This window comes from Malania oleifera, chromosome 9 (assembly GCF_029873635.1).
Source record: "Malania oleifera isolate guangnan ecotype guangnan chromosome 9, ASM2987363v1, whole genome shotgun sequence".
In the NCBI taxonomy this organism is placed as follows: Eukaryota; Viridiplantae; Streptophyta; class Magnoliopsida; order Santalales; family Ximeniaceae; genus Malania; species Malania oleifera.
The window spans coordinates 63,871,094-64,015,272 of NC_080425.1; the positions used below are offsets into that span (position 1 = coordinate 63,871,094).

At 36.9% G+C, this 144,179-nt stretch overlaps 4 protein-coding genes across 5 annotated transcripts; all 4 read right to left on the minus strand.

Moving 5' to 3' along the window:
* Window positions 1-3,246: 3,246 nt before the first annotated feature.
* On the minus strand, window positions 3,247-4,317 carry LOC131164376 (pectinesterase inhibitor 9-like). Its single transcript, XM_058121517.1, has one exon. The coding sequence runs from the start codon at window positions 4,169-4,171 to the stop codon at window positions 3,509-3,511; it is 663 nt and encodes a 220-aa protein (XP_057977500.1). The 5' UTR covers window positions 4,172-4,317; the 3' UTR covers window positions 3,247-3,508.
* A 1,201-nt stretch (window positions 4,318-5,518) lies between these two features.
* LOC131163482 (uncharacterized) lies at window positions 5,519-31,070 on the minus strand. Its single transcript, XM_058120079.1, has 4 exons — window positions 31,022-31,070; window positions 7,310-7,535; window positions 6,983-7,046; window positions 5,519-5,983 (listed from the first exon to the last, which is right to left on the minus strand). Exons 1-4 carry the CDS (start codon window positions 31,068-31,070, stop codon window positions 5,672-5,674), a joined length of 651 nt encoding a protein of 216 aa, XP_057976062.1. The 3' UTR covers window positions 5,519-5,671.
* A 3,142-nt stretch (window positions 31,071-34,212) lies between these two features.
* On the minus strand, window positions 34,213-34,845 carry LOC131163483 (21 kDa protein-like). The gene has a single exon (XM_058120080.1). The coding sequence runs from the start codon at window positions 34,843-34,845 to the stop codon at window positions 34,213-34,215; it is 633 nt and encodes a 210-aa protein (XP_057976063.1).
* A 1,039-nt stretch (window positions 34,846-35,884) lies between these two features.
* LOC131164377 (uncharacterized) lies at window positions 35,885-68,686 on the minus strand. Of its 2 annotated transcripts, none has more exons than XM_058121518.1 (9): window positions 68,398-68,686; window positions 68,150-68,296; window positions 67,951-68,048; window positions 39,856-39,928; window positions 39,714-39,774; window positions 39,533-39,618; window positions 39,346-39,435; window positions 38,229-38,301; window positions 35,885-36,309 (listed from the first exon to the last, which is right to left on the minus strand). In XM_058121518.1, the coding sequence occupies exons 1-8, from the start codon at window positions 68,500-68,502 to the stop codon at window positions 38,239-38,241; spliced, it is 723 nt and encodes a 240-aa protein (XP_057977501.1). In that variant the 5' UTR covers window positions 68,503-68,686; the 3' UTR covers window positions 35,885-36,309; window positions 38,229-38,238. The 2 variants fall into 2 exon arrangements, with proteins under 2 accessions (XP_057977501.1, XP_057977502.1); XM_058121519.1 differs by having other exon boundaries at window positions 35,885-36,293; window positions 68,398-68,651.
* Window positions 68,687-144,179: the final 75,493 nt, after the last annotated feature.

Here is a 144,179-nt window from a genome sequence, read left to right on the forward strand (position 1 = left end):
CCTAATCAACCATGAGTGTCATTTGGCTTGGTCCTAAAATAAAACTACTCAACAACACATGTTAAAACATCCTTCATTTTGTTATCATCAAAATAAGATTGAAAAGCCCAATTAGGCCAACAACTAATGTAAGGACTATAGATGGAAAAATTAGAGAATTTCCAAATCAAGGATCTGCTTTGAACCCCTATCTTTTTGCTTAATTTAGCGATGGACCAACTGACTAAAAGTACTCAAAATGAGGTTCCATGATGTATGTTATTTGCAGATGATATTATATTAATTAATAAAACTAGGAGCATAGTATAGGCTAAATTAGAATTATGGAGAGAAGCTTTAGAATCTAGAGGCTTTAGGATAAGTAGAAATAAGACCGAATATATGTAATGTAATTTCACTAATAGTAGGAGGAATATTAGAGACAATATCAAACTTGATGATGAAGAAATAAATAGCACTTGTAGATTTTGATACATCGGATCAATTATTCAAGTTGAAGAATAAATTGAAGATGATGTAATGCATTGAGCTAAAATAGGTTAGGTAGAATGGAGAAGTACTTCAAGTGTGCTCTATGATCATAGAATACCCTTAAAATTAAAAGGGAAGTTTTATAAGACGACTATAAGACCGGCTATGCTATATGGATTAGAATGTTGGGCAACGAAGAAATTGAATATTCGAAAAGTAAAAGTTACGGAGATAAGAATGTTTAGATGTATGAGTAGTATAACACTGAAAGATAAATTAAGGAATGAACATATTCGCGATAACTTAGGTATAACTCCTATAGAAGACAAGATGAGAGAGGGACGACTCAGATGGTATTGGGACTTGCAACGTAGGTCATATAGTGCACTAATGAGGAAAAATGAGTTAGTTACTATGGAGGTCAGTAGAAGGGGTAGGGGTAAACCGAAAATAACTTGGAATGAAATAATGAGTAAAGATTTAATAGCCTTAAATCTATCAAAAGAAATGGTTAATGATCGTATAAATTAACAAAAAATGATTCATATAATCGACCCCACCTAGTGGGACTTAAGACTTGGTTTTATGATTGTTGTTGTGGTTAGGTTATATATATATAGTATAAATTTGTATTTTATTTTTTTATAAGTTTCTACAAATTTAAATTTAAATTCTGAAATTCATACTCTCAAATGCTACCTAAGGGTTCACCAGGGATTAAGTTTAAGGAAAAGAGAAAAAAAAAATGATATTCATTTTGCATTATATTATCTTTTTATATCAATCCTATTGAAAATAAAATTTTCTAATATAATTATAAATTAAAAAATTAAATATTAATAATGTATAAAATTAAATTTTTATTATTGATTTTTCTTTCTAGCTTTTTAAATTAATCAAACATGAAAAACTGATGCCTTTCTATTTTTCTTTGGTTTTGTTATTATTATTTTTTCAAATAGAACATAAAACAAGAAGTCTAGGGAACATCCAATAAACTAAGAAGAAGAAAAAAAAAAAAAAAAAAAGGCAAAAACAAGAATTGTCGTGACGTATGCAATCAACTTTAAGTGAATATAAACGGGATCTTAAAAAGTTGAACATATCAATATTAAATAATAAAAAATGCTCTGAAGATTTGATGATTACTTTTTACTTTAACTTTGCTTTTAAAAAAGTCCGCAGATTGCGGCAGCTTGTCTCTAGGCAGGCCCTCATCCTTTAACTAACCATGATTCATGAAAGGTGACAGCCAAGATGTTCTCTGGATGAGCTTTCTAGCTTTCGCAGAAGGGTGAAAACTTTCAACCCCTCCCAAAGAAGTGTCTGCACCAGGTTGAAGAAGCACTCCCATGAGAGAAAGCCCATTGCTTCCTTCAAATATTGAAGTTGAACCACTTCCTTCTCATCCCTGCCAAAACTTTGTTAGGTGCATGCAAACCAAACACATCAAAACCCTTAAAATAAATACGGTATGATCCGCTTTACAATATATATATATATATATATACTAGTCATAGTCATAGGCAGGCACCGCTCTAGCTCTCTATTTTTTAAAATATTTAAAAAATTATTAAAAAATAAATAGTATAAGGTCATTTTTGTGATAGTCGTAAATAATTATAGAGATATTTTGAGATAATTATAAGTATTTATGGAAATAAATTTAACATAATTATAAGGATATTTTAGGATAGTTGGGGTAGTTAAAAGAGTTTTTTTTTTTTTTTTTTTTAAATAATTATTGGTAGTTATAAGGATAAATTTGACTTTTTTGAAAAATGACATTAAAGGAAGAATCTTTTTTATAGTATTAGGGAAATGGTAAATGACTTTAAAAGAATAGAAAATTAATAGAAGTATGAATTAATTGGCATGTTTCTTTGTTGTTTAATTTCTTAAGTTATTGAGTAATTGTAATTAATAATATCATACAAATAGGGATGCCATTTAAATTATATGATTTTATGAATACATAATGGAAATCATTAATTTGTGCTAGGGGTGTACAATATGGGAGCCCTAAATTTAAAATTATTTTGAATAAATGAATATGTAATACTAATGTACGGTCTTGAGTCCAACTTTAGTGAGTTATTATCTACTTTAACTCATTAGTCCCATGAATTTATCCTATAAAAAGCGTCTGATATATTCAGAGTCCAAATCATGCTTATAAATCCAAGATCTCCCTATAATATAAATATATATGATATAGGGCCGTGATAGGTTATAACGAGAGTTTACACCTATATGTAAGATTCACCCACATGATAGTATCCTTAGCATGACTCTAATACAAAATATAACGGTTTTCGACCCAAATTCGATGAGGTATTATTGATCGCTTTTATTCACTAAGCTCATTATAAAAAATATCTTACTAGTCAGGAGCTCAAATCTTTCTTATTAAGTTCTAAATCTCTCTAATAAACATATGTGTGAGGGTGCTATAATACAAGTTTTTTTTTTTTTCAAAAATTGTATAAATTTACATCTTAAGTTTTAAATTCATACACTCAGATGGAGTTTAACTTCTATGTTAAAACATATTCACATACACAAAAAATAAGAAAAAACAAAAGCAAATAGTAAAAAAATACGACACGTCAATATACTTCACGAGCATCGAGACAGGGGTTGGGAACCACCGACCGGAAGTATCTGTGCTTCATAGGATCACAAAAAACAAGGAGCTACCTCGAATTAATAAGAAAACCTCTGTTGACCAGATCTAAATCTACCCTTCCTACTCCGATGCACTGCCAGCCATAATTTCATGAAAAGCAAAACTGATTTTATTTGATAGTATTATACAAATACACAAGGAAGAAAGCGTTACATCAACCAAAATAAGATACCAGCCTCTTGACCAGAGATCAAAACAAATATAAACATTTTGCAGCCAGCCCCAACTTTTCTTTTTTCCTACCGAACAAAAACCCGGTACAGACCTTGTATACCTAAAGACACTAGTATAGCCTTAACACATAATAATTAACCAGCAAGACAAAACTCCAATACTAAATCAGAAAAACTAAGGCTTTTCAGTCCTGGCTGCTGCAGATCGGTGCCTCTCTGCAAATCGATTAACCAGCGCAAGCGCGTTACTAGTGACTTGGGCAACATTGCTAACTTTGCCTTTAATGGCAGCCTTCACACGCTGGTTCATGCCATAAAAGGCCAAGCCATCGACGCAGGTGGTGTCATCGGTGAGCGCTGCACTCACCCAAGTCTGCACATTGCTCATGTGCCACATGAAGTTCTGACTAGCGCGACCTCCCCCAACGCGTCCTAGCTCCCGAACCGATTGACTCAGCCTGTCAACACTATCATCCATGGTGTCCATGCAGTCTTTCACCGCTTGGTACTCTCTGGCCTTCAGGCCCTTGGCTTTAGCCATGTTGGTCACGAACGCCGTAGCAGAGCGTGCCCTGGCTAGGCTCACCGATAGGGCAGCCAGTGCCAATCGCTTCTCGCTCTGCTGAACGGCGCTGGCATATCCCGAGAGGGACTGGACGCACAAGTCAGGGTAGAGGGTGGCACTGCAAGAGGCCTTGATGAAACCAGCGTTCCCAGAAGGCCTCGCAGTGCCAGTGGTGGAGCCTTCCCTGCAGAAGGTGCAAAGGAGGAAGGAGAGAAGTAGCAAGAAAGTGTTGAGTTTTGCCATATGGTTGGAATGCAGATATGTGGTGGACATGGATGAAATGGAGGAGAAGTTGGACTCTTTATATAGAAAGTCTAAAAGAGTGTCTAATTAATTCCTTCTTTTGAGATTAAATAAAATATGATCATGTTGTTTATAGTGTGACTCTTATATTTCGAGAGTTTATAAATAAAGACAAAAATATATGGATGTGATTTTGGTGCAGGGCAACAGTAAGGATTCGTTTTCACATTCGTTAACGAGGAGATACCAAGAGTCAAGAAATCTCAGAGTTCAAAGATTCTTTGACAAGTTGATAGAATTGTCGATGAGTGGCCTTCTCTAACCCGTCGATGAGTGTCCTGTTCTCATCGACGAGTGATCACTAGGTTGCAAGAAAGAATTTAAATTTTGAATTTGAACATTGGAGTGGTTGGGAATTCGGAGGGAAACCTTTGAGGGGTTGTTATATATGTCATTCTAGACATATTTCAACATGTAAGAGAGTAAAGAAGGTGAGAGAATAAGAGAAGATCATAGTATTGTGAGATTTTAATTTTCATAGTGAATCTCTTAGTAACTGCTCCCGTGGATGTAGGTTTTGTCGAACCACGTAATTCTTGGTGTCGTTGCACTTATTTTTACTCTCTTTATCTTGTTATGGTTGTGGAATATTTCTGTTTATCACCATTTAGTTTGTTGCAAATATATATGTGTGATTCTTTATTCATTGTTCATTCCGCTGCGCATTGTTGGAAGAGGCCGCTCTTTTTTTTTTTTTTTTTCTTTTTTTTCACAACAGGTCATGTGATGCCTTCTTTACTTGTACTCCTTTTCATTTCCCTAGCTTTCCTTCTTTAAGTTGGTTACGATCACTGCTATTTTACTTATTTCTTTATTGTCCATTTGACTGCAAGTTGCTAGTTGCGCAAATATTATACCCCACTTCTTATTAGTCATTGTAACCATTTCAACTTCTCCACAATTAATTTGATACCACACTTCATTATCATCTCATTGTTAGGCAGTGCAGCAATATGACACTAAAATGTGATAATAAAACATGAATAATTTACACAATAAATCCTCCATTTTCCATATTGTGATAATTTAAATCTCATTATATTTTTGGGGATATAAATTTTAAACATTGGATGTGATTTGTATGGATTTGAACAAAATTTAGTACAGAATTATCATGAGTTTCTTCTAAATTTACACAAATCTAAATCTAAATCCCAAAATTCATGCTCTCAAATATAAACCTGATGTTTCAATTTATCTTGATAAGATCCTTAAGCACTAATCTAATTACAGTAACCTAAATATGAAATTTTAAAGAATTGTCACATTTCAAACTATTCAATATAACTTGAATACTACGCTATGAAAAAAATAATGTTTGGGACAGAAACACAATCCACCAACTCATTTTATATATATATATATATATATATATGAACGTGAAATCTGCCAACCCATAACAAATATATAAATTGAAACAGTTACGGGTCGGTCTGAGTCAAAGTTTTAAGCCATATAACAAAATCCTTCTCAACAAGTAGTCAATAATACGTAAATTGAGATTGTTTTCAGTCCAGAAATCGATTGCTTCCAAACAGAGCAGGGGATAAGAGGAGCGATTTGAGGAGGGTCTTGGGGAGCTTGTTCAATTAGTAAGCCATCACCTCGTGGGCATGAAAGTTCTTGGTCACCTGCCATTGGTACTGGATGGTTCTTAAATTTATTGCCCACGAGTGGTTTTGGATATTTCTTCAAACTGAATTGCAAAATATTGTAATGAGACTGCCAGCCTCTGATCAAAATCCAACCGGCTTCTCTGCACCTCCCTGAGTCACTAGACAGCTGCGATCACGTGATTAGAGTTAATAGCATCGAAAATACCATAGTCTACCACAATTTGGCATATATAGGTTTTCGAGTTCTTTCTTTTCATTCAGTTCTGCTGATGAGGTTTGACCACCTCTCTAACCAAAAGGTCGGTCAGGTTTACATATATTTTTACATTCACACGTATTTAAGACAGCAAGCGCCAGCCTTGCCAGGATAAACGCCAGAGGGACCGCTTTGGATCCTCTCCTTGGCAGGGGCAGAGGACGATCGTCCTCTGCACCCCGGTTGTGCACCCGGTTGTGCAACAGCTGGCAAACTTAAAAATCAATGGTAGATATTTTTTTTATAAAAAAAAAATCCTTTGAAATTAACAAAAAGCGGGGTCGTTTTGTCCCCACGAATTTTGTTAACTCCGTTAGCCGAACTGGAGATTCTGCTCCGCTCCTTTGAAGGCATCTCTGCAATCTACTCTCCCTCTCATTAATAAGAGGTTTCTTAGGCTTCTCTGCAATCTGCTATGCCCCAACGAAAGAGATAGCTAATATGCTTTGTAAAGATCATCTCCACTCCTAAGTCCTAACCCCACATGTACATTCACATATGTCCAACTTGCCCAAAATAAAATGGAACTATGAACTAATACTCTGAATCTTCTTATTATTATAGTATGAATTCTCACCAACACAATCTCTCACCGCCATTATATCAAACACATACTGAGCATAGTGTTCATAACATTTCCCATGCATATGCATATGCTGCATATCTGCTGGAATCTCATTAACAATTTCAGAAACTACGACCGATCTCGTTACTCCACCAAACACTACTCACTGAATAATTTGAAATCAAACAAACACCAAGGAATTCGAACCATGGAGTTCCTCAGAAGATCAAGCATCTGCATATGAGTTTATAAGTAGTAATTGTCTGACGCAGATCAAAGTGACATTACCCACAATGAAATGTTTCCGAAGAATTCTTAGGCAAGGCATGACAAGGACGAAGAACCTGATGGGTTTGTAGAGAATGCTCTGATCTTGCCGAATAGAAGCTCCAGCACCCACCACGGCACCTGGTTTTCCAGCAATATCAAGTCCTCATGTATAAGCATTGAACAAATTAAAGGTACACATGTTAAACTGGAAGGTTAAACTGGAAGAGGAGAAGATGAGTTAGTTATTATAGTTATAGTGAGTTATCATAGTTAGTTAAACTTCTTGTCTTGAATAAATATAGTTAAGTGCTTTAATTTTAAGATTAGAAGTATTTTTTTCAAATCATCTAAAAATTTGACATGGTGGCAAAGCAAACAACTAAGCCGCATGCAATACTCACAGGGATCTGAAGAAAAGCAGAGAGGATGATAGTTTAGCAGTTGAAGCTTTCTGCAAATGAAAAGACACTGCTGCTTGGCATTGACCTTTTATCGAGCTGCAAGCACCGTCCCCAAGTGTATATTGACTTGGCTTTGTGACTGTTTTTGAAAGGAAAGATTTTGCTCTGAAATCTTTCTTTGGTTTTGCAAGGAAAGATTTTGCTCTGAAATCTTTCTTGTATTTTCCTCATACATATTTTCTTGCATTTATTGGGGAAATTCCATATGACTTCTGTCGACAAAAATTCTCATACTTCTTATCGCACGATCAATCCTTCGGACGATTCATCCAGTCCATACTACTTGCATCCAAGTGACAATCCTAGTGCATTACTTGTTTCTGAAATCTTTACTAGTGATAACTATATTTGTCTCTCAACCACACTATCTTTGCATGATGTGTTAAGTGTTCCTAATTTTTCATTCAATTTACTATCTTTTTCTAAACTAACAAAGCAGTCTAATATTTGGGCTTCTTTTTTTGAGTCCTACTGCCTTTTACAGGACCAATTAACAAAGAAGATGATTGGGATTGCATTTGAGAAACATGGACTGTACCACCTATCTCAAGCTATTTCAAAAGCTGCTACCTGCAACCAACCCAAGTTTTATTCTTCCTCCTTGGTCTCAACTATTACTCAAAATCAATTAGATACTTGGCATTACAGATTAGGCCATGTTTCTAACTCAAGATTACCTTTTCTTAGACAGCTAGAGTCATCTATATCTTTCAATTCTACAAATGTTTGTGATGTATGTCATTTAGCAAAACAAAGAAGGATTTCATTTCTTGTATCTCAAACCAGTTCAAGTAAAAAGTTTGACTTGATCCATTGTGATATATGGGGTCCCTTCAATGTTGTTTCCTATTCTGGTTTTAAATACTTCCTTACTATAGTTGATGACTATACACGTACTTGGGTATTAATGCTCAAGATGAAAATGAGGTTCCTTCTATCCTTAAATTTTTTTGCAAAATGGTAGAAACACAATCTAGTGTTCTCATCAAAACAATAAGGTCTAATAATGGCCCTGAATTCCTTGACTCAATTCTATAATGACAATGGCATTATACCTCAAAGAAGTTGTGTCGAAACTCCACAACAAAATGGAGTTGTGGAAAGGAAACATCAACATTTATTAAACATTGCTAGGGCCTTAATGTTTCAAGCAAACATGCCTTTAATTTTTTGGAGTGTCTGTGTTAACTGCAACACACATTATAAACAGAATTCCTACTCCTCTTCTCAACAGAAATACACCATTCAAAATGCTATTTGATAAACCACATAATCTTTCTCACCTCAAAGTGTTTGGCTGTCTTTGTTTTGCATCAATACTCTCAAATCATAGACATAAATTTGACCCGAGAGCTACCAAATGTCTATTCTTAGGTTATCCTTCTGACGTAAAAGGCTACAAATTAATGGATCTTAATACAAATAAGGTATTCATCTCAAGAAATGTAGTCTTTTCTAAAAATGTCTTTCCTTTCAAGGCTTTTCCATCCAATCCTGAAACATATACCTTCTTATTTCCTCCGACAAATTCTACTTCAGATTTCTATTTTCATTATTCTGATATTCTTTCTAATCAACATCCACCATCAAATCAACACCTCGTCTCAGATCAGAATCTTACAAACCATCAACCACCTTTGAACAATGACCCTATTCCGAATATTGCCTCGCCACAACTTAGAAAATCTTCAAGAATTAAACGAATGCCAAATTACTTGCAGGATTATTATTGTGGTACTGCTTCACAGGTTCCACAATCAACTCACTCATCTGCTATTGCTGATTGCTCTCCTAATAAAGGTACTCTATATCCCATATCTGATTTTCATTCTACAAATCAATTTTCTACTTCTCATAAAGCTATACTAGTATCCCTTTCAACCTCCATAGAACCCAAAAGTTACAAATTGACTGCTAAAATTCATGAATGGCAAGCTGCAATGCAAAATGAAATAAATGCCTTAGAGTTAAATAAGACTTGGGAACTTGTTACTCTTCCTAAAATAAACAAACCATAGGTTGTAAGTGGGTATTTTGAATCAAGTATAAGGCATATGGAACTATAAAAAGACACAAAGCTAGATTAGTAGCTAAAGGCTAAACTCAACAAAAAGGATTGGATTTCTTTGACACTTTTTCTCCAGTTGTCAAGACTCGAAAATACTGCTATTTTTTTCAACATAATAAACTCTGATACCACAAAATATCAACAAAGTCAACCCTGACCCAAAGTGGGGTACCGGGGATATACCTATCCATAAATACATACTATCTGTGTAGAGGAAAAACGTAAAGTACTTGAAATTCATATACAAAACTAGAGTTCTAATCATCCATCAACACATAACTATACATATATCCCCAAAAATCATCATGCGTCCTAGGGATTATACAAAACACCTCTCCCAGCTCAAACACTTACCCTGAAACTAAGGCAATCCTCTACCTCAAAGCTCACTCTGCCTGTCTCTCTGGATCTCCTGGAATGTTTGAATTCTTGGGGCGAGACTCTCAGTAAGTGGGAAAAAGTTAGTATCAGTGTGTGGTAGATGAGCTTTATATAATCGAAACACAGTTATTAATTCACCTATATCATTTAAGATACACATTTTCTATTTGAACATACTTTTAACTATGATAAATATTTCTGCTTTCGTAAATCTATGTATATATATAACTATGAAAACTTCCCTGGATGGATAACTGTAATCATGAATTAACCCCACATGATTGGGTTGTGCGGCCCGTAGGTTGGACTTAACCGTGGCTGGCCTACTAGGCTAAATCGAACTGTATCTGTATTTGTAATTGTAACTGTAACTGTGAGTACAATTAGCCTACCCAGCCTGGTCCGGACTCTAGGGGGATTTTCTACTCTCCTCTAGCCCAATCGACTGATTTACCAACACTTTATCTGAAAGTGTGGCTGCACTAGTACTATAATTGTATAGCAACGGTACCGTGCTCTTTGAAAATCTCTGTTCCATCAAGGCTATGATACTATATAATACTATTTAGAATATTACTGTGTTACCATGATTCTATATAAACTGTAATACCATGATTCTGTATAAATCTGTAATATCATGGTTCTGTATAAATTTGTAATATCATTGTTCTGTATAAATCTATGATACTATAAATCTATATAAAACTGTTATACTATGAATCTATATAACGTTGTAATACTATGAATCTGTATAAAACAGTATATCATGGTTCTGCATAAACTGTAATTTCATGGCTCTATAAAATATTGTATATAAACTATATATTTAAAACTATTATTTCTCATGCCACACAATATAAGCGATATTCATAATATAACAATCTGTATGGGAAAAACTATATTTCTCTGTTGTATGGGATAAACTATAATTCTCTGATATAAAATAATAATATACTCATCTCTATGGTTTATCTAAATCCCAAATACCAGGATTTTCCCAAAATATGTATATATATGTAAAACTATAATTTCCATACCCATAACTTTCATACTTTGTAACATCCAAACATTCATGCTCTATAATCTTGTAATCGCATGCTATATTTTAATCGGTACAATTTTATAAAATAACTTACATAACTTATTCCCCTTACCTGTTTCCTGAAGCCATGCCTGCATGGATTCCAAAACTATGCCTGCGGCGCTCACACAAACTATTGACTCTACGAGTCCAATCATGTTTTGTTAATGACAAATCACTTAGTATTTGATTTGTGCATTCAGATTGTGAACAAGAACAATATTTAGCATGCACGGAAGGACAACAAGTTATGGAAGCCATGAAGATTATAGCATACACAACTTGGCACAATCCATGGAACTAAAAGAGTAGAAGAATGAAGATGCAAACGACAAGTTCAAGAACGTCATGGGAATGGGTACTTAGAACTGAATGTATTTACACATTTCATATGATTTAATTCGAAGATCAAAATATACCCTAGACTGACCTTAGGACTCATGCATCTCATGAACATCATCAGGGGATATTTATGGACTTAGAGATATTTTTTAAAATCCCGAAAATTATTTTATAAAGAGCAAAGAAAGAGAGAAAAACAAATTTTTGAAACTAAAAAGGAAAAATCCAGAAAATGATCAGTTCAGAAGACCGAACTCCACGTTTAGTCGTCTAAAGATTTAACTTCAGAAAACTAAAGTTAAGCTCAGTCATTTGAAGAATTTCTTCAGAAGATTGAAAATTAAGTTCAGTCGTCTGAAGAATTAATGGTGAAACACAAAATCTGGTAGAAGCACATTAGAAGACTGAACTCATACTTCAATCGTCTAAACCCGACACTTTAGAAGACTAAACCCCAACTTCAGTCGTCTGACCTTATGTCCAAGTTAATTTTTCGAAATTCTAAGAAATTTCAGTCGTCTGTGCTTTAATCCTCAATCCTCTTAACTTACAGGAAGATTAAAAATTTGATTTTTAATGAGAGAACATGCGAGTTATTTTTGATCCAATGGTTAAGATTCATTCTAAGGGGAAGGTTACCTATATAATCAACATCTAAACCCTAGTGCCCTATGAGAAAAAGAAGAGAACGAACCTTTGGCAAACGATTGAGCATATTGCATGATTAGCACAACTTGGGAGAACACATTACTGAAACTTTTGATTATAACTTCAAAGCTTACACTTCAAATCTGAGCTAAGGCTGCCTTGGTCTTCAAAATATTCTTGTGATTGTTGTGCATTCAACTTGGTATTGAGGTTTAGTAAATCGGTTTGTTTGTCAATATTTTTCTCAAAGTGTTTTTCATCTCAAAGTATATTATTGCATATTATTTAAGAGATTAATCTTGAGTGTATTCGATCATATACGTATAGACTGTTTTGATAAGATCACTACTTGATAAAAGTTTAGTCATTGATTAAATATTTTTTATTCAAGTATGTATTTATTTAAAGATTCAATATTTTCAATATTACAAAACCACTTGATTAAATATCCATAGTGTTCATAACCATATATACTATTGTGGGATATTTTCTGAAAAAAAAAATATCATATTAGGCTTTTGATCTTTAGAACTCATATCATATATATATATTCATATACAAAGGTCATATTGGGTTTTGGATATTTGGAAGAAAACTTATTGATTTAGATCTTTATAATATTCAACACACATCTTTTAATAAGATCACATTTGGTATTCATGCATCTAGTAAGTTAAACTAGAACCCTACGTTCTCCAAAGCTTTGACTTATATAAATATTTTGGGAGATTTAATAAAAGGGGAATTTGGTGAAGCATATTCATTCATAAAACGATTATATTGTTACATACATACTAAGCTTCAAGTTTCATCATATGGATATGTGTTAGGATTTTCAATTGTACTGACTAACTTTGTTAGAAGTAATATTGAGTTGTTTTACAAATTTGAAATTGTAATTGTGATCACAATTCAGGTTGTGAATCGGGTGAGAAGGAAGTTGTGCCTCTTGTAAGTAGCAAATGTAAGGGAAGCTCCGTCCCGGTTAAAGGAGTAGGGATTTAGTGGAATCCTTGAGTGGGTTGTTCAAGGTGAGAACATAGGCCGAGTTGGCTGAACCTCGTAAAAACTGTGTATGCTTTCTCTTTTCCTTTACTCCTTTTATTTTCCGCAATGCACCTTATTATCTATCTTGCATGTGGGGTTATTATTATCTATCTTGCATGTGTATGTTGAATAACCCCACATGCACAAGATAATCAATTAGGTGACAAGAATGCAGTGATATAATAATTTAAATCAGTCTTAAACCCCTACAATTAATTTGTTAAGTATAGAAATAGGAATTAAGTGGTAAATAAGTTTAAAGAATTTAAAAAATACCCAATTCACCCCCCTCTTGGGATTACACCTAAATTAACACAAACCCTGTATCCATATACCCTAACTCAATCAACCCAACCCCCAAATATTTACCATTCTAATACTCCTAAGCACATACTCTTTGAATAACTAATTAACCCTGAAGAATAACTTCCATACCCCAGTTTTGGAGTGGTGTCTGGGAAGCCTAAACCAGAAAAATCGCTCTAGTTAAACTACGAAGAATCGTCGCCGGAATCCCAAAATGTCATTTATCCTTTGATTCGGACTCAAATCGAGTGAAAAATCGAAGAGAGAGAGAGAGAGAGAGAGAGAGAGATTTGATTTTCTAATATAAAATGAACTTAAACCCTTTATATAGGGTTGCTAGCGCAGGGGAAACTGTCAATGGTTTGGCCTTTTTAACCAAATTATTTTCACCGTTTTACCCTTACCTGGCCATAGTAACTCAAAACCGTCGACATTTTTCTGAACTCACCCAAAACCATTGACGATTTGGCCTGTGCCAAACCAATTTTTCTCCTTTTATTTATTATTTCATTAATTACTATTTCTTGGGTCTCTACATTCTCTCCTCCTTATAAAAATTTCATCCTTAAAATTTACTATCTAGTACTTTTTTCCTTATTTAAAAGAAACCACCGAAATTTTATTATCACCCTCACTTATGGTGGAGGAATACCGTGGTTACATATACGGGTCTGAGAGATTACAATAAACCAAATCAAAACTCTCCCAAAACCCATTCAACATACAAAACTATTACATGAAAATCTATCATTAAACACACCTAAATTTACACAAAGCATGCTTATATATAACTGAATTCTTACCTGGACTATTATGTTATTTGTCTAACTCTGAGTCCCACTGAACAAGTGTGGGTACCTCCAGTCTAATTCATGTTCTTTATGATTTCGGATCTAAACGGGGACTTCTTCATACGACAGAGTATCTCCAAGCTCCAGTGCCTCATAACTTATTATGTGTGAGGGATTTAGGACGTATTTCTTCAACATAGACACATGAAATACATCATGGATTTTGGATAATACTAGGGGCAACGCTAACCTGTAGGCAACTGGACCAATTCTTTCCAGTATTTCAAATGGCCTAATGTACCTAAGGCTCAGGTTACCCTTCTTCCCAAATCTCATCACTCCTTTCATTAATGCAATTTTCAAAAACACGTTATCTCCTACACCAAATTCCAGCGCTCATCGACGGGTATCTGCGTAGCTTTTCTGTCGACTCTGAGCTATTTTGATTCTTTCCTAAATAAGCTTGATTTTCTCAAAAGTCCACTGTACAATCTCCTAACCCAAAATTTATCTTTCACCCACTTCATCCCAATATAGTGGAATTCGGCATCTCCGACCTTATAATGCTTCATATGGTGTCATTTCAATACTGGTCTGATAACTACTATTATAAGAAAACTCCACCAGTGGAAGATACTAAATCCAGCTGCCTCCAAAATCTAACATACAAGCCCACAGAATATCTTCCAATATCTGTATAGTCCTCTCTGTCTGTCCATCAATCTGAGGATGAAATGTTGTACTAAATATCAACCAAGATCCCATGGCTCCTTGTAAACTCCTTCAAAATTGAGATGTGAACAGTGGGTCTCGATTAGAAATGATGGACATTGGCACACCATGCAGTCAGACTATCTCCTGTATATACAACTCTATAAATCTACCCATGGAGTAGTTAACTTTGATGGGAAGAAAATAAATAGTTTTCATCAGTCAGTCAACAACTACCTAGATGGCGCCCAGCCCATGGAGTGCCGATGGTAACCCTGTGACGAAATCCATAGAAATGTGCTCCCACTTCTATTCGGTAATGTGAAGTGGTTGCAATGATCCCGCTGATCTCTGATGTCTAGTCTTCACCTACTAACAGGTCAAACACTGCTCCATATATTGAGCAATTTCTATTTTCATATTGCTCCACTAGAAGGATTCTCACAAATCCCTATACATTTTCGTGCTTTCTGGACGTACCGTATGCAGGGAACGGTGCGCCTCCTCTAAAATAATCTTTTTAATTTTAGCATCATCGAGTACACACAGCCTACTACGAAACCTCAGAGTTCCATCATCTAAAATATTAAAATCGACTCCTTGTCGACTCTACATTTTATCTATAATCCTTACTAATTTTGCATCTTGCATTTGAGCAGTTTCAATTTTCTCTAGTAAAGTCGGCTAAAGCACCAGATTAGCGATGAATGCTTGATGGCTACCTTCAACTAGTTGCCCACCAAGTCTTTCCACGTCCATTCTAATCTGATGTTGCGCCACCACTGCTGATACTGAGACACTACCTAACTTCCGGCTCAAGGCATCAGTTACCACATTAGCCTTCCCTGGATGGTAATTAATGGTACAGTCGTAGTTTTTAATCAATTCCAGCCACCTCCTCTACCTCATATTCAGCTCCTTCTGCATGAAGAAATACTTCAAACTCTTATGATCTGGAAATATTTCACATTTCCCACCATATAGATAATGCCTCCAAATTTTTAGTACATACACCACTACAGCCAACTCCAAATCATGCGTCGGGTAGTTCTTTTCATATTCTTTAAGTTTCCAAGAAGCGTATACAATGACCTTCTCCTGCTGCATTAATACACACCCGAGTCCCTTCTGAGACGCGTCACTGTATATCACAATTCCACCATCTCCTGATGGAATAGACAAAACTAGTGCAGTGACGAGTCTTTGCTTCAACTCCCAGAAATTCTGGTCACAATCATCGGTCCACTCGAACTTCACATTTTTCCTCATTAACCATGTTAGTGGACCCGATAATCTGGAAAATCCTTCCACAAACCACTAGTAGTATCCTGTCAGATCTAAGAAACTTCTGATCTCTTAAACATTCTTCGGTCTCGCCTAATCAACTACTACCTCTATCTTGCTTGGATCTATAGAGATACTATCCCCGGATATCCCATGCTCGCGAAAAGTAACTCAATCCAACCATAATTCACACTTCTTGAATTTGGCATATAGCCTCCTTTCTCTCGGTATCTAAAGAACTATCCTCAAATGTATCTCATGCTCCTCGGGGCTCTTTGAATAGACCAGAATATTATCGATGAAAATCACTATAAACTGGTCTAAATACTCATGGAAAACCCTGTTCATCAAGTCCATGAATGCAGTAGGAGCATTCGTCAGTCCGAATGGCATAACCAAAAACTAATAATGGTCATACCAAGTTCGGAACGCTGTATTTGAAACATCCTCTGCCTTGACTTTCACTTGATGGTACCTAGATCGAAGATCAATATTTGAGTAAACTTGTGTTCCCTCAAACTGATCGAACAAATCATCAATATGGGGAAGAGGATACTTATTCTTAATTGTCACTTTATTTATCTCCATGTAGTTGATACACATCCTCATCATCTCGTCTTTCTTCTTTATAAATAGAACTAGCGCTCCCTAGGGCAATACACTAGGTTTGATAAACCCCTTATCTAATAATTCCTACAACTGTTCTTTTAACTCTCTCAACTCTGCTGGAGTCATTTTATAGGGAGCTTTAGATACTGGTGCCATCCCTGGAAGTAGGTAAATGGAAAATTCAATTTCCCGATTAGGAGGTAATCCAGGTAACTCCTCTAGAAAGACATCTGAAAATTCCTTCACTACTAGAATATCTGCAAGTTTTAATTCTCCTCCTAGCACCTCCTTAATACAAGCTATTTACCCCTAGCATCCTTCTAGGAGTAGCATTTTCGCTTGAATAACTGACACTAGCTGTGGTGAGGAACGCACGCACGACCCCACAAATCTATACTCATGCTTCCCAAGAGGTCTGAATACCACTTCTTTTTTATGACAGTCGATACTAGCATAGTTGGCGACTAGCCAGTCCATTTCCAAAATCATATTGAATCCATGCATGTCAAATACTACAAGATTGGCTGATAGAATTTTCCCCTGAATATCCACTAGAAAGTCTTTAAGCACCCGTCTACATATCACTACTGATCTCGTCGGTGTGGCTATTGATAATTTGGTGTCTAGCAACTGAGTTCCTATCCCACATAACTTGATGTACCCTAGAGATACAAAAGAATGGTTGGCCCCTTAATCAAACAAAACAACAACTTTATTTGAAAACATGGAAATGATACCTGTCACCACGTCGCCGGCCACCTCTGCGTCCCCTGGGTCAGCAAAAAACCCGACGCTAGGGCGCGTTGCTATATAGTAGATCCGGGGACTTGGTGGTCATCAATAAAAATAGGAATGGGTGCATGTTATAACAACCCCTGACATACCGGGCAATTGTCCAGGTCTACCGCCATAACGAAATGACAGTCTCTCCCAACTGGACATTTCACCCCACGTGCCTCTACGCCACAGTGAACGCCAAATAGGAGGTGTTGGATCACCCTAAGGGGCTCGACGTCCCACTACCTGCCACTGACCCCCATCATATCTCCTCCTCTAACCCTGACTGGTGCCTGCTTGGAATTTAGGAGGCATGTGCCTCTTCCTCTGACTTTACATCCCAACACCTCTCTGTAGGCTAGTCTCTATCACTGGGGCTTTATCCAATAGCTCTAAAAAGGTCTGCACCTAGAATGCCACGAACCTACTCATAAATACTCTGTCTCAGGCCCTCCTTAAATCTCCTCGCCTTCTTTTCCTCATCTAGCACCATGTATGGGGCAAATCATGACAACTCTATAAATCTAGTTGCATACTACTAGACCATCAGGTGCCCCTGAGTCAAATTCAGAAATTTCACCACTTTAGCTTTCTAGTAGTAGCGGGAAAATACCGCTCGAAGAATATCTCCTTAAAACGGCTCCAAGTCAAAACTATAGGCACCGGCCTCTGCTCCTCCAGCAACTTCACTAACCTCCACTAGCGTTTAGCCTCCCCTGTCAACTTAAAAGTAGCGAATGAGACTTTTATGCTCCTCAATGCAAGGGAAACTGACAACATCTCCCCAATCTCCTAGACCTAGTTCTCTTCCACGAACGGGTCGACTCCTCCTGAAAATGGCGGGGGATTCATTCGAGTGAACTGCTCGATCGTGCAGCCCTGATGAGCTGGTGAGCAACCCTACTCCCTTAAATTTCTCATTATCTCTATCATTACTTGCTGGGTGACGCTACGTAATACTGCAACAAAATAATTGTCGCCCATACTGGAAGACCCTACATCATCACCACGATAAGCATTCGTATTGTCATTCCCAGGGTCCATTCTGAAAATAGAACAACATATTCTGAGAATCCTAACCAAAAATCACCAGTTATCCTCCTACAACCGACTAACTTAACGTCTTTATTCCCAATTTAAGGTTCAGTCTTACCACACAGAAACAAAAATCGACGATAGTTTACTATGACTTTCCTGAAATCGTCATTCTAGGAAAATCACAAAAACCCTCATAAAATTCCTACCTCCAGGCTGTAAGCCAAAACCTTAAACCTCATCTTAACCTCCAATAATGACTCACTAAAAATCTAATCTACCCACTTCCTATCCTCATCAAGATTCATTCCTATACTCTAGTATTCCTTTCCATTGTGCACTAAAGTCTATAGAATCTAGCAACCTAGGCTCTGATACCAAACTATCAAGACCCGAAAATACTACTATTTTTTTCCACATAATAAACTCTCATACCACAAAATATCAACAAAGTCAACCCGGACCCAAAGTGGGGTACCGGGGATATACCTGTCTATAAAATACATACTATTTATGCAGTGAAAAACATAAAGTACCTAAAATTCATATACATAACCAAAGTTCTAATCATCCATCAACACATAACTATAAATATATCCCCAAAAATCATCATACGTCCTAGTGATTATACAAAACACCTCTCTCAGCTTAAACACTTATCTTGAAACTAGGGCAATCCTCTACCTCGAAGCTCGCTCCGCCTGTCTCTCTGGATCTCCTAAAATGTTTGAATTCTTGGGGTAAGACACCTCTCGGTAAGTGGGAATAAGTTGGCATCAGTGTGCGGTAGATGAGTTTTATATAATTGAAACATAACTATTAATTCAACTGTAACTAAAAAGGCATCTCTGTATATATATACATAACTCACACCTATATCATTTAAGATACACATTTTCTATTTGAACATACTTTTAACTATGATAAATATTTTTGCTCTCGTAAATATATGTATATATATAACTGTGAAAACTTCCCTAGAGGATAATTGTAATCATGAATTAACCTCGCATGATCGGGTTGTGCAGCCCATAGGCTGGACTTAACCGTGGCTGGCTTACCAGGCTAAGTCAAACTATATATGTATCTATAATTGTAACTGTAACTATGAGTACGATTGGCCTACCCAGCCTGGTCTGGACTCTAGGGTAATTTTCTAATCTCCTCTGGCCATATCAACTGATTTACCAACACTTTATCTGAAAGTGTGACTGCACTAGTACTATAATTGTATAGCAACGATATCGTGCTCTTTATAAATCTTTGGTCCATCAGGGTTATGATACTATATAATACTATTAGAATATTACTGTGTCACCATTATTCTGTATAAACTGTAATACCATGATTCTGTATAAATCTTTAATATCATGGTTCTGTATAAATATGTAATACTACGAATATGTATAAAACTTTAATACTATGAATCTGTATAAAACTATATATCATGGTTCTGAATAAACTATAATTTCATGGCTCAATAAAATACTGTATACAAACTCTATATTTAAAACTATCATTTCTCATGCCACACAATTTAAGCGATATTCATAATTTAATAATCTATATGGGAAAAACTGTATTTCTCTGCTATGTGGGATAAACTATAATTCTTTGCTATAAAATAATAATATACTCATCTTTAGGATTTATTTGAATCCCAAATACCAGCCTTTTCCCAAAATATGTATATATACGTAAAACTATAATTTCCATACACATAACTTTCATACTTTGTAACATCCAGACATTCATGCTCTATAATCTTGTAATCGCATGCTATATTTTAATCAGTACAATTTTATAAAATAACTAAAATAACTTATTCCCCTTACCTGTTTCCTGGAGCTATGCCTGCAAGGATCCCAAAACTATGCTTGTGGCGCTCACACAAACCCTGTATCCATATATCCTAACTCAATCAGCTCGATCTCCAAATATTTACCATTCTAATACTCCTAAGCCCATACTCTTTCAATAACTAATTAAACTTGAAGAATAACTACCTTACCCCAATTTTGGAGTGGTGCCTGAGAAGCCTAAACAAGCAAAATCGATCCTATTAAACTGTGGAGAATCATCGTTGGGATCCCGACATGTCGTTTATCCTTTGATTCGGGCTCAAGCCAGGCGAAAAATCAGAGAAAGAGAGAGAGAGAGAGAAGGAGAGAGAGAGAGAGAGAGAGAGAGAGAGAGAGAGGAGAGAGAGAGAGATGAGAGAGAGAGAGAGAGAGAGAGAGAGAGAGAGAGAGAGCAAAAGAGAGGAGAGAGTTTGATTTTTTTAACATAAAATGAACTTAAACCCTTTATACAGGGTTGCTAGTGCAGGGGAAACCGTCGATGGTTTGGCTTTTTTAACCAAACCTTTTTCACCATTTTACCCTTACCTGGCCGTGGTAACTCAAAATCGTCGATGATTTTCTAAGCTCACCCAAAATCGTCGATGGTTTGGCCTGTGCCAAACCAATTTTTTTCCTTTCTTTTATTATTTCATTAATTACTATTTCTCGGGTCTCAACACTAGTAGCAAAGATTACTTCCCTTTGGCTACTACTTGCTATAGCTGCTATTAAATATTGGCATCTTCATCAATTGGATGTTAATAATGCATTTTTACATGGTGACTTGCATAAATAAGTTTATATGGAGTTGCCCCCTGGTTTGGTTGTCAAAGGAGAAAATAAAGTTTGTAAACTTTTGAAGAGTCTATATGTTTTGAAACAAGCATCTAGGCAATGGTTCGCTAAACTGTCCACAACATTACTTGCTTATGGTTTTACTCAAGGTAGCTCAGATTGTTCTTTGTTTATCAAGAAATCTGAATCATCCTTCGTAGCTTTACTAGTCTATGTAGATGATATTCTTTTGGCCAGTGACAGCTTGCTTGAAATACAATTGCTTAAAACTTTTCTACATGGTAAGTTTACAATTAAAGATTTAGGGGAACTCAAATATTTTCTCAGATTGGAGGTAGCAAGATCTAAAACTGGTATATCAATTTGTCAAAGGAAGTTTGTTCTAGACATACTTGAACAAGCTAGAGTTCTTGGTGCAAGACCTGCAGCTTTCCCAATGGAATCAAATTTAAAGCTCACTGCGTAAGATTCTTATAGCGACCCAAAAATTTTCTTTCAATTTCTCTTATACCACTTGTAATGACCTGAATATTTCGTACAATGTAAGACCTTAATAATCAATTACCAGAGTACTAAATTATCCCAATATAATAATATCATCTATGACATCACAAATTACATCTCTATCACTCAGAAATCATTAAGACATAATAAAATAATACAATTCTAGGTAAGACCTTCTATCCCACCCACGCTTCTGCTGCGCTACTCTAATTACTGCGATGCTTCACATGAATCTATAATATGTTAGAATTTTCATGGGGTGAGACACCTCTCAGTAAGTGGGGATAAATTATTATCAGTGTGAGGCAAGTGAGTTGTCATGTAAGTAAGATATAACAATTTATTAATGCACTTACTGTAATATCATTAATACTGTTCTCACGTTTACTGAAATATCATTAGTACTGTACTCACACTTATATATATATATATATATATATATATATATGTATATATATAATACATATTTCCATTTCAAAACGTATTTTAGCTCACCAAATACTTTATTCTCATAAATCTACATACATGCCTTTATAACTGTAACTTGGTGTAAAATTATATTTCTGTATGTATTCATAAATTAGTATAGAATCACATTTTTGTATATATATAAACATAACTCTGTATAACACTGCTATACCATATTGCTGCACAAAACGATCATAACATAATTCTATAATAATCTATTATACCATGACTCTCTAATAATCTGTTATATCATCATACTCTACACTATTCATCCTCATGCTGACCGGTATACAAGGAGGATAACCTCATGGTGACCCATATGCAGGGTGGGACTCTGCTATACTCATCCTTATGCTGACCAGTATATAAGGAGAATAATCTCATACTAACCCATATACAGGGAGAGACTCTACCAAACTCATCCTTACACTGACTGATATACGAGGAGGATAACATCATGTTGGCTTGTATACTGGGAGGGAGTTTGCTATACTCATCGTCATGCTGACCAGTATATAAGGAGGATAACCTCATGCTGGTGTGTATACAGAGAGGGACTCTACTACACTCATCCTCAATATGACCGATATACGAGGAGGACAACCTCATTCTGACCTGTATACAGGAAGAGCCTCTGCTATATTCATCCTCATGTTGACCGGTATACGAAGAGGATAACCTTATACTGGACCGTATAAAGGGAGGGACTCTACTATACTCATCCTTATGCTGACCAGTATACGAGGAGGATAACTTCATGTTGGCCCATATACAGGGAGGGAATTATACTCATCCACATATTTCTGTAGAGAACTGTCATTCACAACTAATCATGGCCTAAAGCGAGCTAAAATGTCATGACACTTAGCCGACTGAACCATCACGGAATAAAACCGACTAGGCTGTCATATCATAATTTTTAAATTAAACCATATTTCATGATTTCACAAAAACCCACTACTCTCTATATATATATATATATATATATATATATATATATATATATATATATATATATATATATATATATTCTTAACTCCTCACAAAACACAATTCTATATATATTTATAATTCCATATAAAATCACATCTCTGGGTAAAACTATCATGTCATTATACTGTATAAAACTATACTTTACTGTACAAATCCATAAAATATGCTAACAAGTTTATTTATGTTGTATCATATTTATTTACTCATGCCACACAATTTGAGTGATAATTCATTTATAATAATCTATCTAAAATAACACTATTCTTGCTGAAAATAATTATATACTCAACTCTGGAGACATACTTAAATTCAACAACTGATTTTTCTCAAAACATACATATAATAATTAATTCAAACTTTCGATTTCCATAAGCCTAATAATTCAAAAAGTCATATATAATATTTCTATAATCACATGTTTTATTTTTAATTAGTTAAACTTCTAAAAATACTTGACATAATTTATTCCCCTTACCTGCTTACTGAAGATATGCTTGCAGGGATCCTAAAATAATGCCCGCAGCAGTTGGAGCACAAAACCCAGGTTTTTCCTAAATACATATATCCCATGTAAAATCATAAGTCTCTGTACCCATAAGTTCATATCCTGTATTATTCAGAAATTCATATATGGTAATCCCGAAATCACATGCTATAATTTAACCTGTACAATTTCTTAAAATAACTGACATAACTTGTTTCCTTACCTTAGCCTCGAAGTGGCCTAGGATCCCCAAACCACGAATCCACCCTGATTAAAACAATGAGGATTGAAGTTGAAACTCTGATATAGCATCTAATCGTCGATTTGTCGGAGATTCGGGGTAGAAATTGGAGAGAGATAAAAGAGGGTGTCGCAACCCTAAGGATGAGAGAGAGGGAGTATGAGATTTTCTTCAATTAAAATGAGCTGACTTCTATTTATATAAACACTGTCCCGCAAGAAACCGTTGACGGTTTCAACACTGTTTTACCTTTACCAGCCTTTGGTAACTCAAAACCGTCGATGGTTTCCCTGAGCTCCACCAATCCGTCGACAGTTTGGTCTTAAACCAAACCTTCTCTTTTCTTTTCTAAAATATACTTAAAGCTCTATCATTAAGGGGTTTATTTAAACACTGTCTAATTAAATATTTCCATATATATATCCACTTATATGCATATTATTTTCTAGGGTGTTACATTCTCCCCTCCTTATATAAATTTCGTCCTCGAAATTTGCTATCTACCATTCCGAATAAAATTTATCATGAACTCAATGAATTGGAGTTAACCTTGTGAACAATCTTATCAAAATTGGCAACTAACTTGGACCTACGGATTGAACATCCTACGCTAATACCCTTTACTACATAATTATGACTCTGCAATGTTAATTCCTACTTCTAGCTTCTCGAAACCTAACATGGACTTAACCTTCATCTCTCAGTAGTCTATATGTTTGGATATGCCTTTAAAAGCTCCTAGCATACCTTCATAGAAAGCTCCAACAATAACCTTATCCCATACTAGCCAGGGTAAATTCAAATCTTGAAAATAAATTTCTTGTATTATTTGTGAAGACAATAGGAAATCATCATCATAGTCAATACATATATACATACATACATATATATATATATATATATATATATATATATATATATATCGAAATTATATACTCCTACTTGCACTCCACATATGAATCCAATCATCAGTAAAATAAAACTCAATACACAACAAAACATGAACGTCCTCATTTACTTCCACACACGTGCATCTTGATTTACTCCCTACCAACATACATCACTAACATCTTATTACCAGGTAAGTAATACACACACGATCAGTCAACCTTTTCTTATGCCAAGAGGGTAATGCAACATACCCCAATCCTTGTTTCTACTCAACGTAACTGCGGCAAAACCAAATAAAGGTCACCCTACCAAATTTGTCAAGCCATGCTAAATCTTAAATAGCCCCATATAACCTTCATAGCTTACCATCCACCTTTCGAACCACATGCCCACGAGATTGTTCTTTATATTGCTATTCCTGCAAACATTCATCCACTGCCTACGGAAGCAAGAATAGGCCTTGTCAAAACTATATGTACTAGATTACTAGATTTCCCACAAAATATACAAGTACATCCTAGTATCATTATTACATCAACTAAAACAAAATATATATGTACATATACACACCATTGAGTTACGCAAGCACTGACTTGCAACTATATTATCTCAGTCTTGCCCTGAAATGCTAAGCTCTATCCTCTGAGGGTTCTAAAATAGGAAAATGTTTATTGGGGTGCATTATTCTTCGACCCACGGCATTCTTGTGCAATGTGGTTGAGTCTACCGCACCGATAAAAGGTATCTATTCCAATTCAGCATTCCCCCCTAGGCCTCTTGTTACATTCAATTTAAATAGGGTGTAATGGATTACCCTGTCTAACTTGGTTTCATATCTCCTGTCTCTGACCTTGTAAGGCCAACACATGTTTTCTCCCTAAAGTTCATATTTTTAAAGTTCCCGCACGTTCAAATGACTGAGCATTCAGGTTCAAACGTCTCATGTTCCTTAAAGCACTGAAAATTATAAGCTGAACACAAGGTTAGATGACTGAACTATGGATTCAGTCTTCAGAAGTCCCAGTTCAGATGAATGAACTGAAGGTTCAGATGTCTGAAAGTGTTCTGCCTGTTTTTTGTTTCAGCAATTAAATCTTCAGATGACTGAACTAATTCTTCAGTCTTCTGAGGAAATTCTTCAAACGTATGAAGTTAAACTTCAGTCATCTGAGGTTGTATCTTCAAACTTCTGAGGGTACTCCTCAGTCGTCTGGGCATACCAACTTTAGAATTTTTAGTTTAGTTTCAAAATCATTTGAGTCCTCTTGCTTTAATCTCTTATAAAACATTTTTCGGGATTCAAAATAAGTTCTCTAAGTCCATGTTTAACCCTAGAAGGTTTTCATAAGATGCATGTGTAGGGTACATTTTGAGCTTCTAGCTATATTATATAAAAGATGCACATACATCAATTCTAAACACCCATTCCTAGGACGATCTTGAACTTGACGCTTGCATCTTCATTCTTCTACTCTTTTAGTTCCATGGATTGAGTTAGGTTATGTATATATATGTTTTAATCCCCGTGGCTTCCATGACTGCATCACCTTCTGTGCATGCTAAGTAATGTTACTGCTCACATTCTCAATGCACATATCAAATACCAAGTGATTTGTTATTATCAAAACTAGATTGGACTCATAGAATCAACAATGACTCTGTAATAATCTATTGTATCATCATAATCCACATTGTTCATCCTCATGCTGACCGGTATACGAGGAGGATAACCTCATGTTGGCTCATATACAGGGAAGGACTCTGCTATATTCATCCTCATGCTGACCTGTATACAAGGAGAATAATCTCATACTGACCCATATACCGAGAGGGACTCTACAAAACTCATCCTTATGCTGACCGGTATACGAGGAGGATAGGTATACGAGAAGGATAACCTCATGCTGAGCTGTATACAGGGAGGGACTCTGCAATACTCATCCTCATGCTGACCAGTATACGAGGAGGATAACCTCATGCTGGCTTATATATAGGGAGGGACTCTGCTATACTCATCCTCATGATGACCAGTATATGAGGAGGATAACCTCATGCTGGCCCATATATAGGGAGGGACTCTGCTATACTCATCATCATGCTGACCGGTATACGAGGAGAATAACCTCATGTTGACCCGTATAAAGAGAAGGAATTATATTCATTCACATATTTCTGTAGATAACCATCATTCACAACTGATCATGGCATAAAGTCAGCTGAACTGTCATGACACTTAGCTGACTGATTTATCACAGCATAAAGTCGGGTAAGTTATCATATCATAATTTCTAAATTAAACCATATTTCATAATTTCACAATACCCACAACTATATATATATATATATATATATATATATATATATATTCTTAACTCCACATAAAACACAATTCTATATATATTCATAACTCCATATAAAATCACATCTCTGGGTAAAACTGTCATGTCATTATACTGTATAAAACTATACTTTATTGTACAAATCCATAAAAATATGCTAACGAGTTTATTTATGTTGTATCATATTTATTTACTCATGCCACACAATTTGAGTGATAATTCATTTATAATAATCAGCCTAGAATAACTATATTCTTCGGGTAAAAATAATTATATACTCAACTCTAGAGTCCTACTTAAATTCAATAACTAATTTTTCCCAAAACATACATATAATAATTAATTCAAACTTTCGCTTTCCATAAGTCGAATAATTCAAAAAGTCATATATAATATTTCTATAATCACATGCTTTATTTTTAATCAGTTAAACTTATGAAAATACATGACATAATTTATTCTCCTTGCGTGCTTACTGAAAATACGCTTGCAGGGATCCTAAAATAATGCCCGCAGCAGTTGGAGCACGAAACCCAGGTTTTTCCTAAATACATATATCCCATGTTAAATCATAAGTCTCCATACCCATAATTTTATATCTTGTATTATTCAGAAATTCATATATGGTAATCCCGAAATCATATGCTATAATTTAACCGGTACAATTTCCTAAAATAACTAACATAACTTGTTTCCTTACCTTAGCCTCGGAGTGGCTTAGGATCCCCAAACCACATATTCACCCCGATTAAAAGGATGAGGTCTAAAATTGAAACCCTGATATAGCGTCTAATCATCGATTTATCGAAGATTTGGGGTAGAAATTGGAGAGAGAGAAAAGAGGATGTTGCAACCCTAAGGATGAGAGAGAGGGAGTATGAGATTTGTTTCACTTAAAATGAGCTGACCCCTATTTATATAAACACTGTCCCACAAGAATCCCTCGACGGTTTGGCCTTTTACTAAACCAATCTTTCTTGTTTTACCTTTACTAGCCTTCGATAACTCAAAACCGTCAACAGTTTCCCTAAGCTCCACCAAACCGTCGAAGGTTTGGTCATAAACCAAACCTTCTCTTTTCTTTTCTAAAATATACTTAATGCTCTATCATTAAGGGGTTTATTTAAACATCGTCTAATTAAATATGTCCATATATATATATATATATATCCACTTATATGTATTTTATTTTTTGGGGTGTTACAATTCTGATTTGTATGAAGATCCTTTGGCCTATAGAAGATTAGTTGGGAGGTTGTTATATTTAACATTAACTCGACCTGATCTTGCCTATTCAGTCCAAGTTCTCAGTCAGTTTTTAGAAAAACCAGTTGTTACTCATTTCCAAGCAGCCATTCGAGTTCTCAGGTATCTAAAGGCAACTCCTAACCAAGGCGTATTCTTTCTAGCTTCATCAGAATTGCAGCTCAAGGCTTTCTTAGATAATGATTGGGTAGGGTGTATTGACACTCGAAGGAGTGTAATTGGATTTGCCATCTTCTTGGGTGATTCATTAATTTATTGGAAGAGTAAAAAGCAAGCTACCATAAGCAGATCTTTTGCTGAAGTAGAATATAGGGCCCTTGCTTCAATAGCTTGTGAAATTCAATGGCTTCTTTATGCACTACAGGACCTACGTATCAACCATCAGCAGCCAGCTTTGTTTACACAGACAGTAAATCAACATTGTCTATTACAACTAATCCAGTCCAACACAAGAGAACAAAGCACATATAGATAGACTGTCATCTTATTAGAGAAAAGCTGCAACAAAATACCATCAAGCTCTTCCATGTTCCTTCACGATTGCAATTGGCACATATTTCACAAAGCCTCTAGGCTCTCTTCCATTTCATCATAATCTTCGCAAGATGAACATTCTCAATATACATGTTCATCTTGAGGGGGGGTGTTGGAATAATGCCTCACGAATTGAACAAATGGAGTTAAAATCTAAGGCTACACATGTAAAACTGGAAGAGGAGAAGATGAGTTAGTTATTATAGTTATATTTAGTTATCATAGTTAGTTAAGCTTTTATTGCCTTGTATAAATATAGTCAACGACTCTGTAATTTTAAGATTAGAAGTATTTTTTCAAATCATCTAAAAATTTGACAGCACGTAATGATGGTGTTGCCAGTTTCTCACAACACCAACCTCACTGACTTGTAGAGAAGTTCAACGATGAAGCAGTCGTCGACTACCATAATTTCTATAAAGTTTTCTAAGTTCGGATTGATTGAGATAGTGTCATGGTCCATATAGGATGTGGAAAGGAAATCTTGGACTCTACCTATATAAAATACTTTTTATAGGACAAAATCATGAGATAGCTATATGTGGTTCGATGCTAGATAAAGGTGTAAGTCACTCTGATGAGGACGTCAGAGATTGAATAAGAGAATATTACGATTCCACATTGCATGTATATATACTAAAGAGATCTTGAGCTTATAAGGAAGGTTTGGATTTTAATTATGTTAGGCACCTTTTATAGGGTAAAGCACACAATTCGTCAGAGTAAGGCTAACAGGTGTTGGAAGCCAAATATTTCACATCTCTTGTGAAGGACCGTGCAATGCTAACTAAGCACTCTTGTTTAACTAACTAACCTAACGTTTATCACAATTCACCAATAGAACACTTTCATAGTCATTCAAAAAAAGTATAAACAGAAGCAGTAAACGACTTATGAAAACATTAATTCATTAATCAACACCTCCATTACAATGTATATCTAGTGAGGAAGGCGTGTAGGCTAAATAGGTTTACAATAACTAGTGAGTTTTGCAAGTTGACGAACACTCACCCTCCCCTTCCTGCCACGGTTCCACATTGGATGTGTACTAGAGCAATCTTGGGCTTACAAGGATAGTTTGGACTCTGACAATGTGAAAGGCCTTTTATAGGACAAATATGTGAAGTTAGTGGACCAACGCAGAAAATACCCCACTGGAGTAAAGCCCAAAACCATTACATTTGATATTAGAACCACCCTGAAGGTACTATCATGTGGGTGGATCCTACATAGAGGTGTACACCACTCTGATGAGGGAGTCAGATATCAAACAAGATAGTTTGTCACGGCTCCACATCGGATGTATACTAGGAAGATCTTTGGATTATAAGGATGGTTTGGACTTCGACTATTAGAGGCGTCTGTTATAAGACAAACATGTGAAGTCAATGGGTCAAAGAACACAATACCTCACCAGAGTTGGGCTGAAAACCTTTACACATAGCATAGTGTGCAACTGCGGGCTTCAACCTTGTATCCTAGGACGACTTAGGGCTAGGTAGTTTAGATTTCTTCTCGAAATAAGGCCATGCAAATAATGCAGTTTGATTTTTCTTGTGGCTTTAAGGTGATTCTTGTTACGATACAGAGGTCCTACAACTTTAAGATGAAGTTGCATAACAAAGCAAGACTCACTCTCACTCACAAAAGGAGATACAGTTACAAATAGTATTAGCGATATCTTGTATCTAGTTGACAAAACGACTATGTATTTTGTTAATTTTAAAGGGAGGTGTTTTTGTTTGAATCTTTGCCATTAATTTTTAAGTTTGTCATGTGTCACATAGTTCTGCTCCTTGCCAATAAGAGGATTTGAGCCAACTTACCACCATTTAAAAAAATTTATCGTATTTATTTTTTAACTATTTTACTTACCAAGTTAGCATGGGTATTTCCTCACATTTAGTTCATAGAAATGAAAATAAAATGAAATTTAAAAATTAAATAAAATATATAAAACTTAACTTGATGTTTGGTTTCCGAAATGAGAGTAAGAATAGAATCAAATTTAAGGAATAGAATCACATTATTGCATTTGTTTAAAACAGGGACAGAATCGTATGCCATCCAAAATACTAATTCCATCACTTGGGGAAATTGTGATTCCTATTTAAATGGATTGGAATCATTTTTCATTTCATGGAATCAACCCATTTCCTATAATACCATCCCATCTCCATTTCTTCTTCTTCTTCTTCTTCTTCTTCCTAACTCACTGTCGCCACTGCAGTAAGCCCTCCCTCCGCCGTGAGCCTTCAGCACCATCGTGAGCCCTAGCCACCACAAGCCCTCATCATGAATCGTCGCTACCACTATACGCCCTAGCCACCATAAGCCCTCTTCCACAGTCGTTGCCAAAAATTATGGCTCTGCTGCAGCAAGATGATCGTGGTATTTCTTGTGTTCCATCTCTTCCACAACGTCTCCAATAATGTTGATTCCAAATAGCCTTACCCACTTGGACTCCCATGCCCCTCCCCATTACAAACCTTAAATCCTCAGTTGTGATCAAAACTGGCAATCATGATTTGCAATCGATAGCCATGGTCGGAACAACAGATTTCCCAAACATAATATTATGAAGAAATTTCAACGTAATAAAAAAACAAATTCAAAGTTTTAATTTTAAAACCCGAAAAGATATTTTTGAAAAATATCTTATTCTTTATTTCATTCCTATCTCTATTATGTGGGAGTATCCAAACACAGTCTAGTCATGATTGAATTCCTACTCATTGCATTCCTATGTCTTCATATTTCAAATCAAATGAAGGATAAGTCATAATTTTAAGTTCATTGAGCATCAAATTGCAATAATTTTATTAGTCATAACCGTTTTTTCATTGACCATGATAATTTTTCGAGTCCCACTATAGCCGCAGCCAGAAAACAATGTATAAATAGTTTATCATGGACCTTATCTCGACAAAGTATCTTATATGTTGCCTTTACAAAACATTTGAGTACAAACAGCATTGTCTCAAGCCAATCACCACTTGAATTTTGAAATTTAAATATCATCTTCAAAAATTATTTTAAACGGTAATTAGATTAGGACCTCACATTGATTGCGCCACGTGGTGCCACCAGGGCAAATGATTCTCTCTTATTTCCTTTCATAGGATAAAATTTTATAAAATTTGACCCACAAAGCAGTTGGTATATATGGCACAATTATTTAAAGTAATAGGTAAGGAAATGTATAATGTTTGATAGGCAAATATAGCATTAGGATAAAGAGCAAAAAAAGCCACCGGTGAAAATTTGTTCTTTTTTCTTGTTTGGGTGGGTTTTGCCTTTGGATTGCTTTATCCTGAGCTGGTTTTGCCAGGGGAGGACCAACCAAGTTTAAGCCCATGTGCATGACCCTCTTCTCCCCAAGCCCCCCCACGCCCTCCCCTCTTTCTCATGTACTTTTGTTGCACCAAACATGACCTAAGAGTGGCTTAAACGCATAGTCCATAAAACAACTGTACCCATAAAGATCATAGCCTTCAGAGTTTTAACCAACGGACTTGAACCAATACAGTGGAAGATCTTGACATTTGACGCGTGGCTCTGGCTCAGCAATGTAAATGGGCAATGTGATCATGCCCCTGTTCATGGTTATCCCTCAGAAAAGCTGCTGTTAATACCGCCCCAGCTTGAATTTGTCATATCTATACTCAAATTGCTGCCAGATTATTGTGGCTTCAATCTTCCCACGCTCAAAATTTCCTACCACCAATTTGTCCCCACTAAAGAGCTCTTTACAATCCACATAAATGAAATGACTCGCCTGATTTTTGAAGTACCAGTTAAGTATACGGAAAACAATTTCAAGCCCTTCAATTCTTAAATAATGCATAATGTCAATTGCAATAGGAAGGAAAAAAAAAATGTTTAAAACCACTGCTATTAAAATCAATCCATTGCAGAAAAGTCTGCCCGTTGCGGCAGCCTGTCTCTGGACCCTCCTTTAACGTAATGGCCAAGATTTCTTTGGACAAGCATTATAGTTATAGTAGAAGGGTAAAAGGTTCCACAACCTCCCAGAGAAATGTCTGCAACAGGTTGAAGAGACACTCCTATGGCAGAAAACACATCGCTTTCTTCAAATATTGAAGGTGAACACTTCACCCTCATATTTGACAAAACTTCGTGACGGTACATGTATATCGAACACATCATCACCCTTTATTTATTTATACTATATGTGTGTGTGTGTGTGTATATATATATAATATGCTTGAGGCCTGGAAAAAATTTGCATCATTGAAAAGAGCACATCATGCCATCGACCCTACAGAACATGATCAAAACTACTGGACTGTTCTGAGTGGAGTTCATTGTGCTTGGCCTCTAAAATAATGAAGCATGAATATTGGTGGCAGAATACAAGATATGATTCTTGTTAAAAATTCGAGATATTTGTATTTCAAAACATATTAGTATTAAAAGACTTTAATAGGCTAGGAAATTTATAAAGGCAGAATGATCCATAAAATTGGTATTTTTCTTTGTCATTTGACTTCTTAAATTATTCAGTAATCGTAATTATGTCAAGTAAAATTTGTGGCATACAAAAGGTTAACATGGGAGCATAGATATTAAGCCAAGAATTTGAAATTTTTTAAATAAGCAATACGTTATATAAAATTATATTAGTTTTCCTCAAAATTTATATAGATTTAAATTTAAAGTTTTAAATTCATAGTTCAAAGATATGGAGGTTAATTTCTACTTTAAAACATATATATACAAACAATATGGCATGTAACCGAAAAATAAAATCCGAATCTGTCTCGATACATTTCATGAGCATTAAATACAGGATACTAACAAATAGGATGGACCACCTTCCAGAAGTATCTGTGCTTTCATAGGATTACACAAAACGGGAAGCAAGCTCAAATTAATTAAGAACTTCTATTGACCAGATCCATATCTACCCTTCCTACTTTAATGCATTGCCAGCTATAATTTCATGAGAAACAAACCTGATTCATTTCATAATATTATATGTATACAAGAAGGAAAACATTGGTAAATATATATATATATATATATATATATATATTTAAAAGATAGTATCTAAGACCCTTTAGACATATATATATAAAAGATAAGTATCTGAGACCCTTTAGACACTTGACTAATCTACTAGATAATGGGTCCAGCCTTTTATCTTTCTTTACTTAAATACCAAATAGAAAGTCATGAACCCCTAAGACTCGAATCCTGATCGACATCAATTAAACCAAGATACCAAGCCTTAACTATAGATCAACACATATATAAACATTCTGTGGCCAGCGCCAACCTCTTTTTTAACCAGGCGCAGAGATTTGTATACCTAGAAAGACAGTACAACCTTAGCACGTATAATTAACCAGCAAGACAAAACTCCAATACTAAATCAGAAAATCTAAGGCTTTTCAGTCCTGGTTGCAGCAGCTTGGTGCCTCTCTGCAAAGCGATTAACCAGCGCAAGCGCGTTACTGGTGACTTGGTCAGCATCTGTAACCTTAGCTTTAATGGCAGCTGTCACACGCTGGTCCAAGCCATCAACTGCGAAGGCATCAACACAGGTGGTGTAATCAGTGAGCGCAGCACTCACCCAAGTCTGCACATTGCTCATGTGCCACATGAAGTCCTGACCTGCACCAGCTCCCCCTACCTGTCCCAGCTCCTTAACCGACTGGCTTAGCTGGTCGACACTATCACCCATTGCGTCCATGCAGTCTTTCACCGCTTGGTACTCTCTAGGCTTCAGGCCCTTGGCTTTGGCCATGTTGGACATGAACACCAAAGCAGAGCGAGCGCTGGCTAGGCTCACCGATAGGGCAGCCAGTACCAATTGCTTCTCGCTCTGTTGAATGGCGCTGGCATGTTTCGAGAGGGACTGGAAGCACAAGGCAGGGTAGAGGGTAGCACTGCAAGAGGCCTTGATGAAACCAGCATCCCCAGAAGGCCTTGCAGTGCCAGCGGTGGAGCCTCCCCCGCATAAGGTGCAAAGGAGGAAGGAGAGAAGTAGCAAGGAAGTGTTGAGTTTTGCCATATAGTTGGAATGCAAATATGTGCTGGATATGGATGGAATGTAGCAGAAGTTGGAGTCTTTATATAGAGTCTAAAAAAGAGTGTATCTTATGAATATCATCCTTTCAGATTAAATAAGAGATGGCCATGTGATGCCTTCTTTACTTCTACTCCTTTTCATTTCGCTTTCCTTCTTTAAGTTGGTTAAGATCACTGCTATTTTACCTATTTCTTTATTCTCCATTTGACTACAAATTGCTAGTGGTGGAAATATATACATATATATCTAACCCCTTTCAAACTCTAACTTGCTTCACCCCATTTCTTATTATAACCATTTCAACGTCACCACAATTAATTTATCACCACACTTCATCATCATCTCACTGTTTAGAATTTTAATACATAATGCATTTAATGTAATTTTCAAATAACAATAAATCACGTCAAATGATCCTAAACAATGCAGCAGTTCAATGTCACACTAAAATGCGACAATAAAACAAGAATAAATTACACATCGGGTCCTCAATGTTTCATTATACTGCAGTGCACTCGCTGAAATTTTTATTGTGACAATTTAATCCTAATGTTTTAATTAAGTTTTGATGAGATACTTAAGCATGAATTTAGTTTGGATTGGTGTGACTATGTCACTATTGCCAGATTGAAATGTTCTAAAATGCCTCAATAGTTTTCTATTTTAATTGAATAAAGACTAGTATAGTAGGCATAGCATACGTAAGCAGAAAATAGAATATAAGGCGATAAAGGTTAGGAACAAATAATTCTAGGAAGAATTATTCATCTTCCTAGTTTTCGACACAAAAAGGGGAATTTTCTATAAGGAATATTAAAGAATTCTCACATTTCAAACTATTCAATAGAACTCCAATTTTTTACCATAAAAAATAATAATTTTGGGACAAAAACAGGGAAGAGAAATATGCCAACTCATCACAAGAATATAAGATGCCACTCTTTGGCGCAAAAAACAATATGGACGTGAGATCTGCCAGACAAATATATATAAGTTACACAGTTATGGATCAGTATGAGTATGAGTCAAAATTTTAAGCCATATTACAAAATACTTCTCAACAAGTTGTCAGTAATATGTAAATTGAGATTGTTTCAGTCAAGAAATCAATTGCTTACATACTTCTCAACAAGTTGTCAGTAATATGTAAATTGAGATTGTTTCAGTCAAGAAATCTATTGCTTACATACAGAGCAGGGGACAATAGGAGCAATTTGAGGAGCGTCTTGGGGAGCTTGTTCAATTAGTAAGTCATCACCTCGTGTGCATGAAAGTTCTCACTCACTTGCCAGCGGTTCTCGACGGTTATTAAATTGCCCACGAGTGGTTCTGGATACTTCTTTGAACTAAGTTGCAGACATAAGTGGTAAAATATTGTAAATGGTTTGCCAACCTTTTGCTCAAAACCCCACAGGCTTATCTGCACCTCCCTGAGTCATTAGACAGCTGCAATCACATGATTAGGTTTAATAGCTCAGAAAGCACCATATCCTAATACAATTTGGCATAGGTTTTTGAGTTTTTCATTCAGTCCTACTCATAAGCTTTGATCCCTTTATTAATACGAGGTCAGCTAGGTTTATATATTTTAGCATTCACATGTGTTCAAGTCAGCAAGAGCCAGCCTCACCAGAATAAACACTAGAGAGATAATGTGTGCAAGAATACCATCTTGCCGGTCACTTTTGGGAGCCTTTTACTGGTATTTATTTATTATTTTACTTGGCAAGTTGGCATGGCTATCTCAGCACTGAACTCGCATTTAATTCAGAAATGGAATGAAGTAAAAAATTTAATAGAAATATGTAAAAAAATAATTAAAATAAGTGAAAATTTTGATTTCATTGAGTTCTTATGTATCAAATGTGTAATAATTTCATTGGCATAACGGTTTTCTCTTATCCTACTATAATCGAACAAGGAAGCTAGGCAGCACCCATCCACCTTGTCTTGAGAAAATATCTTATGCTGCGGTTGCAAAACAGAGTAGTATGAATTTTAAAATTTAAATATCATAATTATGAAGTTTTTCAAACAGCTATTAGATTAGGCTTGAATTTTAAAATTTAAATATCATAATTTAGAACTTTTTCAAACAGCTATTAGATTAGGACCTCACATTGACTGTGCCATGTGGAACCGGGGCAAATGGTACTTTCTCATCAGCTTTCATAGGCTAAAATTTTAAAAGAATTGACAAAAACTCAACAGCATTAAATTGGAGGGATGTGTCATTTTTGGTTTGCCATCCATAAAGGACAATAGGTGGATGAATTTTTTTTTTTTCCTTCTTCTTTCAGTTGTTGCGCCCTTGAATTGCTTTAGCCTGAGCTGGCTCTTACAGGGTAGGACCAGCCAAGTTTAGCCCACGTCCATGACCCTCTTCTGCCCACTCTCCTGGTCCTATCATTTACTTTTGTTGCACTAAATATGAGCTAAGAGAGGCTTAACCATGTCTAACCACTCAGCCCAAAAAACAAATGCACCCATAAAGGTCATAGCTTTCACACTTTTATAGTGATGGACTCAATCCAATACAGTGCAAGCTCTTGACATTCAATGTGTGGCTCACACCGTAAATGGGCAATTGTGTGATACAGCCCCTGTTCATGGTTATCCTTCTGGACAGGAAAGCATCTGTTAATACCGAGCCCATTTTGGATTTGTCATCTCTCTAATCAGAGAGAGAGAATCATTTTTTCATGTGTGTGTGTGAGTAACGTAAGGTTGAAACCATAAAGTAGTCTTCAATAACATAGCAGAGATTTTCACAATGGCTCTGCAGACATAAACATCCTGTCGAACAATGTAAATGAGAAACTATCATTTTTAAATTATTTAATTCCACTTTCTTTGTTAGTTATTTATTTACTTTTACTCATAGCTTTTAATTTAGTTTATATCATTAATAGTGAAGCTAACATTTTTCAAATTTCAAGAAATGATATTGATTCAAGATTTTGTAATGACCCGTGGTGATGGCTCCACGTTCAAGAACAAGTTTAAACTAGATGAAGAACAGGTTCATTATACATTTTTAATTTAAAGTGTGTATCAAGAAAATAATAAATGAAGTCCCCTCAATTCATTTTAAAGATATAAATCTATTGGCCCGAGGGCGGGCCTTGGATCAACGGTAAGGTTATACTCCTTTGTGACCGATTGGCCACGGGTTTGAGTCCAAGAAAATAGCTTCTCTAAATAAAAGCCTCCCCCTACCCTTGCAAAGCAAGGAGCCTTGTGGCCTGGGACGTCCTTTTTTATATATATAATCTATTGGTCCAAAAAAAACAATATACAATCTATCTAATACGAGTACAAAACTAATCCAAAACTTTAAATGAAGATTTTTAAGAGAACCATACCATCTGTACTCTAAGCAGTCATGTACTTGAGAATGGCTGAGCGAAGCTTTTCCATAAATGCTGCCGCTTGTTTCTGCAGGCAGGATTGAACATTCATTAAGAGTGAACTAGTTTTAATTCAAAAGCAGTTTACTTGAGTTTGCAACACCTTTGTGCATTAATAAAATTTTCTTATTCTAATAGTGAAAACTGAAAAAGAAAAATCCAAAAAAACTCCATCAGAGTCGAATGCTTGCCAACTGCCTGCAGTTAGTGTGTCGGAACAGATAGCAAACCCATTCAACATCTGCTATAAAGATGAGTGTGCTAACAATATATGAGAAGCATGTTATTTTCACTGCTGGGGCAATTCTAAGGCCCTCAATTAACAGAGAACAACAGTCCAGAAATTGAATTATGTACAAGTTCCAAAGAAAATAGCATTCAATCCAGGAAGAAAATGGCACTCAATCCCATGAAATTGAGAATTTGAGACTGAGAGGTTTTAAGAACCAAAATTATGATTGCAAGAAACTATACAAAAAGGTTTTCTAACAAAAGCAATAATAATATGTGAAACATTGTAGTGGAAGCAAAGGTATACAAAAATTTGATGGCTCTTGCATCAACTACACTTCAAAAAGTATGAAATTTTAAAGCTCTGAATGACTTTGATATAGTGTTGAACATGGGACATCTACCACTGTTGCAAGCCAGAAAAATTATGTTAGGTGTAGTATTTGTTCTCTTACACCAGAGGCCATCAGTTCTGCTCCAACTTGTTCTGACTTGGCACTTTGATGGATCAAATGCCAAGACACATGCATCTGTCATGCGTACTCAAATTGATATAACACAAACAGCAACTTCTTCAAGGCAACAGTAAAAGATTAGAACAAAAAATATTATATTGGCTATCATATTTTCAATTCAAAGGATCTAAGGCTACAAATTTCAGAGGAGTTTCTTTAATCACTATCTTCATGATTTTGTCATCAAACTTCTCACTGGAAGATCATATGTTGCACACTGCATGTAGTATGAAGTTTTTCTTCCAAGCACCAAACTCAACAATGCAACATAAAACCATGAGAAATTTTACATTGAAGATTTTGAAGATTGTCCCAACAGTTCTCACCTGACCACCCTTCTGTGCATTTGCTATGTTTTCATCAAGAAGCGTCAATAATGATCTATTGAGCTCATTCCGCTCAACCATCTCCAATAACTGCGAAAGAAATAATTGTTTCTATGAGCTATGTAGGATCCAAAAATAAAAATTGAGATGCTTAATTTTTTTTTTTTTTTTAAAGTTACTATCATACAGTAGCTTTTGCATCCTTTGATGTCAAGATTGTGGATAGGCTTTGCTTTGCTTTAATTACGTCAGCCTGCATTTTGTCATAGGCTTCTGTAACAGAACAGGAAGAAGAGTTGTGGGTTCCCAAGAAGAGGAGAGACTATGAATCTTTCACCACCAATGCACTGGGGAAAAAAAACAAAAACCTGTTCCTTCCAACAGAGCCTTTTTCAGTGCTTCCAGCTCGATCAATCTGTCCTCTGCATCCTACATCATCATTTTTCAAATTGTAGTTCTTTTGAATTATCTGTGTAGAATAAAATTCCAAACATATGGTTCTGGAGGAACCTGAGTTTTTGACACAGCAAACCGAAGCTGTCCTAATTCAAATTGCAAGTGTGAGAAAAATTCCTGGTTCAATCTGCACATTTGCATTATTTGTTACTACCATAATCTATCTTTTTAAGAAATGGAACATTTTAAATGGCCATAAATGCTCTAATGACATTTTGCTCCATCATATCTTTAGGCAATTAACTGATGAGAGACTGATTAAATATTTAAAAGTTTTGCCTCACTATCATTGGTTATTTGATGGAATAAAAATTATATCACTGACCATAACAAACAGGAGATCTTAGATAACTTATATGCCAGAGGTAGTATATCCAAACTCAAGGCTAGCAAAAGATCAAGGTTATATTTGTTTCACCAAATGGGAATCAAATAGAAATTGCACAGGGAAATAATAATTTATCACAAAGTCATCCATGCAAAAATACTTTATTCCATCCAACATGAAAAAGGGTAGTAACATACATTCCCATGTTGAAATTTGGGAATCTTCCTTGTTTGTTTCATGTTACAGCTTAGAAAAAAAAATTTTCATTATCATTTGTTTTATGATTAAAAACTCATTTCTTAGAGAGCTACCAAATCACTATACTATCACTATACCATGATCATTCCATTCATAGGAGTAGATATTCTATGAAACAAAAATAACCCAAGTTGCATTGACATGGTGTTCAAAATAAAGGATTCAATTCACTAAAGACAAGCATATGAATTTTTCCAGTCACAAGAATTGTCAATTGTACATACACAATCTTCCATGAACATCCTTCATATTTTGTAGAATGATTTTAGGCCTACCAGTACACTATGAATAAATATGGACCTCAAAAATAAAGTATAATTCATACTCATTAAAACTGCACATAGAGCCCAAAAAGTTTCTCTCTTGCAAAAAGTTCTAGATGCATGTCACTGCCTTGCTATGAGAAGCCTCCAGAATATTTGATAACACTGTGCTAGTGTGCAAGAATGAAAGCAAATGTGAGCAAGTGCATGCAAAAGTACTTTGTAAATTGAGAGTAGCTGTGAGTGCAGGGCACGATTCCAAGAGTGAATGGGACATGTTTGAGTGTATGTGTGTTTGAACTTGAGTGTGAGTCCTTTGGTGTGCGTCTAAATGTAGGGTTTTGGGCACCTAATTTATGTACATACATTTATACAGTTATTTCTGTTGATAATAACGTTGGATGATTCAAATTCAAAAATATCTATGTAATAAACCCCCTCTTGCTCATTTGCACTGGTAGTCTTGAATGAAGTGTCTCCTCTTGCCATAGTCATAACATTAGTTGTTTTGTTACCAATATTTCGTATATTCATCTCTCCTCTGTCAGTTTTTTTTAGCGTCCCTTTGTTGAGAGCTCCTCCAATTTGGCTTTTTCTTAGTCTTCTTCTTGCTTCATGATTTGCCTTCTCCAATGTTTGATCTTGCAGGGGCCTTATCCTTTCCTTTAAAGCCTCTCTTATTAAAGAGATCCTTTTCCTCATCCTTCACTGAAATTAGACATTTGTTTGCCCAAAGCCTCTTTGTTGGCTAATATATTTTCCAACTCTGTTAAGAGTTGGTTCTTTGGTCCACCCATTGGTGGCAGTAATGTGATCATTTTATTTCAGCCTAAGGTTGTGAACAATAATTCTCATCATTCTCACCTCCAAATAGATTTAAATTTTGCAAAATATTAGCTATCATATTTTGCCATGAGTCTGATAGAAGCTCATTTTCTGAACGTTGGAGCTTTTTTCGTTATTTGTTCTTGCGAATCATGTGACTAGGGTGCATTGCGTGTCATTGGATGTTTTTGCATCCTTGATATGTCGAAGAAGTAACTCAAATTCTACTATTATCGTATCATATTTTTCTGTGAGACTAATAGAAGCTCATTTTTTTAACATTGGAGCTTTGCATTATTTGTTCTTGTGAACAATGCGACTAGGGTGCATTGTGTGTCCTTGGATGTTTTTGCATCCTTGATATGTTGCAATAACTCATCTTCTACTATTATTGTCAACATGTACAATGCTTTGCCGACCCTCTTTTTCCTTTTCTTCAACTCTTCAACATAAGTGAATGGCGTGCTATGACTACTAACAATTTCCCACAAGTCTAGTCTAAACAGGTAAGACTGCACGTGAACCCTTCAATTTATTGTTGTTGAGCTTCTCAATGCTACTATAAATGTTGCAATATCCAAGTTACTTGGTGATGCTTTGCACTTAACCAACCTAGTCCCAAACCAACTGACTTCATAGTCTCAAATTGCACACTAGCATAATCTCCTAACACTACAATCTTAGTAATGGTGCCTAACATGCCTATGGTCTACAAATGGTAGACCCAAGTCATAATTGAAAAAATTGTTGGAAATATTATAGAAGGAAAAATATTTACTAATAAAATTAATATTAAAAAAATACAATACTTATCATAAGCTGAGGCATGGAAGGACCAGTATCCTTAAAGTTTATTTTGCACCTATGAAGAACATTTCTTGGTGCATATAATCACTGCACGCACAACTTCCAAAATTACTCAGCTGGCTCGATTTTTTATAAACTCACAAACACCAAAGCTTTAGGAGATGTAGCGTCATTTTTTATGAACTCACCCCCTACACACCTATTTTACGAATGGTACCCTAATTAACCATGAATTATCCCTAAATTGAATCTAATGGTCTTTAATTAACTCCGTAAAAAGCAAATAAATATTAAAACCTTAAAAGAAAATGTGAAATACGGTGCGATTTAGGAATGTCTAATAAGACCTCCAAAGGAGGGGATCTTATTAGATAAACCCCTCTCAAAACTAATGTATGTGAGGTTTGAAACATCTCTTTACCCTTTATTTAATCATTGTGACACACACACATAAAATAGAATATATATATATATATATATATATATATATATATATATATTTAACCATGAAATAATTTTTTAAAAAAAAACTCATCAAAATCAAACAAAAAACTTTTAGAACATTCCCAAAATTTTTCAAGATTTTTTCTGAATTTTAGCATTTTCCTGCAATTTTCTAGGATTTTTAAAGAATATTTTTCTCATTTTATTTATTTTTGTTACTTTATTTTTCAATGTTTTTTGTTATCTGAGTAAAAAATAACTCAAATATTTTTTTTATTTATTTTTTCTGATTTTTTAATAGTTTTTCCTATTTTTCTAATTTTTTTTTACTTTTAGTCCCAATTTTTTTAAAATTAAAAATCAATTTTTAAATTAAAGAAATGAACCAAGTGGTTTGGGACTAGTCAGACCGGTTCAAACAGTCTAAATCGGGTCAATGGGTCAACTTAGGTTGACCCAAATTAGACCAAGCTAACCTAGTTAGGGAAGAGAGCTACCACGTGTCAGCCAACCGTGGTGACAGGTGGCATAATATTTTACTATGATTATTTTTTTAAAAAAACTTACTGTAGCAAGGTGATGTCACTTGCCACGTGATAGGCTGCGACGGGCGCTGGGCTTTTGACGGCAATGATCTAGCCATCCAGAGATAACACAACTTGGAGGCCTAGGATCACGCCATGTTGCTCCCCAAACGTGCATTTTTTGTTATGCCACGTGTCACTGTCCATAAGGTAACACGTATCCCACTAATTATTTTTTTATTTTTATTTTTTTGAAAAATATAATATAAAAAAATTTTTTCCTTTTCCTTTCCAAATTCTCTCAAACCTCTCTCTCTCTCCTCTGTTACTCTCCCTTTTTCTGATCTCTTGAACATCTCTCTCGCACAGCTCTCTCTTACTCTCTCTCATCTCTCTCAACTCTATCTTGCTCTCTTCTTTCTCATGGCTCTGTCACCCTCTATTCTCTCTCACCTCTCGCAGCTCTTTCTCTTCAATCTCACTCCTCACTATCTCTCTCATCTTCGATCTCTCAACTCTCTCACTCTCTCATCTCTCTCTCATCCTCAATCTCTCTCTCTTTTTTTCTCCTTTGGTCTCGTTCTCTCTTTCCTTAATCTCACTTCGTTTCTTCCCATTTTGCAGGTTTTGGTTGAATGACATTCAGTTTCTCAAGAGGCACTACCTGAACCTCCCTTTTGCTTTCATTTTCTTATATTTCAATTTCTCTTTCTTTTCTTGCATTTTCTCGAGGACCAAACGGATCTAGAGCAACAGTTTAGGTTGGATTGAGTTTTAGGCATAGGTTTGGGCCTTAGGCTAAATTAAATGGGCTTGGTGCGTTGGGCCAAGGTGATTGTGGCTGGTTTAATAGATTAGTTAGAATTTGGGCTTCAAATTGGGCAATAAGCAGTTGGGCTAAGTTGGGCCCAATTAGCTTTCAATTTTAATTTAAGACATGTCTAGGTTTAGGCCTACGAAGAATTGGGCTTGAACTTAATTAAATGAGGCTCGGCCCAATTGGGCTCAATTTGGAAATGGGCTAATCTGGTAAGTGAATCTAGCTTAGGCTTGCAAGGATTTGAGTTAAGCCCGGTATCTGGTCTTGGTTTAGTTCAAGGGACCAATGGGCTCAGGTCAATGAGTCAACGAACGATGGACCCAAGTCAAAATTGACTTGGGTCTTGGGTAGAGGGGTCAATGGCCTTGGACCCAAGTCAAGATGACATGGGTCTTTTGGGTCAGATCTGAAGTATTTGGATTCAGGTTATTGGATATGAGTATTCAGGCTTTTGGATCAGATCTGAATCAAAAACTTGAGCTTGTTTGAGGTATTCTGGAGAAATTCTTTATTCTATTGAGTTAAAACTGAATTTTTGTTCAAAGGTTCCGTCTAAATTTGAATTCAAATTACAGAATTAAGATTCAGAACATGCCAAAAATTCAAACGAAATTACAAAAAATTTAAAGAACCAACCTCTGTTTCTGAATCTTCAAATCTGCAAACCTAGTCTTTCTTCAACCACTCTCTTGGGTCTCCACTGTCAACGGAACAGCAAACAGCAAAGCAAAAGATTTCTTTTCTTACTTCAGCCCACATTTATTTTCTTATATTTCAATTCATTATTTTTTACAGTTAGCATATATTTAGTTTACATGTATAGGGCTTGACAGATTATAGTTTACTTGTATAGGGCTAGAATCATGCTAGACCTTATTTACTTTCCATGTATAGCATTCTTGTAAAGTCTATATATAATATACAGAACTCAAGGCCAATTCATTCAGCCATTCACAAAATATTTGACATGGTATCAAAGCCAGCCAACTGCTGTTTTTTTTTCCCTTCGATTCTTTGTCTTCTCGGTTTCGTGGCTGTTGTGGTTTTGTTTTCTCTTCAGGAGTATTTCTCTATTCTTTCGGTACTTCTGTGGCTGTCGGCACAGCAGGTTTTTGGGTTGCCATTTATTCCTCTAGTTTATGTCCTTGTGTTTCTTGGCAAGCAGGCAACAGTTTTCTGTTGCTGTTTGTGACTTTCGGCAGGCAGGCACAGCAGGTTTCTGGTTTGCCACTTATTTTTCCAGTTTCTGTTGCTGTTTGTGACTCTCGACAAGCACACTTGTGACTTTCAGCAAGCAAGCACATCAGGTTTCTGGTTTGCCACTTATTTCTCCAGTTTTTGTTGCTGTTTGTGACTCTCAGCAAGCAGGCAACAGCTTTCTGTTGCTGTTTTTGGCACTTATCTTCTCGGCACAGCGGGTTTTTGGTTCAAGATTTAATTTTTCATGCAGTTTTTTGGCTCAAGATTTAATTTTTTAGAGCAGGGAGGTTGTTCTTGGTTTTTCTTTGTACCTGCGTTGTTTATTTTGGGCTTCTAGATTTTCTGGGGTCTGTTTCTTTCAGCATGGACTTTTTTTTTGGGCTTCTCGATTTTCTCCATTATTTAGCATGGACTCCGCACCTATGTGTGCCAAGTTTACGGGCAACAATTATTCTACGTGGGCTTTTCAATTTGAACTTTTCCTGAAGGGAAAAGATCTTTGGGGTCATATTAATGGCGCGGATTGTGCACCCAATCCTGATAAATCCAAGGAGTTCATAGCTTGTCTTTCATGGGCTGTGCTTAATGCTCAAATTATGTCTTGGCTTCTTGGCTCGGTTGAGCCACATATTGTCCCCAACTTGCAATCTTATCACACCGCTCAATCCATGCGGACTTATTTAAAAACAGTATATCATCAAGATAACGATGCCCGTCGTTTTCAGTTAGAGCCTTCAATTGCCATGTTTCAACATGACAATCGTTCCATCCAAGACTATTAGTCGAGGTTTCTGAGTCTTTGGAATGAATATTCTGATCTGGTTACTAGAAATGTTCCTGTGGCTTCTCTTCCCATTATTCAACGTCTTCACGAGACTAGTCGTCGTGATCAGTTTCTTATGAAACTCTGCCCTGAGTATGAATCTGTTCGCTTGTCTCTGCTAAATCGCTCTCCTGTTCCTTCTCTGGATGTTTGTTTGGGTGAGTTACTTCGTGAAGAACAACGGCTTAATACTCAAGTTACCCTGGCACAAACTCAAGGTAGTTCTGGGTGTGTCCCTATGGCTTATGCTGCTCAACAACGAGGACCACCTAAGCATTCTAGCACTTTGCAATGTTTTTGCTACAAAGAATTTGGACATATCGCTGCTAATTGTTCCAAGAAATTTTGCTCTTACTGCAAGAAGAAGGGTCACATTATCAAAGAATGTCGCATCCGTCCGCAGAATCGTCTAGCCTAGGCATTCCAGACTTCTATTACTGTGCCCTTCACAGTGACTTTTGCGGGCCCTAGCTCTTCTTTAGGTGACTACTCTGTTCCTGCACCTCCTCCAGCTAATTACTGCACACCTGAAATGGCACAACAGATGCTAATTTCGGCATTATCAGCAATGGGGCTCCAAGGTAACAATTCTACTAATCTGTGGTATGTGGACTCAGGTACCTCTACTCACATGACGAATAATCCCACTACCTTGTGTCATGTTCGGCCCTATGTTGGTCAATCTGCTATTCAAACTGCCAACGGCAGTTCTTTGCCAATAGCTATTGTCGGAGATGCCTCTTCTAAGTTCAATAATGTGTTTCTTGCTCCTCAACTTTCCACGAATCTTATTTTTGTTGGTCAATTAGTTGATGACAATTGTGCTGTTAATTTTTCTGGTAATGGTTGTGTTGTGCAGGAGCAGGTAACGAGGGAGCCGATCGCGTAGGGACCCAAAGTGGGGCGCTTGTTTCCACTACTTTTGCCTATTCCAGCACATTCTCTAGTTTCTTCTATTAAGTCTTTTTCTTGTAATAATGTTTCAGATCTTAGTATGGTGTGGCGTCGTCATTTAGGCCATCCTAATACTTAGATCTTATCTCATGTATTGAACTCTGGTTCACTTGGTAATAAAGAACGTTCTTCTTTATCTCTTAAGCGTGCCTCTTGCAAACTTGGTAAAAGAAAAACTCTTCCCTTCCCTTTGCATGCTAGTAGAGCTTCTCAGTGTTTTGAGCTTATCCATAGTGATGTTTGGGGACCTTCCCCGGTTAGTTCACAGGAAAAATTTAAATACTATGTGACTTTCATTGATGATCATAGTAGATTTACTTGGGTGTACTTTCTTTGCTCTAAATCTGAGGATTTTCGTACGTTCACTGAGCTTTTAGCGTATGTTGACAATCAATTTTCTGCTATTATTAAGACATTACGCATAGATTCTGATGGTGAATATGTGTCTACTAAGTTATAGGCATTTTTGACTTCTAAAGGCATTAATCGTCAACGTTTGTGTCCTGTTACTCCCTAACAGAATGGAGTAGCCAAATGGAAAAATCGTCATCTCCTAGATGTGGTCTGTACTCTCTTGCTGGAATCCTCTATTCCATCCTTGTTCTGGGTTGAGGCTCTAAAAACTGCTACTTAGTTGATTAATCTTTTACCTTCTCAAGTTCTACTCATGGAGTCTCCCCATTTCCATTTATTTGCTAAGCAACCTAGTTACGATAACCTCCGTACCTTTGGTTGTGTATGTTTTGTTCATTTACCTCCTCATGAGCGACATAAATTATCTATTCAATCTGTTCGATATGCATTCTTAGGATACAATGTGTGTCAAAAGGCATTTTTTTGCTATGATCCTACATTACATCGTACACGCATTTCTAGGAATGTTATTTTCTGTGAAAATCAATAGTTCTTTCCTGTGTCCTCTGTACCCTCCTCTCCTACTGTGATTCTCCCTTCCTTTGAGGAGCAGTTTTCATATCCTCATCCAATCAGTTCTCGTTTTAAACCAGGTCTTGTGTATACTTAGCGTCCCCACCCACAGTCTCTTCCGGTAGCTCATCTGATATTTGATCCTACCACGCTCCAGATTCAATCAGTTGCAGCACCTCCAGAGCCTTTGGTACGTCACTCTTCTCAAGTGTTTGTACCCACAGATAGGTATGGGTTTCCCTCTTCAAGTTCTGGTAACTCTGTTTCAGCTCTTACTGCTGCATTGTCCAATTTAGATATTCTCACTTCCTACTCACACGCTGCCAAGCATGATTGTTGGCGACAAGCTATGCAGAAAGAAGTTGCTGCTCTAGAGGCCAATCACACCTAGGACATTAAGCCTTATCCTGCCACTATTGTTACTCTGGGTTGTAAATGGGTTTACTTAATCAAGGTCCAATAAGATGGAAGTCTAGATTGTTACAAAGCTTGCCTTGTTGCACTTGGGAATAATCAGGAATATGGTGTCAATTATGAAGAGAACTTTGCTCTTGTGGCTAAGATGACTACTGTTCGTACGATTCTGACTATTGCTGCTTCCAGTGAGTGGTCACTACATCAGATGGATGTTAAGAATGCTTTTCTTCACAGGGATCTTAAAGAGTGTATTTATATGAAGCCACCCCCGAGCTTGTTTCCCTCTCTGACTTCACATGTGTATAAGCTTCATTGTTCTCTATATGGTCTCAAACAAGCTCTGAGGGCCTGGTTTGATAAATTCCGCACCACTTTATTACAATTTTCATTCCAGCAGAGCAAGTGTGACGCTTCATTGTTTCTTCAGAAATCAGACATGGGTATTGTTGTTCTTTTGGTTTATGTTGATGATATTGTGATTATTGGTTCCAATTCTGGTTTACTTGCTCAGCTCAAGACTCATCTCTCAGAGTCCTTTCATATGAAAGATCTTGGTTCTCTCACATATTTTCTTGGTCTTAAGGTGAATCATAGTCCCTCAGGTATTTCACTCAATCAACATAAGCATGCTAGTGACTTGGTGGCCACTGCTGGCCTTCAGAAGGGTACTTCTGTTGATACTCCCATGGAATTAAATGTCAAGCTTCGCAAAGAGGAGGGTGATTTACTTGCTGATCCCAGTATTTTACTAGAAGTTGGTGGGTAGTCTTGTCTATCTCAGCATTACTAGACCAGACATTTCTTTTGCTGTACAGCAAGTCAGCCAATTTCTTCGGACTCTTCGCCATCTTCATTTGGCTGTTGTCCTTAGGATCATATGCTATGTTCAGGGCACTTCCGCCCATGGCTTATTTTTCCCTGCAGGCAATTCTACTCGTCTTGCTGCTTATAGCGATGCTAACTGGGCTGGTTGTGCAGATACACGTCGCTCCATCACTGGTTGGTGTGTGTTCTTAGATGATGCATTGATCTCTTGGAAGAGTAAGAAGCAAGACAAAGTTTCTAAATCATCGACGGAATTTGAATACCAGGCGATGTCTCTTTCTTGTTCTGAAATTATTTGGCTTCGAGGCTTGCTTGCTGAGCCAAATTTTTTTGAGACCGATCCTACACCTCTACATGCCAATAATACGAGTGCTATCCAGATCACGGCCAATCCTGTCTATCATGAGCACACGAAGCATATTGAAGTTGATTGTCACTCTATCTGTGAAGCATTTGAAGCTCGAGTTATCACTCTTCCACACATTTCCACTGAATTACAAATTGCAGATATCTTCACCAAAGCTCACTCCTCATCAACATTACTTCCTAAGTAGTAAATTGATGCTTATTGATCAACCCACATCAATTTGAGGGGGCAGTCAACGGAACAGCAAACAGCAAAGCAAAAGATTTCTTTCCTTGCTTCAGCCCACATTTATTTCCTCATATTTCAATTCATTATTTTGTACATGTAATGGGCTTGACAGATTATAGTTTACTTGTATAGGGCTAGAATCATGCTAGACCTTATTTACTTTCCATGTATAGCATTCTTGTAAAGTCTATATATAATATACAAAACTCAAGGCCAATTCATTCGGCCATTCACTAAATATTTGACATCCACTACTAAGCTCTTTTCAGTTTCTACAATTCGAGCCCTTTAGTCTTCAATCCTTCTCCGATCCTTCAATCTTAATCACTCTGCCTTTTCCTTCTCTCTTTTTTCAGCGAGCAATTCTTTCTCCAATTTTTCCTCCAATTTGCCTCACAAAATTCTCTCTCTAATTTGCTTCCTTACTCTTTCTTCAGTGAGCCATTCCTTTTTCACCTTTATATCCCTTCTGAAGCTCACTATTTATAGGCCTAGGGGAGCAATTCAATTAATTTTGATTTGATCAATCAAAATTTGATTGATCAATCAAATTTAAGTTGAATTGATCCATTTATGTTTGCCTTAAAATCTGATTTCATTCACATGTTTAATTGTACAATTTCCCACTTGTCTAATTGCCATTTTCCTTCATGCAAGTTTAAAGACGAAGACGCTAGCCCACTAAATTTTTTGTTTCATTATTTTTATTTTCATTTTTTTTTTCAATGTATTCATTTTTCTTTTTCATTTTCCACGTATTCAGTTTTTCTTATTTCCATTGTCCCTGTATTTTTCATCTTCATTGTGATGAATATTTACAAAACAGTATGCTAAATTCAAAACTGAATTAGAAAATATACCTAATAAAGGACCCCAAAGAGCACTAAAATTAAATTAGGGAAAAAAAAATCCAAATTCTGCTACATAAATGTCCTAGACAAAATGGGACGTCTACAATAACAGCAAAGAATCAGACCTCAAAGCATCCTTTGCAGTAATGGAGGATACATCAAATTTAGAGTATGCAGTTTCCTGCAATACTGAATCAGATGATGAATCTATACTAATTACGAAGAATGATAAAATAAATAATTACTATAATGATTGGATAGTTGATTCTGAATGTTCCAATCACATGACTTGAGTCAAAAAAAAAAAAGAATGTATGTCCAAATATTGAGGAGGATGACTAATAGTGATAGCTAACTCCAATATGCCAATAACTCACTTGCAAGACTGTGTCACGCCAAGTACAATTGCAATTTCATATTCCATAATCCAAGAAAAATCTGTTGTCAGTATCACAAATCACCACTTCTGGGAATTATGTGGTGTTCAGCCTAAACGACATAAAGGTGTACCACAGCTAACAGCTTGCACCTATGGTTGCACAAATCTTGGTGGGATAACGACTGGAATCTATATATGTAACATTAGCTGAAGAAGCACATATAGATAGACCAGTGTTTTAAAAGAAGGCATAAGGCGAGGCATTTTACCTCAGATGAGCGGAGGTGTAAGCCTCAAGGCATTGAAGCATAAGCATTTTGGGAGTTTAATTTTTATTTTAAAATATACAGCCCTATAATATAAGAATAAAATTTTATTAAATAAATTATGAAATCATTTATATAAAATTTTAAGATTCCAATTTCATATAACTCCTGCTGTGTCTTTGTCCATAAATGGTGTTGGCCTAACAAGGCTTACAAATCTTATTTTGATAATAACAAATCAAGGGAACTTAACATGTTTTGGTTAAGTGATGATGTTTTAGGAATCAAGTATATGAATTCAAGATCAAGTGCTCACAAACTTTATTAAAAGTTTATACTCCAAAGATAGATGGTCAAATGAAAGCTTAAAGTATATTTAAAGCTTAGATTCAAAGATAGAAAAATCTTATGAAACTTAAAGTATATTGAAGCTTGAAGACAATATGGATTCAAAGAATGACAAGCATGAAAACTTAGTGTTTAGAATATTTTAAGTCTTAAGAAGTCTTATGTAAGTACTTCATTCAATGTCGATATGAATGTGCATTGAAGCTCTTAGGTTTCATTATTGACTTAAGAGACCAAATTTTGAAAACCCTGAAAATATTTTCAAAAGTCTCGAAGAAATACGGCAAGTATAAAAGTTAACAAAAGTTTTTGGAAACAAAATTGTAAAAGCATATGTTGTTGCACGATCAGGCAACTGACCTTTTTATGCTGAAATAAATTGGAAAAACAGAATAGGGCCCAGTCGACTGACCCTATGAGTTCAGGTGACTGGCCCCATTCTGACTTTGAAATTTCGCTGGATTTTAAAAGATCAGACAACTGACCCCAATAGTCCAGTCGACTAAACTTCGTAACGGTCAAATTTAAATAGTGAAGAAAAGTTTCCAAATTTGGTTACTTGGACCCCAAATTTTGTAATAACTTGAGAAATACTCAAAGTAACTTGGGGAACACGAAATAGAAGTTTTTTCCATCTATAGATATATGGGAAAACCTAAAGATTTCATACACCAACAATTACAATCAGAAATCAAGCTATATTGTTACCTTATTGCAAATACTCCGCTGAAGTTCTTGCTGATCAAATCACACGGTTCATTGCTCAATTACTGAGAAATTCAAATCTAAGAAAGAACCCGGTGATAAATTTCTGAGCTTCAATTCTTTCTATATTGATATTTAATTGAAGTATATTTATTGTACATTCAATTGTACTAATCAGCTCTTTTGAGATTGTCATTGTACACCAAATCGTTTTTGTTAATTTTTGACGGTTCAGGTTATTAAATCATTGGACTAGCGAGAGGGGATTCTTGCTAGAGAGATTTGATGGTTCAGGGGATTGGATCATTGGACTAACGAGAGAGGATTCTTGTTAGAGAGGTTGTAACTTTGGCCTAATAAAAAAGTTGAAAAAGGAAATCCTCACAGCGGTTTGCTTAGGGCAAGGACGCAGGTCTTGGACCGAACCTTGTAAAAATATGGTGTCACTCTCCTTACCCTACTCTCTTTAATTTTCTGCATATATAAATTGCGTGGATGTTTACTTAATTGCTGGAAATTAATTTGTCATTGGGAATTGCGGAAAGGGAGTACGTTGATTGATAAATATCAAAGTTCATTAACTTATTGATTGGTTGATTGAGTTTTTGATACAGATCTGAAATCTGAATTGTTTTTATTGCTCAACTGACATAAATCTTGAGAAATTCAATTCTATTATAATCTGAAAAGTAAAGCTAAGATTAATTTTGTGAAAAGATTTTGAGCTTGAAACTGAATATTAAAGCTAAAACTTAATTATTTGTCAATCTGAAAATAAGTCTTGATCTCATATTTATTCATTGATTCTAAGTTTGAATATTAGAGAAAATCTGAGAATTTAACTAAACTGGTCTTTAATATTGAACTTGGTATAATTGTTGGTTAAAGTTCAAAGGATTCTTGATCATTGTGTTTGTGTGTGACAGCTGAAAAGAAAGATAGCTGGGATTCAAAATTAACTAAAGGAACTTATAAAAAGAGCTTGTAAAGAAACTTTTAAATCCCAATTCACCCCCCTCCCTTTGGGAGTACACCTTACTTTTCAATTGGTATCAGAGTGGGGTTATAGTAAATCTAAAATTAAAAGCTACATAAAGATCTATATGGCACACCTAGGTGTATCTCCTTTTGCTGAGGGTCAATCCTCACCTAGACCACCTATTTTCTGCAGTGTAAACTACACCTTTTGGAAACAAAGAATGAGAATTTACTTACAAACTATGGATTGGAAAGCATAGAAAGTCGTCACACATGGTGATCACATCCCTACTAAAACTGTTGATGGCAAAAAAGTGCCTAAAGAAGAAAAAAAATGAACGACAATGATTTTAAAATGCTACAAGTAAATTCAAGTGCAATGAATGCACTATATTGTGCTCTTGATGTAAATGAATTCAATAGGGTCATGGCATGTAAATCAACCAAAGAAATACGGGACAAATTAGAGGTAACCTATGAAGGAACGATTGATGTTAGAGATAGTAGAATCGACATGCTCACAAGCGAGTATGAGGCCTTTAGGATGAATCCATATGAGACTATCACTAGTATGTACACTAGGTTCACCCATATAATAAACTCCCTCAATGCTTTAGGGAAAAATTACTCAACTTATGAGATAATTCGGAAAATCCTTAGAGGACTTCCTCCAATATGAGAACCTAAGGCCACTACAATTACGGAAGGAAGAAACTTGAAAAACACCTCCCTTGATGAATTAATTCGATCTCTTCTTACATATGAGATGGCTATAAACGAAAGAAATTCTGAGAATAACAAGAACAAGAAATCAATAGCCCTTAAGGCTGCTAAAGAAAGCTCTAGTGAAGATGAAGAAGACAATGAATTAAATGATGATGATATAGCCTTCATCACAAAGAGACTTGAAAAGTTTTTCAAAAAGAATAAAAAATTCACTTGAAAGTTTAAAGGATCAAAAGCTAACAAAGGAGAAACAAGTAAAAAGGAAACTAAGAATGAACCTCCTACTTGTTATAATTGCAAAAAGGTTGGGCATATTAAACCAGATTGTCCACAGCTGAAGAAAGACAAGAAGAAGAAGAAGAGATAGAAGAAGGCAATGAAAGTTACATGGGATGACATGAGCTCAAGTGAATCGGAGGACGAATCAAGTGATCAAGAAGTGGCAAACATCTACTTCATGGCTAGAGATGCTGAGGTAAACTCCTACACTAGTTCATCTAAAGGATCTAGTGATGAATCTTGTAGTGATTCGTGTGATAACATGCCTTCATATAAAGAAATTCAAATTGAACTATTTGCCTTACATAATAGGTTCATAAAAGTAACTAAAAGAAACATAACTTTGAAATAACCAAATGAAAAGCCAAAAAATCAGCTAGAAACCTCAATATCTACTGAAAAAGAAAAGGACTCTCACATTGATGATCTCACCAGTAAAATAAACAAGATGTCTCAAGACTTGGCAAAAACGAAAGTAAATTATGAGAGCAAGAAAGATCTTGAAATAAGTAACCTTAAAGTAAAATTGAGGATAAAGATAAGATCATCTACAATCAAATTGAACTATTTGCCTTACATAATAGGTTCATAAAAGTAACTAAAAGAAACATAACTTTGAAATAACCAAATGAAAAGCCAAAAAATCAACTAGAAACCTCAATATCTACTGAAAAAGAAAAGGACTCTCACATTGATGATCTCACCAGTAAAATAAACAAGATGTCTCAAGACTTGGCAAAAACGAAAGTAAATTATGAGAGCAAGAAAGATCTTGAAATAAGTAACCTTAAAGTAAAATTGAGGATAAAGATAAGATCATCTACAATTTTATTAGAGGAAAAGAAAATTTTGAAAAAATGGTTGGACATCAAAAGATGACTTGTGATAAAGAAGGAATTGGATTCAATGGAATTGAAAGCAGAAAGAAAAAGAACTTATACATGGGATATTTCGTAAAGTAATCAAAATACTATGCAAGCACATCTTTTACAAATGCTTATGAACACACTACTTGCTTCTTGTGTAAGAAAAAGGGACATATAAAATTTAAATGTCCACTTAAAAAGAAATATGTCAAAATCAAGAATGAATGGAAAGTCAACACTAAAAATAAACATGACTTAAAAGGATTAAGAAGGTTTGGGTACCAAAAGTAACACCTTGAATCATTCTTGTAGGTGTGCTTTAGGACCACTCCACCAAAGGACAAGTGGTACTTAGACAGCAGGTGTTCAAGACACATGACCAGGGATAAAACAAAATTCACCACCCCAATGCAAAAAGATTGAGGGTATGTCACCTTCGGCGACAACTCTGAAGGTAAAATTATTGGAATTGGAAAAATAGGTAAATAACCTTCCTTAACCATTGATAATGTGTTGTTCGTAGAAGAGTAAAACACAATCTATTAAGTATAAGTCAGTAAGTGATAAGGGGTTTGACATAATCTTTAAACAAGACAAATGCATAGCCGAAAATCTAGAAAAACATGATGTTCTATTCACTGCTTATAGAGTTAATAATATATATTGTATAAACTTTGAAAATCTAATTTTTCAAGAGGTCACATGCTTAGCAGCCATAAATGAAGTCAGTTGGCTATGGCATAGAAGATTAGGACATGAAAGTATGGATCTGTTATCAAAATTATCTAAAAAGAAGTTAGTCAAAGGTCTACGCAGCACAAAATTCACAAAAGACAAAATCTGTGATGCTTGCCAACTTAGGAAGCAAACCAAGACAAGCTTTAAAAAGAAGAAACATATTTCAACTAGTAGACCTTTAGAACTTATCCATTTAGACTTATTTGGTCCTACTATAATACAAAGTATAGGAGGAAAGCAATATGTTTTTGTCATAGTTGATGACTACTCCAGGTTTACTGGGTACTCTTCTTGGCCTCCAAAGATGAAGCTTGCAAGATGCTAATTAACTTGTGCAAAAGACTTCAAAATGAAAAAGGATATGGTGTTTTAAATATAAAGAGTGATCAAGGAAGAGAATTTAACAATAAAGAAGTTGAAAAATTCTGTAATGAACATGGAATAAATCACAATTTTTCAGCACCTCGAACTCCTCAACAAAATAGAGTTGTTTAAAGAAATAATAGATCTCTTCAAGAAATGGCTAGGACCATGTTCAATAAACATAAGCTACCTAAATATTTTTGGGCTGAAGTGGTAAATACCGCATGCTATGTAATGAATAGAGTTTCCATAAGTTCAAGCTTAAATAAGACCCCCTATGAACTATGGAAAAGAAGAAGACCTAACATATCTTATTTTCATATCTTTTTGGGTGCAAGTGTTTTGTATTGAATGATAAAGATGACTTGGGAAAATTCGATGCAAAATCCAATGAAGGAATATTCTTAGGATATGCATTAAAAAGCAAGGCATTCAGAATCTACAATAAAAGAACCTTCACATTTATAGAATCAATACATGTAACTTTTGATAAGGAAAATTCATTCACTAAAACAATAAATGTTGAGGGAGCTGAAACAACACAAAAGTTAGAAGACTTAGAAATAAAAGAAGTGAAGGATGAGACAAATGAACCAACTTTAAATGATAAATCTTTAGAAAATTCTGAACTACCTAGAGAATGGAAATTTGCAAGGAATCATCCAAAATATCAAATTATAGGAGAACCTTCAAGTGGTGTATCCACAAGATCTTCATTGAAAAATATATGCAATCATTATGCATTTCTATCTCAAGAAGAACCTAAGAACATTGAAGAAGCCTCAAGTGATGATTCTTGGATAGGTGCTATGCAAGAAGAGTTAAATCAATTTCAAAGAAATAAAGTATGGAAGTTAGTTCCTAGACCTGATGATCATTCAATAATTGGAACAAAATGGGTATTTAGGAATAAAAATGATGAAAATGGAATAGTGACACGTAACAAAGCTAGACTTGTGGCTCAAGGATATAAGCAAGAAGAGGGAATAGACTACGATGAAACCTTTGCTCTCGTAGCTAGAATGGAAGCTATAAGAATGTTATTAGCCTATGCATCCCACGAGGAATTCAAACTCTATCAAATGGATGTAAAGAGTGCATTCCTAAATGGATTCATAAATGAAGAAGTCTATGTGGCACAACCTCCAGGATTTGAGGATATCCATAACCATGATCATGTGTTTAGGTTAACAAAAGCTTTATATGGGTTGAAACAAGCCCCTAGGGCTTGGTATGAGAGGTTGAATGGGTTTTTACTAGAAAAGGGATTTTCTATAGGAAAGGTAGACAACACATTATTTATTAAATCTAAAAATGAAGATATGCTCATCATTCAAATCTATGTAGATGATATTATATTTGGTGCTACAAACGAAGATTTATGTAAGGATTTTGCAAAATGTATGCAAGATGAATTTGAAATGAGTATGATGGGAGAATTGAATTACTCCTTAGGACTTCAAATTAAGCAAGCCAAGAATGGAACTTTCATAAATCAATCTAAGTATATAAGGGACATGCTTAAGAAGTTTGACATAGAAAGTAGCAAGCCTATAGGAACTCCAATGAGTACATCCATAAGTCTTGACAAAGATGAAAAGGGCAAATTAGTTGATATAAAATATTATCGAGGGATGATAGGAAGTTTACTATATTTGACAGCTAGTAGACTGGATATTATGTTTAGTGTATGCATGTGTGCCCGGTTTCAGTCAACTCCTAAAGAGTTTCACCAAATAGCCGTGAAAAGGATCTTAAGATACCTGATAGGTATTATTGACTTAGGTTTGTGGTATCCTAAGGACACCGTCTTTAAGATGATAAGCTATTTGGATGCTGATTATGTTGGATGTAAGATTGATAGAAAAAGCACAAGTGGGACTTGTCACTTTCTAGGACGGTCTCTTGTCTCTTGGTTCTCTAAGAAACAAAACTCCGTAACTTTGTCTGCTGCTGAAGCTGAGTATGTGGCAGCAAGTAGTTGTTGTGCACAAACACTCTATATGAAACAACAATTAAAAGATTTTAATTTAGAGTATTCAGCAATTCCTATAAAGTTTGATAATACAAGTGCAATAAACATCTCCAAAAATCCCATATCACACTCAAGAACCAAGCATATAGACATAAGGCATCATTTTTTAAGAGGTCATGTGCAAAAAGAAGATATTATACTTGAATTTGTGAATACAAGTAACCAAAGGGCAGATATGTTTACCAAACCTCTTCCAGAAGATAGATTTATATCCATAAGAAGAGAACTTGGCATATTACACAACAGGGAAGTTGCTTAGAAAGATACATGATGAGTGCTAAGAGAAAACTTGAAAGATAGGTGAGGTTAGGCGACTGAGCCATAAGCCCCGATCAACTGAACTCATTTTGACTCTCTCAATTTTTCAGGATCAGTAAGGTCAGGCGACTGACCCTCTGGCCCTCAGTCGACTGACATGCTACTGTCTGGGAAAAATTAAAATGCGCTAAATGTCAGGCGACTGACCTTCAGTCGACTGACTGAAGGGATTTTAAATACTTAAAGTGCGCGAAACCCTAACTCTTCAGATCCCCAGTCAACTGACTCTGTTTCTTCACTCATCTGAACTCATTCTTCTTCGATCTCAAGTGATTCTACACTCAAAATTCACCGATTAAATCGTGAATTTCATCTTCCCACATCCTTCCCAAGAACAAAAAACACGGCAAATCGTGGTTCTACCTCAGGAAAGGATGACGACAGTATTGAGAAGTGGCTTGGTGCTCCTCACGCCAAGCAACGGTATCGCAATCGCCTTCGAACTACGGAGCCTATCCTTGGTAAGGTTCTAGATATCACGTTCTTTGAAACAAAATTTTCAAATATCCTACCCATACTTAGGAACATAGGACGGCAAAATTTTATCACGTATCAAGCCAAAGGACTTTATCCAAACTTGGTTAAAATCTTTTACGCAAATTTAGATCAAGGTGAGTCAGTAATTTCTACCGAAGTTATGGGAAAATCCATTGCCCTTACTCCAGAATCCTTGGCCCCTATTTTCCATATTCGCCAAGGAGAATTTGATTGTCCTAACTTTGGGCAATCGTGGATTATGGAACAAGACTTTACCACTGAAGAATTCCTGCCACTTATCATGACTGAAGCTCCAATTTACTTTGGAAATCCTCCACCATACAAGCAATTGAACCTCTAGGCACAGATTCTTCAAAAGATTATCACGTATAATATTTTGCCTCACACTGGTTCTCATGACTATATGTCATATTTCGATTGCTTTGTTATGTGGTGCTTGTTGAAAGAAAAGAAGCTTGATTTATCAAGTTTAGTTCTTAAGTGGATGCTCTCAAGATTGGAAGCTCGTCGTGTAACTCTACCTTATGGTGGAATTCTTAACCTCCTCATTGCTCGTCTCGATGTAACCTCTCCCACTGAGTTGTTTATCAAACGTACTTGATATGATCTTTTATCCTCCACAACACTCAAACAAATGGGATACGAGAAACAGGAGCAAGGTTAGTTTCAAAAAGGCGGAAGACAACCAAGACAAGCTGTTGAACCAGCTCCACCTCATGTTCAGCAACCAGCACCTCAGCTTGATGCACCTTCATGGTTTATGTCTTATCATCAGCAGTTCACGGACTTTAGTACAGAAATGCATGCTAACTACAGCTCTCTTCAGGCGCACTATACTTCTCTAGACCAAAGACTTGGCCAAATTGAACAGCATATGACCGGCACTTCCTCTTCACGGGGAAAGGCTCCAAAGGAAGTTGAGTCTGATGGAAGTAAAGAAGGAGATGAAGAATAAGGAAAAGATGGTGAGTCTAATAATGAAGATGTTGGAGACGCTTAGATATATTTGCTCTTTGAACATTCTGAATTTCTACTAAAAACAACTTTGTGCACTATTTTGTTTTTACAGGCTTATTGCTCTTGTTGCTTATCTCTTTGAAGCATGCTATTAATATCTTATGTTTTGTTTTAACTTATTGATTATAACATGATAAATGGTATTCTCTATGTATGAGCTTATTGCTTTATCTCTTTTTGATTGATGTCAAAAAGGGGAGAACTTTTGAGCAAAACTAAGACAAACCTGAGACAGAAGTAATATAAAATTGAGATATACTCTGAAAATTGTCTCTTGAAGTTTGACTTGACAAATGCAGCACAACTAAGACATATATTGTTGATAGTCATAGATCTTGAAAAATGAAATAACGTGGAATCTAAAAATGAATCTGATGCTATCTGATAAGTTTTTGGAAACAAAATTATAAAAGCATATGTTGTTGCACGATAAGGCGACTGACCTATTCTAGTCAGGCGAGTGACCTTTTTATGCTGAAATAAATTGGAAAAACAGAATAGGCTCAATCGACTGACCCTATGAGTTCAGGCGACTAACCCCATTCTGACTTTGAAATCTCGCTGGATTTTAAAAGATCAGGCGACTGACCCTGATAGTCCAGTCGACTGAACTTCGTAACGGTCAAATTTAACAGCGAAGAAAAGTTTCTAAATTTGATTACTTGGACCCCAAATTTTGTAATAACTTGGGAAATACTCAAAGTAACTTGGGGAACACAAAATAGAAGCTTTTTCCATCTATAAATACATGGGAAAACCTAAAGATTCCATACACCAACAATTACAATCAGCTATCAAGCTATATTGTTCATACTCTTCAAAATCTTATTGCAAATACTTTGCTAAAGTTCTTGCTGATCAAATCACACGGTTCATTGCTCAATTACCAAGAAATTCAAATCTGAGAAAGAACCCAGTGATAAATTTCTGAGCTTCAATTCTTTCCATATTGATGTTTAATTGATGTATATTTATTGTACATTCAATTATACTAATCAGCTCTTTTGAGAGTGTCATTGTACACCAAATTTTTTCTTTTTTTATTTTTGACGGTTCAGGTTATTGAATCATTGGACTAGCGAGAGGGGATTCTTGCTAGAAAGATTTGCTGACGGTTCAGGGGATTGGATCATTGGAATAATGAGAGGAGATTCTTGTTAGAGAGGTTGTAACTTTGGTCTAATAAAAAAGTTGAAAAAGGAAATCCTCACAGCGGTTTGCTTAGGGCAAGGACACAGGTCTTGGACCGAACCTTGTAAAAATATGGTGTCACTCTCCTTACCCTACTCTCTTTAATTTTCTGCATATATAAATTGCGTGGATGTTTACTTAATTGCTGGAAATTAATTTGTCATTGGGAATTGCGGAAAGGGAGTACGTTGATTGATAAATATCAAAGTTCATTAACTTATTAATTGGTTGATTGAGTTTTTTATACAACTCTGAAATTTGAATTGTTTTTATTGCTCAGCTGACATAAATCTTGAGAAATTCAATTATGTTATAATCTGAAAAGTAAAGCTGAGATTAATTTTTTGAAAAGATTTTGAGCTTGAAACTGAATATTAAAGCTGAAACTTAGTTATTTGTCAATCTAAAAATAAGTCTTGATCACATATTTTTTCATTGATTTTGAGTTTGAATATTAGAGAAAATTTGAAAATTTAACTAAGCTGGTCTTTAATATTGAACTTGGTATAATTGTCGGTTAAAGTTCAAAGGACTCTTGATCATTGTGTTTGTGTGTGACAGCTGAAAAGAAAGATAGCTGGGTTTCAAAATTAACTAAAGGAACTTATAAAAAGAGTTTGTACAAAAAAATTTAAATCCCAATTCACCCCCCCCCCTCTTGGCAGTACACCTTACTTTTCAAATGGCAAAGTCACGGCCACATCCACATGCCTTTTCCAAGGGAATCGGCTGTCTTCCAGCCAGTAAAGATAAAGCACGTTGCTTGAGAGGGTCAAAGAGGTCCAATGAAATTTCGCATGTCCCAAATTTTAACAGTTCAGCCATTAGCACCTCTCACACACATCATCCTGGAGAGAATCAAGCACAAAAGGGAATTTTCAAGTGGCAATACAGTCAAGAAAGGGTCAACTGCCAATCAGAGAAACTTGTCAAATAGAGGAAGGTTCAGGGAGGTCGTCAAAGAAGCTGCCTGCTTTTCGACTATAAATGGAAAAGTGAAGAAGGTGGGTGTTTAAACAAATATGGGTCAAAGGCTTGACCCTGGAAGCTCGTCTCTTCCTGCTGTGGAAGGATTGAATGAAGTTCCTTCAAGCCTCAATCCATTCTTTTGCTTCTATTATTTTTATAAGAAAAACATATAAACATGTGTTCCCATTATGCATATGCCTTCTTAGGCAAGGCGTCAAAGACGCTTCTTTTTTGCTTCAGTGCGCCTATCCAGAAAATGCATTCCCCTTTATGAACTTGTGCCTTTAGCGAAGCGCCTTGATGCATTTTGGCCCCAAAACACCCTGACGCAAGCCTTGAAAAAACACTTTTCAAAACACTGGATAAGACAAGAAAGAATTGAGACAGCAGATTTATAGCATGCAGGAGTTGGACATGTAAATTATAACAACCTAAAAATAATGATTGAGAATAAGAGATTGCCATGCACAACAGCCTCCCCAAGTAGATATTCAAGAAGACATTGTGTGATGCCAGTACGGGAAAGCACACAGTTGCTATATAAGGAGTCAAAGTTCGAGGCTAAGACACCTCTTAGACTAGTTTACTCTTATGTATTTGGAAAAGTAAAATATACATCCATAATCATCTTTTAAATACATGATAACCATCATAGATGATTTCTACAAGTACGATTGGGTTGATTTTAAGCATTAAACAAATTTAAATAATTTAAGAAGATGACAAAAAAAAAAATAGACCAAAAAAATATGATGTCTATGAGAGTTTACATTAAATGAGTTCTTAGATTGTGAGCAAGAATGCAACATACACCAATAGTTCACTTGTCTAAACACACCACAGCAGAACATAGCAGAAAGAAAGAACCAACATCTTGGAGAAGTATGCTACATGCCAAGAATATGCCAGCCATCTTGATTGCAGGCTGTGGAATGAATCACTTTCAAGTATTTGGCAGTGTATGTTATCCATTCACGCCAGGTCATTTAAGCAACAAGTTTGGCAAGAAGGCAAACTTGTTGCATATTTTTTGACTATGATAATTGATGGGACAGAGGCAAATTGTTGTGATCCCACAACAAGTTGATGCTTTACCTCCATGAATCTCATGTTTGGTGTGGTATCAACGTGGTGGTCATTATAGGCAATATTATTTTTGGACACAATGGAAGTTGAGAAGTTGGAAGAGAAAATGCGGGAGCAGACTCAAAATCACAATGCTCAGCCAAACCAAGAGAGGGTTAAAGAAGTTGAACATTGAAAAAGTCAAACTAGAAAAGAAACTAGAGCTAAGTCGCCAGAAATAAAAAAAGCAAAAGGTCCATGGCAGACAGGAACACACCACACATAAAGTAGACAATGAAAGCAAAAGACCAAATATGCAAATGCAGCTTTAACTGAAGAAGATGGAGAACAAGAGCCACAAAGAGTGGAGGAAGGCTATGGAAGAAGAGATTCAAGCACAAATGCATAATGAGACATGGGACTTGGTGCCAAAGCCTAAAGATGTGAAACCCATCTCTTGCAAATGGGTTTGCAGAGTGAATATTCGGCCTGATGGATCAATTTAAAGGGCATAAAGCTTGGTGGATGCCTTGAAGATTCTCTTAAAAATATCGGCTAGACTATGATGAGACATTTAATACAGTAGCAAAAATGAATGTGTCCTGCTTGCATTTATTGCATGCAACTCTTGGAGGCTTTGTCCAATGGGCATGAAGAACGCATTCTTGCATGGAATGGAATTGAGACATATAGATGGAGCAGCCTAAATGGTTTCAAAGCAAGGCTCATAGAGCTACATGTGAAAATTAAAGAAAACATTGAATGGGTTAAAAACTTAAAACAAGCACTAGCAGCCTGGTGCAGTAAGAAGTATTCGTAGTACAAAATGGCTACACAGTACCCATAGATTCAAGTTTGTTCATAAAGGCCCAAAGAGGAAGGCTAACAATAGTGCTTGTCAATGTTGATGATCTGATCTCTTATTGGAGAAGATTGAACGAAGATACATCAAAACAAAGCTAATTTTTTCAATTCTAATCTAAATGATCTTGGACAGCTAAACATTTTCTTGGTCTCCAGGTGCAGCGAACCAATGAAGGATTTTTCTTATGTCACCAGAAGTATGTTATTCTTTAACATAAATTAAGGATGTGTTCAACTGCAAGACCACAAACCGCTCTCAAGTCGAATGACAGCAACACTTTGTTCAGTTGAATGCAAGGACTTAGAAGATGTTTGCCAATACTGGGTGGATTGATCTACCTCACAATGACATGACTAGACATATCATTCGCAATCATATAGATGCAACGCAACAAATTTTTATGTATGTGAAAGGAACTATCAACTTTTGGCTATAATTTAGTACAAGAAAAACATGTGAAGTAGTAGGGCATTGTGATCAATTATGCTCATGACCATGACCCGCGCTATCCAACTACTAAGCATGTTTTCAATATTGGCTCCACAACAATCTCTTGGTGTAATAAAAGACAACCACCAATGTCACTATAAACTAATGAGGTAAAGTGGGCAGCAACGATGCGGCCACATGAAAGTACTAGTTAATGCAGCTTATAAAGGATCTTCACCAACCAACATAGTAGTTATAATCATACAAATCTTGATTCGAATCGTATGATACATATAAAGAAAGGCATAAATCAGCCCGAATCACATGGCAGAATCGCAGAAGGCTGCAAATTGAGGTGAATCGTACATGAATTGGTGAATCTAATCGTATCATATGAATCATAAGATTTAGATCCAACTACTATAGAACCCAACTTACGTATTTTTGAACTTTTTTTCTCTTTTTATGAAGGCCTTCTATTTGCTATATACATGAGTTATGTCCTTTTAGAGAAAAGAAGGAAATATGTTGGCCATCTCATTCTGCACCTTCCTTTTCTGCCATTAGATAAGATTAAAAGAAAACCAGAGTCAGAAAAGGAAACCATGTGAAGAGAATCAAAGTTGAGAAGGTGGGTGAGCTTTTGGTTGGTGCATTGCCTTCTTCACATTCTAGATGTAAAGGTCTATTTTTATTAATTTTTATATTTTTATTTTTTTTTTATTTTTTTATTTACTTCTTCTTGTTTTAGTCGTTAGAACAAACCCATGCAACTAAAAATGACTTTTTTTTACTTAACACCATAAAGTTCAAATTTTTATTGTTTCCTATTGATTCATTCCTTTAAAAACCATAAAGTTCAATTTTCATTAAGTTTTTTCTAGTTTCCTCTCCTTATTTTTTTAAAGAAAACAATACGAATGAATTTTGTCATTATACATGTAAACTTACAACAAAAACATCAAGTCTAATTTTTAATAATTTTTTGTGGGTCTTTATCTTTTGTGTGTGTGTGTGTGTATTTTGAACTCTTAGACTTATTGCTTTAGTTTTAAGTCACATAACACGTGTTACAGTTTCAAAGAAACTAGCTTAGCTTGATACTTGATAAAGATGGAATGGTAAGATCACAGCTTGTATTGAAGTTATCAAATCCATCTAGGAGCATATTCAAGTATTCCAAACTTTGAGTTGAAACCAGGTTGGAAAGATTAAAGGCTAATGGGAATTTGTTAAATAAAGTTGTCGTTGATTACTTTGAGAACACTTTAATATCCTTTGTGATAGGCAACAAAGAAATTGAATATTAATGGTAACTTTTAGAAATACCACCCTTACACTTAAAACTACCCCTGTTACAATATCCTTGAAATCTCTTCAAAAATGTGCCCTCGTGTCAAACAACCCAACTCTTCCAAAAAGATAATCACTTCCAATATTGATTGACCTTAAGACCTTGTAGTTCAAGCCAAAGTAACAAGTTTTGCTCTCATGAGAAAGCTGGATTTGTGACTATTGGACTGAATCTATCATTTCATTCAATAGGTTGCCTACGTACCCCTTTTAAAGGATCAAGTCCAACCTGTGGTTCAGAATCAATTTAGGGGATCAAATTTCTTATGCCTCTTTTGTTTTGTTTTTTTTTTTTTAATACTCAATGGCATAAAGAGAAACTTCAACTTTATTGATTATTAAATGGTCATTACATCATTTTTGAATATAAAGCTAAAAGTACATGTCAAGACTCAAGGATAGAACTTCTTGATTAGATTATAATTGAAAGGCGGTGCAAACTCTTCATTGTCCATGTTAGCTAAGATCATAGCTCCTCCTCGTAAGAAAACCTTTTCACTACATAGGTACCTTCATAGTTTGGAGTAAATTTTCCTCTAGGATCATTTCTGTTAGCATGAATATTTTTCAATACGAAGTCTTCCTTCTTAAAGTTTTGAGGATGAACCTTCTTATTGTATACCTTGTTTACAGAGCCCTTTTTCCCTTTTATATCAATATATTTACGAGTTAAATAGATCATGGTAGTATTTAGACCTACAAAACTTGCTTCAAAGGCAAGCACCATACCGATTACCAACATAGTTGGTACATATTCTTTGAAATTTGAATATCTTTTTATATTTTACTATTAGTACATATATGCAAGCAATTTGGAACTAAACATTCAAATTTTATATCAAATCTTACAATTCAATTTGATTCTCGATTCTCAATCCATGAAAATGGGATATCGATTCATGATTTAAATCTCGATTTGACAACTATGCCAACCAATTGATTGCCCAATGCAAGTACACTGTGGTACGATACACTTGACACGGAATTCCAGACAAGAACTAAGCATGGGGAGGTGTACTGGCACTTCATCAAGGAGAAAGTAGTGTAAGGTGACATTGAGACAAGCACATTAAGGCCAAAGAGCAAGAAACAGACTTTTCTAAAGCGCACAACTGTAAGATTAGGAGGAATGTTCAAAGAGCCCCAACTCTATCTCTCTCTATTAATATGCATGTTGGTGTGCTGCTGTGAGAAGCCTCAAGAATATTTGGAGTCGATATAAAAACTGACTTTGGCTAGTATATAAGAAGCTTAAAGCTCCAGTTGCATGAAAAGAAAAAAATGTGAGCAAGTGTGTGCAGAAGTAACAAGTGAAGTCATAGTGGCTACGGGTGTTGGGCACCAATCTGAGAGTCGGTGGGACATGTTTGAGTGCATTTAAGTGTATTGGACTTTGAGTGTCAGTTTAGATGTAGAGTGTTTCTATAATTTTTGATTCTCGACCTTTCATTCAATCATCCATTACAACAAGGGCATGAGCTTCTATGTTCAACAGAGCATTTGGTTCACACATTCTATGTATTCTCACTGGAAATTCCTAGCAAGTTCTTCCCATAGTATTGCAATTTTAAAGACAAGTTTTCACAAATAAATGAGCATGCACGAAATCCATTACAATGTGGAATATTTCAGTTGTACTTAATAAATATGACATAAAACAAACATATCATTTACATGCTATGAAACTGCAGACAAAAACAAAAACACAAAAAGAGGAAGAAAAAAAAAACAAAAAGCCAAACTCTCAAATAAAAGTAACATATCACCAGAAAGGTAGAGAGTGAGAGGAGTATCCATTTTAGTATTGAAAGAAGCAACGTATCAATCAGGAAACGTGCAATTTGGAATTAACACTCTTCAATCTGTTGAAGCAACAGATATTCAAAAATTTAGAACTAACCGCGGCCGCAACCTCGCAATCTCAAACTCAATCTCCTGAGCCTCGGTATCGAGAAAATACTCAATCAGCTCCGCAGAAGTATCCGGAACCAGCCGCGACTATAATGACCAGCACACAAAGGGAGCAATCAGAAACATAGTAAATATAAAAAATTACAAATCCCAATACAAGGAAATTCAAAAACCAGACAGCGGATTACTTGTCGGAGAGAAAGGCGGCGCTCTTTCTCTTCCCGGACTTGGCGTTCAAAGGCCTCTCTAGCTTCGGCGTCTCTCTCCAACCGTCTCTGAAACTCTCGTCTAGCGATGTGCCCTGTTTGGGGGGGCCCAAATAGGCGCTCTGGGTCCTTCCTTTGCATAACAAGATTCAGAAATAGATATACAAAAACACGACATAAACGCATAAACAAACAAACGCGCGCGCGCAGAGAGAGAGCGAGAGAGATACCCATCCTACGCAAGAGATTCTGGACCTTGAACGGCCTGGAGGCGTTGCCGTACGGAAAATTAGGGTGGCGTTGATGTTGCTGGGGCCAATGCTGATAGCCGCCATTGCTAGCCCTTCTAAGCTCTAAGCCTCCACCACCAGACCAACTGGCTTGCCTTCTCTTATCCGTTAGGAGCTGGGAAGAGAAAACCAAAAAATACAACTTGATGCCCGTTGGTTCCTCCAATCGGAAAACACAACAAAAGTACAAAACTGTCAGTAAGTAGAAGTTATTGAACTTAAAAAGCTCAATTCCACGAATCATAAGCCGTATTAGTTGTGGAAGTTAATTTTTATTTTTAAAACTCTTTTGTGTTATCTTCCTAAATTCATTTACTAAATAAACTATATTAAATAACCGACCTCCCATCAATCCTACTAAAAGTGAAGTCAATTTCTTTTCTTAGTTCAAGTTTTTTTTCTTCTCCTCCAATTGGTCTTCTTCCCCTCTCTCTTTTTTTTTTATTGTATCATTCTACATCCAACAATCCCATTAAAAGTAGCTCTAAAAAAATAAACTAGTGTTTTGAAAAAATTTCAAATTGTTTGCTTTTTTCACAATTTGTTTCATAATTCGTGCTTTTCGCCCAGATTAGATTTAAAAGGCAGAAGCATCATCGCTAGGCTATAAAGTTCTACACAATATACTTTAATTTTTGAGAGCCCTTTAGACTTTAATTGGCCACGACTGCCACACCATCGCCGCCCCGTTGTCCTCCCTTTCCTTACTCCTTTAGTTCAATTATAGTTTAAAATAGAAGATAATAATTCATGTGTCATCTAACTAAATAAGTAATATGGACCCTCAGGATGTGGTTCGGGTGATAGTGCAAGCTGTAGGAGTGTCTTTAACGAGATCGGGTGTTCAAACCCTTCCAGTCTCTTTTCGCCCCTAGATTCCTGAATTTACCCTCCCTTTGGAGTTGTGGGGTCAACTTCAAGGGGCGCAGGATTAGTCACGTGGACCGTAAAACGGACGCGTGGATCCCCAGTGCGTATTCCAAAACAAAAAAAAATAAGTAATATGGTATATTATTAGAAGAAGAAAAATAAGTGGTAAAAAGTGATCCAAAATTTAAATAAGAAAATTCAATAAAATTATCAAAATCTAAAAGAATTAGAATTAGAATTTTAAAATATTAATTTCAAAATTATATTATATATCAAAACAAGTGATTATAATTCAAATAAAGATGTATGCAAAAATTATTAAAATTTGAAAGAATAAAATTATCAAAATTTAAAATAATGAAAATTTGAATTTTAAGATTAGAAAAAATTGGACATATTAATATTTTTTATTTTAACTTTCTAAAAGATATAATAGCATTTTTTTAATAGAGAATAAAAGTGATCCAAATTTAAGTATAATAATATTATCAAAATCTAAAAAAATTAAAATTTTTAATTTTAAAATATGAATTTCAAAATTATATCATATTAAAACAAAAGTCATTATAATTTAAATAAAGAAGTACGTTAAAATTATTCCATTCTAGCCACAGAGGCACACACTATGTGCCTACTTTAAGGTTTTTTATTTTTAAAATTTTGTAAAAAAAATTAACTAAAAATGATTTTTGTTGGAAAGATTTGAAGTGGGATGTTTATGCTTCTCTTTATACCTAAACTTAGCGTCTTGTTCCCTTTAAACCACTTAACCCATATTTAGCTGCTTAATTTTAATATTAGTGCAACTTATATGTTTCAAGACTTTGTTTATTAAAATTGAGTGTTGAATGTTAAATCCTTCAAATAAAAATAAAAAATAATGCACTACCTTAAATAATGTAGTTCTTATGAAACTTATGAATATTATGTTATATTTCAAAACTCCTAAAAAGTCGCAAAGCACACGCATCGCTTCGTATAACATAAATTAATAACAGTAAATAATTCTAACATCATTTACTAGGGAAAATTAATTTAATTATTTTATTAATAATTACAAAATTTTAACTTATTTTCTAATGTTAAAATTTATAGAAAAATTGAAAAATATTTTTTCATTATTTTTCTAAATTTCTATTGAAAAATATCTTTTTTTTATTTTTCTAAATTTTTAACTCTTTGCGTATAGAAATATAGAATTTGGGTAACTTTAGTTTGTATAGATTATATATGGAGATTTTTTCGAAATTCATATAAATCCAAATTTAAGCCCCAAAATCTATTACTCCAAATATTATCTCATATAAATTATAAAAAAATTTTAAAAAAAAAAAAGTTATCTTTTTTTGTAATTATTTTGAAATCTAGAAATAGAAAATGAAAATTTGTTTTGCACATTTAAACAAGTTCTTTATGTTCTACCTTTCTGAATCTTGAAAAATTAAAAATAAATTAAACTTTTGATATTTCTTTGTAAAACTAAGATTGAAAAAAAATAATATATATATATTACATAACCATGGCCCCTTGAACCTGGCTTTGGACTGTGTGGTTAGCCTCCTAACTTCCTTTTGGGAGCCCAAGGTTTGATTCCTTCGAAAGGGAGGGTTTTCCCTAGATTTTTGAAGGGGTGGATGGGGGGTTTTCAGCTAGTGGTGGTAGTGGTGGGGCTTGTGAAGGGGTTGTTGCTCTCCAACTCCACCAAATTTTAAATTGAATAAATAAAATTCCATGCTCTAGAACACAATATACTAATTCATGATAAACAATCATTTGTTTCTAAATTATATGGCTTTTTTCATAGTAAGAATTATAATTGTTCAATCTTATTTCTCACTATTAGATTAGAATGAGGGAGTAATAATGGTATGTGGTTCATGATATACAACAAGAATTTTTAGAGGATTGTTTTAAATTTTTTGGGTTTTTAAAAATATTTATAAATCCCCAAACCAAATGTGCTAGTGGATTTATTTTTAAATAAAAAATATTGGAGAGCGGGCATAGCAACTATGACACTATTATTATATTCTCTTAACTTAAACTATATTATGTAAATAATGTGGCATCGCATAAATTTACTTGACACAATTTTAGAAGAAAGAAATGATACTTGATCACACTTTGTTTTTTTTTCCCCAAGAAGAGCACTCTCACTTTTGCACTATTATTTTCAAAATTTCCTTCTCCAATCTATTTATAAAACCCTAATAAACGGCCTAGTTCTTAGAGGTGAAAACAAAGGTTCTTTTCTAACAAAGCAAAGATCTAGTATGAAGTGGTTGACACAAATAGTGACGAGAAAAGCAAATCCCGCTGTAGCGGACAATGGATGGATGGGGTGGCTTTAATAATTCCTTTTTCTTTGCTCCAAGGTTAAATATCAAAGTCTCAACTATGTAATAGAAGGTCACTCATCAACCATCTCTCACCTTGGTGAATATTTTCCCCTTACAGCTTTCAGAGTTACACCTCCACCTAAAACTGCACATCATTGATGCAACAACTAGTAATATGGAGTAAGTTCAAGCAATGCAAGAACTTCTCCTTTGTAACAACCTTCGTCAAGCAGCTACATTTTCTTGTGTAGCCACCTTAACCAACTGAATCTCATTAGTACCAATCAACTCTCATATCTAGTCATATCTAACTAAAGTGTGCTTTATTCTAACATGATAAAGTCGATTCATTGTTAAGTAAATAGTACTATGACTGTCATAATGCAAATGAATAGTCTACTACTTTATGCCAAGTTTAGTTACTAATCCCTTCAACCACATAACCTCCTTTGTAGCCTTTGCCATTGCCATGTACTCTATTTTAGTGGTAAATAATGCAAAAAATTGAATATAACATGGATTTCCAACAAATAGGTCCACCTGCTATAGTGAATACAGGACTTGTGGTGGACCACTTGTCATCTAAATCTCTTGCATAATATGCATCGATGAATCCCTCTACCAAAACTAAATCCTATCTTGTACCAAACTCAAGACCAAAATTTGCATTGCCTTTTAAGTACTTGAGGACCCACTTCAAAGAACTTTGATGCTCCTTACTTGGATTTGCCATAAACTTACTCACTATACTTTGCATATGCAAGATCTAAACAAATATATACCATGGCATACATCTAGCAATTCAATGCATTAACATATGGTGCCCTTGACATCTCCTCCACATCCTGCTCTATTTGTCAACATTGTGTTGAAGATAGTTTGAAATGATTTGCCAATGGGGTAGACACTAGTTTAGCATTGCTCATACTAAATCTCTCCAACACCTTCTTTATGTAAGCCTTTTAAGAGACTCAAATCTTATTATCTTTCTTGTCTTCCTATATTTCCATCCCAAGGATCTTATTTGCAGCACCAAAATCCTTCGTCTCAAATTTCTTACTTAATAAGGATTCAAAACCATTGGCATCAAAGATATTCTTTGCAACAATCAACATTTCATCAACATATAATAGTAGAAAAGATAAATGAACCATCAGATATACTTCTAAAGTAAACACAAAAAACATGCTCACAATGTGTATATCTGATACTCCTTATGTACGAATCAACCCGCTTGTACCATTGCCTTGGTGATTACTTCGGGACATATAATGATTTCCTTAATCTACAAACATAATTCTCATTCCTATGTTCTTTGAAACCTTTCGACCACTCCATTCAAATTTACTCTTCTACATCACCATGAAGAAATGATGTTTTAACATCCTGATGCTCTAACTCCAAATCAAAATAAGATGTTATGACTTGTAAAATCTACATTGAGGTATGTCAAATAACCAAAGGAAATACCTAATCATAGTTTATCCCTTCCCTTTAAGAGTACCCTTGCTCCACTAGTTTGACCTTTAATCATTTACCATCTCTTTTTGAAATATCATCTTTCTTCACAAACACTCATTCGCATCGCACTACTTTCCTTCCCTTAGGAAGTTCCACCAACTCTCAGGCCTGATTTTTATGCAATGACTCCACCTCTTCCATCACAGCTTCCATCCACCTATTTCTTTTTGGATCAGAAACTACATCCTGGAAGGAATATGGATCTCTAGTGCCACTAACTAAAGCAAAGGATACTACATTCTCAAAACCATATCTCTATGGTGCAAGAGTAATGCATCTAGGTCTATTTGTAGATACACTACAGTCATCTGATTGTCGTTGATCATTTTACTCAACTGATGGCACCTTTAGTTGCTAGTCATGTGGTTTACCAAGCTCCACCCACAACTCTAACTCCTAGTCAACTTTACTATATTGTCCATCTTCTTTGTACCTTAACATTAATACCTCATCAAACACCACATATCTACTCATAAATATCTTCTTATCCACTAGATCTCACAACTTGAACTTTTAACTCTCTTTTCATAGCCAATGAAAATGCACCTTGGATATAGGGTCTAGTTTGGATGAAAGCTCACTAGGAATGTGAACATATGTTGGACAATCGAAGATCCTCAATGTAGAGTTGTCAACCTCTTGACTTGTCCAAATTTCTTCAGCCACTTTATCATCCAACTTTGCAAAAGGTGGTCTGTTAATAATATAACAAGTTATGCTAACAGCATCTACCCAGAAATTCTTGGACAATTTTTCATGTATTCTTATACTCCTAGCTAGCAATTCACTCTACACTATTTGCAAAAAATTGATTGAACCTAAACAATTACACTCCTATGTCCAATAGGCCCCGAGTTTCAACTCAAAAAAAGGGCTAGCCCTCCAACTCAACTAGTTAAGTTATGGACATATATGTTGTTGACGCGTGGCGATTTTAATTTTTGATCAACAAAATAAATCACACAAAGAACATTAACAAAAAAATGGAAACGAGAGATTTTACATGGTTTGGCAAGGTTGCCTATGTCCACGGAGTGTGCACTTGGAGAAAAATCCACTATAAAACGATGGCAATACAAGATCTAATCAGTCTCTCCCTGATCTCAGATCCCCTGTACACCTCTTCACCTTCAACCCATTAAAGAAAAGTTCTTCCTAGAGAGAACCCCTCTCTAGCTCTCCTTACCCAAAATGACAAGCAATCACTATTTTTTTCCCATGGCTTACAAATATATATATGACACTACACAATCATTGGATTTAGAGACGATCCAACAGCTGTGATAAAAAACCACAATAAATAAATAAAAATAAACATATTTTTTAACAATCTTAACCTTGACTTTTAATCACATCCAAGCATAACATTCCATCCCCATGCTCTGGAATGCTCTGTCAATAATCAACAAGAGAGTACATTAACTAAGTCTAGACAACGCTTGAACTTAGCTAATGTAACAGGCTTCGTGAGCATAACTGCATCATTTCCATCTGCATAAATCTTCAATAACTGGAACTTACCACTTTCAACCCAACCTTTAACTGCATGGTACTGCATGTCAATATGCTTCGTGTGAGACTGGTAGACCTGATTCTTTGCCAAGTGGATCGCACTCTGACTATCACAAAATACGTGTAACCTATCTTGCATAACACCAAGTTCCTAAATCAGTTCAATTAACCACAAAGCCTCCTTACCTGCCTCTGCCAAAGCTATGTATTCAGCTTCTATAGTAGACAAAGTTGTAGTAGGTTGTAACATAACCTTCCAACTAATGGAACCACTAGCCATGGTAAAAATGAAGCTAGAAGTAGACCTTGTCTTATCCAAATCACCTGCATAATCGGAGTCCACATAACCCTGAACATTACAATCATCAATACTTTGAAACAGGATACCATAATCAGAAGTGCCATGCAAATATCTGAAAATCCATTTCACCGCATTCCAATGCATTCTACCTAGATTAGTCATATATTTGCTTACCAAACTAACTGCATATGACAAGTCTGGTCTACTACATACCATAACATACATTAGACTCCCTATTGCACTAGCATAAGGCACACTAGCCATATCCAACTTATCCTTATTAGTAGAAGGACATAATTTAGCAGACAACTGAAAATAAGTAGCTAAAGGTGTACTTACCGGCTTAGCCTTATCCATGTTAAACCTTTCCAATACCTTCTTAATATGCTTACCCCGTGACAACCACAGCTTCTTTTGTTGTCCAACCCTCCTGATTTCTATGCCAAGGATCTTGTTAGATGCACCAAGATCCTTATCTCAAACTTATCCTGTAACCTGGCTTTCAACACATTCAACCCATCAATACTGTTAGAGGCAATCAACATGTCATCCACATATAGCATAAGGATCACATATACACCACTATTAAGCAATCTGAAGTAAACACAACTTTTATAACTGCTCTAACATACCCAATCCTCAATATATAAGAATCAAACCTCTTATACCATTGCCTAGGGGGATTTTTTTAAACCATAAAGAGACCTATTCAACTTACATACCAGGTGCTGCTCTTTACCTTGTTCCACAAACCCTTCCGGTTGCTCCATAAAGATATCTTCCTCCAACTCACTATGAAGGAAAGCTATCTTTACATCCACTTATAACCAATCAGCTTCCTGTCCTTGGGCTTCTAAACCAACACCCAAGTGCCATTCTTATGAAAAGACTCCATCTCCTTAACTGCTTCCTAAAAATCAAAAGGATCTCCACTACTAGTAATCAGAGCAAATGCAACTAAGTCCTCAAACTCATACCTGACCAAAGGCTTAACATTCCTCATTTCTTTACCGATGGCTAGTCCTATAGGCTTATATCTATCACCTGTCTGAGGAATTTCCTGAGAAATTGTAGCTTGTCCCACTATATCATATGCAATAGAAACAACAACATACCTGAATTCTAAATAATGTCCAACTCGACCTAAATAGGTACGCCCGCTGAAATAGACTCCACCTTTTTATTAACATTCTCCTTCAACATGGCTTCCTCATCGAAGACCACATCCCTGCTAATGACCACCATCTGTGTTATAGGATCCCACAACCAGTATCCCTTCACTCCTTCTTGGAAACCATGAAATACGCATAGTTTGGACTTAGAGTCTGCCTTTGATGTCCTTCACTCCTTCTTGGAAACCAAGAAATACACACAGTTTGGACTTAGAGTCCAACTTTGATGTCCTGCTCCTACACATGCACATACGATGGACAACCAAATATTTTTAACACAGAGTAATCTACTGGCTTACTTGTCCATACCTCCTCAGGAACCTTTGCATTAATAGCTCCTCACAATGAATTAGGTAGATTAGCCTAAATCCGCATACACCTTGCCCTCTCTAGTAATGTTCCGTTCATCCTTTCAGCCACCCCATTTTGCTGTGGCCCATGTGAAACTGTATAGTGCCTAATGATCCCCTCTTCCTTATAGAAGTCAATGAACTGGTTGTTTTTGTACTCCAGTCCATTATCAGATCTCAGAAACTTCACATGTTTCACTGTTTGCTTCTCTACCTGAGCTTTCCATTCCCTAAACTTACTGAATACCTCACTCATGTGCTTTAGAAAATACACCCAGACTTTCTTGGAAAAGTCATCAATAAATGAGATAAAATAAATAGCACCACTGTGACACTGTACCTATACTGGACCCCATACATCTGAATGAATGTACTCTAGCACGTCCTTGCTCGTATTCTTTCCTATTCTAAAACTCACCCTACATTATTTACCAAAAAAATAGTATTTACAGAACTTAAGCTTACAACAAGAATTACCTCCTAGTAAGTTCCGCATGTGCAACTCCTGCAAACCATGCCCATTCATGTGACCCAGCCTCATATGTCATAGAGTAGTATTATCTGTATCTGTATCTGACGAGGTACTAACTGCAGCTCCACCTATCACTATGCTACCCACCAGAGTATACAAATTGTTCCTCAAATGACCCTTCATTACTACCAGCGAACCTCTAGCCACTTTTAGCACACCATCCCTAACTGAAAAAGAGAAACCATTACTGTCCAAAGAGCCCAAGGAAATTAGATTCTTTTTTAGATCTGGAACATGCCTTACATCCCTGATGGTTCTAATCACGCCATCAAACATCCTAATTCTAACCATTCCAATACCAAGAATATCACAGGAAGCATCATTACCCATCAACACCGTCCTTCCAGAAATTGGTTCATATGAGTCAAACCAGTCCCTATATGAACACATATGATATAAGCACGTCAAATCCAAAGTCCAGGTATTGGCTAAGTAACTAAAACCTGTAGTAACAGCCAAAATATCCCCATCAAAAGTCGATGAACTGCTCTCCACTATAGTAGCCTGCTCAGTCTCCTTCTTGTTCTTTTCCTCTAAATCTCTTTTCCTCCTTAGACAATACTTCTTCATATGCCCTTCTTTCCCATAATAAAAACAACCACTCCTCCAGTTCCCACTCTTACCCCTGGACTTGGATCGAGATTTCCCTCAATTCTAATTAGCCTTGCTAGAACTCCTGCCTCTTTGTTGGCTAGACTCACCCTTAGCTACCAACCCTTCTCCATGTCCTGGATGATCTAGTTTGTAAAAATTCTCACTCTCCAAAATGGCAGTAGTCACCTCATCAATTGTAAAAGTCTCCTTACCTAGCAGTAGTGTGGTTTTCAATGTATCAAGTGAACTGGGAAGTGAATACAACATAATCAGAGCTTTATCTTCCTCCTCAATTTTTACCTCAATACTCAGCAACTGCATGATTATCTTATTGAAATAATTGAGGTGGTCTCTGACTTCTGTGCCCTCAGTCATCCTTAACTGATACAACTGTTTCTTCAAATACAGTCTATTAACTAGGGACTTGGACATATAAATATTCTCCATTTTTTTCCAAAGCTCAGCTGGTGATGTTTCATTCAACGCACTGTATTTAATTTCTGGAGCTAAACTTAAGCGAAATTGTAGTTACCTGGAAAATTAAAAATGATTAAAATAATTAGGAAAAAATAATAAATAAACAAATAAAAGGAATAGTATGAAAAAAATAATAAAATATATGAAATAAAATGAAATTAGATTAATTATTAATTAATTAGATATTATTTAATTGAATTAATAAATTAATTAAATATTATTAAATTGAATTAATTAAATTAAGTATATGGTATTTATATATTTATATATACATGTGTGTATGTAAGAATGAAGGAATATATATAATAATAATAATAATAATAATAATAATAATAATAATAATAATAATAATAAGGTATAATATTATAATACTATAATATAATATATTTTATTATATATATAAGTATATGAAATCCGGATGCTTAAAGAAGCATCTAGATTGAAATTTTCAATTTCAAACAAAGAGGAGGCCGCCCCCCCTGAATTCTCCTACTTCTCGCCTCCGTCTCCGTCTCTCTCTCTCTCTCTCTCTCTCTCTCTCTCTCTCTCTCTCTCTCTCTCTCTCTCTCTCTCTCTCTCTCTCAATTTCTCGACGAATTTGCGGCAAATCGGGAAATAAAAGGTGTTGTTGGATTCTTAACTCCGCCACCGAAATTTCTACTAGAGCAGATTTGTCGTGAGAGCGGCGTAGGTACCATTCCTGGGGTAAGACAACTTTTCCCTAATTTCTCAATTTCTCTTTAAATCTGATGCTAAATTGACGATCAGGCACTACCATGTGGTCTTAGTTGCGATTGTCGTCATTTTGGCATAAGTAAATTTCCAATTTGGGTTTTCTAGGCCCCACTCCAAAGCAAAAGTGAGATTTGGGGAATTAGGTGAATTGGTTATATTTGAGGGTATAATTATTTATTTGAAATTTATGGCCCTAGAAAATATTAAAATAGTATTTTATTTAGGGTTAATTTAATGGAATTAGGATTTTTGATTTAGGGTTCGGGTGAGCGCCATAGGCATTTTTCAGGATCCTGCCGACGTAGTTTAGGAAGTTAGGTAAGGGGAAAAATATATATTAAACCAGAAGTTTTATGAATTTAATAAAAAATGAATTGTGTTATATATACGTGTATATGTTTCAGCATGGGTTTAAAATGCCAACCATTTAAATTATGTTTTTCCGAGTTTAGGGCTGTTTATTAGATACGTATATGCGAAATGAACTGATAAAAGTGAAAAATATTTTCAAGATAATTATGTAAGAAATGAAAGGTATTTTCAGTATATAAACGTTAAATGTTGATTGGCTTATTTTACAGGTAATTTATGAATTTTATTGCTAAATTGTGTAGCATGAGTAAATGTAAGTTCTGTGCAAATATATGTTAAATGTATGAGATGCAGGCTAAGTAAGTAAAGCATTAAGAATGAAATATGATATGAACCATGCTGCTTGTGTATGTTAATGCAACCATGTAAATGTATGACAGCTGAAAGCCGTGTTAGCAGATTCTAGCGCATTTTTATGTGGACTAACTGATGACAGCTAAAAGGAGCTGTGTTAGCAAAATTTAGCGCATTTCTATATGGACTAACCGATGACGGCTAAAGAGCAGTTGTAGTACGAATGAATGAAATGAAAATGGAATGAAATGACAATGAAATGACAATGGAATGAAATGTGAAATGTGAACGATGAAAATGGGAAAGAGTCACTTAAAGTGAAATGTAATGCAATGTTAAAGCTATGAACATGAATAGATATGAATGGTTGAATAATGATAGAAAGAATAATGTATTATAATATTAGAAGTATTTATGCTAATAGAACATGTTACGTTAGGGTGAGGCAAACTCTTCGCCTGAGGGCTTGCTGAGAAAAGCGAATGCCCTGGTTGTATCAGGTGTAGCAATAGACTACATAACGTACTAGGGCAGAGGGAAACTACTTGTATGGGCAGGTAGATTTCCCTATTCTTGGGAGCCTTCACTAGTAAACCTTTGGATGAACTGTGTGAGTACGAGATTACTTCTTCACCTATGGGCTTACTGAGTAAGGTGAGTGCCCTGGTATGCTTCAGTTATAACCTTCGGTTTGCCTAAAGTATCAAAGCAGAGGGGTGCTACTTGTATGGGTGGGTAATCACTCCTATCCTTAGGTTTTTCTTGTGGGTAAAATATCTTACATATGATTGATTAGGTTCAAGAAATGATTTCACAAATTATGATAAAGATATGCAAATGTTGAATATTATGTTAATTATAATCTCATGTTGGTCACACGCTGATTTAATATATTGTTTCTTCCCTTACTGAGATGTGTTTCACCCGAATATAAATATTTCTTTTTTAGGACATCCTCGAGGTTGGGCTTAGAGAGCTCGAGGGTTCATAGCATTTTGAGGATTATAAAGAGAAAGGGTATATTTTGATAATACTATTGGGTTGTATAAAGTTTAAGTTTATGTTTTTATGCTTTATGTTTTAAGTCTGTTGAGAAAGGAATGATTGTGAATACTGGTTGTGGATTAAGTTTTTGGAGTGGAGGTTTATGGAGTTGCGAATACAGGTGGATGAATGGTTAATAGGGATTATAAATAGAAATAGTAAACTCTGGTATTATATTTATGGATATTCTGTTTATGTTTTCCACTGCGTATGTTTTGATTTATGGATTATCAGGTATAATGCATCGAACCCAGGATTAAGGGTTCGAGGCGTTACATTTTGGTATAGAGAAATAGATTTTGGGATTTTGAGAACTTTGGAAATGATTTATACCAGAGTAAAGGAATGAGTTAGGATGAAAATAGGAGATGGGTAGGTTAGGTGTTTAGAAGTAGGTATGGTGTAGGGAAGTATAAGATTTTGTCTTATAACTTGGAGCAGAAATCCCTGGGTGGACTTCTATGATTTTCTAATTCAGTCGACGATCCATAATCTCAACATTGGATGGCATGTGGGGTTGCTCCTGAGGAATCTCCTGAGGCCCTGATCCTCTCTCAAGTATGGTAGGCAACCACATGTTGTCAGTCAGTTCGTAACCCATCAATTTTAAGGTAGTGGAAGAGAAGGTGTCTGTACTCTTGATCTTCTTCAGTACTGCATACGGAGTCCTAGTGACTCTCTCTCTAACAAACATTCTAGTCAGGATGCCCCTATATGGCAATACGATCCTCTTACCTACAGTCTTCATGAACATCCACTTAAGGATCAGTCTAGGCAAGTCCAACTTCTTCCTTGTAAGTAAGCACCACTTCACGAAGCAGTCTAGGTATGAAACCTGATCCCTAGACCCAAACTTCAGCAGGACATTGTACGAGATCAGATGGTGCACTACTTTAGCTTCAAGAGTTAGCGACCGATAGCTAGGGGTGTGATTAAGATCAACCACTAGGTTAGACATAACCAAATTCACGAAGGTACTCACAGTGAAATCCTGCTCGTTAATCCATGACTGAGTCAGGGTAGTCAAAATCTCCTCTCAAGATATTGTAAGTCTCAGTTAGATACCCATTGTGGAACCATATGTCAGTCTCAAAGACCTGAGAATTGGGTATTTTAAAAATTCTTTGAAACTTATTCACCTCTTAGTCCTTGTGTCTAAATTTAACCAATTACTTAACAAGTTCGTGTGAGATTATAACATACATGCAAGCTGGATATTGAAATGCAATGGGGAGAATAAAGAGATAAGGGAAGAGAGAATGCAAAAGCATTTTTTACGAGGTTCAGCCAACCCGGCCTACGTCCTCGCCTTTAGCAACGCACTTAAGGATTCTACTATAATTCCTGCTCCTTAAATTGGGATGGAACTTCCCTTACAATTTGCTGCTTACAAGAGGTACAGCTTCCTCCTACTCTGCTGCTTACAAGAGGTACAACTTCCTCCTACTTCGTTGCTTACAAGAGATACATTTCTCTCCTCAAACCCGGTTCACAACCCGAACCGTGATTACAATGAAATCTATAAAAACACTCAAAGTTGCTTCCATCAAAACTCGTGAGTACAATTCAAATTCTTAATACATAATCATATGATAAAACTTGAAGCTCAGAATGTATGAAACGATAAAATCGTTTATGAATGAATATGCTTTAATACACAATTTCCCATTTTACCAAAACTCCCAAGTAATGATATATTTAAATGCTTTGGAGAATATTAGGGTTCTAGTTCACTTTGTAAAAATGCACAAATATATCTAATGTGAACTTATTAAAAAAAAACTTTGTCTTGAATATTGGATCAATAAAAAATAACTACTTTTTTTCAAATATTCAATCACACAATGATCTTTGTAACAAACCAATACACACACACACACACACATATATATATATATATATATGATTTTCAAAGATCACAAACTGAATATATTGTTTTTTAAAAAATATCTCTCAATAAAATGTATATTTATGAATACCAAGGATATTTAATCAAGCGTTAATATATCTAAAATATAGATCCTTTAACAAAACACACACTTGAATCAAATCTTTTTAACCAATGATAAAAACCTTTATCAAGTAGTGAGATTATCTAAATAATATATATATAAAGTTTACTCACTCTCTATCACTTAGCCTATTTTAACAATAGATTTTGAAATGAGTAGTTCTTTGAAAAAAATATATATCAATGAAAATAAACTTTCTCAAGTAACACACTTGTCAAGAAAAATCTCTATATGGTTAGGAACACTCAAGATCAAACTCTCTAACGATAATCAATAACAGATGATGATATGAGAATCTCTTGAAAAACACTAAACGGATTAACCAAACCTCAATACCAAGTTGAAATCAAGATGTGTAAATGAATCCCCTTTGATTTTCTGAATGGATTTGCCCAAGCTTGATGAGTATGTGTAAGAGTGCAAGCAATCATATAGCAATGTGTTCAAAGTTTTCAAATCTCTTTTCAACAAGATGTTCTCTTCTTTTCTCGTTTTTCTTAGCTAATGCTTTAGGGTTTAGATGTTTAATATATAGGCGCTTAACCCTTAGAATCAATCTTGACCGTTGGATTGAAAAATATTTCGCGAGTTCTCTTAATAAAAATTAAAATTTTAAGTTTTCCTGCAAGTTCAGGTGACTAAGGTCGATGCCTAGGTGAATGAAGTTCCTTAGTGCTTTAAAAAAAATCAACCTGAATACAGGGTCAGGCGATTGAAGTGGAGTTTAGGCTCCAAAAGTGACAACTTCAGGCGACTGAAGTCACAAGTTCAGGCGACCGAAGTGCCTCGACCAGCTTCTGTGTTTCACCATTAATTCTTCAAGCAACTAAACTTAATCTTCAGGCTTCTGAAGAAATTTTTCAGGCAAATGAAGTTGAGTTTAGGCTACTGAAGTGGCCATTTCCTAAGTATTTTCTTTCTAAATTAAAATTCTGTTTTGCTCTCTTTCTTGGCTCTTTTATAAAAATATTTTCCAGGATTTTAAAAATATTTCTAAGTCTATGAATGTCTCCTAATGGTGTTCATGAAATGCTTGAGTTCTAAAGTCATTCTAGGGTATATGTTGAGCCTCATATTAGATCATATGAAAATGTGAATACATGAGTTCTAAATACCCATTCCCATGACACTCTTGAGCTTGGTGCTTGCATCTTCATTCTTGTATTCTTTGAGTTCCTTGGACCTTGCCCAGATATGTATGCTTTGTTCTTTATGGCCTCCATGACTTATTATCCTTCCGTGCATGCTTAATATAGTTTTTGTTCACAATCTCAATGCACAAATCAAAAACCAAGTGATTTGTCATTGTCAAAACAGGATTGGACTCATAGTGTCAACATACCTGCAGCATTCATGGAACTGATGAACCGGGTATTCCACGAGGACTTTGGATTGTTTTGTGGTAGTATTTATAGATGACATCCTGATCTATTCAAGGAGTTTTGGAGAGCATGAAACTCATTTGAGGCTAGTACTTTAGGTACTTAGAGAGAAGAAGTTGTTTACTAAAATCAGGAAATGCGAATTCTGGCTTGAGCAGGTTGCATTTTTCGAAAATGTAGTGTCCAAAGAAGGAGTATCAGTAGACTCAGGCAAAGTAGAGGCAATAGTAAACTAGGCGAGACCGAAGAACATTCACGAGGTCAGAAGTTTCTTAGGTCTGGCAGGGTACTACCACCATTTTATTAAGGGTTTTTCTAAGCTGTCAGGTCCGTTGACATAGATTACAAAAATGAATAGTAAGTTTGACTGGACTTGTGATTGTGAGCAAAGTTTTTAGGAGTTAAAGCAACGTCTGGTCACAACTCCAGTATTGACCATTTCATCAGGGGATGGCAGTTATGTGATTTATAGTGACGCATCCCAGAAAGGACTTGAGTGTGTTTTGATGCAATAGGGTAAAGTTATCTCTTATGCTTCTCGCCAACTCAAAGAGTATGAGAAGAAATACCCTACGCATGATTTAGAATTGGCAGAAGTGGTGTTTGCATTAAAGATATGGCAGTACTACCTTTACGATGAAAAGTGCAAGATCTATACTAACCATAAGTGCCTCAAATGCTTATTCACCCAAAAGGAGTTGAATATGAGGCAACATAGATGGCTCGAGCTAATTAAGGACTACAACTACACCATTAGTTACCACTCGGTAATGTGGTGGCTGACGCTTTGAGCCGAAAGTCGGTGAGCACATCGGTTTTAGTAATTTTCCTATAACATCAGATCATGATGGATCTGGAGAGGTTGGGGGTAGAGTTGGTGGACGAAGATTCATAGGCACTCATCGCTAGTTTAGTTGTTTTTCCAACCTTATGAGAGAGAATCAAGACAGCTCAGAAGGAAGACGCAGAGCTGGTAGAGGTCAAGGAAGGAGTGTATAATGGATTGAAGCCGGATTTCAATGTCTTTGCTAATGGGATGTTGAGATTCCATACCCGAATTTGTGTACCGAATGACGCCGATATTAAACGGGTCATTCTAGAGGAGGCTCATCACTCTCTCTATATTGTTCATCCAGGAAATACAAAGATGTATAAAGACTTACGGAAATCTTTTTGGTGAAGTAACATGAAGAGGGAAATTGCTTAATTTGTGGAGCAATGCGTGACATGTCAGCAGGTTAAGAAAAAACACCAGAGACCAGCAGGACCACTATAACCACTTGACATTCCCAAGTGGAAGTGGGAGCACATCTCGATGGATTTTGTATCGGGGTTACCTGCAGCGTTGCATGGGCAGAATGCCATCTGGGTTATAGTGGATCGGCTGACGAAAACTGCACACTTCATTCTTATTAAAGTCAGTTATTCCATGAATAGACTGGCATAATTATATATGCAGTAGATAGTGCGACTTCATGGCATCCCTGTTTCTATAGTTTCAGACTGAGACCCACGATTTACCTCTCGGTTCTAGAAGGGTTTGTAGGATGCCTTGGGATTGCAGCTCACTTTCAGCACCTCGTTTCACCCGCAGACGGATGGACAATCAGAGAGGACCATTCGGACCTTAGAAGATATGTTGCGGGCGTGTGTGCTAGACTGTGGGGACAATTGGATTCGGTATCTACCACTTGTGGAGTTTGCATATAATAATTGCTACTAGGCCAGTATAGAGATGGCACCATATGAAGCATTGTATGGTCGTCGGTGTCGATCTCCGTTATACTAGGATTAGTAGGATATCGGCGGTGTTGTACCGAAACTGATCCACAATCCTCCTCTGCACAGGGGCCGAGCTTATCAAGAGGGGTTAGGCAGCTCGAGTCCAGCAGAAAATTTTGCGGATACTCGCCGATGGAGTTAGAGTTGATATGGATGATAAGTTATCCCTGAGATGCCTTGATGAAGGGGTGATGAATTGGGAGAAAGGAAGTTGAGCCCTCAATACATCGGGCCATTTGAGATCCTGGAGAGGATAGGTCTAGTTGCTTACCGGGTAGTGTTGCCCCCATCACTATCCAGAGTTCATGACGTGTTTCACGTATCTGTGCTGAGAAAGTACGTGTTCGACCCTTCGCATGTACTCAGTTATGAACCTTTGGAGATCAGAGACGCATTATCATATAAGGAGGTATTGGTTCAGATTCTGGACTAGAAGGTACAACAGTTGCATACTAAAAAGATACCTTTAGTGAAAGTACTGTGGCAGAACCACGCAGTAAAGGAGACTTCTTCTTGGGAGTTAGAGGCTGAGATACACCAAAAGTACCCACAGCTCTTCGAAAAGGGTTAGCTCCAGACAGGTAATGTAGGTTGTGTGCTTACTAGTTACTTTTATGTATTTTAGAGAAAGGTTAGTACAAGAGTGTGATGTAATGAGACTTTATGTTGTATCCACGGTATTCCTCTGCCATAAGCGAGGGTATGTAATAAACTTGGGCCGCAACCTCTATGTGGGTGGCTGCCGACTTTTCTATAAAGCTGAGTTGTAATTTAAAGTACGTCCGATAGTTAGCCAATTTCGAGGATGAAATTCTTATAAGGAGGGGAGATAGTAGAGACCTGAACTTGTAAAAATAAGAAAAAATATAAAAAGGGGATTTTGCAGGCTTTGTCGATGAGGCCAATGCTCTCGTTAATGAATGCCCTTTAGTGCTTCATCACCAAAATTTAGAGTCTCATCGACAAAGAGATCCCGATCAATAGGAAAAATATCAGGCTTGGGTTCGTCGACGAGGGAGGAGGTTCGACGATGAAAAGTCTCCTATGGCTCATCGACGAGGGACCAATTCGTCGACGAGTCTGACCAGGTCAAAAGACCTATAAATATCATTTTTCATTGCTTAAGGGTTAAGAAACCCAAAAAGCTCTCTCTCTAGAACCGGCGAGTTCACTTTCTCTCTCTACAGTTCTTTGTCGTTCGTCACCCATTTTGATGATCAAAAGTTACTTCGAGGATCAGGGAGTTAGGATCTATAGTTCTAGTGGATTAGATTTTCAGTTTGGTGATAAAGGTTGGGATTTAGTTTCCGAGCGTTTCGATTTCTGTTTTGAAATCAGGTAAGGGGATTATGTTTAATGCAGTGTTGTATCATTTTTGAACCGATAGACCTGTGAGGGGAGAGTATGTTTTTTTTTTTGTACTTGAGTTTTTTTTCCCGTTGAGATTTGTAAAAACCAACCGTTCAAAAGGCTTATTTTCGAGCCTAGGATATACTATATGATATTTTGAGTAAAAATGAATGGTGGAAAGATCGGTTTGTTTCTACAAACCATTTATACAGTGTTTTCATGGTTGCCTATGAGCTATGTTTTTAATATGAAAAACTATGTGGCAGGTGAATATTGTTTTGAGAATTAGGGAAATATCAAAATGGGTATGTTTGTGTAATACCGAACTGTTTGTGAAATATATTGGAACTGTTTTGAGAAATGCAAGGATTTTATGAGAGGAACGATGACCAAATTGGTAACAAAAAGGGGCTGAGGCCCGAGCGTGTATTAAACGGCCGAGGCCGAAATTTATAAAATAATAAATTTTATTCAAGGGCTGAGAGCCAAGTTGCAATAGAGGGGCCAAGGCCCTAGTTTGTACTTTATGAGAGGGTCGAGGCCCGAGATTGTATTAAACGGCCAAGGCCGGAGTTTATTTTGTGAAACGAGTTTTAAAGTATAGTTTTGTTTCCTTAAATTACACAATATGCTTTAAGAAACCTGTGAACCCAGTGTTGTGAGCGCGGTATCATTGCTAAAGAGAGTTTTACCATTTGACCGCGTGCGCCCACATTTACGAGCGTGTGGTGTTGGGTGGTCCTAGCCGATTGACCTAGACTCAATCGGACCCATAAGCGAGCTTGCGGAAGCCTACTAACGTATATAACAAGGAGTTGACTTGGCTTGGATTGATCCCCCGGGTTTTTTTCTAGCCTTTGAGCCGCACAACCCTGACCACGGGGGTTTATACATGGCGAGTCATTCCAGGGTGTATCTTTTATGCATATCTGTATATTTATGTAATAATGTAAATGTTTTCCTAGTATTGATATATGTTATGAGAAATGAGAAATGAGTATACATACTATGTTCAGTAAGAGAGAGAGAAGTATGATTCTATTATACACTGAAAATCATGCTGCCACACACTGTCATTAACTTAATCTTCCTTATTGAGAGGTGTCTCATTCCGTTGCACAACATATCTTTTCATGGAATCCTGGAGATTGAGTTTAGCGGGATCCAGGGGGTGGAGACTAGTTTAGTTACTTTTTGTGAGTGTCTTCATGAACTCAACTGTGAGTTATTATTATAGTATGCCTTCGATCTTGTGTCGCTGGTCATATGGACCGAGTAAATGAACTCATTTTTGGGATGTAATATGTATATGGACAGAACCTGTATATGTTAATTTAGACTCTAATAATAGAATGTTGAGATTGTTTCATTATTACGCTGCATATCGTATGTGATATGATGGTATCAGGTACTCAAACGTCAATAAAGTAGCACCCCAGGCCCATGTGTTGAGTCGGGGCGTTACAAGTACGTTGATTGATCAATACCAAAGCTCATTAATATGCTGATTGGTTAAGGCTCAAGACTCATTAATTCATTAAATAACAAAGTTTTTTAATATTAACAGTGGTTTGTTTAAATTCTGAGTTTTGGAAGCTTGGTTAGATCTTCTATCTTGAGTCATACTGAGTAATCAAGCTTATATTATTGATTGGATTGACATACTTTAAAAATTGAATCTTTGAAGCAATTCTTGAAATTGTTATATTGTTTCATATTGTGAAACTTATCTTGGCTTATTGAATCAAGTTAATTAGGTGTTGGTTTAAATTGCCGAAAGAAGTATTCAAATTCGAATTCTCATTCATAAATGCTTATAACTAAATTAATTTTCCGCTGAACTTGTGATTGTAAATCAACTTTGCATGTGTGATTGTTGAAACCAAAAAGAGTTGAGAAAGAACAAATTAAAGAGGGTATAAAGAAATTTTTAAAATCTCAATTCACCCCCCTTTTGGGAGTACACCTTCCTTTTCCCTGTAGCACTGAATTTAGGTCTTCCTCCTCCTTAAACTTAAAAATAACCAACCCCTATCATGTTGAATTGAAACAACAGGGACTTACCATGATGCAACTAGTGAGTTAAAAGCTATATTACCTGGAAATTTCCCAGTAAAGTAGCCTTCCAAGTGCTTACTGGTAATCCCCGCTGAGTCCTTTATATCTGAAGCTGGAATTCGAGCACAGTCATTAGTTGGGGTGAATCCTAGAAGCGACCCACAAAAGAAGGGTCTTTGTTATTTGCAAAAAGTTTAGCCCAAGGCACTTTTTTATTGTTTCTTATAATCAACCTCCTCCTTCATATCAACTTCCCGAGTAGCAATTCCTAGAACCCTAGAAGCAACCCTGTGCCCCATTGTTACTCTGATTAATACAAATTTTAACCTTTCCGCATGAGCGGGAAAATGAAATGTTAAACCCCAAACTTCCAAATCCCAAAAAGATTAAAAGTCAGGCTACAATCAGTTCAAACTTTACGAATCCAGCAACAAACCCAGTAGATTATTGAGAAATCAAGAGATCTAGGAGTGAACCAGCACCAAGCACTCACGGACATTCAACCCCCAAACTTCCAAATTTCAAAATGAAGCTAAAAATCAACTTACAATCAATCCAACAACCTTCGATTAGCTCAAGCACTTTACAAATCCAACAACAACCACAACAGATTGTTGTAAAATCATGAAATCAAGGATGGAATAGTCCTAAGCACCCACGGTCATGCGTCTTCTAGGGAGAAGAGAGAGTTTCTCTCTCTAACATGACCTCATTTACCTTGAGCTTCCTTTTAACTTTATTGAACTTTTATCATAATTATCTGTCATCATTTCAGACCTTTCACCAAGACGTTACAACACTCATACTTTATCACGTTGAGTTTGGATAAATCTAATTTTATTGAAGTTATAATTCTCAATTAAGTACGACTCTTTGAAGAAATTTTAATATTTGAAACTAGTAACTTTTCTAATAAAAGTTTCATATTTGAATCCTAAAAGTGTTAAAAATAGATATAAGATGATAATTCATTATTTCCAATTTGTTGTCTGAACTAAAAACAAAACTCCAATTGGGCAGAGGAAATTGACAAGTTAAAGTAGACCTCCAATCGAAATTTTATTATTATTATTATTATTAATTAAGCCTGAGCTCAATGTAAATGCATGACCCATATTGCCGAGTGTGAACAGTTGACTAATTTGTCCCTAGGAACTGGCTGACAAGTCAAGTAATTGGTCCGTCCTTGGAGTTCAAAGTCTAATAGTTGACTGACCTTCACCAGTGCTCACTGATTGAAACCCATCCATCTCCTGAACTTGCAGTGGATCCATTAAAGCACCATAAATGTTCTACCTTCCTTTTTTCCCAACTTAGCCTTGACCAACCATTTTTCGTGCTACAATTTATTAATTAAATTGTTTATTTTTTATTTGAATTTTTTAAATTTATTTTATTTTAAAAATTACATATAAAATTTTAATATTTTAATTGAAGAGTACGTTCTTTGTTTTTAAAAAAGTAGAGAAATATTTTCGCTCAAGGTATGAATAAAATAATTAGGTAATAAAAATATTTGTTTAGAGTCGAAAAGTAGGGTGGTAGGTCGGGGGTCCTTGTCCTAGACTACTACTATGCCCTGCTGACAAACAAACTCATTAAATGGCATTATTTTGAACAGTTAAATTTATGATTGCATTGACCAAAGTGTCAATGTTAAAAAGTGTCTCTTTATTATCATCAACTGACTAGAACAATGACATAGACATGTAATAAATAAAAGATGGATAATTTATTTTTACTTTGCCATAATAAATTTAATTATACGCCTCTTAGGTGACATATATGATGAATATCATTTCGACATGTTGCAATCGTGCATGCAAAACAAATCACTCATCATCGAACGGCCGAAACCACTAAGAGAATTGTAAGAAAGATCACCTATTCATGTGAATGTTGTTTACTCTACAGTCAAGACAAACAATTAATTATCAATCTAGGAGACAAAGGTCGCGTAGTCATTGGGCGAAGGCTGCAAAGCTATTGGCAATATGACAAACAATCATCGGATATGAGAGAACTATAATAATTGAACTTAATTCAGAACCCAACTTTTTACTAGGTCTTTAAAAGCTTTGATTTATACTTCATAATTAATCAAAACTAAGTTTTGGGCACAACTTGGAGTAAATTGTAACTCCAAGTTTGACTTGAGGGTATAAATATGTGTTAGTTTTAATTGTAATGGACCTTCAACTCAATTGAACTCAATTCATACAATGTGGGAAATAACTTTTATTTTGATCCCTATGCCATTTTATCCCTCTCTTTTATATCTCTAATTACCTATGCTTTTTTTTTTTTAAATCTCAATCCCTTTCTCTTTATCCTCTCTTTATATTTTCTAATCTAATACTAGTCACTTCCCTATATTGTTCTCTTTCTATGATTTCTGCAACTCTCTTATTGTCTGTATCCTTACACCTCTAATAGGATTGACATAATAGGTTCATTTATAATCAACCTACAATCTACCATCTCGATCACACCATCACTTCAAAAGGCATTTGATTTTTATCAAATATGTCTAGTGAGACCCATCGTAACATTCTCAAAATTTTTACCATTTTATATATATATATATATATATATATATATATATGTATGTATTTCCATACCTAAGCAGCGGAACACAAATCACATAATCATATATATATATATATATATATATATATATATATATATGTAAATACTATACAATACCAAAATCCAGTGTATATCGACCCTAGCCATACAAAACAAATCCCTCCAGCATCATCTACTCCAAATATACAAAACTCTGTCAAAAACTCACCCTATAACCAGCGTAATCAAAATACTCTCTATCAGCGAGCCTAATCTGCTCCCCTAGCTGGTTCACCTGAAAAATGTTAAAGTCATGGGATGAGTCAATGCTCAATAAGTGAAAATATGCTATTACTAGTGTGTGACAACTAAATTAGGAATACTGTTTAAATAACAACTGAACTGTAATACAATAGTAAATCTGTAAAGCATACATTTCTTTTCACAATTTAAAATATAAATGTATTATCTGTGTTTTCTACTTTCATACTACTAATATCATACTATACTCATCATATACTGTAAAATTGTATACAAATACATAACTATGCTTTACCCCTGGAACTGTGTATGTCATGATTTGACCCCTCATGATAGGGTTGTACGGTCGTAAGCAAGACTTCATCTGGTCAGCCCTCTAGATAAGTCAATATACTCTACGCTACCTCAGTCCAGCCAAACTGTGTCCACTCCTAGGCTCGAGATTGGCTACTACCTCGTCAAACCGGCCCCCTCCACCCAATGAATTGGGGAACTACATACTCTCCGAGCACAGTCGATGGTACCGGCACACTATCTGAGATATGTGGTTACACTCTATCTGTATCTAGCAATGGTACCGTGCTCTATATTCTTTATCTGTATCTGTCTATATTCTTTCCTCAGAGATTTGATAATGTATCTGTCTATATTCTTTCCTCAGAGATTTGATAATATATATATATATATATATATATATATATATATATATATATATATATACTCTTTTACTGTTTTCATCATATTTCCAAAATTACCATAACGCTATCATTCTGTCTTGTAAATACTGTAATCTTTGTATACTGTATCTATAGCATCTTGATGTTATCTCTGTATATCTGTCTGTATTCTCTGTCTATATATTCTGTATGTTATGGTAATAGGAAACATGACATACTGTAAACACTATATATACTGTTCTGTATGAAGCTGTAATATATATACTGATCTGAGTAAAACTATATACATGTATATGTATATATATATATATATTTATTTTATGAAACTATTCGTATAAAAGTTGTATGTATATGTATATCTTTCTGTATAATTTCTGTGAATATATGGTTATATCTATATATTCTGTATAACTCTATATACTGGAAAAACTATATCAACTGTATATACTATCTATATCTGTGTACTCAGTATAGTATGTTATACCGTGAAAACTATATAAGTTCTTCATCACATAAATATCCACTCATGCCACACAAGCATTTAAAACTCATATTCTGTAAAATTAGGTAATAATTTGGTATATAAATATATGTAAAATCTCTGTTAACATTATAACAGTTTTTAGCATAGCATATTTCCCTTACCTTAATTCTGAAAAGCCCCTATAAAATTCTGGCTCTATACCCGCAGGGTTCCAAACTCAACATCCTGAAAAAAAATCCCCCAGAACAAAATATCAGTATTTTCTTACTTATATCATTTCTCATAACTACAAGGAAGGCATAATCTTAACAAAATACCTTACTCCTGGATTTGAGATGAAATCCAAACCAACTTCTCCAACGATCAGCTCTGGCAGACTTGTAGAGAACTTTGTCAAGAGCGTCGTGGTAGCCTTAAATCTTCAATCCGGTGAGAAACGAGCCTGAAAACGAAGAGAGAAGTGGGAGAGACTGTAGAAGAGAGAGAGGAGCACTGAAATTAGATAAAAATATGAGTTTTTCACTATTTATAGAGCCAGATTTGTTGACGAGACACGTCACCTTGTCGACGAGTCCTTAAGTAATTTCGTCGACAAACCTTATTGATTACGCACCGAAACTGCGTAATTGGGCATCTTAATCCGGGCTTTACGGTTTATATTTTTAATTAAATGTCCAAAATTATCCAATATTTTAATAAAATGCCAAAATCATCATTCTTAAACTTTATTGCACTATTAATGAGAATTTGGTAATTTTTTGTCTCAGGAAAATTCCCGGGAATCAAAACCGATACTTGTTCGTATTTTATGCATAACTTTTCCGTCCGAGCTTCGATCGAGACGATTCAAATTTTTGGAGAAAGAGGAAAGGATCATCTACAACTTTTGTGTTTTGAGTTTTGTGAGATACGAGCTCCAAAAGAGCAGAATTTGCAACGAACAGAGAATTAAAAAAATGAAAAAATCAAGTTGCCGGGTCAACCCGTTGCAAACGGGTCGGGTTGTTCCACGCCGGGTCATAGGGCTTTTCCCCATCCCCTTTAAATCTTCTCTTTCTCCTTCTTCTTTGGGAGGCAGCCCGTGAGGGCTCTGTTCCTCTTCCTCTTCTTCTTCTTCTTCTTCTTCTTCTTCTTCTTCTTCTTTAGTTTGCTTTGTTTTTTTTATCTTGCTCTCTTCTCTTCCCTTTACTTTCTCTCCCTCAAACTCTCCTCTCTTCCCCTGCTCTTCCTCTCCCTCTGGTTCTCATCCCAACTCCTCTGTACTAGCCTCTCCTCCTTAGCCCTCTGCACAGCAGCCACCACAGCAGGACAACCGCAGCCTGCAGCAACTCTTGCAGCAGCCTGCTGCACACGGCCAACAACATAGCCCCCTGTTACAGCACAGTAGAGCGCCTTCCCCTCTGCTGCAACCAGCAAAAGAACAGCACAGCAGAGCTCCTTCCTTTTTGCTGCAACCCGCAGAAGAACAGCACAGCAGAGCTCCTTCCCCTCTACAGCAACCCGCAGAAGAACACACAGCAAACACACGGCCAGCAACACAGGCCCCTGCCCTCTCTCTCTCTTTCTCTCCATTTATTGTAGTTGAATAATGTTTGTTTTTATTTATTTATTACAGATTATTGAAAAGTTAGAGTTTGGATACTTGCTAAGTAATTTTAATTTCTTTCTATTTACTTATCTTGTATTTAATTCAAGTTATTAGATTTAATTTAGTAGTTTTATTTATCATTTGTTTAATTTAAATACCGTTTTAATTTAGTTGATCTTTTCAAATTTAAATTTTTTTGTCGAAACTTGTTTTAGTTTAGGGTCAAGTCATATTAAAGCTTCCATCTTTATTGTGTTCAGTCTAGTTTAGGTTGTTAGGGATAATTTCTGTCTGAGTTCTTGGTTCCCCTTGAAGTTTGGTTTTGATTCAATTTCTTAATTTTGTTAAAGGTTTGATTTTTACTATTTGTGAGTGTGTTTTATTTTGATTGCATCTCTATTGCGTATGTAATTCCTTATTTGTAGTTTCCATTTTTAATTAGTGCGTGTGTCGATGTTTCCTTAGGTAGATTAGAGTTTCTATTCTAGCGTGTTTTAATTCCTTATTTGTAGTTTCCATTTTTAATTAGTGCGTGTCCTAATGTTTCTTCAAGTAAACTATGATTTCTATTCTTGTTTCTTTTATTTAGTACATGTTAGTTTTAGGGTTTTTAAATTACGTGTCATCTAATTCAGCAAAAGTGAAATTGAACCATCTTGAAAAACCCGAATCTGAACTGAGTTCAGTGCATTTTTAATTTTGATTGGAAGAACGTAAAATCTGAGATTAAACGCATTCCCTGAGGAGACGATCTAGCCCTTGGGCTTAATATTACACGACAGAACTCCTATACTTGGGATAGCTTCCGAGCTACTCATTTTTCGAGTGAGTCACTTACCTTCTCGTCGACGAAATTCAGACTGCCCAAAATCCCTCTTGGTATCTTCTCGTCGATGAATATTGTCTTCGTCGACGAGGTCCTCTTATGCCTTCATTGACGAATCCCCTGTGTTCGTTGACGAGGCCCATGAAAATTCTTTTCCTCTTTATTATTCAAATAATATTATTATTTGGATTGTTACATTCTCCCCTCCTTATAAAATTTCGTTCTCGAAATTTACTATCTGTATCTCTATCTATACACTCGATCATTCCATAAAGGAAAAATGTCTACTTATTTTATTTGCTGCCCTGACTTGTAGCGGAGGAATACCGTGGTTACATTTATGTTTTGGGAAATTACACATATAAAACTAAATACTATCTACTAACTAAAATCAATACATGTACCTGCAAAAGAAACACTATCTAGATACTATACTTTACCTGATTACCTCTATACCTCTTGGAACAATTGCAGGTATTTTTGTCTGATCTGCTCCTTGAGCTCCCAAGAAGCTTCTTCTATGGTATGATCCCTTCACAAAACTTTAACTAATTGTATCTCTTTAGTGTGTAAAGTCTGAACCTTTCTGTCCAAAATTTGTTGGTACTTCTTCATATGCCAAGGAATCCTTAAGCTCTATGTCTGCATAGCTAATGATGTGGGATGGGTCTGGGACGTATTTCCTTAACATGACAACATGAAACACATCATGAATTCGAGCCAAAGCTGGTAGTAAAGCTAGCCTATAGCCAATTGACCCTATTCTCTCAAGTATCTCAAAAGGGCCAATATACCTAGGGCTCAACTTGCCTTTCTTTCCAAACCTCATAACTCCTTTCAGAGGAGCTATCTTAAAAAATACTTGATCTCCCACGTCAAATTCTAACTTTCGGCGGTGAGTATCTGCCTAACTTTATTGCCGACTTTGTGTTGTACTAATTCTTTCTTTAATTAGTCGGATCTTGTCACAAGCCTGTTGTACTATCTCTGGACCCAAAATTCGCCTTTCGCCTACTTTGTCCTAAAAAAGAGGAGAACGACATCTCCTAACATACAATGCCTCGTATGGAGCCATGCCGATACTAGCCTGGTAGCTGTTATTATAAGCAAATTCAACTAACGGCATAAACTGAATCCAACTGCCTCTAAAATCAAGCACATAAACACGAAGCATATCCTCTAATGTCTGAATCGTCCTCTCAGTCTGACCATCTATTTGGGGATCAAAAGTAGTGCTAAAAGCTAACTGTGTACCCATAGCCTCCTGAAAACTTTTCTAGAATCATGAAGTAAACCAAGGATCTCGGTCAGAGATTATGGATACTGGCACACCATGGACGCGAACTATCTCCTGAACATATATCTCTGCCAATCTGTCCATGGAATAGACGATTTTAATGGGGATGAAATGAGCGATTTTCATCAGACGATCTACAACCACCCAAATCGCATTCAATCCCTGTCGTACTAGTGGTAACCTCGTAACGAAGTCCATCGAAACGTGGTCCCATTTCCACTTTGAATGAACAATGGTTGCAACTGTCCTGTCGGTCTCTGGTGCTCGGCTTGAACCTGCTGACACGTCAAACATTGCTGAACAAACTCGGCTATCTCCCTCTTCATTCCTATAACTCCCTAACCTAGGTCTTCCAGGGAGCACTACGTCTCTCCTCCTCCACCTGGACCAAACAACAGGGGGGGCGGGCCTTATCGGACTAATGACTGGCCCCACAGATCAACACGTGTCCTTTTCAATGTGTTTTGTCCTCACTTACACGCTTCCTAAGAAAACTTCCCAGGAGGTCACCCATCCCAATATTGCTCCAAGCCAAGCACGCTTAACCGTGGAGTTCTTATGGGAAAGCTCCCGAAAAGAAATATGCACTTTGTTGATATGGGTAGTAACATATAATCCTTTAAGTCTTTCATCCATGGGGTATCACATTCTCCCCCACTTATAGGACGCAACTCCTCGTTGCAAACCCATATTTCCAAACCCAAGTGATGTGAATCTCATCACACTTCCAGCTGGGTGTTGGCTCTGATACCATTTGTAATGCCCCAACCTGGGTCTTCTAGGGAGCATTGTGTCTCTCCTCCTCCACCTAGACCAGACAACAGGGGGACGGGCCTTATCGGACTAATGATTGGCCCCACAGATCAACACGTGTCCCTTTTAGTGTGTTTTGTCCTCACTCACACACTTCCTGAGAAAACTTCCCAGGAGGTCACCCATCCTAATATTGCTCCAAGCCAAACATGCTTAACTGTGGAGTTATTATGTGAAAGCTCCCAAAAATAAATGTGCACCTTGTTGATATGGGTAGTAATATCTAATCCTTTTAAGTCTTTCATCCATGGGGTATCACAATTCCACTCCACCAGAAATACTTTCGCAGGTCCCTGTACATTTTAGTACTGTCAGGATGGACCGTGTATAGGGATTTATGAGCCACCTCCAGTATAGTTCGCCTGATCTCAGTATCTGCAGGAACACATAACCTAGTGCGAAATCGCAGAGCTCTGTCATCTGATATGCTAAACTCCTCTCCCCGACCATCCCGCACTCTAACCATTACTTCTGCCAACTCTGCATCATCGCCTTGAGCTATTTTAGTCCTCCGTATAGTGCAGGCTGAACTACTAGACTGGCAATAACTTTCTGAGGACTCTTCTTTACCAATTCTATACTGAGTCTCTCCAAATCCACCAGAATTGAGTGCTGAATCTCCATAGCTGCTAGTACGGGTCCCCCTAATTTCCTGCTTAGAGCATCTGCCACTACATTTGCTTTTCCTAGATGGTAACTAATCGTGCAATCATAGTCTTTAATAAGCTTTAGCCACCTTCTTTGCCTCATATTCAACTCTTTATAGGTAAAGAAATATTTCAAACTCTTATGATCCGTGAAAATCTCGCACTTCCCACCATATAAATAATGCCTCCAGATCTTGAGAGCATACATCACTGCAGCAAGCTCTAAATCATGGACATGATAATTCTTCTCATATTCTTTAAGCTGTCTGGATGCATATGCAATAACCTTGCCGTACTGTATCAATACGCATCCAAGACCCTTTAAAGAGGCATCACTGTATATTACGAATCCATTCTCCCCTGAAGGAATAGCCAGTACTGGAGTTGAAACTAACCGCTGCTTTAACTCTTGAAAACTCTGCTTACAGTCATCAGTCCATTTAAATTTTACATTTTTCCTTGTAAGTCGTGTTAATGGACTTGATAGCCTAAGGAAACCATCCACAAAACTCCGGTAATAACCTACTAATCCTAGAAAACTCCTGACTTCCTAAACATTTCCCGGCCTTTCCCAACTCACCACTGCGTCTATTTTACTCGGATCAACTGATACTCCTACTTCTGAGATCACATGGCCGAGAAAAGTAACCTACATTAACCAGATTTCACATTTCTTGAATTTTGCATATAATTTCCTTTCCCTTAATACCTGCAACACCAGTCTCAAATGATGCTCATGCTCCTGAAAATTCCTTGAGTAGACTAGTATATCATCAATGAACACAACGACAAACTAGTTTAAGTATTGATGGAATACTCAATTCATGAAATTCATGAACACCGTTGGTGCATTAGTTAACCCAAATGGCATCACTAAAAACTCATAATGCCCATACCTGATTCAAAATGCGGTATTCGATATATCTTCTGCTTTAACTTTCACCTAATGGTAGCTTGACCACAGATCAATTTTAGAGTAAACTAAGGTCCCCTGGAGTTAATCAAATAAATCATCGATCATAGGGAGAGGATATTTATTCTTGACTGTCAATTTGTTTATCTCCTTATAATCGATGCATAATCTCATGGTCCTATCTTTCTTTTTCACGAACAGAACTTGCGCACCCCAAGGCAACACACTAGGCCTGATAAAACCTTTATCTAGCAATTCCTATAACTATTCTTTCAATTCTTTTAACTCTACCGGGGCCATATGGTATGGTGCTTTTGATATTGGTGCAGATCCCGGCAACAAGTCTATAGTGATCTCAATCTCATGATCTGGTGGCAAACCAGACAATTCTTCTGGAAATACATCTGGGAATTCCCTCACTATTGGTATGTTAGCTTGTCCCAATTCTTCTTTGGGCAATTCTTTTATGTATGCGACATACCCCTGGAAACCACCCTATAACAATCTCCTCACTTGAATAGCCGACACTAGCTGTGGCGAGGCACGCACGCGTGAACCTGTAAATCTAAATTCTGGCTCACTCGGGGGTCTAAAAATCACTTCTTTCTGATGACAATCAATACTAGAGTGATAAATAGCTAACCAATTCATACCCAGTATCACATCAAATCCTTGCATATCTAGGACCACAAGATCGGTTAAAAGCACTCTCTCTTGAATACTTACTGGAAAATTCTGATGCACCCTCTTGCATTTAACCACTGATCCCATTGACGTACCCACAAATAGTTGTACATTTAGAAGCTGAGTCTCTACCCCAGTTATTCTGACATATCCCGCTGATATAAAGGAATGGGTGGCACTTGTATCAAATAAAACAATCATTTTATATGGTAAAACAGTAAGAGTACCTGTGACTATGTCTCCAGCCGTCTCAGCGTCTCTGGGTGTTAATGCGTAGACCCTCACCGGCGCAGTGTTCCTCTGCTGACCACCGCGAGGTGCTTGATATCCACCTTAAAACGGTCTGGGAGCCTGAGCATAATTCAATGGCATCTGACACGATTGAGCCATATGATCGCCCCCCCCCCCCCGCGCATCGATAACAAACATTTTCCCCCAGTCGGCACTCACCAGGATGTCTCCATCCGCATCTAGGACAAATGGTAGGAAATTGTCTACCCTGAAATTCACCATGCTCTACCATCTGTCTCTGGCATCTGCCAAATCTACCCCCTCTCCAAGGGCCTCGGCTAGGACCCGCCTGAAAACTCGAGGGCGCAGTCCTCTTTCTCTAACTCTGCGTCTTAGTCTCTTTAGATTGACCCTCCTCCGTTATAGTGGCCCTGCCAACCAATTCTACAAAATCCTGGATCCTTAGTACCGCCACCTGTCTGTAAATGTCTCGCCACAAGTTCCTCTTAAACATTCTGGCCTTCTTCACTTCATTGGGAACAATATATGGGCAGAAATGTGAGAGTTCGATAAATCTCACCGCATATTGCTGGACAGTCAATGATCCCTGGGACAAGCTCAGAAACTCCTATACTCGAGTCTCTCTGACTGAGGTAGGGTAATATCTATCGAAGAACACATCCCTGAAACGAGCCCAAGTCATCGGCACTGGTATAGCCCTCTGTTCCTCCAACAACTTGGTGGCTGCCCACCATCTCTTGGCCTCTCCTGCCAGCCTATAAGTAGCATATAAAACTCTTTGCTCGACGGTGCAATGAAGTACCATCAGAATCTTCTCTACCTCCTGCACCCAGTTCTCAGCAACTGCAGGATCAGTCACTCTAGAAAAAGCTAGCGGATTCATCTTCATAAATTTCTCTATGGTGCATTCCTGAATGGGGGATGGGCCTCCTTGCTCTCTAGAATTTCGCTCTATCTCAGCCATAACTTGCTGAGCTACACTGCGTAGCACAGCATCTAAATCTCCACCTGCTGTGCTAGAAGGACCAGCACTATTATTCCCACTAGTGTTAGCACTATTGCCTCCTGGGTTCATCCTGCAAACACATAGAACACCGTTTCAGAATTCTATTTCCCTACAGACCCAACTTATTCAACTAAAACTTCAAATTCTCTATTAACCATCCCTCCTGATCCTAACATCGTAATCCACTCCTGCAACCTAAACACACGACTCGTCGATAGTTTACTATGGTTTTCCTGAAATCGTTACCCTAGGAAAAACACAGAATCTACCGTGAAATCCTATATCCAGATCACAGAATAAAACCTCAAATCTTTTTCCTATATTCTGGTATTATTTTTTGCTGCACTCTAGAGTCTACAAAACCTAGCAACCTAGGCTCTGATACCAAAATGTAACATCCTCAAAATTTTTATCATTATATATATATATATATATATATATATGTATTTCCATACCTAAGCAGCAGAATACAAATCACATAATCATATATATATATATATATATATATATATATATATATATATGTAAATACTATACAATACCAGAATCCAGTGTATATCGACCCTAGCCATACAAAACAAATCCCTCTAGCATCATCTACCCCAAAAATACAAAACTCTGTCAAAAACTCACCCTATAACCAGGGTAATCAAAATAATCTCTATCAGCGAGCCTGATCTGCTCGCCCAGCTGGCTCACCTGAAAAATGTTAAAGTCGTGGGATGAGTCGATGCTCAGTAAGTGGAAATATGCTATTACTAGTGTGTGGCAACTAAGTTAGGAATACTATTTAAATAACAACTGAACTGTAATATAATAGTAAATCTATAAAGCATACTTTTCTTTTCACAATTTAAAATATAACTGTATTATTTGTGTTTTCTACTTTCATACTGCTAATATCGTACTATACTCATCATTTACTGTAAAGTTGTATACATATACATAAATGTGCTTTATCCCTGGAACTTTGTATGTCATGATTTGACCCCTCATGACAGGGTTGTGTGGCCCATAGGCGAGACTTCATCTAGTCGGCCCTCCAGATAAGTCAATATATTCTACACCACCTTAGTCCGACCAAACTGCATCCACTCCTAGGCTTGGGACTGGCTACTACCTCGTCAAACTAGCCCCCTCCACCCAATGAACTGGGGAGCTGCATACTCTCCGAGCACGGTCGACGGTATCTGTACACTATCTGAGATATGTGGTTGCACTCTATCTGTATCTAGTAACAGTACCGTGCTCTGTATTCTTTATCTATATCTATCTATATTCTTTGCTCAGGGATCTAATACTATATATATACACATATATACTCTTTTACTGTTTTCATCATGCTTCCAAAATTACTATAACGCTATCTTTATGTATTCAAATAATATTATTATTCGGATTGTTACACCCATCATCTCAAATCAACTTTATTTGAAAGGTGCTTAATTTTCTATAAAATAGTAATGTGTTGTTAGTTTTGATTTATAAGTTGTAAGATTTTATTTTTAAAATATGTGAATGCATGTAGATGTCTTAGATAAGTAAGGTAAGTTTTAATTTAGAATTTAAATTTTTTTCCTAAATTTTGAGTTTTGTTACATAGTACCATCTCTTCTTGATAATGAAAGGGGTTCATGTACACTTTATGATTTATTTAAGATAATGTCCACTTTTACTCGTGGGTTTCACATTTCTAGCCTTAAGAGGCACATTATCTAAATAGGGTTGCAAATTAATAAACTTATTATTAAATTGAACCAATTTGTGAGCAATTTGATAACTCAATCTAATAAGAGCTTGTTTATCTTGTCCATTTGCATACATGAGCGACTCCAAAACCTATTTTTTAGACTTATATATTAAATAAGTAGAACCTAAGCATGTTTAATCATGACAAATTTAGAATCATGAACAGTTCTTATTAAGCTTGTTTATAGGCTTAGATTAAGTCTTTTTAGAAACTTGCTAACTAGTCAACTCATTTAAGGCCCAGCTATATTAGGTCATTTCCTAAAATGGAGCAACAGTTTATCAGAAATTTTGTCAGCAATCAGAAAATGGAAAAAACTTCAACCCATATAATAAGTCTTGTCCAAGGGGAGAAGGAGTCACTAGAGGAGTTCATGCGTTGTTTCGTCAGCACTACTTTAGAAAATTGAAACTTGGATCACTGGGTAGCAGTAGAAGCTTTGACGACAACTCTTCAACTAAGGGATTTCCTAAATTCATCGAGGAAAAATCCCCTAAACAATATAGGAGAATTGATGACCCAATCCTGGAAATACATCAATTTAAAAGAGGTTATCACCACAAGGAGGAGTTGAACCGATTAAACTAGGGACATACATACTAAAGGACTTAGCAAGAAGGGAGATTCAAAATACATGGAACTTAGAAATTTTAAAGAAATATTTTCAATAATTGTTCATTTTTGAATAAAAATTTTATTAGATTCAATAACATAATAAATAAGAAGAGCCCTACAAATCAAAGTCCTGCTCCCTCGAATTACCTACATCTTCTGTCTTATCTTCCTCCTCATCCTCATCCCCTGAAAGAGGCAGCCTAAGCCCAGTCTCAAAGTAGTCGACATACAAACAAACCTTGTTAGCTTTGTGGTGGCTACATGAGCTTTATTGTCTTGTTTTGATGACAACAACCCATTAGTGGTTTTAGGTAAACTTAACTTTGCATAATAAGTTATGGTAAGTCAAACACAAGTGCAAATATTAAGTAAAAAAGTAATAGGTTAGACATCATAAAAAATGGGGAGATTGTTAGCCTTAGGGATACATAATCTTGTTTTATATGTTTTGATGATATTAACCTATTTGTTGTTCCTAGTGCATTCCATCTTTGTAGATCATGTTTAGTACAGGTTCAAGAGACGAATACATGGAGTACTGAATCAAAGGCAAAGATCGGACCGAGTAGAAGTTTGAATAGGAAAGATAAAATGGACACTCACTCGGAAAGGACTCAAGTACAATCAATGGCAGCTTAATTGTTAAATTATATGTAATAAGGGTTGTGTGAGGTACGAACATTTCTTAACTCTTGCGAGTGTGTTTGTTGCATGATTTCTGAGTAAGAGTTGAGCAAATACATGTGTGATTTTTGGTGTAATCCCAAGAGGGGGTGAATTGGATATTTTAAAAGTCCTAGGTCAAATTAAAATTTGCAACCAATATTAGACAACCTAGGGTCTGTCTAATCAAACACAAATCAAGCAAATATATGAACTTTCAAATAATTTAAACGAGTATTACAGTTCCAATATTTCCTAATCAACCACAAATTAGTATTTACATGCAACAATAGTAATCACAATAGATAAAGATAAACAAGCAAATAAAGAAATGTAAAGAGTATAGGGAAAGAGTGAGACTCAATTTTTACAAGGTTCGCCAAACCGTGCCAATGTCATTGCCTCAAGCCAACCCACTTGAGGATTCACTATATGCTCACTTAACCAGGAAGAGTGACGATGTTTACAAGTTCTCCTTACAGGGTGGAGCCAAACCGTTACACCTTATAGGAAGTTGCCCTCCTAGCTCACTTAACCGGGCATAGCTAAATCAGTTCTCCTTATAGGGGGAAGTCTCCTTAGTTCACTTATCAAGTGGAGCCAAACCAGTTCTCCTTATAGGGCGGAGTCTCCCTAACTCACTTACCGAGTGGAGTCAAACCGTTACACAGATATAAAAGTTTGCGTTCAAATAAAGTGCTTCTTCAATAAGCAAATGTGTACATTATTAAGAACTAATACGCTCTTATATGATGCGATTTTATGCTCTATAGAGTATATTGTCCTAACCAGGCTTAATCTCGTTTTGATGATAACAAATCAAGGTTGCTTATCATGTCTTTGTGAGTATAAGTTTCATGACTTAAGTGATCTTATGGTTTCAAGTGGATATACTTGAAGAATCTGAATGGAAAATCACACTTAAGGCTATGAGACATGAGAAACATGAAATTTCAAGTTATGTGAGACATGAAGCTCGTTGAAGTAGTGCATAAAGCTTAGAAGACATATTGGACGCTTTACAACATGAAAACTTAGGCACTAAGATAAGAAAATCATATGAGAGTCTCATGTAAGTACTTCAAAACTCAATACTGGTTAATTAAAGCTCCTAGGAAATGTCATTGGACTTAGATACCTGATTTTATTCATGGAAAATATATTCTCAAAGTCCAAAATAAGTTTTCAAATATATGAATTAAGTTTGGAACCAAAAATCATTGAAAAAACAAGTTTGCTGAAAGGACAGGTGACTGATGATAAATCATCATGCGACTATGGTGCTTCTATGTTTGAAAATATTCAAACAGAATTGGCATAGGCGAATGACCTATCGAGCACAGTCGACTAACCCTATTCTGACTTTCAGAATATGCTAATTTTAAAGGAGCACAGGTGACTAACCCTTTGGGGACAAGTGACTAATGTGAGTGTTTAAACGTTAAACAACGTTGATCTTGTTTCCAAACCTTGTGTGAATGGCTTCCAAATTGATATAAAATTTAAAATAAAGTTTTTGAAATCCTAGTGCACCATATAAACTTATTTTTCTCGCACAAATGACACATATTTTTCTGTTTACTCTATTGTTGTGTTCTTACTGCGAACAAGAATAAATTCTGATATGTTTTTTTTTTTTAATCTTACACATGTAAATCAGATTTCTAGTGTTATACTTCAAGCTTCAACTTTCATATTGTTTTTGAAGTATTATTTTTGAATCTAACGTGTACTAATTTGCTCGTTTAAGGAGCTTTTTCTTGTACAATCAAGTATTTGCTTTTTCTTGTTATTTTGACACTTTAGGGGATTGAATCATTGCGTAGCGGGAGGGGATTCTCGTTAGAGAGGCGAACTCCACCTTTGAGGGAGAGAGGGTGTAACTTCACCTACTAACAAAGTTGGTAAAGGAAATCCTCACAGCGTGTTGCTGGAGGCAAAGACGTAGGCTATGGCCGAACCTTTTAAAAACAACGGTATTCAGCTTCCTCTTCCCTACTCTATTTTTATTTTCTGCAAGTTATAAACAGCGTGCATGATTTTTTTTTTTATAAGAACTTGCTGAATATTATCTCGTGCTCAATATTAAATCTTATTGAATATTTGAGGTTGAGCTAAATATTTGAAAATCTGTTTAAAAGAGGAATTTTGTTAAACATAGTGAACTTGTTGAACATATTTGTTTGAGAAAAAATATGTATTAGTTGTATGAGCAAAGCATTGATTTGACCATTCAAAAGGGTTTACAACTTTGAGTTTGAAAATAAATAATCTGAGGATTAACTTGTCTATGAACATATTTTGTGAATGAAGTATATGTGCTGAAGTTAAACAAGCATTTTACAAAATCTATTTTGATGGAAAATACATGTGCTGAAAGTTAGATCTTAATATTGATTTTCATTAAGGCATAAATCAATCACTGAATTTATTCTTGAGTACATTATTGTGAATCTTCTTAAATTAAGTTGAAAGTTATAATACGAACAAATGCTCAATTGAATGTGTTATCTCTTATTGTAAATTCAGTGTGTATATCCATATTCATATCTAAAGGCTTATAATTAATGTAGTTCTGATTGTTGTGTATCTACATATATTCATATATATAAATATATATATATATATATATATATATATATATTAAAAAGTTGAATAGTTAAGGGTTGAATAATTAAAATTCCGCGAATAATTTTTAAATAACCCAATTCACCCCCATCTTGGGAATACATCCTAATTTCAATTGGTATTAGAGAGTAGGTTGTAGTATATCCTAACAAGTAGCTACATAAAGATCCCTATGGCCAAGTTATAAGTATCCCCATTTGGCGAAGGCCAATCTTTATCTAGACCTCCCATCTTTTGCAGTGAAAACTATACCTTCTGGAAGCAACGAATGATAATATTTTTGCTAACCATGGATTACAAAGTATGGAAAGTAGTCACACATGGTGACTTGATTCCCACAAAATCTGTAAACAAAAAATAAGGCCCTAAAGAAGAGAAAGAATGGAATGATATAGACATAAAACAAATTCAAATTAACTCTAGTGCAATGAATGTGTTGTATTATGCCTTAGATGCAAATGAATTTAATAAAGTTATGAGCTATAAATTAGCTAAATAAATTTAGGAAAAGTTAGAGGTTACCTATGAGGGAACCGTAGATGTTAGGGATAGTAGGATTGACATACTCACCAGAGATTATGAAGCCTTTAAGATAAACCCAGAAGAATCCATCACTAGCATGTACACTAGGTTCACCCATATAATTAATTCCCTTAATGCACTAGGAAAGAGTTATTCTACCTATAAGATGATTAGGAAAGGGCTTAAAGGACTTTCTCCTATTTGGGAACCTAAGGCCACTACCATAACTGAAGGTAGAAATCTAAAAACCACTTCCTTAGATGAATTAATAGGCTGGCTTCTCATGTATGAGATGGCGATGAATGGAAGAGCTGTTGAGGGTAATAAACAAAAGAAAACAATAGCCCTAAAAGCTTCAAAGGAAATTTCCAATGAGGAAGAGGATGATGAGGGAGACGACGATGATCTAGCCTTGTTCACTAGACTCTTAGGCAAATTCTTTAATAAGAACAAGAGATTCGCTAGAAAATTCAGAGGATCAAAAACAAATAAGGGTGAGACTAATAAGAAAGAAACAAAGAATGAACCCCCTACCCGTTATAATTGAAAGAAAGTAGGACATATAAAACCTGATTGTCCATAGTTCAAGATAGATACAAAGAAGAAGATGAAAAAGAGAGCAATGAAAGCAACTTGGGATGACTCAAGTTCAAGTGACTCGAAGAGTGAATCAAGCGATCATGAGATGGCTAACCTATGCTTCACTACAAGAGAAAATGAGCTAAAATCCTATTCAACCTCATCTTATAAAACTAGTGATGAATCTTGTAATGAATCATCTAAAAGTTTACCTTCTTACAGAGAAATCCAATCTGAATTGTTTTCATTACATAATAGATTCATAAAAGTGTCTAAGAGGAATATAGCTCTAAGACAACAAAATGAAACACTTGTGAATTAACTAGAATCCTTTAGATTAATTGAAAAAGAAAAGGACTCAACTATTGATGAACTCATGGATAAAATAAATAAGATGTCGCAAGAACTAGTTAAGCTACAAGTAAATGGTAAAAGTACAAAAGACATAGAAATTTGTAGTCTTAATGTAACGACCCAAAAAAAAATAATTAAAAAAATTATCATTATTATTAAGAAAATTAATTAAATTAAGAAATTTGAGGATTGTGGGTATATATATATAAAAGTATATAGAAAGGTATATACAAAGTTATTATATAAAAAGTATAAAGTAAGGATAAAGGAAAAGAAAAAAAAAAAAAAAGGAAAGCTTAGTGGTTAAGCTTCTTGAAAAACAAAACTGAAGGAGGGAAAGAGAAAAAAAAAAAAACTTCTCACGCTGCGCAGAACAGGAAGGAAAGGGAAAGAAAGAAAGAAAAAGAAAAAAAAAAAACTCTCTCAGCTCACGCTCTCCACTCCTCCTCTCTTTACGATTTGGTGGCGGATTCTCGCCCAATTAAAAATCCGGAAATACCACTAGATTCCATTCTCCGCCACCGACATATCTACCGAAGTGGATTTGTTGTAAGAGCAGGGTAGACATATCTCTTCGGGTAAGGAAAATTCTCATTCTTATCTCAATTTTTCTTAAATTTTAAGTCAAATGAGCGATCGGATACCACTGCGAGAATCTAGGGATGATTCTCTACAAGTCTAGTGGAGCGGATTTCTCATGGGATCGTTGTAGGCCTAGCCCCAAAATTAGGATAAATGAGTTATTAGAAATTAATTGTTATTTAATTATTGTAAATTAGGAAAGGTTAAAATAATATTTTATTGAGGTTGATTTGATTGAATCAGGGTTCGTTTGAGCGCTGTAGGTATAATTTTGGGAACCCTGCAGGCGTGGTTCAGGAAATTAGGTAAGGGCGAATAAAATTATATCAGTATTTTATTAAGGTGAACCAGTCATTTACAAGCATATGAAATTTATTATTTATCCATATGATTTTTAGAACTGCCCGAGTACTAAAAAATGATGATTTTGTTTAAGATTTATATTTGGGATAATTGCATATGATATTAAATTCGAATATGAATTACTGTGGTATTTGGGTTTGCAAGTGGGGATGTTTGGAATGATTATGACATGATGAATGAATTGCTATGTTTAACTCATGTGTGGAAATGTATTGATCTATTGGATTACTATGTTGGAATGTGGATATGTTGGATACCTGTGTGGTAATGCATTGATGTGTTTGTGTGAACTAACAGGTGTGGTTATTCGTATGCATTTCAATATAACATTGGCATGGGGAGGTTGTTATATTGCCTAGATATAAATCATGATATGACACTGGCAGGTTGAGGAGCTCATCATATTGTCATTTATATGGGGTAGGACATTGGCAGGTAGAGGAGCTTGTTCTACTGATGTACTACGGGTAGGTCATGGGGATTGGATACTCGTGAATAGTGGTGCCCATGTGGGCCACTTGTTGCGAAAGCTAGAGTGGTGCCTGTGTGGGTCATGTTATATCCTGTGTAGATAATAGGGTCTGTGTAGGCCATGTTATATATCTTGTGTGGATAATGGTGCCTGTGTGGGCCATGTTATATATCCTGTGTGGATAATTGTCACGCCCCGAACCCCGAAATGGGACCTAAGGGTGAAAATGTAACTAACCTATCCCTGTATCCGATAAAACATCCAAAGATACAGTACAATGGATTAGGGTCCGACCCCGTGGGGTTCCCACGCACCCTAAACACATCCAAACACAATCATATACGCAACGGAAAAAGTCACTTTATATAAACATATACAGTACCATACCAGAGTTTATACAAGAGCAAAACATGGCTCTATAAAAAACGTACAAATTGGGTACCCAACATATCCCAAAATGGCAGCCCATCATAATACAGTCCTAACACTTACCCAAATGCTAAACGCAGTACATCGACTACTACGCTCCGTACACCAGGATGCTAGTTCTGGTTACTCGAAAGACCTGTAAAAATGTATGTACAGTAGGGATGAGACACCTCTCAGTAAGGAAGAACATAGGTTATATCGGTGTGTGACATTTGAGTGTTATCATGATACAACATACATGCAGTTAAATGCATTCCAGTACTAATTTCCATAGTGCATACACGCACACATACACATGATCAGCAATCTCGGTGTCGTCACACCCTTCGGCCCGAAGCCGGTTTGCGAAAATTCGGTGTTGGCCCAGCCAACCTATGAAGCATGGCACCACCGGCACATGGCTAGTCTTTGACTCCCATGGCATCATACCAGCGCTAATTGGTGGATCCACACCCTTCGGCTTGATCTACCGGTATAGGCTCATGCCCTCGAATATAGAGCCGGACACTCTTGCCTACGTGGCAGGTGATAAACATGCCCTCGGATATAGAGCCGGACACTCTCAGTACCTGGACAATTCGGAACCTCGTTCCTACTAGCCATTTAACATATCAAACACACATGCATGCTCATATAACCAACCAAACCACACCTATTTGGTAATCTAAAACATGGTTTTTCAAACAAATACAGTTTAAACAAGTCAAGGTACGACCATCCCAATATCACAATATAAATCAACATATACCCATGGTTTTCAACAAAACTAGGGATACAGCCCGTCGCCCCCTTTTCCCAAAACTGTAATAATGAAAAACCCATAATTTTCCCGTTAGATCCCCCCAAATGAGTAGCCAAAACACACACACAAGACCGTGGACTACAGTTCCACCGAGTCTGATTTCAAAAATAACCAATATAAGCATATCCCCTTGCCTTTTCCCCGAATCACAAATACCAAACTCCAAGGCCCCTAAACAGCGAACCGAGTTCCAAAACCTACAAATCACAGTACAGAATATGCTCACAAGACAATTACCTACAAAGCTATCGGATTAGAATTGAAAACCGAGCCTTACCTCGATTTTACACCGAAACCTGAAAATCTCCGAAACGAGATTCTGAGCCGTAGAAGTTGTAGAGAATCCTTCCACGATGCTCGTGGTAACTTTAGATTTCCGATTCCATCAACGATCGGTGAAGAAATCTAGAGAGAGAGAGAGAGTAGGGAGAGGTTTAGAGAGAGAGAGAGAGAGAGAGAGATATCTTTGAAGTTACTTAGTGAAGAAGTAATGAAAATTTCCTTCTATAGCCCTTTGACTAGGGCGAATTCGTCGACGAAATGGTGTTCTCATCGATGAATCTTTCACAGACTTCGTCGACGAATCGATGGCCTCATTGATGAATCTGAGATCGCCGATTTTTCCAAGACTCCTCGGCTTCTCCTCGTCGACGAGTCTCTGAATTTTGTCAATGAGAAGAACAAAGGCTTCGTCGATGAATTTTGGCTTCGTTGACAAAATGTGCCAAATTCCCAATTTGCCCCTCTCTTATTTATTTAACCCCTCTATCACGGTTCGGATTCTTACAATCTCCCCTCCTTACAAAAATTTCTTCCTCGAAATTTATCATCTCTTATTCACAAAATCATACCCAGAATACACATATACGAACTATCGACAAGAAAGTAGCAACTACTGCAGCGTAGCCCATCATACACATACACATACATACCCTCACTTATGGTGGAGGAATACCGTGGTTACATATACAACTGTCTTAGGAGTTCAAAATACACACACACTCCCGACGACTAACCACCTATCCCAACCCATAGTAGGATCATGTACAAGTGCTCAAAACAACTGTGGATACTTCCGACATATTTTCGTTTCTAGTTCCCAAGAAGCTTCCTTAACCTTGTGGTTCCGCCACAATACCTTCACTAATGGTATTTCTTTGGTATGAAGCTTCTGAACTTTATGGTCCAAAACCTGAACAGGTATCTCCTCATACGCTAAAGTATCCCCAATTTCCAACTCATCATAGCTAATAACATGTGAAAGATCCAACATGTACCTCCTCAACATGGATACATGAAACACATCGTGGACCCTCGAAAGTGCTAGAGGTAATGCAATCCTATAGGTTACCGGACCCACTCGCTCAAGTACCTCGAATGGTCCGATATACCTTGGGCCTAGCTTGCCCTTCCTGCCGAATCTCATCACCCCTTTCATCGGAGAAATACGTAGAAATACCTTACCTCCCACTTTGAACTCTAACTCACGGCAGCGAACATCTGCATAACTCTTCTGTCAGCTCTAAGCTGATCTAATCCTCTCAAGGATCAAACCCACCTTCTCAGATGCCTGCTGCACAAGTTCAGGTCCTAACACCTGATGTTCATCAACCTCATCCCAACACAACGGAGATTGACACCTCCGATCATACAAAGCCTCGAATGGTGCCATCCTGATACTAGACTGGAAGCTGTTATTATAAGCAAACTCTACAAGTGGCATAAACTGTATCCAGCTACCACCAAAGTCTAACACACAAGCTCGCAACATATTTTTCCAATATCTGTATCATCCTCTCCGACTATCCATTAGTCTGGGGATGGAACGATGTACTGAAAGTAAGCTTCATCCCCAATGTCTCCTGTAAGCTCATCTAGAATCAAGAAGTAAACCTTGGATCTTGATCCGATACTATGGACACCGGTACTCCGTGCATTCTCACAATCTCATGCACATACAACTTTGCTAGCCTACTCAAAGGATAGCCAACTTTCATCGGTATGAAATGAGCAGCTTTCGTCAATCTATCCATAATCACCCAAACAACATTCAGCTCGTGAAGCGCTGGTGGCAAACCGGTCAAAAAATCCATGGAAATATGCTCCCATTTCCACACCGGAATAGGCAAAGGCTACAATGGCCCTGCCAGTCTCTGATGTTCAGCTTTCACCCGCTGACACGTCAGACACTGCTCCTTGAACTGAGCAATCTATCTCTTCATACCAGACCACCAGAAGGTCTCGCGCAAGTCCCGATACATCTTCATACTACCAGGGTGTATCGTATACATAGAACGATGCGCCTCCTCTAGAATTGTCCTTTTGATCTCATTATCATTCGGAGCACATAGCCTGGTCCCAAACCTCAGCATACCTCCCTCAGAGATGTTAAACTCTGTAGCCAGTCCCTGTCGTACCTTTTTCGTAACCTCTGCCAACTCTGCATCACTAGCTTGTGCGGCTTTTATACGCTCAAATAAGGTCGGTTGGACCACCAAATGAGCAAGATAAGCCTGATGGTCACCAACCACCAACTCTATACCTGAGCTTTCCAAATACCTTCTGACATGATACTGAGCTACAACCGTAGATAGAGCCATAGGCCCTGATTTCCGACTCAACGCATCAACCACCAAATTAGCCTTCCCCGGGTGATAACTGATCGTGCAATCGTAGTCTTTAATAAACTCTAGCCACCGCCTCTGCCTCATGTTCAACTCCTTATGTGTGAAGAAATACTTGAGGCTTTTATGGTTAGTGAAGATCTCACACTCCAGCCCGTACAGATAATGTTGCCAAATCTTCAATGCATATACCACAACAGCCAATTCCAGATCATGCGTAGGATAATTCTTCTCGTACTCTTTTAGTTGTCGAAAAGCATACGCCACTACCTTACCCTACCGCATAAGCACACATCCCAAACCCTTTAGAGACGCGTCGCTATAAATCACAAATCCACCATCCCCCGAAGGGATGGTCAACATTGGAGCAGTAACTAGCCGGTGCTTCAACTCTTGAAAGCACTGCTTGCAATCACTGGTCCACTCGAACTGGACTCCTTTCCTGGTCAATCAAGTCAGAGGTCCTGAAAGTTTAGAAAAACCCTCTATGAACCGATGATAGTAACCCACCAGTCCTAGAAAACTCCGAACCTCCTACACATTCTTCAGCCATACCCAGTCAACCACATCTTCAATTTTGCTAGGATCAACTGATATACCATCCTCAGTAACCACATGGCCTAAGAACGCAATTTGATTCAACCATAATTCACACTTCTTCAATTTAGCATATAATTTCTTCTCCCAAAAAATTTGTAACACTAACCTCAAATGTTCCACGTGCTCCTCTGTACTCCTCGAGTATACCAGAATGTCATCAATGAATACCACTATGAACCGATCTAGGTACTCATGGAAAATCCTGTTCATCAGATCCATGAACACCGCCGTAGCATTCGTCAACCCAAACGACATGACTAAAAACTCATAATGGCCATATCTGGTCCGGAAAGCAGTCTTTGCTACATCCTCCGATTTAACCCTCACCTAATGATATCTTGACCACAAGTCGATCTTCGAAAAGACCCGCATGGCTTGCAACTGGTCAAATAGATCATCTATACGAGGTAAAGGATAGCGATTCTTCATAGTTACCTTATTAATCTCACAATAATCAATGCACATCTGCATCGAGCCGTCCTTCTTCTTTACAAACAATACCGGAGCTCCCTAGGGTGAAACACTAGGTTGAATGAAACCCCTGTCCAGTAATTCCTACAACTGCTCCTTCAACTCTCGAAGTTCTGCTGGAGCCATCGGGTATGGAGCTTTAGAGATCGGTGCCTTACCGGGCAGCAACTCTATCGCAAACTCCACCTCAACTCATCCCATGGCGGTTCCTACACACAAGCTAGGTACCCCTGACATCCGTCTAAGAGTAGCCTCCCCGCCTGTAGTGCGGACAGAATCTGTGGCGCTGGATGCACACACGATCCCACGAATTCATACTCCTACTCCCCAGGAGGCCTGGAAACTAACACCTTCCTACGACAGTCAATCACATCATAATTAGAGAACAACCAATCCATCCCCAGAATGACGTCGAACCCTGATATGTCGTATATCACAAGATTCTCCAGTAGCAGCTTCCCCTGAATTTTCACTGGGCAATCTACCAACATCTTCCTACAGAAAGATACACTCCTAGATGGCGTAGTAACAGATAACACCTCATTCATGTCTCGGGTCTCAACCCCCCATCGTCCCACAAAATTCACAGACACAAAGGAATGGGTTGCACCCAAATCAAACAAAATAGAAGCTTTATTCGAAAGAAATAATAAGGTACATGTCACCACATTACCTACATGCTCAGCGTCCACTGGAGTAAAAGAATATACTCTGGACGGAGCTGTATTCGTCTGAGCGATTCCTCGAGGTATCTTATTGCTCCGTTGGTCCCCACGGAATGCAGACACATCTCGCTTTGATGCACGAAAATCACGAGCCATGTGACCAGGCCGACCACATTTATAGTAGTTACCATCAAAAGACCGACACTCACCCTCATGCCATATGAAGCACCTGGTACAACGACCACCAGTCTGGCTCATCTGAGAATCCTGAAGCTCGATATTCTGACGATAACCCAAGCCCTTGCTTCTCTTCTTCCACGATCCCTAATGAGATCCTGTCTGAGAACCAAAAGGTAGTGTCCTCTTCCTCAATTCCTGATCCACCTCATCCTCTTGGATACCAGTCTCGATCACTGTGGCTTTATCCACCTACACTGAGAACTCATGGATCTGAAGCATACCCACCAATCTGCGAATATCCTTCCTCAAACCCTTCTCGAACCTCCAAGTCTTCTCATACTCGCTCGAGATCATACATGGTGCAAAGCGAGATAGCCATATGTATCGAGTCGCATACCCCTACACCATCAAACTCCTCTAATTCAGCGCAAAAAACTCATCTGCCTTCGCATCACGTACGAAAGCCAGGAAGTATCTGCCAAAGAATACCTCCTTGAAACGGCTCCATGTCATTTCCTTTGGACCAGGTCTCTGCTTCTCCAGAAGATTCATCGCAGTCCACCATCGACCCACCTCCCTAGATAGTTGAAAAGTAGCATAGAGGACTCCCTACCTATCCGTGCAGTGTAGAACCTCCAGAATCCTCTCAATCTTCTCCATCCAATCCTCTACTGTCGTCGGGTTAGGTCCTCTAGAGAACGTCGGAGGATGCATGCGTGTGAACTTCTCAATGGTGCAGTAGGAGAGCGCTGGCATCTCGTCACACTCCACCCGATCTCCCGCAATACCTGCCTCATCAAACCTCAAGGTAGAGAAGGAGACTCATCACTCACAGTCTCCTCGGAGCCACTTCCTAGGTTATTAATTTTGGGCTCCATTTTGTGAAACAATAGGAATCTATCAGTGTCCCTACAACACATACAGTTAACACAATGATCTACACTAATCGTGTCAACTACTCCCTACCAGGTCTAGGTCTGTCCTATCTACACTAATCGTGTTAACTACTCCCTGCTAGGTCTACTCCCTGAGATCGCCGATTTTTCTGAGACTCCTCGGCTTCTCCTCGTCAACGAGCCTCTGAATTTTATCGACGAGAAGAATAAAGGCTTCGTCGATGAATTCTGGCTTCGTTGACGAAATGTTCCAAATTCCCAATTTGCCTCTCTCTTATTTATTTAACCCCTCTATCACGGTTCGGGTTCTTACAATAATGGTGCTTGTGTGGGCCATGTTATGTATCCTGTGTGGATGGTGGTGCCCGTGTGAGCCATGTTATGTACCCTGTGTGGGTAATGGTGCCTGTGTGGGCCACGTGTAGATAAGAAGTACGTAGGTGCCTGTGTGGGCCACGTACTGATGTGTACGCAGTTGCTTTAGGCGAACCATATACTGAGGACATTGGAAGACGAAGTATGAGATGCATGATTCCTGTGTGGATGTGTTTTGCATGTGTGAATTTAATTAAAACATAATAATAACGTATAACATATTGTGAATGCATGTGTGTGCATGTAGCGAGGTAAACATACCACCATAGGCTTGCTGAGAAAGGCGAGTTGTAACGACACGAAGAATAGTGATAGTTAAATAATAAAGAAGGAGGGGAATGGAAATAGAAATAGAAGGAGGCAGCAGACTTTGTCGATGATATTGCATTTTGGATATAATAACCCAAGGAATTTTCTAATGGCCTCGTTGACGAACACATGGGATTCATCGACGAGGGTACAAGAGGGTCTCGTCGACGAGGGCATGTTTCGTCGACGAGAAAATACTAAGAGAAGGTTTTGGCCGATTTAAGATTTTGTTGATGAATGGGAGAGTTTGTCAACGAATTTCCTATTAGACTTGTTGACGAGATAATGTGGCTCGTCGACGAAGGCCGCAATATAAATAGTGCAAAACCTCTGATTAATGCAGAAATTTAGCGTCGTTCTCTTTCCTTGCTCTCTCTCCTACGGTTCCTCTCCCTTCTTTCCTCGATTTCAGCCTCGTTAGATGCTGGATCGACGATCTGAGGCCACCACAATGCTCTTGGCGGAGTTCTCTTCAAGTTTTCTAGGGCGGATCATCGGTGGGATCGAGTTGAATTTCTCCCCAAGTTCAGGGTAAGGTTTTTATTCGAAATTAGGCTTTCCAGCAATTGTAGGAAATGAAGTAGATAGAGAAATAATGATGTTTTGTTCTGGTGAATGTGATTTTCAGGGAGTTAAGTGGGAAACCCTGTGAGTGTAGGACCGGTATTCAGTAGGGGCTTTCCAGTGGTCAGGTAAGTGAAACATGCTATGCTAGGCAACCTTATATGATTTTAGTACAAATTATATGCTTGTATTAACTTATTATTCAAACTATATATATAGTTTTCAGAGCCTAGTAATATTAATATTTACTTGTGTGGCTTGAGTTAATAACAGAAACAGTATTATATTTATAGAATTTGTGAATACCATGTTTATAGTTTTTAACAGAAATACCATGATATTTGCATGTTTATAGAATGACAAATTTTTCAATGTACAATATACTTAGAAATACGCATTTTTAGTAATTTCAGAATAACACGTTTATCAATACCATAACGCCTCGATATACAAATATTTAGACAACCGTTCAGTTATACAGAAATCAGATTTTTAGTAAGTTTATTTAGAATTTCAGCTAAATTCTATGGGATTATGGTTATTTTAGAAACCACAGTAAAAACAATATATTACAAATATCAGTTACATATATAGTATCAGACCTTGATGGATCAGATGGCAGAGCACGGTACCGTAGCTATAGATATTCAGTTTAGAGTGCAACCACTTTACTCAGACAGCAGGTGGTATGAGGTCGATCGTGCCCACGTTGGGACAGGCTCTCCATCAGATATGGATTGAGGGAGCCGATCAGACTGTGGAAGTTCAGTTGACTTACCCTGATTGGCCAGCCAGGATAGGTCCCGCCTTTGGGCCGCAAAACCATGTCATGAGGGGTTAAATCATGACATACAGCCATCTAGGAAAATTTCTCAAATATTATAAGTACTATCAGACTCCAGCAATAGTAGTATTAATATGAAAAGTAATTTCATACAAATTGACATGTTCAGTTATGTAGTTAATGGTTTTATTATACGTTATGTAATATCAACACTTTTGGATTCAATTATTCATATTATTCTTAAATCAAATTATTTTTACCAAACTATAGCTCAATAGCCACACCCTAGTAATAGTATGTTTCATCTTACTGAGCGTTGGCTCATGTCAGTGTTGAATTATTTTTCAGGTGAACCAGCTAGGCGAGCGGAGCAGGCTCGCAGGTAGAGGGACTGTTGTTTTTCCCTTTTTGAGAGTGAGTATTTTTTGGTAGCATGTTTTTGTAAACCCTTGGTATCAGCAAGGGTAGTTTTAGGAAAACATTGATGATTGTATATTGTGGGTTGGTTTGACACTCTGGTATTGTATTATATGTGGTTTTATTTAATATGATTGGCCTTCCGCTGTTTAGGTTAATGATTTAAAGTTAGGGAAAAATATTTTATTTTATTAGCAGGTCGTTTTAATTTGGTATCAGAGCCTAGGTTGGTAGGTTCTGTAGACTTTAGAGTACAACGGAAGCAATACTAGAGTATAGGAAATGATTTGAGGTTGTTCTGTGGTCTAGGTATAGGATTTTCCGTGGTGGTTTCTGTGTTTTTCCTAGGGTGACGATTTTAGGAAAATCATAGTAAACTATCGTCAGGTCATGTGTCTAGGTGGCAGAACTAGATTTTGAGTTAAGATTGGGGAGAGTAGTTAATTATAAATATAGGATTTGAGTAGAATAAAATAGATTAGGTCTGTGTAGGAGATAAGATTCTTAAGTGTGTTTTTGTTTTCAGGATGGATCCACGAAGTAGCGATATGAACGCTGGGAGGGATGGAGCAGGACCTTCCAGTATGGGAGGTGCCAATACTGATGTCGTTCTGTGCAGCATCACCCAGAAGGTGATGGCTGAGATGGCTAGGAGCTCTAGGGAGCGTGGCTATTCGATTGAGCAGTTTACGCAGATGAAGCCCCCATTTTTTGCTGGAGGAGATTAACCGATTATAGCTAAGAACTGGGTCCAGGATATTGAAGAAACATTGGCGGTGCTTCCTTGTTCGAATGAGCAGAAGGTAGTATTTGCAGCGATTAAGTTGACAGGGGAGGTGAAGCGCTGGTGGAGGTCAGCGCAATTGATAGAGGAGCAGAGATCGGTTCCAGTGTCAGTGACTTGGGATCGATTCAAGGAGCTATTCTTTGAGTGATATTTTCCTTTTATTGTTCGGAGTGCGAAGGCAGCAGAGTTTCTGCATCTGGTATAGGGGCAGATGACCGTATCCCAGTACCCAGCTCAGTTTATCGAGTTGTCATGCTTTGCTCCACATATAGTACCTGATGAAGAGAAAAAGGCCAAGAAGTTTGAAGAGAGATTGAGGCAGAATTTGTTTGAGCAGGTGATTGGTTTCAAATCCCAGACATTTACGGAGGTTGTAGACAGAGCTGCGATTATTGAGAGTGGTACTTAGAGGGGTTTAGCAGTGCAGAGTCAGAGGAAGAGGCCAGCACCTCAGGGTTACCAGGGTGGCTCCAGTAGGGGTCCATGGAGAGGAGACCGTGATAAAGGAGATCAGAGGCAGACGACAGGACCTCGTGAGTACCAGGGTATGCATACCTTCCTAGTGTGCCAAACATGTGGGAGACGTCATTCGGGGGAGCGCCTGGCAGGGAGAGGTGTATGTTACCGGTGTGGGAGACCCGACCATATGGTACGTGCATGCCGAGTGCCGCAGGACCAGGTTCCAGCTCCCAGGCCCTATCAGGGAGGACATCAGGCAGCTCGGTGAGGTTATTAGGCGCCTTATGGAGGCCAGCAGAGGAATGCAGCTCCAGCGCGAGTTTATGCTCTGACGCCGGGTGATGCTGAGACTGTCTCGGATGTGGTGACAAGTACATTTTCTATTTTATTATATCCAGTTATTGTTCTATTTGACTCGGGTGCCACTCATTCCTTTGTCTTTGCATCTTACGTAAAATTATCTGTAACTGAGACCCAATTGTTAGATATAACATTGTCAGTAGCTATACCATCAGGATCAGTGATGAGATGTCAAAGGCTACTTAGAAGCCATCCAATAAAAATTCAGGGGAGAGTGCTACCAGTAGATTTGATTGTATTTGATATGTGTAGGTTTGATGTAATACTGGGTATGAACTGGTTGGCTGCTAATCACGCCAGCATTGATTGTTGTCAGAAAGAAGTAATTTTCAAACCCCCTGGTGAGTAGGAATTCAGATTCGTTGGTTCACAGGTACGTGCTCCACTGCAGCTGGTGTCAGCTATACAGGCAAGCAAACTACTCCGAGATGGAAATCAGGGGCTTGTGGCTTTTGTTGAGGAAGTGTCGGAAAATAAATCGAAGCTCGATCTTACCCCAGTCGTTCAAGAATTTCTAGATGTTTTTCTTGAGGAACTACCAAGATTGCCTCCCGAATGTGAGGTGGATTTTCCTATAGATTTGCCTCCAGGGACAACGCCGATCTCTAAGGTTCCCTACCATATGGCTCCAGCTAAATTGGGAGAATTAAAGGAGCAGTTGTAGGACTTGCTGAACAAGGGGTTTATATGACCCAGTGTATTGCCATGGGAAGCTCCAGTGTTGTTTGTAAAGAAGAAATATGGGTCTTTGAGGATGTGTATTGATTATAGGGAAATCAACAAGGTTACTATCAAGAATAAATATCCTCTACCCCATATAGACGATTTGTTTGATCAGCTATAGGGTACACAGGTATATTTCAAGATCGACCTCAGAATAGGGTATTATCAGGTGAGAGTAAAGGCAGAGGATGTATCAAAGACAACCTTTAGGACCAGGTACGAGCACTATGAATTCCTCGTTATGCCATTTGGTCTGACAAATGCCCCAGCTGTGTTCATGGATTTAATGAATAGAGTTTTTCACCAGTATCTAGACCACTTTGTGGTGGTTTTTATTAATGATATACTAATGTACTTGAAGAATTTCGAGGATCATGAGGTGCATTTGAGGTAGGTACTGCAGACACTCAGAGAGGAAAAGCTTTACGCCAAGTTTGGTAAGTGTGAGTTCTGGCTTGAGAAGGTTGCATTTGGGCCATGTGATCTCAGGAGATGGTATTTCAGTAGATCCTAGCAAGATTGATGCAGTGGTGAATTGGGCTAGGCCGAAGAATGTGTAGGAAGTCAGGAGTTTCTTGGGGCTGGTAGGTTATTACCGTCGATTCGTTAAGGGGTTTTCAGTTTTATCAAGATCTCTCCTGCGTTTTACCAGGAAAAATGCCAGATTTGTGTGGGATGAAGAATGTGAGCAGAGTTTCCAGGAATTAAAGCAGTGACTCGTCATTGCACCAGTTCTAACGATTCCTTATGGAGGTGATGGTTATGTTATCTACAGTGACACGTCTTTGAAATGGCTCGGTTGTGTACTGATGCAGCATGGTAGGGTGGTAGCGTATGCGTACAGATAGTTGAAAGAATATGAAAAGAACTACCCTACTCACGATCTGGAATTGGTTGTGGTAGTACATGCACTGAAGATCTAGAGACATTATCTATATGGTGAGAGGTGTGAGATATTTTCTGATCACAAGAGTCTAAAGTATTTCTTCACACAAAAAGAGTTGAATACACGGCAAAGGAGATGGTTAGAACTCATCAAGGATTATGATTGTACCATCAGTTATGACCTAGGTAAAGCAAATGTGGTGGCTGATGCTTTAAGCCATAAATCAGAGGGTACGACACAGTTAGCAGTAGCAATTCAACACCCGATTCAAATGGACTTGGAAAGGCTTGGTGTAGAGTTAGTGGAAGATGATCCTCAAGCATTTATTGCCAGTCTGGCTGTACAGCCTGCATTGTATAAAAGGATTAAAGCTACTCAAGGAAATAATCCCAAATTAGTGGAGGTGCTAGCCAAAGTTCAGGATGGTCAGGGAGAGGAATTCAACATTTTCAATGATGGGGCTCTCAGATTTTGCACTAGATTGTGCGTGCATGTGGATGATAGCATTAAAAGAACGATTCTAGTAGAGGCACACAGATCTCCATACACTGTTTATCCTGACAGTATGAAAATGTATAGGGATCTGCGGGAGTATTTCTGGTGGAGTGGCATGAAGAGAGAATTAGTAGAATTTGTGCAATAGTATTTGACGTGCCAGCAGATTAAAGCTGAGCACTAAAGGCCGGCTGGTTAGTTGCAGCCACATTTTATTCCCGAGTGGAAATGGGACCACGTATCCATGGACTTTGTTATTGGGCTACTGTTGGCGCCGCATGGTCAGAATGCCATTTGGGTGATTGTTGATAGGCTGACAAAGACGACTCATTTTCTACCTATTAAAGTTAGCTACCCTATGTGTATATTAGCAGAGATTTACATTTAGGAGATTGTTTGACCCCGTGGAATGCCAGTATCCATAGTCTCGGACAGTGATCCATGTTTTACATTGCAGTTCTGGGGGAGCTTGCAGGAGGCATTGGGGACTCAACTAGCATTTAGCACCGCTTTCCATCCTCAGACAGATGGCAAGACAAAGAGAACGATTCAGATACTTAAGGATATGTTGCAATCGTGTATACTGGATTTTGGGGGTAGCTGGACTCAATTTTTGCCGCTAGTTGAATTTGCTTATAATAATAGTCATCAGGTTAGCATTGGAATGGCAACATACGAGGCGTTATATGGTAGAAGATGTCGATCTCCTCTTTTCTGGGATGAAGTCGGCGAGAGGCAAATTTTGCGTCCAGAGATAGTTCAGCAGACATGCGATAAAGTTCGACTCATTCGAGATAGAATCAGTGCAGCACAGAGTCGACATAATAGCTACGTGGATACTCGCCACCGGAAACTGGAATTTGAAGTGGGCGATCATGTATTTCTGAAAATCCATTGAAGGGGATTATAAGGTTTGGGAAGAAGGATAAGTTGAGCCTTAGGTTCATTGGCCCATTTGAGATACTTGAGAAAATTGGGTTAGTGGCCTATCGGCTAGCTTTACCACTATCTTTATTCAAGATTTACGATGTGTTTCATGTCTCAATGTTAAGGAAATACGTCCCAGATCCTTCCCATATCATTAGCTATGCAGAATTGGAACTCAGTGGTGATCTAACATATGAAGAAGCTCTGGTGCGGATCCAAGATAGAAAAAAACAAGTATTGTGTAGCAAGAGGATACCGTTAGTGAAAGTCTTGTGGATGAATCACGTGGTAGAAGAAGCCTCATTGGAGGTTGAACGTGAAATCAGAAAAAAATATCCCCATTTATTTGGTGAACATAGCGGTGATGTATAATTAAGGTAATAGTAATTTTATTTTGTTTAGTATAGTGTAATTGTAATGTAGTGTATAGGATAGGTAGTATTTTGGTTTTGAGGGAATTTTCTTTTATAATTGTAATCTCCCAAAACTACCCATGTAACCACAGCATTCCTCCGCCATAAGTGAGGGCAGGTAATAAAATAAGTAGACCGTTTTGCCTTTAAAGGATGATAAGATATATAAATAGTAAATTTCGAGGATGAAATTTTATAAGGAGGGGAGAATGTAACGACCCGAAGAATAATTATATTTAAATAATAAAGAGGAGGGAAATGGAAATAGAAACAGAAGGAGACAGCAGACTTCGTCGACGACATTGCATTTTGGATATAATAACCTAAGGAATTTTCTAATGGCCTCGTCAACGAACACAGGGGATTTGTCGACGAGGGTACAAGAGGGTCTCGTTGACAAGAAAATACCGAGAGAAGGTTTTGGGCGATTCTGAATTTCTTCGACGAAGGGGAGAGTTGGTCGATGAATTTTCTATTAGACTCATCGATGAGATAACATGGCTCGTCAACGAAGGCCGTAGTATAAATAGTGCAAAACCTCAGATTAATGCAGAAATTCAGCATCATTCTCTTTCCTTTCTCTCTCCTACGGTTCCTCTCCCTTCTTTCTTCGATTTCAGCCTCATCAGACGCCAGATCGACGATCTGAGGCCACCACGACGCTCCTGGAGAGTTCTCTTCAAGTTTGTCGGGGCGGATCGTCGATGGGATCGAGTTGAATTTCTCCCCAGGTTCAGGGGAAGGTCTTTTATTCGAAATTAGGCTTTCCAGCAGTTGTATGAAATGAAGTAGACAGAGATATAATGATGTTTTGTTCTGGTGAATGTGGTTTTCAGGGAGTTGAGTGGGAAACCCTGCCGGTGTAGGACCGATATTCAGTAGGGGTTTTCCAGTAGTCAGGTAAGGGAAACATGCTATGCTAGGCAACCATATATGATTTCAGTACAAATTATATGCTTGTATTAACTTATTATTGAAACTATATATACAATTTTCAGAGCCTGGTAATGTTAATATTTACTTGTGTGGTTGAGTTGATAATAGAAACAGTACTATATTTATAGAATTTGTGAATATCAGGTTTATAGTTATTAACAAAAATACCATGATATTTGCATGTTTATAGAATGACGAATTTTTTAGTGTACAATATACTTAGAAATACGCAGTTTCAGTAATTTTAAAATAACACGTTTATCAGTACCATAACGCCTCGATATACAAATATTTAGACAATAGTTCAGTTATACAGATTTCAGAGTTTTAGTTGGTTTATTTAGAATTTTAGATAAATTTTATGGGATTATGGTTATTTTAGAAATCATAGTAAAAACAGTATATTACAGATATCAGTTACCTATATAGTATCAGACCCTGATGGATCAGGTAGTAGAGCACGGTACCGTAGCTATAGATATTCAGTTTAGAGTGCAACCACTTTACTCAGACAGTAAGTGGTATGAGGTTGATCGTGCCCACGTCGAGACAGGCTCTCCATCAGATATGGATTGAGGGAGCCGATAAGACTATCGGAGTTTAGTTGACTTACCCTGGTTGGCTAGTTAGGGTAGGTCCCGCCTTCAACCTGCACAACCCTGCCATGAGGGGTTAAATCATGACATACAGCCATCTAGGGAAATTTCTCAGAAGTTTTGAGTACTATCAGACTTTTAGAGATTGTAGTGTTAATATGAAAAGTAATTTTATACAGATTGACATGTTCAGTTATGTAGTTAATGGTTTTATTATACGTTATGTAATAACAGTACTTTTGGATTCAATTATTTATATTATTCTTAAATCATATTATTTTTACCAAACTACAGCTTAATAGTCACACCCTAGTAATAGCATGTTTCGTCTTACTGAGCGTTGGCTCATCTCAGTGTTGAATTATTTTTCACGTGAACCAGCTAGGCGAGTAGAGTAGGCTCGCAGGTAGAGGGGCTATTGTACTGCCTTTTTTGAGAGCGAGTATTTTTGGGTAGCATGTTTTTGTAAACCCTTGGTATCAATAAGGGTAGTTTCGGGAAAACAGTGATGATTGTATATTGTGGGTTGGTTTGACACTCTGGTACTATATTATGTGTGGTTTTATTTTATATGATTGACCTTTCGCTGTTTAGGTTAATGATTGAATTTAAAATTAGGAAAAAATATTTTATTTTTTTAGCAGGTCGTTTCACGAGTGCTCTACTAGGTAGTTTCTTGGTATCAGTGCAAAGGGGATGCTACTTGTATGGGCGGGTAGACATCTTGATCCTCGGAAACCTTTGCTTTAAAAATAATAAAGATGTGTATACTGACGGCGAGGTACCTGAGGGCTTACTAAGTAAGGTGAGTGCTCTGGTAGGCATCTTTTAGGTACCAAAGCAGAGAGAAGTTACTTGTATGGGTGGGTAATCTTCCCTATCTTTGGGGACTTTCGCCTGTATAAAAATTATGTACTTGTGCATAATGGATGTGTATATGATATTAGATGTCGGGGATGTTATTAATGGTACATTTTCTCAATTGTTATTGATATTATGTGAGAAGCAGTTTATTTTTATATGTAAATATTAAAACTCATTTGTCACACATTGTTATAATTTATTCCTCCCTTACTAAGAAATGTCTCACCCTAGTGGATTAACAACTTTTCAGGTTCTTTTGGAGATCGGGTTTGAAGGCCTAGGCTGGGATTGTATTTGGTGGTGTCTTTTTAGGGTATTGTGAGATACTTGTATATATATATATATATATATATATATATATATATATATATATATACAGATGTATTTGTATTGGGTTATGTTCCAAATGATGGTTGTAGATACGGGGATCTGGATGTTGTAGTATTCGTTTTTGGGTTGTTATATAGAACTCTGGTATTTATTTGAGGTTACTTATATATGTTCCGCTGTGTGCATGTTAATTATGGTATCGGATACAGATGATTGGAACACATGGCACCCGGACCCCACTTGGCGGGTTCGGGGTGTCACCCTTAAGAGTAAAGTTGAAGATCAAGCTAAAATCATATATAACTTTACTAGAGGAAAAGAGAATTTTGAAAAACTTTTTGGTGTTCAACGAATGTCATTGGATAAAGAAGGAATAGGCTTTAATGGAATTAAGAATACTAAGAATACTAAAAGCCTTAAAAAATTATGCCGATACATCTTTAACTAATACATATGAACACACTACGTGTTTCCTATGTAAGGAGAAAGAGCACATAAAATTTGAATGTCCATATAAAAGAAAGAGTGTCAAAATTAAGAAAGTATGGAGAGTTAAAACTGAAAATAAATTAAATTCAAGAAGACCTAAGAAGGTATGGATACCAAAAGTAACACATTGAATCCCTTCTTGTAGGTATGCTTTAGGCCCACACCAACAAAAGATAAATGGCACTTGGATAGTGGGTACTCAAGGCATATGACTGGAGATAAGTCCAAGTTCACCTCATTAACATTAAAGGATGGTGGTGGATATACCACCTTCGGAGACAATGCTAAAGGCAAAATTATCGGCATCGGTAATGTAGACACCCCAATTTTAACCAGACAACTCTGAGGAGACCCAACGTAATAAAATTTGACTTTGGATCCCAGAAATTGGGGGATCCTTTCAAAAAAATCCAATTGAGTCTGTTTCAAAACTAAAAATCTTTTATTTAAGTCACAGTGTTTTTAAGTTGAATCCCGATTATTTTCAAAAATGAGTCTCGTTGGTCTTTAAATTGAGTCTTTTAATTTTGAGTCTTTCAATTTGAGCCCTTTGATTTTTAAATTGAGTTTTCTAAATTTTTGAATTAAGTCGTTTAGAATGGAATTCTTTAAATTGAGCATTTTATAGAGTCATTTTTATTAAATCGAGTCGAGGTCCCACTATTTCCGGAAATCAAGTTTTTTTTTCTTTAGGCCGAGCCTCTCTTTTTTGGAGTATAAAATTGGACAAAAAAAGTACAAAAAAGAAATACAAAAATAAAAATACCAAGAAAATAAAATAAAAAAGAATAAAAATCTGGAGTAGCATGTGTTATACTGATAGGAACTGCTTAGCAGAATTGGCAATCAGTGACCTGGAAGAATAACAAGAAACTCAAAAAAAAAATAATAATAAAAAGAAAAGAGAAAAGCATGTGCAATGATTCCGAGTTTTTTTATAGAAATATTAACAAAAAATAATAAAAAACACAAAAATAAATAAAATATGTAATATTTACCAAATTATACCTAACCGACTTTCCAAAAGTCGGTTTGGGTTTTGAATCCAATGCCCAGACGCAACTTTCAGTTTAAAAAAAATAAAATAAAGGGGTGGGGGAAAGGCGTAAGGGAGAGAGGTTGGGAGGGGGGGGGGGGGGGCTGGGGGGAAGGGAGATTGAGGGGAGGGAATTGAATTTTGATTGTCAGACCAAAAAAAAAAACACACACACACACACACACACAAGGGGGTGAGGGACTTATGTGCATGCGTGGAGGGGCAGGGAGATAAGGGGGGGCGGAGAATTTTTTTTATAAAAAAAAGGGACCAAACTGACTTTTGGAAAGTCGGTTTGGTGATCAATCTCACTATTTAATTTCAATGTTTTTTAGCAAAATAAATGTGAAGTCTTAAACTTATATATGTATAGATTGGTATGTTACTTAATATAAGTTTATATTTCAAAATACACAAATTTAAAGTTAAGATTTCAACTTCAATTTGCTTGAACAGTAACTCTGTATTTGGGAGTATAAATTTAAAACCTTATATGAATTCAAGCACAAATTTAGATAAAATATAATATAAATTTATATTATTTTTTAAAAAACTCACGAAAATATAATATAAAATTATATTAAGTAAGACCTAAGTGATTGGGATAGTTTATTTAGGTAAAAAGTTGAGGGCAATCCGGGGGCAAAATCGTTAGCGTTCACGTTAGTGTTTTAATTTGGATCGGAAGAAATCACAATTGTAGCAGTGGCTGCACATTATTATGTGAAGCATAGGGAGAAAGGAAGATTAAAATTGACTTTCCAAAAGTCGGTTTTGTTATGCTAGTCCTCTACATATTTGTTCATCATCCCTCAGCCATTACGCAAGCTTTCTCCTTTTTCATTTATTTGTTGATTCTCCAACCTTATTACCACCTTGCAGATAAGCTCTACTTTTGATAAGTCATAATGACGTCAAATTCGTCAGCTAACAAAGTTACGGTCTTATTATACATTGACTGTGAGATTATTCATGGATCAATCGGTATTAAGTACAGCGTTGGGCCAATGAAAGCCATTCGAGTTCGAAGGAGGATGAAGTTAGAAAGTTTGAAATGCAAAATATATGAAGGATTAGATATTGATCCAAAGGAATACATGTTAGAACTAACATCGAGATATCTGCAATGAGGGGGTGGTGGAAATTTGTTCTACATTGACGTCCCAATAAAAAATGATGTAGACATCCTAATTGCATTGGACCCGCAGAGTTCTTGTCCAGACGTATATGTCGTTGACATTTCTATTAATCGCAGTCCTCAAAGTAGTAGTATGGGCAGAGCCCCAACTTTGTAAGGGGAACCATTCATCCATTCTCAACCATATACCGAATATGGAACCGGTGAGACGAGCAGACTATTTGATCTCCTTTCACAAGTGACTGCGGCATTAGATTTGAATGACGTCCCCGGTACATCATTTCAACTAGAATTCTTGACAACAGAGCTTTGATGTGAGGAGTCTACCTTGCAGGGATTCAATGTGGGAAGCAATTATTATCACGAAGCAGAACAATCAACGAAGTATAGGCATGACCGAAGTTCAACTGGAGCTGTGTCCATACCAAACTTCCAAACAGTTCCATCTATTGTCATGAATGAGAGGGGGACATACACGATCCGGCCAATGCAACCTAATATGGACTGCAACCGTGAATTTGAGGAAGAAGATGGTATAGAAAAGGATTTTGAAGAGGCAGACTCAGGGGTAGATGAAGCTAGTGGACAAAATGATTATGGGGTTCACCGTAAAGAATTTGTGATGCCTCCTCAGAACACACATGTCGGTCACAAGAGGGTACGCGACGTGCAGCCGTTAGCGTACATGGTTGATGTTGAATCTGGTCATATCATAACTGAAGTTGAGAGTTCACTCGAGGGCACCCGATGGGACGGTGTCTTAGAATTTGAGAAAGGTATGATTTTCAACACGAAAGATGACCTCATTCACTCCGTGCACGTCCACCATGCGCAAACACACCACAACTTTAAGGTGGTGCAATCCACCCCAACAACGTGGATGGTTAGGTGCAATGCAAACAAGAGCTGTGTTTGGTGGTTGCATGCAACTCAACATAAAAAGCATGGGCTGTTTGAAATTACACAATACAGAGGCCCACATACATGCATAAACGAGACTCTCTCGCAGCAAGCACACTTGAGGTCAAAGTACCAGTACCATGTATCATATAGAAAGGTATGGCTCGGGAAGCAAATGGCAGTTGCAAGGGTGTTTGGAGATTGGGATATTTCATATCAACTGCTTCCAAAATGGATGCATGCTATGTGTGAAATAAATCCTGGTACAAAGGTGAAGTGGGCATGGACAAAAATCCCTGATGCTAACAACGTTACTATTTTGACATGTGTGTTCTGGTCATTTGCAGCATCAATAGAGGGATTTCGTCATTATCCTCTAGTTCTCTGTGTGGACAGAATGCACTTGTACGACAAATATATAGGTAAATTATTAATTGCAACGGCCCCTGATGCAAATCAACAAATATTTCCAGTAGCATTTGCCATCGTTGAGGAGGAGAGTTTGCGCACATGGTCTTGGTTCCTTAAGTGCATTCAGGATGAAGTGACTGATCGCGATAATTTGTGTCTTATATTAGATATACATGTCGGTATTCTTGCTGCCATTCGTCAGAACGATGACTAGCAACAGCCGTGTGTGCACCATCGGTTTTTCTTACGTCACATTGTTAGCAACTTCAACCAGAGGGTGCACAATACGATGCTCAAGCGGATGGTTGAAATAGTTGGTAGGGAGCACCAAGCTAGGAAATTCAATAGTATGATGGAAAGAATCCTAACATAGGGTGGGCCAATTGCAAAGTCCTTTTTTAAAGAGATACCTCCTCACATGTGGACGCAATGTCACGATGGTGGTCGAAGGTACAGAAACATGACCACAAATCTTGTTGTATGTTTTAATTCCGTCTTGAAAGGAACTCGTAGTCTACCAATAACGACCATTGTCCAGATGACATTTTATCGTGTTGCACAGTACTTTAGTGCCCGGCGAGAGGCATCTCGCTAAGCAATGGAGTCGGGGAATGGTTACACGCCACATATGTTGTTGCAAATGCAGAGGAGGGAGATAGCGTATTCTGGACATGAGGTTATCAACTTCAACATTGAAAGGGGGTTGTTTAGCATTCAAATTGTTCCACGGCCACCAAATAAGAGTCGAAATATTCAAACAGTTGACATAAAGGGACATCAGTGTACATGTGGGAAGTGGTAGAATCTGCACTACCCTTGTTCTCACTTGTTAGCTGTCTATGGTGCAAGAAGATTGGGGTACAGAAGCTATATTGACCCTTGTTTCACGGTATAGGAGCATTATGCGACATATGTGATGGACTTCATTCCCATCCTCCATGAACAATATTGGACGGATCCAGTAGTGCCAATATTATACGGTAATCGAAATTTGCTTAGGTAGAAAGGATGCCCTAAAATTTCAAGACTGCGTAACCAAATGGATGTACGAGAGGGCAATCGGAGGATGCGGTGCGGGTTTTGCCACGAAGAGGGTCACAACCGCAATCGATGTCCAAGGAGGACTGGAGGTCATGACAATGCTGGACCATCATAATACATTCAAAATATGTACTTAATGTGTATTGTACTTGAAATTTGTGAGTTGCCATTAAACTTTTTACCTTTTGAAATTAGTGAGTTGTACTCAAGTTCTATTTCGTTGTTCTATTTTGTTATTAATTTATTTCTTGGTCAATTTATAAATATAAATTTAAAAAAATTTCTTACAAAAAATTTATATACAAATATTTTTTATTAAATATGATTATTATTATTCATGCTAAAAAAAAAAAAAAACATTAAAGTATACATGCATAATAATCTACTCTTACGTCACTAAGTCCTACATGGTCGCGATCTCCTTTGTCTCGGCGGTTGTTGGCGTTGTTCTTGCGGACGTTGACGTTGCCTTCTGCGATGTCCAGCTGCCCCTTCTGCACCATCGTTACCTTCAGCTGTTGGAGGGATATGTTCCTCCAGTCTAGCATCAACCGACCCCCCATCAATGAAAAGATCGAATGGGATCGACGATGAGCTTGAAAATTGATGGTATTGCTGTTGTTCCCGATACATTGGAGGTGGGTCGCTTTGTGTGGACTGCAAAGCCTCTGGATGGTATGGTGTATTGGTGGATGCCCCATAATGATGCTGATAACCCCTATATGGCATACGGGAAGAAGAAGCCTCTACGTGCCACATGGAGGTCTGTGCCGATGTGAACTATGGTGTTGATGCTCCCCAATCACTTTCTGTTCACTGGGATGGTTTGGTGGGAGCCCCCCCTCAACTCGAACACGCCCCCCCCCCACGGCTCCGGAGAGGTCCACCACAACCTCTTCTATGCGACGCCTGCTTTGTAGCTGTGACATTATCATCTGATTCGGGACCCTCCGCGTTGGCGTGGCGATACCTATGAATTGATCAACGAGCTTCCTCAGCCACAAACTGCATACATGCCTCTGCAATTGGTCTAGCGGGACATGTCAGGACACAGTCTGATAAGTGGATGGTCCCCATCATATGCTCCTACAACAAAATACGTTGGACACAATACGAATAAGTTAATGATATAAAACCAGTCTATTTTTTACATGTGTTTAGTTATTTTTTCACTCACCACTGTCATGTGTAAATTGGCATTTCTACTCACGCATCGAATCGTGATGGATCGGTACCAGTCATTACATCCATCTTCCGCCAATGGAGGTGTATGCCTAGGGAGTGGAAGCTTCCTAAGTATGTAGATGGCATTTGCCACTTTATGTTGCCACATCTAGAGGGTACGCTCGTACTTAGTGCGGAAGTTGATTTGATGACTACCGCGCTGGTCACAGTCTTGTAGATCCGAATGATGGTTGTCGAGGTCATAACCTATCTGAGTTGGACGACGTATCTGTTGCCTCAGCCCGAATTGCCGCATTACAAGATCCGGAAAGTGCCACTCCATGATCTGAAAGCAAATCATAGGAGTGCAAACAAGCCAAACTTGTACACCTATAAGGCATATAGGGGGTAGATTCACGTAGACATCCACAGTGTACGACATCCATATAAACTACTAACAATGAATTTATGTCAGAAAATTACTATGAATAGTAAACGTTCCAAACCCATATTGAACGGTTCAAATGAAATAAATACGATATTACCTGGTCCTCACGCATCATATCAATGTCATATCGATAGGACCGTAGAGTATGTTGAGGGACGTGTGCGGTATGAAATGAAGCTCGCCATCTAATTGCAAGTGGGAATCAGCCATCGTCGACATCAAAAAGCAGATGTGGCATGCCAACTCTAATTGGAGCAAGAAAGGGCATGCGCTCCCATGCCCAAACCTGCAGGAGGAATAGCGCACCTCTAATTGATTGCGTTTGCACACAACCAACTTAACATATCTCTCTGTACAGCCATGCAAGTGCAGCGCTACCCCAACTATACGTTGATGCCCTCTCCAAGTCACTCAATAGAGGGAGGAACATCAACGACGCATAGTGTTGTGACTTGTTCACGAATAACAAGCCGCACATTAGACGTAGTATGTACCCTCGAGCGTACTGTAATACAACCTCCTTAGATGCTTCATCAAGAAGATCAGGTAAGTTCCATCCATGTCATAGACAAGGACGTGACGTTTTGTCCATCCATCCAGTGGGGGGCTTGCATCCGACTAGGCTTTGACACATCATCTCCCAGTCCTGCTGTATCGTGCCCGTAATAGCGTCACCATCAATAGGTAATCCTGTGATGATTGTGACATCTTGCAATGTTATCGTTGCCTCACCACAAGGAAAATGAAATGTGTGTGTCTCAGGCCTCCAACGCTCCAACAATGCACTAATTAAATGATGGTCTAAGCGAATATGCCGAATTTGGTACAGTGGATAGAACCCTGCTTGTTGAATCCACGGAATGCTTCTAGGATGGGCATGCCACATGGTTTCTAATGTGTGCACACACTGACGCCCTTTAAAGGCGTCACAATGATCCTCCTCCCATGCCTTATAGGAAGGATGTACCATCCTCAATGTCAATATAGATGAATCAAGTGGACCAAACTCCATCTCTAAGTGTTAAATATAGTGGGAGTGTGCAAACAAAATAAATATTTTTGACGAAGAAACTAAGGCAAATAATGCAACTGTAGAAGTAATAGTAGATGAGAGCAGTTGGAAGATGATATGAATATATAGAAAAAATTCACCAAACCGACTTTTGAAAAGTCAGTTCGGTCACTTTATAAAAAAAATTGAAATTAAAAAATTTGAACACCAAATCGACTTTTGGAAAGTCGATTTGGTCCTTTTTAAAAAAAATAATAATAATTCGGCCCAACCCCCCCCCCCCTTCTCTCCCTGCCCCTACCCCTGCCGTGCATGCAAAATTTCAACAAAAGTGCTGTGTATTGGCTTGGTTGTTTACTTTCTAATTATAGTTGATTGGTTTGGTTGAATGATTGGATGTTTGTATGGTTAAGGATTAAATAAAGAAACTAAGTTCTTGAGTGCTTAACAAATTAAACAAACAAGTCACAGATTGGTTAAAAGAAATAAAAGAAGTTTAAGAATTCTAAAAAGGAATTAAAAGAAAATTTTAAAGTCCAATTCACCCCCCCTCTTGGGAAGCTATTCCTAATTTCACATGATTATACAGTTTTCAATACCATGATTATACAGTTTCCAGTACCATGACTTACAAGTTACAGTTCAGTTCAGAAATACAGTTGACACATTTATAGTTTATTTCATTGTCATGGTTTATACAGTTATTTTAGAATCATGGTAAATCAGATATTTGTATATAGAGATATATTATATAGTATCAGACCCTGTTGGACCATACAGTTACATAGCACGGTACCGTAGCTACAGATATTTCAGTTTAGAGTGCAACCACCTATTTAGATAATACGTGGTAATAGGTCGATCGTGCCCAGACGTGGATAGGCTCCCCATCAGATATGGGTTGAGGAGTGGCCGATCTGACTGAGGGAGTATAGTGGTTTACCCTGGTTGGCCAGCTAGGGTAGATCCCGCCTATGGGCCGTACAACCCTGTCATGAGGGGTTAAATCATGACACACAGTTATCCACAGGGAAGTTTTCAGTTATTATTATGTATATACAGATTTACAGAGACAGAAAATATACTTATGTACATTAGAAGTATTTTTAATAGTACCCTAAAATACTGATATGTTAAGCAACATGAAAATGGTGGTGGTTTTTATTACATGTACTGTATTTGTAGATCCAGTTATACATGATTTTATAGAAACAGATTTTCATAATATTGTAACTCATCTACCACACACTAGCAATGACATATTTCGTCTTACTGAGCGTTGGCTTATCCCAATTACTTTAATATTTTTCAGGTGATCCAGGTAGGCGAGCAGACCAGGCTCGCAGATAGAGGAGCCACAGTACTGCCCTGTCAGTAGAGAGTGAGTATATTTTTGGGAGTGTTTTTGCATAACCATCACTAGTTGAGGATATCTGGGGAACAGTTATATATGTATATTTTGGGAAACAATTTAGAACTCTGGTATTGTATATAATTACATATGGTTATGTTTATTTGATTTCTGTTTCTTACTGCTTAGGTTGATGATTGGGTTTAATCCAGTTTGGTATCAGAGCAAGTTAAATGTCATAGTATAAAAAAAAAAAAAAAAAACCCAGTTAAATAGCAAGTCGTTACAGAAAGTCCTCACTAGATTGGTACACATTGTTGTCTTAAATGATTTGTCAGACACAATGCTGAATCTGAACTACGTAATGACTTGATCCTGAGAAGGCATGTAGGCAGCTTGTTCAAATGACAAGTTTGGTCAATACATTGCGAATACTTTGCCACAAACTGGGGTAGGAGATAGGAGGAGGGAATTTCGAGCCTTAGTTTCTTTTTTTTTCTAAGAACTCGTATCCTTAAGCCTACATTTCATCCCGAGTCCCAAAGTCCATCTCGAGGTCAAAATAGAGGTAGAGTTTCACTAAAATATGGACAACAGTCAGGACAAGAAAGCAACATTGGTTTCCCAGTAAAAGACAAAAGGGGAAATGTTTATTTCGACAAAACTAGGGCAATTAACAAAGGAAGAGAGTTAGTTATTCAACTTGATAAACTAACATCAATGTCACATGACTTTCAAATACTAGCATGAAATTTTCCTTTCAAAATAGCTTGAACATGGTAAAACATCTATTTTGTGCATGACCTTTTGATTTTGCAAATTGATGTCCAAAATGCATGATCATTTATCCTCAAAATCCCTTTCGTCCTTCAAAAGCTCCAAAAGACGACTAGATAGTTAAAGAAGTATCTCGCAAGGCTCGCCAACTTTCTTTTTTGGGAACCAATTCAGAGATTTTCTTACTCAAGTGGAATTTGAAAATATGGCTAAAAGCAGTCACAAGTAAATGTAACTGGGGCAAAATTCAGGTTAAGCTTCACTATAGCCAACCCCAGCACCTTCACATAAGAGTAGAATTTAAAAAACATGGCGAGAAGCAGTTACAAATGCGTTCAACTAGGGCGAATTTCGTATTGAGTGTCATTATAACCAGTTCTGGTGCCTGCGCATCAGAGTAGAAGTTGAAAGCTTGGCCCATGATCAATAAAATGTAACTGGGGCAAATGATGGGTTAATTTTTTTAACAAACAATTCCAAGGACCCTAAAATTGGATTCAAATTTGAAAAGTGGCCAAGGTCAGAGTTGGGATTGTCGATTACGGGCACGTTGGAAGAAGAAAGTTCATGTATCAACATGCACTTCATGTATTGCATAAGAAAATAAAATACACACTACATATATATCATCTCATGCAACATGCATATATCTCTGCATTCTAGCATCACAAGCAGCAACATGCATACATATAGCAATAGAGCATCATTCATCCATACTTGTCTTATTAGGCTTTTGAATAATCGTTTTGCATCACCTTGGACTGAGTCATTCTTGTCTTGCTGGTATCTAAAACTGGGGCAACTGACCCGAGGCACCGAATGACATACTTTGAAATTGGGGCAGCTGACCCCAGGCACTGAATGAAATACTTTGAAACTGGGGCAGCTGACCTCAGGCACAGAATGACATCCTTTGAAACTGGGGCAACTGACCCCAGACACTGAATGACATGCTTTGAAACTAGGCTAGCTGACCCGAGGCACAGAATAACATCCTTTGAAACTGGGGCAACTAACCCTAAGCATAGAATGACATGCTTTGAAACTGGGGCAACTGACCCCAGGCAGCTAACCCAGGCACAGAATAACCACTTTGAGACTAGGGCACAAGTCTTTAAAACCCAAAAATATGTCTCCAACATTCAAATGATCTTTTCTAAAGTTTTCCCAATTTACTATAATACTCGGGTCACCATACTCGGTACGAGTTTCCCAATTTACTATGGTATTCAAGCCACCACACCCAGTACGAGTTATCCAATTTGCTATGGTACTCGGGTCACCATGCCTGCTACGAGTTTCCCAGTTTACTATGGTATTTGGGTCCCCACGCCCGGTTCCAATTTACTATGGTACTCGGGTCACCATTGTAACAACCTCAAAATTACTACCATTATATATATACTATTACTCTGATACCCATAATACTATTCACTATAACATCTCGGACCCAAAGTGGTACCGAGGATACCTATTCACAAAATATACCACCTATGCAGTAGAAAACATAAAAATACATTACACTTATTTACAATACCAAAGTTCCATTTTTAAAAAAAATATACATATACATCTCTCAAAAGAAACATAGTGCCCTAAGGGCATACCCAAAAATACAACTCCCCAACTCAAAACTTACCCTGCAACTAGGGTAATACAAAAGTCCTCTCTATCTCGGAGCACGCTTCACATGCTTATCTGGATCACCCTAAAATATTTGGAATGCTGGGGTAAGACACCTCTCAGTAAGACAGAATAAATTACAGTCAGTGTGTGACAAATGAGTTTTACATGAATAACATAATTAATAACTCAATTGTGTTGGGTAACATTTCAATATACAACATATCATGACTCACACCTATGCCTTTTAAAATAAACTTTCTATTTGAACATACTTATAACTATAATAGGTAGTTCCTATTCTCTGTAAAACTATATACATATATTTATATAAATATAAAAGCTTCCCTGGATGTATAGCTGTATGCATGAATTAATCCCGTATGCTCGGGTTGTGCGGCCCATGGGCGAGACTTAACACTAGCTGGCCTACCAGGCGAAGTCAAACTATAACCTCTGTAGTACGATTGGCCTCCTCAACCTAGACCATCTACCAAGGAACCTACGTCTCTCCTCCGGGCACAATCGACTGTTCATTTCCACACACTCTATTTGAGATGTGTAGTTGCACTCTATACTATGTTAGCTATGGTACTGTACTCTGTAATCTGTACTACTCCATCAGGGATTTTATACTATATAATACTATGTCTATATATGACTGTTTTACCATGATTCTATATAAACTGTAATACCATGATTCTGTATAAACTGTAATATCTGTAAATCTTTGCTCTATAATAACTGTATATCATGGTTCTATAAAAGCTATGTATAATCATTGTACTGTAAAAACTGTAAATAATCATGGTACTATAAAGACTGTATAAAATTTGTATTAAATCTCTGTACTATATCTACCACTTCTCAAGCCACAAAATTTAAATAAAACTCTTTTATTATAATCTGTACGGTAAAACTTTATTTTCCTGCTATATGGAAATAATACATATCATTTGTAAAACTTTCCTGTAACCCAAAGATCTAAATTTTCACAAATATACCGCCGCTGTAAAATTCAAATCCCATATCACATGCTATACTTTAATTCATAAAATTTCTGAAATTAACTGGCGTAACTTATTCCCTTTACATGATTATCGAGAGGCCTGCAAATACACTATACTTACACCCTGCGGGGTTCGAAACTCTAAAATCCTAAAATCATATAACCCCAGAATAATATCACATTCACATTTTCCTCGGATCCATATACTCCATTTAACCAAGGAAACATCAAATAATTAATTATTTATCACCCTTACCTCATTTCCTAAGGAAACGCTCGCAAGAACCCTAAACCCATGCCTACGGCATTCACACCAAAATCCTGTATTCCAAAAATCCCAATTAATTAATTCACCCTAGAATTATGCTCATATTCACATTCCTAGAACTATATACCCATTAAACCAATTAAAACACCAAACAACATCATAAACAACTTCCTTACCTCAGCTTGGGATGGTGCCTGGGATTCTCAAAACACAATTCTACTCTGATCAAATTGAAGAGAATTGCCGCTGGGCTGTAGATATGGATTTTGATCATCGATTGGGCGATTCTAAAGTGAGAAAATGAAGAGAGAGAAAAGGAGGTTCACAGATGAGAGAAGAGAAAGAGAGATTTTGAAATTTTATAAATATATAACATGCAACCCCTTATATACTATTCTTTCTTTGACCAAAATTGTCAACGGTTTTCTTAGGTTCTCAGAAAACCGTCGCCGGTTTTCTCTTTAACCAGCCCAGTTTTCACCATTTACCATTTAACCTGGCCGCGGTAAAACCACATAACTATCGATGGTTTTCTTAGCTCTTCAAAAAATTGTCGCCGATTTTCTCCTCCCCCAAGTTATTTTCCTCTTTCCCTTATTTATTTTTAATATTATGTTTTCTGGGTCTCTACATTCTCCCTTCCTTATAAAATTTCGCTCTCAAAATTTACTATCTATGTTATATACCAATCTTTGAGGATAACTCATTGCAATTTATTAATTACCCTCACTTATGGTGGAGGAATACCATGGTCACAAGAAAGAGTTCTGGGAGATTACAATCATTCAAAGAAAAAGAAAACTCTCCCAAAAGCATTTATAACCTAAAACTTAAAAATACTAACTATCCTACCTTATTCTATACAAGTCAAAGAAATACATACACTGCTATTTATTTTATTCTACTTTTAACATCTCATCTCTGATCTCCTCTAAACCGATGTGGATATCACTAGCACATTTGTCCCTCTAATTCCACGAAACCTCCTCGATTGCATGGTTGCGCCATAGCACTTTCACCAGTGGAATTTTCTTTGTGCGCAGTTCCTGTTCCTTTTGATCAAGAATCTGAACAAGCACTTCTTCATAAGACAAGGAATCTCCAAGCTCTAGTACCTCATAGCTAATCACGTGAGAAGGATCTAAGACATACTTCCTTAACATCAATATGTGGAACACGTCATGAATTCTGGATAGAATTAGCGGTAAGGCTAACTTGTAGGCAACCAGACCCACTTTTTCAAGTATCTTGAATGGCCCATTGTACCTAGGGCTCAGCTTACCCTTCGTCCTGAACCTCATCATCCCTTTCATCGATGTAATTTTTAAAAATACATGATGTCCTGCACCAAATTCCAACTCTCGCTGGCATGTATCTGCATAACTTTTCTACCGACTCTGAGCTATTCAAATTCTATCTCTGATGAGTTTGATTTTCTCTGAAGTTTGTTGAACCAACTCCAGCCCCAAAATATGTCCCTCCCCAGTTCCATCCCAATACAATGGAGATCGGCACCTCTTGCCATATAACGCCTCATATGGTGTCATCCCAATGGTAGCCTCATAGTTGTTATTATAAGAAAATTCGACTAGTAGCATGTACTAGATCCACCTATCACCAAAATCTAATACACAGGTTTGCAGCAAAACTCCATATACTCCAAATTAACTTTAAAACCTTAAAGTATCTCACTTACCTTGGTTTTGGGATGGTGTCCGAAAACTCCAATCTGAAAATCTACTCCACCTAGGTTGCAGAAAATCTTCCTAGGAACCTCACTGTGGTTCCCAATCGTCAAAGTGGGCTGTAACAAAGTTGGAAATGAAGAGAGAAAGAAGGAGAATTGTGTATATAGAGAGAGACAGAAAGAGTGAGAGGATATAGAAAACACCGCTAAAAAAAATACGGGTTTACATATTTATAGGCTGTCGTTCATCGACGAGTTCAAGCAATTCATCAACAAATCCATGAAGGCACTTCGTCGACGAGGAGGCTATTTCGTCGATGAAGCTAAAATTTCCCTAAAACTCCCAAAACTCTCGGTATCTTCTTGTTCATAGGACATGTGTACATCGTCGCCAAAAATTACGGACATTCGTCGATGAAGACCTTGGGTTCGTCGACAAAGCCCTGCTATTCTCCCCTTTTAAATTTTCCTTCCTTTTCTTATTCTTCCATCTCTCTTTCTCTTATTACTTTTATTAATTTAATTTTCCAAGTATCAACAGTATATGCATTTATTTTTATATATCTTTGGTCTTTAATAAATGCATACATCCTGCATAATATGACTTAATGCTCAGATAGACCATAGATTGACTTTAGGGATCACCTTCGGTTGGCTGATGTCGGATTTTTTGGGGTTAGCTCTCAATGACCTTAGATCAATTCAAGGTTCCTACACATCACTTACACAAATCCCCTATATCTTACAAATCATAACTATGCGAACAGAGGTAAATTATACTCAAAATCAAGACCTAAAATAATAACTGAAAGTCACTCAGTTGACCGAACCCTACTGTGTATATTCAACTCAGTCGATCGAACCTTTCAGGGGTCAACAACTTGACCAAGGTTTAGTCGACCAAGTTTTGGAACGTATTTTCCTTGGTCAACCAAACCAACATGTGTCTACCCCACAACTATTCAGCCAACCGAACTTATAGTTCATTTTGGCCATGGCCGACCGAACCATATGAATAGCAGGCTGAACTTAAAATATAGTCAACCGAACCTCGAATGCTTTCAAAATTGCCTTAATTCAGTCGACCATATCTTTAGTTCAAAAGTACCTCGATCGACCGATCTTGGCAATTGAGTCAACCGAACTTAAAATACAATAGACCAAAATCTCGGGTTGGAGTTTTTTAAAAGTGCTAAAACGTCATTAACTTTTAATTAAACTTTTCCAAAATACCGAGCTCATCCCCAATGGTCATAATTTTTGAAAAATCTATAAATACCCCTTCATAACTCCTAATTAGTAACTTTGATTAACTCTAAAATTCTCTCTAAACCTTTGTTAATCAGAGTTCCCCCAAACCAATTTTTATTACTAAAATATCTTCTTTGGGGCAAAATCTTTTATGTAAAACTCTACAACATTCTTCAACTCTTTCATTTCAAAATTACTCTTGAAGAGAGTATATTTATTTTTAGGCATTTATTTTTACATGTTTACTCTCACTTATTATTTATCTTTGAAAATATTTTTGAGAGTATAACTTGGGTTTCTCACGGTTATTTCCATGATAAATATTTTTTGGGAGAAAGTTATTTATTGCACAAATATTTTTTTGGGCTTAAATTCCTAAATTCTCCAAATATTCTTTATTTGAAAAATATTTATAGGAGAAGAATAATACTCATTTTTCATATATATTCTATTTGTGCAAAATCATTTGATAGCACTCTTACTCTACTGAGCATTACTGCATATCATATTAGAGTGCATATATTTAGAGCTTAAACATTGTACATATTTGCCTATATTTAGAAGCATTTTATCATGTACAAAACTGGTTTTTATTATACCAATTGAGTTCATCCCATTAATTGAACTAGGGAGTCTCAACCCCATAAGTAAGATCGGTTTGGTTTAGTTTGGTAAATTGAACTGGGGAGTCTCAACCCCGTAAGTGAGACAAGTTGGGCTCAACCTTGTAATTGAGCATAGATTTACCTCGTTCTGTAAGGAGATGTTGTAATGGCTTCTGCTCCGCCCGTTTAAGTGAGCAAGTTTAGTGGAATCCTTGTGGTATGCCTATGGCAGGGACATAGACTGGTTTGGCCGAACCTCGATAACAAATATCGTGTGTCGCTCTCTCCTTATCTCATTTAATTTATGCCCTTTAAATTCAGCATGTGTATGCCTTTTAATTTATGGTTATGATTATTTGCATGCACACTTTTATTTAAATGAGATGTGTTGTATGTGTATCTTCACACTTATAACATAATCATTTTTCATACACGTTATTATATTGAATGGGATATGATATGTGGCGAATCGGCATAAATGTTTAATTTAGCCAAAAAGTTTTAAAACCCAATTCACCCCCCTTGGGATCACACCAATTCCAACACATTATTCATCATGCCAAAATATGTATATATATATATATATATATATATATATATATATATATATATATATATATATAATATAATCCAACATCAGCATGTGAACTTAAGATGGTCAAGATAAAAATAAATAAAAGAACTGAGCACAACAAAATAATATTTCAACCTAGCTCAGTGTTTGGTTTCACAAAATATATATGCATCTTGCATTACCATTAGATTTGTATGCTCATGCTCATGCTCATGTTTTCGTCAAACACTTATCCTTATTCCTTATTTGAATTTCTTATGCAATAAGCTCAATTTGATTTAGATTTTCTTTCTTTTGATTTCAGATAATTCTTTTGCATATAAATACCAAAATTTATATGGATTTTCAAATCTCAATACTTTCTAAGTTAAGCCTTGTACAATCCAAGCTTTCTTGATTTTTGGCCAATAATGTCATTCTTGTATTCATTAGTTACAATGTTATAGTCGTCAATAAGCTCATAAACTCTTCTTTAAGATTTTCCATTTCAACTAGTTCAATATCCTTATATTAAATTAGATTAAGTAGCTTTCTATATATTGTACAAGGAGAAATTTTCTTCTTATATTTGAATTGGCTATCTTGAATCTTGTAGGCTATGAAGGCATCCCTTTTTATTTTAGTATAGATTTAGCTTTCTTAATTTCTAAAAAGGGAATGACTAATCCTAATATCTTTGGAGTCCTTAGTTTGTAAACTAAGCTTTTTATCTAGGTACCCATACTTTCTTGGGTCCAGATGGTTTACCAAGAGTTGATTCTTTTATTCTCCAAACTTGTTTGATTTTTGCACCATTTCTTTTTAA

Bases quoted from the DNA above. Each gene is read 5' to 3' on its own strand.
- LOC131164376 (XM_058121517.1), bottom strand. From the start codon at position 4,171: ATGTCCACCACATATCTGCATTCCAACCATATGGCAAAACTCAACACT.
- LOC131163483 (XM_058120080.1), bottom strand. From the start codon at position 34,845: ATGGCAAAACTCAACACTTCCTTGCTACTTCTCTCCTTCCTCCTTTGC.
- LOC131164377 (XM_058121518.1), bottom strand. From the start codon at position 68,502: ATGGCGGCTATCAGCATTGGCCCCAGCAACATCAACGCCACCCTAATT. The intron at 68,297-68,397 runs GTATCTCTCTCG...ATGCAAAGGAAG, and splicing joins GAATCTCTTGCGTAGGATGG to GACCCAGAGCGCCTATTTGG. The intron at 39,929-67,950 runs GTTAGTTCTAAA...GCAAATGTGCAG, and splicing joins ATTGCGAGGTTGCGGCCGCG to ATTGAACCAGGAATTTTTCT.
- LOC131163482 (XM_058120079.1), bottom strand. From the start codon at position 31,070: ATGGTGCTGAAGGCTCACGGCGGAGGGAGGGCTTACTGCAGTGGCGAC. The intron at 7,047-7,309 runs GTGAGTATTGCA...CTGGAAAACCAG, and splicing joins CTGCTTTTCTTCAGATCCCT to GTGCCGTGGTGGGTGCTGGA. The intron at 5,984-6,982 runs GTTCTTCGTCCT...ACGTGATCGCAG, and splicing joins ATTCTCTACAAACCCATCAG to CTGTCTAGTGACTCAGGGAG.